The following is a 124524-nucleotide window of genomic DNA, read 5'->3' as shown; positions in this document are numbered from 1 at the left end:
CCACCCCACCAGCCTCCTTCTCCCCCAGTCCGGACTGGTTACATAGCGTGCACTAACATGGAGAGATGGTGATGAAGTACTCAGAGCACGCACTGGAGCTGTCGCTCACTTCTCAGCAGTGCTTCAGTGGAATAAGTGATCTTTGCACAAATTGGATTAGTGCTCCTCTCCGCTATTCATCTGCAGTTGCTACCGGCCGGTGTGTGAACTATATGATGAATGCGACACTCCACCCTGTGCATCACTTAACCACCCCCCTAGTTGCCCGCGGAGGAGCTGCAGGAAGAGCCTTTAACAAGACAATGTGGCACCGACCTCCACTATACGATGCCTTAGAATGCAACTGCATGGAGAGAAATATGTGGTTCTTATGAACTGGTGGTAATTTGCATCAATGAGGTTGACTGGCATTAGGGTACTAGTCTGCAGTCACTCTATGTGCTTTCACTGCACACTGTGAGGATTCTCTGGTGACAGGCATGTGACCACAGGTATGCTATTTGCATACATGAGGCCACGTGCTGACTAGATGTGAGAAGCGTATTTCAATGTAAGTGTATTGGACAAGGCCACTTCTAGTCTGCATGTGGCCTGAAGAATGCTTACTTGCATTCTCATGACTGCCCTCTCCTGGCATTGGAGAATCATCACCGTGCGCAGTGTACTCGCTGGGAGGATTCCCAAGTTTGCAGTCACATAGAGTATCTGTCTTGACTCTGTTGTCGGGTGTCCCGAGACCAGGGACTCCTTCCCTGTCCTTAACGCTAGGGGCATCCTAGCTCACCCTGTTCCCCGAATTACTTCTGATGGTGAAGACGCTGGGGCCACATAGCTAGCCGTAGCTTCTGAATCCGCCCTCAGTTTGTACCCTTCCCCACTCAGGGAAGAGCGAAGTAGCAGTGTACCATAATACACCAACCAGACTAACAAGGTAATACGAACAGGGATAAAGGAAAATACCAGTCATGCATACATAAACAACAGAGGAATACACCATGGAGTGGAGGATGGGGTAAAACCAAAGTAGGAGAAGAAGGTAAATTAGCACACACCCAAAACCTAGCCATAGTCACAGATAAACACCTAAAATAACAACCTCCAGCTATGCAGCACAAGCTACTCAGACAATGAGTGCTAGCTAGGGCCCAGTTTGTATAGGAGATATCAGTGGCTAACATTGAGAGCCTTAATGCAGGAAAGCCTCCATGAACTCTCAACTGAGCAGATTAACCCCTGCGCTGCTAAAATAAAACTGCACCATAAATGAAGGTGAAGTGCTTTTAATCAGTGCAGGAATAAGAGAAATCAGATGGTGCGGTCATCTGGCTCTTCTAAGTCGCGGCAAACCGATCTGCAGTCTTGTACACTACAGCCAGACAACACCTTTAAACCTATGTGTGTTGCTTGGACACATGTCAAGAACCACAGCACAGCTGCACCTTGTAAATATACCCTATAAACCTTAAATATGCGGTACGTCAACACTTTCCAAGAACTGTTTCTATTGCCATTCCATAAAAAGAAAAAATCTACGTCAAAGTTTTACATTTGATTTCCTTGTATATGCAGCTAAACTGTTTCCATGAACAAACCAATTTTGCCTTCCGCACCTTTTCTCAACATCTGATTTATTCTGTTTCCTCGTTTTTTCTTTTAAAACTTTAAAAAGAAAAACTTTTAAAAATGTTTATAATTTATCTATCCGCACAAAATTACTGTTCAAACCAAGCACAGGTTCTCGGTGCCCCTTGTCGTGGCTGAGCAGAACACTGCAACTTCCCAGCCACTTGTTTTCTATCCATCTCCACTCTCTTCGTCTTTGAATGACATCTCAAGCTTTACAAGATCCAAGTGTCTAGCTGGGTGAGGGAGAAGCAAGGTGCACAATCACGGGGAGAGGGAGGGGAAGCCCAAACACTAGGTAAGGGGGGAGTGGAAACCCCTAGGCAGATCTAATAACACCCTGTCTCGCTTGACTTCCCTAAATATGTTCTGCACCTATCGCCGAGCAGGAACCTAATCCCTGCTTGACCCTAGCGATGGCCCAGGATAAGGAGGGGACAGGGAAAAGCTAGTCAGCCCCCACTACAACTAAAGACTGGGTTTTCAAACAAGGGGATACACTTAGCTTGATAAGACCACTGAGATATCACGCCAGCCATCCTGCATGAGTACTCCAAGAAGGCACTAGCTGACTGCTAGTACTTCCAACCAGACGTGTAAATTAAGCTAACAGCAGCACCTTGCTGAAGAGACTGAAGGTATTTAAACCTTCAGCAAGGGTGTGTTAATTAGCAGCTGAAGGTGAAGGTAACTGTTGGGTCCTAGAGGGAGAAGGATCACTCCATAGCGATGTAGGTGATTGCAGAGCTAATCGTAATGACCTTCTACAGCCGGATCCAGGATGACTGTCGCACCTAACAAACCTGTGACACCAAGGGAGGATGGAGATAGAGAGAAAACAAGAAGGTACATGGCCCTGACAATGGTGCACAGAGCGTCTGTGCTTGGTTTGAGCAGTCATTTTGTGCTTACAGAGTCGCTTTATGTACATCGTGTGGCATAATTGGTGCATTGATGGCATTTCCAGTCTTACGTTATATCACAAGATCGGTTCCTCTGCATTATAGCAGTCTTTGTAACAAAAACATATTGCGGCTTAAAGGATGCAGCGCACAATGTAACGTTAAATCTCATTTGTGACCATTAGTTCTGGCAGAGCTGCTAGGCGGCTCGTGTCTGCGCTCTGCTTTAGAGCGACCATGTTGTCTTTTGTTGCGTTAGCATTTCTGTCTTAAGCTCGCCTGCCTATCTCCGAATGAAGACGAGAAGATCATCAGACGTCAAGGATTTACATAAATTACGCTTTTAGCTACTTCTCGTCCCTTTGATGAAGACAGATCACCCGGCCCCAAGGACTTTTAGTGGTACTATGTGATAAGGAGAATGTCAGCAGCATCTCACATCCTGAAGGTTTCATTGCAGTAGTGGAGCACGCAGGGCAGATGTCAGCCCGGAAAAACATGATTAATATATTCTTACCGTAGGAAGGCAAAAGAAATTATATTTGTAGAGATACTTGGGCGTAAATCACCATAGGATCTTGTAAAATGGGCTCTTTTTTTATATTTTCGCTTGCAATTCACGCACCTATTATATGATTTGTATGGCAGAACACAAATTTTTTATAGAACTTCGTTGTGCTATCCCATTTACTGATGCTTTTTATACATGAGGCAGTGTTTGTGCCGCATTATACTTTTTTTTTTTTTTTAGGGCTCCTGCATTCGAAAGTATTTTCGATCCAAGTGCTATCGATTAAAAAACGAACAGTACTCGGAGCAATGTTATTCATTTGGGGCAGCGCAGATGAACGATTTTGTTCTCAAACCGAAAAAATCTCAGAATGCACCAGTTTCCAGACTTCTCCATTCAAGTCTATTCAAGTCTTGTGTTCTTTAGCCCAAACAAGTCTCTTCTGCTTGTTGCCTGTTCTTAGCAGTGGTTTCCTAGCAGCTATTTTACCATGAAAGCCTGCTGCACAAAGTCTCCTCTTAAGGCCTCTTTTCCATTTGCGAGAAACACGTCCGTGTCTCGCATGTGGAAACGAAGTTCTGGTGCCGGCACACTGGAGCGGAGCGTGCGGCTCCATGTGTTGCTATGCGGCCGCACGCTCCGCTCCGGAGTGCTGGCACCAGAGCTTCGTTTCCACATGCGAGACACGGACGTGTTTCTCGCAAATGGAAACAAGCCCTAACAGTTGTTGTAGAGATGTCTGCTGCTAGAACTCTGTGTGGCATTGACCTGGTCTCTAATCTGAGCTGCTGTCAACCTGCGATTTCTGAGGCTGGTGATTCGGATAAACTTATCCTCAGAAGCAGAGGTGACTCTTGGTCTTCCTTTCCTGGGGCAGTCCTCATGTGAGCCAGTTTCTTTGTAGCGCTTGATGGTTTTTGCCACTGCACTTGGGGACACTTTCAAAGGTTTCCCAATTTTTCGGACTGACTGACCTTCATTTCTTAAAGTAATGATGGCCACTCGTTTTTCTTTACTTTGCTGCTTTTTTCTTGCCATAATACAAATTCCAAGAGTCTATTCAGTAGGACTATCAGCTGTGTATCCACCAGACTTCTGCACAACACAACTGATGGTCCCAACCCCATTTATAAGGCAAGAAATCCCACTTATTAAACCTGACAGGGCACACCTGTGAAGTGAAAACCATTCCCGGTGACTAACCTCTTGAAGCTCATCAAGAGAATGCCAAGAGTGTGCAAAGCAGTCATCAAAGCAAAAGGTGGCTACTTTGAAGAACCTAGAATATAAGACATAATTTCAGTTGTTTCACACTGTTTTGTTAAGTATATAATTCCACATGTGTTAATTCATAGTTTGATACCTTCAGTGTGAATTTACAATTTTCATAGTCATGAAAATACAGAAAAATCTTTAAATGAGAAGGTGTGTCCAAACTTTTGGTCTGTACTGTATACCGCAGTAAGTGCTCCGTGAGCCGGTGTGCCACTCCATAGAAAATAGCCACAATGGATACAATAGATAGATGGATACGATAGATAGATGGATACGATAGATAGATGGATACGATAGATGGATACGATAGATAGATGGATACGATAGATAGATGGATACGATAGATGGATACGATAGATAGATGGATACGATAGATGGATACGATAGATAGATGGATACGATAGATGGATACGATAGATAGATGGATACGATAGATAGATGGATATGATAGATAGATGCAATAGATGGATAGGATAGATAGATAGATGGATACGATAGATGGATACGATAGATAGATGGATACGAAGTCCAAAAAAAGAAACAAAGTATACCCGCACTGCTGTCATTCGCGATCACCTATCGGCGTGCTGCAATGTGCTGTACCAGCCCCTATACCTCCTACTGAATGCATGGGCATAAGGGGTGCTCAACCAAAAAGATATATAATTCAAAAGCAAAAGAAAAAAAGTGGTTAGCACTCACCAAACCCGATGCTGTAAAAAGTCTTTATTTGGACATGGACAGGGAGAACATGATGTCTGAATGATGACAGCTGTTTCGTGCTACATGCGCTTCCACAGATCCCGATGGATCACCGAGGGTTTGGTGAGTACTAACCACTTTTTTTCTTTTGCTTTTGAGATAGATGGATACGATAGATGGATCACACATGCGAGAAACTCGGACGAGTCTCGCATCTTAATACCGGCACTGCTGCCGGCACTCGGGAGCAGAGCGTGCTGTTGCATGTATTTCTATGCAGCCACACACTCCGGTCCCAAGTGCCGGTGACACTGCCGGGTATTAAGATGCGAGACTCATCCGAGTTTTTCGCATGCGTGATCCCGGCCTTAAATAAAGACACATACAACCATGAAATCTGCGTTAGGCCGTGGTCACACTGGCGAGAAACTCACACAACACTCTCACTTCAATACCCGGCACTGCCGCAGGCACTTGGGACCGAAGTGTGTGGCTGCATGTATTTCTATGCAGCTGAACGCTCCGGTCCTGAGTGCCCACGGCAGTGTGGGGTATTTACCTCGGCCTTAAATGCAATATGTGTAATTTAAAAATAAAAAAAAATGGCGTGGGCTCCCGCGCAATTTTCTGCGCAGGGAGGGATAGCCAGTGACTGGGGGACTGATATTTGTAGCCTGGGAAGGGGTTAATACCCATGGAGCTTCCCAGGCTATTAATATCAACCCGCAGCTGTCTGCGTAGCCTTTACTGGCTATAAAAATAGGGGGACCCCCCCAAAAAATGATGTGGGGTCCCCCTATAATTTATAGCCAGAAAGGCTATGCAGACAGCTGATATTCATAGCCTAGAGAGGGACCATGGATATTGCCCCCACCCCAATCGCCCCCCCCCCCCCCCCCCCGGCTACAAATACCAGCTCCCAGCTGCCCCAGAAATGTAAGATGCGCCAATTCCAGCGCTTAGCCTATCTCTTCCCACTCCCGAGTAGCGGTGGGATATGGGGTAATAAGGGGTTAATGACACCTTAGGTGACATTAAGCACAGTTAAAAATGGTGAGGCATCAATAAGACGCCTATCCATTATTAATACTAGTAAAGTCTAAAGAAAAAAAGTATTTTAATGAAATGATTCCACACACTTTTTGACCATATCTTTATTGTACGCCCAATCCTCTTGAAGACCCTCATCCTACAAAAAAAACAAACCAAATTCATACTCCCTGTCCGCAGATATCCCATAACGAGTGTCCCACGATGAGTCCAGCTCTGCTACATCTGGATGCCTGACATCCAGACATAGCAGAGCTTGTAGATGATTGCCAGAGATAACTCTCCAGCGATCACCTACATTCTAGCACTCATGGTCAGCTGACCGTGAGAACCAGCCTAGTGTGACCGGAGATAACCCCCGGTCACGTGCACGGCAGTTCTCGTGGTCAGCTATCGCGAGAACTTATCCTACCGTGAGAACTGCAGTGGACGTGGGGCTTCCGGCGGTGGGACAGGTAAGCCAGCATGTGCCATACGTAGTAAGCTGCATTAACGCAGTTACTATGCATTTCACTAATCATTAGATGCGGTTTTACCGCATCTAAAGATTATCTATGGGAAATTTACGGCGCTGCAACGGAACGTCGCCGCACTGTAAACAGACATGCTGCATTCTGAAAAGACGTGCCGCACGTCCGTTTACATAGGTCTGCCGCCTGTGTGTTTTACCGCTTAGTGGAGACGTGATTTCATGAAATCGCCTCCACTATGCTGTAACATCTGGAAGCTGCGTGTTTGACGCTGCGGCTCTGCGCATACTGGAGGATGTTGCAGGCAGCAGAATGTTCTCCATGGCTCTGAGCCGGCGTCAGCACCCGGTTTACCCAGGCAAGTGCCAAGGCCCTGACCGGGGGGGGGGGGGAGGGAGTGGGCACTTGCCGTCGGAGACACCGGAGCGCTATGAGTGCCAAGTGTCTGTGCCAGTGCCGATGCCCGCGAGACGTTCAGGTCAACCGGCATGATGACATCACGTCTCTGCGCCCTCTGCTTGAACAGTCACAGTACAGAGAGCCAGAAGACGGTGAGGAGTCCGGAGCAGAGCAGCAGCCAGTGAGGAGAGGTGAGTATTTCATTTTTTTGTTCATGTTTGGAGCATTATATGGGGCCCATCATATATGGAGCATAATACCCTGGAGCATCATATATGGGGCCCATCATACACTGGAGCATCTTATGGAAACCACTATACTGTATATGGAACATTATATGGGGCCCATTACATATGGAGCATTATATGGGGACTATTCTGTATGGAGCAATATATGGGGCACATTATGCTCTATGGGGCCCATCCTATACTGTATGGAGCATCATATGGGGCCCATCAAATATTGGAGCATTACAGTGCCTTGCAAAAGTATACGGCTCCCCTGGAACTTTTCAACCTTTTCCCACATATTATGCTTCAAACATAAAGATACCAAATATAAATTTTTAGTGAAGAATCAACAATAAGTGGAACACAATTGTGAAGTTGAACGAAATTTATTGGTCATTTTAAATTTGAATTTCCACAAAAATTCAAAATAACCAATACATTTTGTTCAACTTCACAATTGTGTTCTACTTGTAGTTGATTCTTCACCAAAAATTTACATTTGGTATCTTTATGTTTGAAGCATGATATGTGGGAAAAGGTTGAAAAGTTCCAGGGAGCCGTATACTTTCGCAAGGCACTGTGTATGGAGCCCATCATATACTCTATGGAACATTATATGGGACCCATTATGTATCTAGCAATATATGGGGCTCATTATTCTTTATGAAGCATTATATGGGGCTCATTATACAGTATGGAGCAATATATGGGGCCTATTATATACTGTATGGAGCAATTTATTGGCTCATTATACTGTATGGAGCAAAATGTGGTGCCCATAATGTATGGAGCAATATATGGGGCTCATTATTCTGTGTGGAGCAATATATGGGGCTCGTTATTCTGTATGGAGCAATATATGGGGCTCATTATTCTGTATGGAGCATTATGTGGTACCCATAATACTGTATGGAGCACTATGTGGTGCCCATAATATTATATGGAGCACTATGTGGTGCCCATAATACTGTATGGAGGACTATACTGTCTGGTTTCAGACCTATTGTAGAATTTCCAATAGATATCAATCATGTAATGTCAGAAGTGAAATCTTTGGCATTGTACTACACCTATATTCCTCTGACATATCTGTGCATCATTAATTGTGGTATGTGTTAAAGGGCTCACTGAGACTCTTTCAGCCGGGGCCCACGAAAACCTGAAGCCGGCCCTCCAATGTCTCTCTACATTTTCTCAGTGTGAACTTTCTCTCATCAGTGAAGAGCACAAGGTGCCAATGTCGAATCTGTCAATCTTGGAGTTCTCTGGCAAATGCCAATCGCCCTGTACGGTGTTGGGCAGTAAGCAGAACATCCACTTGTGGACATCAGGCCCTCGTACCAACCTTATGGAGTCTGATTCTGACAGTTTGAGCAGACACAGGGATATTAATGACATGCTGGAGGTCATTTTGCAGGGCTGTGGCACTGCTTCTGCTTTTCCTTCTAGCCCAAAGGAGAAGGTAGCAGTCCTGCTGCTGGGTTGTTGCCCTTCTACAGCCCCCTCCATCTTACGGTGTACTGATCTGTCTCCTGGTATCTGCTCTATGGTCTGGACACTACGCTGACAAACAGCAAACCTTGCCACAGCTCACATTGATGTGCCATCCTGAATGAGCTGCACTACCTGAGCAACATCAGCCTCATGCTACTGTACAGTACTTCTAGATGTCAGAGCAATGACAAAATGCAAAAGTGACCAAAACAACAGACAAAAAGGATGAGAACAGATAAATGGTCTGTGGTCACCACCTGCAGAACCACTCCTGTATAGAGGTTGTCTTGCTAATTGTCTATCATTTCTACTTGTTGTCTGTTCTATTTGCACAACAGCAGGAGAAATTTATTCACAATCGGTGTTTCTTCTAACTGGACAGGATGATTTCACAGATGTGATTGACTTGGAGTTACATTGTGTTGTTTAAGGGTATGTTTCCATGTTCAGGATTGCCTGCACTTTGGACGCAGCGGATACCCCGCTCCACCCAAAGTGCTACCCTGTTGCACGCGTGGTGATTCCACATGTGTTCATAGAACACATGCGGAATCAGCGCATCGTATTCATAGACTGGGTCATTGACCTTGCGGAGACAGAGCATCTCCGTAAAATAAATAGACACGCTGCAGTCTGTAAAGATGTGCCGCATGTATGGTTGTGCAGGGCCGCCGGATGCCACCCTGCACGCATAGTGGAGACGGTATTTCATAAAATCCTCTCCACTATGCTGTAACATCTGGATGCTTCGGATTGGACGCTGTGGCTGTAGGCAGCGTCCAATCCGCAGCAAATACTGAAGGTTTCCTGAACATGGAAACATACCCTAAGTTTATGTTTCCATGGGGCATATTCCTTCAGTATTTTCTGCGGATTGGACACTGCGTACAGCCACAGCGTCCAATCCGCAGCGTCCAGATGTTACAGCATAGTGGAGGGCATTTTATGAAATACCATCTCAACTATGCGTACAAACACGCAGACCGCTTCCCTGCATAACCGTACATGCAGCGCATCTTTCTAGAGCGCAGCATGTCTATTTATCTTGCGGAGTACTGGTCAGTAGCAGAAACACGAGAAGGAAGAGACAGAATCAGGTCAGAGCCAAGCTAAAGTCAATACTGGGGAATCCAAACACACAAGGGAAAGGGGCATGAACGGGTAGGTAGAAGGTCAACAGACACGGGTCAGGTCAGGAAAGCGCAGCAGAACAGATCAGGAACTCACCAGAGCCAGCTAGCCCACCGAAGGCAAGCAATATAACTGGCACTGCACACAGGTAGCAGCACCAAGATATGGCAGACCAGACAAGGGAACTAGGCAGGGAAAGTTAACCCCTGACATGATCAGACCGGGAAAGGAAAGACAAAACCAAAACCCGGCCTGGATCATGACAAATAGAACAATTTTGGAAAACCTCCAACTCTTTTTTTTTTCCTAGAAACAGATGACACATGGATCAAAAATGAATGAAAATCAGATGCATGACTTCATTGTTTTTTTTTGCATACCAGGAAAATAACTTACAGTCATGGCCAAAAGTATTGACACCCCTGCAATTCTGTCAGATAATACTCATTTTCTTCCTGAAAATGATTGCAAACACAAATTATTTGGTATTATTATCTTCATTTAATTTGTCTTAAATGAAAAAACACAAAAAGAATTGTCCTAAAGCCAAATTGGATATAATTCCACACCAAACATAAAAAAGGGGGTGGACAAAAGTATTGGCACTGTTCGAAAAATCATGTGATGCTTCTCTAATTTGTGTAATTAACAGCACCGGTAACTTACCTGTGGCACCTAACAGGTGTTGGCAATAACTAAATCACACTTGCAGCCAGTTGACATGGATTAAAGTTGACTCAACCTCTGTCCTGTGTCCTTGTGTGTACCACATTGAGCATGGAGAAAAGAAAGAAGACCAAAGAACTGTCTGAGGACTTGAGAAACCAAATTGTGAGGAAGCATGAGCAATCTCAAGACTACAAGTCCATCTCCAAAGACCTGAATGTTCCTGTGTCTACCGTGCGCAGTGTCATCTAGAAGTTTACAGCACATGGCACTGTGGCTAACCTCCCTAGATGTGGACGGAAAAGAAAAATTGACAAGAGATTTCAACGCAAGATTGTGTGGATGTTGGATAAAGAACCTCGACTAACATCCAAACAAGTTCAAGCTGCCCTGCAGTCCGAGGGTACAACAGTGTCATCCCGTACTATCCGTCGGCGTCTGAATGAAAAGGGACTGTATGGTAGGAGACCCAGGAAGACCCCACTTCTTACCCTGAGACAAAAAAAAGCCAGGCTGGAGTTTGCCAAAACTTACCTTAAAAAGCCTAAAACGTTTTGGAAGAATGTTCTCTGGTCAGATGAGACAAAAGTAGAGCTTTTTGGGCAAAGGCATCACCATAGAGTTTACAGGAGAAAAAAAGAGGCATTCAAAGTAAAGAACACGGTCCCTACAGTCAAATATGGCGGAGGTTCCCTGATGTTTTGGGGTTGCTTTGCTGCCTCTGGCACTGGACTGCTTGACTGTGTGCATGGCATTATTAAGTCTGAAGACTACCAACAAATTTTGCAGCATAATGTAGGGCCCAGTGTGAGAAAGCTGGGTCTCCCTCAGAGGTCATGGGTCTTCCAGCAGGACAATGACCCAAAACACACTTCAAAAAGCACTAGAAAATGGTTTGAGAGGAAGCACTGGAGACTTCTAAGGTGGCCAGCAATGAATCCAGACCTGAATCCCATAGAACACCTGTGGAGAGATCTAACAATGGCAGTTTGGAGAAGGCACCCTTCAAATATCAGGGACCTGGAGCAGTTTGCCAAAGAAGAATGGTCTAAAATTCCAGCAGAGCTTTGTAAGCAACTCATTGATGGTTACCGGAAGCGGTTGGTCGCAGTTATTTTGGCTAAAGGTTGTGCAACCAAGTATTAGGCTGAGGGTGCCAATACTTTTGCCTGGCCCATTTTTGCAGTTTTGTGTGAAATGATCAATGTTTTGCTTTTTGCTTCATTCTCTTTTGTGTTTTTTAATTTAGGACAAATTAAATGAAGATAATAATACCAAAGAATTTGTGTTTGCAATCATTTTCAGGAGGAAAATGAGTATTATCCGACAGAATTGCCGGGGTGTCAATACTTTTGGCCATGACTGTAGGTGTGAATATGACCTTAGCAATGGGGTGCTACTAACCTTGACCTCATAGATATAGATCAGTGATATCCAAAACCATGGTGGATAGCAGGATAAATAGGACGTAAGAATACCCCGCCATCATCAGAGCGCACCACAAGTTTCTCACCATATTACCATCCAATCTTTTTGTTAGTGAAAGTATCTGAGCCCTCCTCTCTGTAGGGTCATTTGTGGACATACCGTACCAGTTGGTTTCCGTTATTGTAGTAGGACATAAGGGACTAACAGACTGAACACCAGTGATATAGTGTAAAATGCTCGGCAAAGTTACAGCTCATTCTGCATTGCGACCACTTTCTGGATGAGCTCGTCGTATGGGACGCCTCGGGGCTCCTCGGTTTTGTATGGATGTGTGTACAATAAATTCTATGACAATGAACCTCTGTAATCTTTTTGCAATGTCTTTCCATATTGCTGCCAACAGTCTGTTTTGTTTGATGTGTCCTTGTATAATTACTACTGGTGTCAATTGTGCCATTGCCACTTGGCCGGGATTGCAGCTGTGAATTCCAAGGCGGCATGAATCATAATAAAACTTCAATCAGTTTCATAATGTGCTGCTCGAGAGCTCCCCGAGTCGTTCCCTTCTCATTTGCTTGCTTATTTAGCACACGCTGCACCATACATCATGATTTGGTCCGGAACGTGGAGTAAATGGAGTACGGTACAGTCCGTCTGCTGAATATGCATATGGGCTTATTAATAGGAACAATCACATTTATTAGGAAATGAAATGAGTCATGATATTACGTATAGGAGACTATAGCTCCATCAGTACAAGCAGTGCGACATCTCAGTAGGGTGTGCAGATGTGTACGACATAGTTTGGATCCAACCGAACCTGTCAGCGCAGCATATAAAACAGTCAGAATACTCTAAAAAAAAACAGAAAAAAAAAATCATAGAAAGTGAGAATAAAAAACACTTTGTAAATCTTTATTTCATATGTTCTCTCTAAAATGTAAAGTGCTGCAGAATATTTTGGCGCAATGGAAATAAAAATTATTATTATATATTCCTACAGACTTACACTTGTTTTGCACTTGGCGTTTTTTTTTTTTTTTGCTACAATGTGTTTTGTTTTCGTTTTTTTTTCTGGAATTTTGCTTCATTTTTTCTGCATCGGCTTTAAATGGAATTTGTCAGTAGGGTTTTGCTATGTAATCTTGAGAGCAGCATGATGTAGGGGCTCAGACCCTGATTGCAGCGATGTGTAATTCACTGGATTGTGTGTTGTTGTTTCAATAAAATCAGTGTTTTATCAGCAGTAGATTATCACTACAGGACTAGGTTGCTAAGAGTCCAACTGTGCTCCACCCACTGATTGGCAGTTTTCTGCCTATGCACAGTGTACATAGAAAGATGCCAATCAGTGGTGTGGCTGAGGTTATACAGGGCTCAGCATTCCGAGAACTGCTAGATCTGCAGAAGATAAATCAGTGATTTTATCAAAACTGCAGCAAGCATCTAAGTAAGTGGCACATTGCTGGAATCAGGGTCCCTGCCCTGTATCGTGCTGCTCTTAGATTACTGTATATAGCAAAAACCTGCTGATCGATTCCAATACCAAGCTTGGCAGAGCAAGATATTTATTTTACTCACTTATACAGCGCAATTAATTCTGCAGCACTTTACAGACATCGCGTCCCCATTGGGGCTCACACTCTACATTCCCTATCAGTATGTCTTTGGAATGTGGGAGGAAACCGGAGAACCTGGAGGAAACCCACACAAACTCGGGGAGAACATTCAAACTCCTTGCAGTTGCTGTCCTTGGTGGGATTTTATCCCAGGACCCTAGCACAGCAAAGAAACAGTGCTAACCACTGAGCCACCGTAAGATATGCTTTTATCAAGAGGCACTGATAACAGCATAGGATTGCTATGTATTGTTTTCCATATGGAATGGTAATCACTTTCTCAATGTAAAGCTGGAGTCACACTAGCGTTTAAAAACTCGGTCCGATGTTGATCCAGAAAAGTCGGACGCGAGTCATGTGGGTGAAACGCGATTTTTCTAACCCAACATTCATATGCAATCTGTATTACATGAATTTTTAACATCAACTTTTACATACCGTAATTCTCTATGTCTTTTAAAGCTAGTTTTCGAACTAAGAAAACAATCTTTTACACAGATAGATAGAAATATGTAGGTGAGATGCATCATCATGACAGTGTGTATAGCTTACTGTACATGTATGCATCTAATAACTAAAGATTTTAAAGAAAAAAATGGCGTGGGGTCCCTCTAATTTTTCTTAACCAGCTGAGGGAAAGCCGACATCTGGAGGCTGATTATTATAGTCTGAGAAGAGGATAATAAACATGGATTTACCCATGGTATTAATATCAGCTTAAAGCTGTATACTTAGCCTTTACTGGTTATTAACAAGGGGGACCCAAGAAAAAATGACGTGGGGTCCCCCCTATAATTTATAACCAGCAAAAGATAAGCAGACAACTGTGGGCTAATATTAAGAGGCTAGGAAGGAGACGTGGATATTGGCCCCCTCCCAGACTAACAGCATCAGCCCTCAGCCGCCCTAGAAATGGTGCATCATTTAGATACTCCATTTCTGGCACTTATACTCTGCTTTTCCCGCTTTCCCCGGTGCGGTGACAAATGGGGTAATAGTATTGAGGTTGATGTCACCTTTGTATTGTCAGCTGACATCAATCCCAGGGATTAGTAATGGAGAGGCGTCCCCATTACTAACCCCATAGTAAAATGTAATAAAGACACAGACCGAGTAAAGTCCGTTATTTGAAAGAAACACACAAACTTTCTGACGCAGCGAGCGGTGACGTGAGGTGACCGGGGTTCATCGGCTATGAACTCCGGCGATCTTACTCAAGTCAACGCTAAACACTGCGTTCCTGTCACAATATATTCCACCTGGCTTGCTGAGCGGTCGCACCATGCCACCGCTCAACAAACCATCCGGGAGCAGCAGCAGAGACTCAAGACTGGACCCGGGGAGGGTGAGTAAAACAAAGTTTGTTAATTTTTTAATTTTTTTTTTAAACAAACTACACCTGGGGACAGGTTTTTCAACGTGTTTTTTTTTTTTTTTTTAAATGTGCCCAGAACTGGACACAGTATTCCAGATGAGGCCTGACCAAGGAGTAGAGGAGGATAGTTATTTCACGTGATTTAGGCTCTATGCTTCTCTTAATACATCCTAGAACTGTGTTTGCCTTTTTTTCTGCTTGCATTTTTTCACAAATATCCAGGAATGTAGCTAAAAATGTTTAAAAAAATGCAATAAAAAATGCAAATATCTTAATTTACTTAATAGGTGCAGGAAATCTGTAACATCAAAGACTCCGCAGAAGATCATTGTAGGACTGTAGCCTGGCCAGGTGGACATCACAGTCACCGGAGCAGAATTAACTCCAGACCAATGCTTTATGAGATAATACCGGACCGAGCGTCTCCTCTCACTTTTCATGATACCCTTTTACTCAAGAGCCTTAACCACATGGTAGAGATGTCTCAGGACAGATAAATGTAGAGGAAGGAGCTGTTATCCATCCTTAGACTTTCTGCCCAGTCTTGTGGAAATGAAGGATCTCATGGCAGATTAATTCCTCCATCAGAATACGTTTTCCTGAGGAGCCGTCCTGGCGATGCCGCAGCTCTGCATCCATCATGTGCGCGGTCAGGTTCAATGTGATGTGCGAGACGGTGATGATGGGACCATGTCAACACCAATGCATGACATTAAGGAGCAGCCCTACATTTACATATCAGACGCTGACAGCTCTTGTCATCCGCGCGCCAATCTTGCCTTTCCCCTTCCTTAGCTGACGTCTGACAGGTTGGAGAGGCATGACTCCCCCAGGCTGCAACTTTTTCATACATATTGAGCTGAAAACTGCAGAACATTGGATCTGCGTAATAAATTGTGATACTTTTTATTTCCTTATGTGATCAAGTCAGCAGTTGTCAGATTTTATATTTTGCAGCGCTGGAGTCCTGGGTTCTAGTCCCACCAAGGACGACATCTGCAAGGAGTTTGTATGTTCTCCCAGCGTTTGCGTGGGTTTCCTCCGGGTTCTCCGGTTTCCTCCCTCATTCCAAAGACATACTGATAGAGAATCTAGAGTGTGAGCCCCAATGGGGACAATGATTATGATGTCTGTAAGGCGCTGCGGTATATGATGGCGCTATATAAGCTGGGCCGTATTTAGAGTTTCTGCTGCCCTAGGCACTTCTAGTGCTGCCTCCCCCTTTGGCGAGTATGACACTATCGGCAGTGACTTTTGGCAAAAATTGCAGATGTGAAAGTAGCATTTTGCAGCAGATCCGGCAGTTTTTCTGCATTTGCCGTGTAACGGATCACTTACAGCAAAACTGCGTTCGGCCTCATTCATTCCCTATGGGACTTGCGGACATTTGTGACACTTGCTTTGATCCGGCAAATGTGGTACCATACCTCCGAACTTTTGAAGGAGGTGAAAGAGGGTTAAAGTTTGCAGTGCGCGTAGCGCGCCACTGCAAATTTTAGGCCATGCCTCTGACCACACCCATTTCACAACTAGTCACACCCATATCCACGTCACAACCACACTCATTTAGCACTGCTGATCGCACTGTTTCATAAACAATAATTATAAACAAAAAAAAATATGGCCACACAGTGCTCCATACTGTATAATGGCCACACATGATGCTCCATACTGTATAATGGCCACACATGATGCTCCATACTGTATAATGGCCCCACATGATGCTCCATACTGTATAATGGCCCCACATGATGCTCCATACTATATAATGGCCACACATGATGCTCCATACTGTATAATGGCCCCACATGATGCTCCATACTGTATAATGGCCCCACATGATGCTCCATACTATATAATGGCCACACATGATGCTCAATACTGTATAATGGCCACACATGATGCTCCATACTGTATAATGGCCCCACATGATGCTCCATACTGTATAATGGCCCCACATGATGCTCAATACTGTATAATGACCGCACATGATGCTCCATACTGTATAATGGTCACACATGATGCTCAATACTGTATAATGGCCACACATGATGCTCCATACTGTATAATGGCCACACATGATGCTCCATACTGTATAATGGTAACACATGATGCTCAATACTGTATAATGGCCACACGATGCTCCATACTGTGTAATGGCCACACATGATGCTCCATAATGTATAATGGTCACACATGATGCTCCATACTGTATAATTGCCACACATGATGCTCAATACTGTATAATGGCCACACATGATGCTCCATACTGTATAATGGCCACACATGATGCTCAATACTGTATAATGGTCACACATGATGCTCAATACTGTATAATGGCCACACATGATGCTCCATACTGTATAATGGTCACACATGATGCTCAATACTGTATAATGGCCACACATGATGCTCCATACTGTATAATGGCCACACATGATGCTCCATACTGTATAATGGTCACACATGATGCTCAATACTGTATAATGGCCACACATGATGCTCCATACTGTATAATGGCCAAACATGATGCTCCATACTGTATAATGGTCACACATGATGCTCAATACTGTATAATGGCCACACATGATGCTCCATACTGTATAATGGCCACACATGATGCTCCATACTGTATAATGGCCCCACATGATGCTCCATACTGTATAATGGCCCCACATGATGCTCCATACTGTATAATGGCCACACATGATGCTCAATACTGTATAATGGCCACACATGATGCTCCATACTGTATAATGGCCCCACATGATGCTCCATACTGTATAATGGCCCCACATGATGCTCAATACTGTATAATGACCGCACATGATGCTCCATACTGTATAATGGTCACACATGATGCTCAATACTGTATAATGGCCACACATGATGCTCCATACTGTATAATGGCCACACATGATGCTCCATACTGTATAATGGTAACACATGATGCTCAATACTGTATAATGGCCACACGATGCTCCATACTGTGTAATGGCCACACATGATGCTCCATAATGTATAATGGTCACACATGATGCTCCATACTGTATATTTGCCACACATGATGCTCAATACTGTATAATGGCCACACATGATGCTCCATACTGTATAATGGCCACACATGATGCTCAATACTGTATAATGGTCACACATGATGCTCAATACTGTATAATGGCCACACATGATGCTCCATACTGTATAACGGTCACACATGATGCTCAATACTGTATAATGGCCACACATGATGCTCCATACTGTATAATGGCCACACATGATGCTCCATACTGTATAATGGTCACACATGATGCTCAATACTGTATAATGGCCACACATGATGCTCCATACTGTATAATGGCCAAACATGATGCTCCATACTGTATAATGGTCACACATGATGCTCAATACTGTATAATGGCCACACATGATGCTCCATACTGTATAATGGCCACACATGATGCTCCATACTGTATAATGGTCACACATGATGCTCCATACTGTATAATGGCCACACATGATGCTCCATACTGTATAATGGCCACACATTAACTATGTAAAGCAGTTAATACAAGAGAAGATAGTATTCTGCTACAGATGGATCTGGATAAGTTGGAAACTTGGGCTGAAAGGTGGCAGATGAGGTTTAACAATGATAAATGTAAGGTTATACACATGGGAAGAAGGAATCAATGTCACCATTACACACTGAATGGGAAACCACTGGGTAAATCTGACAGGGAGAAGGACTTGGGGATCCTAGTTAATGATAAACTTACCTGGAGCAGCCAGTGCCAGGCAGCAGCTGCCAAGGCAAACAGGATCATGGGGTGCATTAAAAGAGGTCTGGATACACATGATGAGAGCATTATACTGCCTCTGTACAAATCCCTAGTTACACCGCACATGGAGTACTGTGTCCAGTTTTGGGCACCGGTGCTCAGGAAGGATATAATGGAACTAGAGAGAGTACAAAGGAGGGCAACAAAATTAATAAAGGGGATGGGAGAACTACAATACCCAGATAGATTAGCAAAATTAGGATTATTTAGTCTAGAAAAAAGACGACTGAGGGGCGATCTAATAACCATGTATAAGTATATAAGGGGACAATACAAATATCTCGCTGAGGATCTTTTTATACCAAGGAAGGTGACGGGCACAAGGGGGCATTCTTTGCGTCTGGAGGAGAGAAGGTTTTTCCACCAACATAGAAGAGGATTCTTTACTGTTAGGGCAGTGAGAATCTGGAATTGCTTGCCTGAGGAGATGGTGATGGCGAACTCAGTCGAGGGGTTCAAGAGAGGCCTGGATGTCTTCCTGGAGCAGAACAATATTGTATCATACAATTAGGTTCTGTAGAAGGACGTAGATCTGGGTATTTATTATGATGGAATATAGGCTGAACTGGATGGACAAATGTCTTTTTTCGGCCTTACTAACTATGTTACTATGTTACTATGTACTATGTTACATGATGCTCCATACTGTATAATGGTCACACATGATGCTCAATACTGTATAATGGCCACACATGATGCTCCATACTGTATAATGGCCACACATTATGCTCCATACTGTATAATGGTCACACATGATGCTCAATACTGTATAATGGTCACACATGATGCTCCATACTGTATAATGGCCACACATGATGCTCCATACTGTATAATGGCCACACATGATGCTCAATACTGTATAATGGCCCCACATGATGCTCAATACTGTATAATGGCCACACATGATGCTCCATACTGTATAATGGCCACACATGATGCTCAATACTGTATAATGGCCCCACATGATGCTCAATACTGTATTGGTCGGGATGGGGTGGTCTGGAGGTGACCCCGGACATTAATTTAAAAAAAAAATTTGCTCAGGTGCCCCCCCCCCCCCCCCCGCACATCGTCCTGCCCTAGGCACGTGCCCTCAAGTGCCTAGTGGCAAATACAGCCCAGTATATAAGCAGTGCATAATTACAATAAATTGTTAACTACTTAAGGCATTTGCTTCCATGTTTTATTTATTTACTATGCCTAATGTAAGCTTCAAATTTCTATCAAATGTGCAAAGAGGTTGAAACACTGCATCCACATATAGTCCAAAGACTGGAGCATAGTATAATTGTAGACAGGCGTTAGAGATGGGACAGGACTAAGTCCTCCATCACATGGCCGTGTTTCCAGTACGTGTGCTATCCATTCTTTTTCATGGATCCCACACGTACACATTACACTGGTCAACGCTTTTTCTGGCAAACGGTTTTAAAACATATTTTAAGTCAATTTTGGCTGCTGATTACGAATATTAACTCCGTTTTTGGCTACCACATCAGGATTTTGAGATATTTTCAATTTTTGATGAAAATTACTCCTATCTAATGTTTTATGATAAAAAAAAACACATGATTTTCGGTACTACATTTTGTATATTTTTAATCAAGGAATAACAAAGATTACAAAGTCTATGTACAGCAAATCAAATATACTTACAGAATTAAACTACAAAATATAAAAACACATATATATGGCGCACAGATGAAGGACAAATGGCAGTTATTTGATCTTTCTTTTCTTGGCTGACCTGTGATGTACAGCTTCTGGGTTGTCTCTCATCAAGCTCCAGCAATAGTCGGCCATCATATGTGAGTCCCACCGGCCTTGATACCGTTCTTCCATTGTTTTAATGTCCTGATGAAAACGCTCCCCTTGTTCCTCGCTCACATCCCCAAGGTTCTCTGGAAAAAAAAGTCCAAGTGGCTGTGTAAATAGTGAATCTTGATACTCAATCTACATCCAAGATTTCGCAGACTCATGAGTAGCTCTTCCACAATCTCTTCATAGTTCTCTGCTTTCTTATTCCCTAGAAAATTCTGCACCACATTACAAAATGCATTCCAAGCTCTTTCTTCTGTCTCATTCATTGATGTGATAAAATTGGGGTCTCTCATAAGTGTTTTTATTTGAGGTGCATCAAATATTCCAGCCTTTTTCTTCTCTTCACTAAGACCAGGAAAAGTTGAACATATATAGTTAAAGCATTCTCCACTGTGATTGAGAGCTTTGACGAACTGCTTCATCAATCCAAGTTTTATGTGTAAGGGAGTGTAGCGGGGTCTACTGTGCTGTAGTACCTCTTACAGCACCCCCCGTGATGCAGGAGGTCCACTCCGCTTCGGCTGGACTCTGAATGGAGGACGCTGGCTAGAATTTCTTGATTACATGGGAGCATATAAAAGCTGACTGCTACTCCAGGTATTTCCAGTCTAAAAGAACACACTTTATTTTCAGCACACAGAATATATAACACAGATACACAGGGCCGGCCAATAGAAAAAAACAGGCCAGACATACATTACAATAGCCGCAGGGGGCCAGAGCCTGCTGGTATTTACTGTGGGAATTACAAAGGTGGGAGAGGTCAGAAAGAGAATATCTTGTCCAGGGGCGGAAGCCTGTGGACTGATGCATTTCACATGGAAACTATTATACAGAATATATATAGCATAACATATTCTTGGTGCTGGGGGTTCTGTAACAGGGAGGAAAGACAATGTCCTTCCTATCCACTAGAGGATCATGGATGACATTCTTATCACCAGATGCCAAACTCTGTCGCTGCGGCCATTCAGTTTTCACCCAATGCTCTGCTGTAGCTCTACTGTCCCAGTAGCACAGAAAACAAGCGTGTTTTGTGTACCCTCCTTGCAGACCCAAAAGAAAGTTAACCATTTTCAAATCAACACAAATTAACCACCCATGAACATTATATTGTAACCTCTCTAGAACAATCTTGATGTTTTTATATTCTTTAAGTTTTACAGAATGACCTATTGGTACAGAGCCATACTTATTTCCATTGTGTAACAGAACACATTTTAAACTTCTTTTGGAACTATCAATAAAAAGTATCCAATCCCTCGAATCATGTGCTGGAACTCCCATAAAGAGAAGTAGCCCTTCAACATCAGTACAATAGACAAGCTGGCCATCTGAATGGAAGCACTTACGCAGTTCTGCTTCCCCGATACGATAAAATGAGACACCTGTACCGGGTTCCAACATTCGATTCTTTCGTAGTCTTGAAGCCAATAGTTCAGCAGACTCTTTTGGTAGGTAAAGATCTCGAACCAGGTCATTCAAAGCAGACTGAGTAAACAGAATTGGTTTGTCACAATCTTCATCACATGGCTGAAGAATATCTGGACTGTCTTCTTCATTAGTATAACAATGTGAGGAGAGTTCTGTGTCAACGTTTTCTGGAAGCGCAGTAAATTTTGGAACAGGTATGTCTTCACTGTGGGCAACTGGTCGAATAGCTGAAGGGTATACTCGGGTATTGCAAATATTGCTTGTTTTTCCTATTGAAACCTTTTACATCGACAAGGCAGAAATAGCAGTCTTCTAAATGATTGCTTGGTTCTCTCCAAACCATAGGAACTTCAAACTGAAGTTTAGCATTCTTTCCTTGAGACCATGATCTCAAGCTCTCCATACAGGTTTTGCACACTTTGTGAGGAGCCCAATGCTTGTCTTGGTCTCCAAGTTTTACTTTGAAGTACGCAAAATACACCCTCTTGACAAAGTCAGTAATGTTGCGCCTCTGAGTCTTCACAGTAAAGCTTCCACAGATGTAACAAAAAATATTTGGATCATTTGAACACTGTCTTCTGCGAGATGTAGAGGCCATTGTTAGATAAGCAAAACATCCTGCAGAGAAATACAAGATAAAGGTTGTTAGCTTCCTGAGTTGTTCATTGAGTTTCTGTCCCCCCCCACCTTAGGTATTGATTCACAAACAAAAAAACAGAAAAACAGCAGGATAAAAACAATCAATATCAAAATTCATTGAAAATTTCAATAAATAAAACAGTACCTGCACACAACTGTTGTGTACGTTGAAAACTGTTTGTTTACTTTGTTATCATAACAAATGGGAATTATGCATGTTCAAAGAAAGCAAAGATATTCTCACATTTATTGGGAGACTATATGAAAACAAAATTTACCTTAGTGAACCGTATAAGGCTACGTTCAGATTTGCGTTGTTGGGTGGAGATTTGGCAAAAATTTTGAAAAGTTCGCAATTTTCCAAATTTGTATTTTTACGCCCTTAAATCACAGAGATATGTCACACAACATACTTAATAATTAACATTTCCCACATGTCTACTTTACATCAGCAGCACAATTTTGGAACCAAATTTTTTTTTGTTAGGGAGTTATAAGGGTTAAAAAGTGACCAGCAATTTCTCATTTTTACAACACCATTTTTTTTTTAGGGACTACATCACATTTGAAGTCACTTTGAGGGGTCTATATGATAGAAAATAACCAAGTGTGACACCATTCTAAAAACTGCACCTCTCAAGGTGCTCAAAACCACATTCAAGAAGTTTATTAACATTTCAGGTGTTTCACAGGAATTTTTTGAATATTTTTTTTAAAAAATGAACATTTAACTTTTCTGCACAAAAAATGTATTTGAGCTCCAATTTGTTTTATTTTACCAAAGGTAACAGGAGAAATTGGACCTCAAAAGTTGTTGTAAAATTTGTCCTGAGTACGCCGATACCCCATATGTGGGGGTAAACCACTGTTTGGGCGCATGGCAGAGCTCGGAAGGGAAAGAGCGCCGTTTGACTTTTCAATGCAAAATTGACTGGAATTGAGATAGGACGCCATGTCGTGTTTGGAGAGCCACTGATGTGCCTAAACATTGAAACCCCCCACAAGAGACACCATTTTGGAAAGTAGACCCCCTAAGGAACTTATCTAGATAATTGTTGAGCACTTTGACCCACCAAGTGCTTCACGGAAGTATATAATGTAGAGCCATAAAAATAAAAAATCATATTTTTTCACAAAAATTATCTTTTCGCCCCCAATTTTTTATTTTCCCAAGAGTAACAGAAGAAATTGGACCTCAAAAGTTGTTGTGCAATTTGTGCTGAGTATGCTGATATCCCATTTATGGGGGTTAACTGTTGTGAATTCTGTGGCTGAATTCACTCCTGTGGTCACAAGTGGTACTGCAGCTTCTGAGCTTCCTCCCTCAGGTGTTCTGGTGAGCTCGTTAACTGCTTCATTACTTAACTCCGCCTGATGCTGCTATCCTTGCTTCTTGTCAATGTTTCAGTGTTGGATCTGAGCTTCTCCTGATTGTTCCTGTGACCTGCTGCTCTGTATAGCTAAGTGCTTTTTGCTTTTTTGTTGCTTTTTTTCTGTCCAGCTTGTCTTTTGTTTTGCTGGAAGCTCTGAGACGCAAAGGGTGTACCGCCGTGCCGTTAGTTCGGCACGGTGGGTTTTTTTTGCCCCCTTTGCGTGGTTTTGCTTTAGGGTTTTTTGTAGACTGCAAAGTTCGCTTTACTGTCCTCGCTCTGTCCTAGAATATCGGGCCCCACTTTGCTGAATCTATTTCATCCCTACGTTTTGTCTTTTCATCTTACTCACAGTCATTATATGTGGGGGGCTGCCTTTTCCTTTGGGGAATTTCTCTGGGGCAAGTCAGGCCTACTTTTCTATCTTCAGGCTAGCTAGTTTCTTAGGCTGTGCCGAGTTGCCTAGGTAGTTGTTAGGCGCAATCCACAGCCGCTTTTAGTTGTGTTTAGGATAGGATCAGGTGTGCAGTCTACAGAGTTTCCACGTCTCAGAGCTCGTTCTTGTATTTTTGGGTATTTGTCACATCACTGTGTGCGCCCTGATCGCTAAGCACACTGTGTTTCTGGATTGCCTTCATAACACCTGTCATTAGCAAACATAACAGTACAAGGAGCCAAACTAATGATTCTCAATAGAGGGAAAGAAAAAGTTCTGACATCATTTTTTTTTTTTTTCTGCTCTGTGTTCACTTTTTTTTTTTCCCCTAGACATTTGGGTGATTCTGGACACAGGTGTGGACATGGATATTCAGGGTCTGTGCTCTTCAATGGATAATCTCGTTATAAATGTACAAAAAATTCAAGATACTATTGATCAGAAATCTATGTTAGAACCAAGAATTCCTATTCCTGATTTGTTTTTTGGAGATAGAACTAAGTTTCTAAGTTTCAAAAATAATTGTAAGCTATTTCTGGCCTTGAAACCTCATTCTTCTGGTAATCCTATTCAACAGGTTTTGATTATTATTTCTTTTTTGCGCGGCGACCCTCAAGACTGGGCATTTTCTCTTGCGCCAGGAGACCCTGCATTGAGTAGTGTCGATGCGTTTTTCCTGGCGCTCGGATTGCTGTACGATGAGCCTAATTCAGTGGATCAGGCTGAGAAAAATTTGCTGGCTTTGTGCCAGGGTCAGGATGATATAGAAGTATATTGTCAGAAATTTAGGAAATGGTCAGTACTCACTCAGTGGAATGAATCTGCGCTGGCAGCTTTGTTCAGAAAGGGTCTATCTGAGGCTCTTAAGGATGTCATGGTGGGATTTCCTATGCCTGCTGGTTTGAATGAGTCTTTGTCTTTGGCCATTCAGATCGGTCGACGCTTGCGCGAGCGTAAATCTGTGCACCATTTGGCGGTACTGCCTGAGGTTAAACCTGAGCCTATGCAGTGCGATAGGACTATGACTAGAGTTGAACGGCAGGAATACAGACATCTGAATGGTCTGTGTTTCTACTGTGGTGATTCCACTCATGCTATCTCTGATTGTCCTAAGCGCACTAAGCGGTCCGCTAGGTCTGCCGTCATTGGTACTGTACAGTCCAAATTCCTTCTGTCCATTACCTTGATATGCTCTTTGTCGTCGTTTTCTGTCATGGCGTTTGTGGATTCGGGCGCTGCCCTGAATCTGATGGATTTGGATTATGCTAAACGTTGTGGGTTTTTCTTGGAGCCTTTGCGGTGTCCTATTCCATTGAGAGGAATTGATGCTACACCTTTGGCCAAGAATAAACCTCAATACTGGGCCCAGCTGACCATGTGCATGGCTCCTGCACATCAGGAAGTTATTAGCTTTCTGGTGTTGCATAATCTGCATGATGTGGTCGTGTTGGGGTTGCCATGGCTACAAACCCATAATCCAGTATTGGATTGGAATTCCATGTCGGTATCCAGCTGGGGTTGTCAGGAGGTACATGGTGATGTTCCATTTTTGTCGATTTCGTCATCCACCCCTTCTGAGGTCCCAGAGTTCTTGTCTGATTATCAGGATGTATTTGAAGAGCCCAAGTCCGATGCTCTACCTCCGCATAGGGATTGTGATTGTGCTATCAATTTGATTCCTGGTAGTAAATTCCCTAAAGGTCGATTTTTTAATTTATCCGTGCCCGAACACGCCGCTATGCGCAGTTATGTGAAGGAATCCCTGGAGAAGGGACATATTCGCCCATCGTCATCACCACTGGGAGCAGGGTTCTTCTTTGTAGCCAAGAAGGATGGTTCGCTGAGACCGTGTATTGATTACCGCCTTCTTAATAAGATCACTGTTAAATTTCAGTATCCCTTGCCATTGTTATCTGACTTGTTTGCTCGGATTAAGGGGGCTAGTTGGTTCACTAAGATAGATCTTCGTGGTGCGTATAATCTGGTGAAAATCAGGCAAGGAGATGAATGGAAAACTGCATTCAATACGCCCGAGGGTCATTTTGAGTATCTAGTGATGCCGTTCGGACTTGCCAATGCTCCATCTGTGTTTCAGTCTTTTATGCATGACATCTTCCGTGAGTATCTGGATAAATTCCTGATTGTTTACTTGGATGACATTTTGATCTTCTCAGATGATTGGGAGTCTCATGTGAAGCAGGTCAGAATGGTTTTCCAGGTACTGCGTGCTAATTCCTTGTTCGTGAAGGGATCAAAGTGTCTCTTTGGTGTGCAGAAAGTTTCATTTTTGGGGTTCATCTTTACCCCTTCTACTATCGAGATGGATCCAGTTAAGGTCCAAGCCATCCAGGATTGGATTCAGCCGACATCTCTGAAAAGTCTGCAAAAGTTCCTGGGCTTTGCTAATTTTTATCGTCGCTTCATCTGTAATTTTTCTAGCATTGCCAAACCATTGACCGATTTGACCAAGAAGGGTGCTGATTTGGTTAATTGGTCTTCTGCTGCTGTGGAAGCTTTTCAGGAGTTGAAGCGTCGTTTTTGTTCTGCCCCTGTGTTGTGTCAGCCAGATGTTTCTCTTCCGTTCCAGGTCGAGGTTGATGCTTCTGAGATTGGAGCAGGGGCGGTTTTGTCACAGAGAGGTTCTGATTGCTCAGTGATGAAACCATGTGCTTTCTTTTCCAGGAAGTTTTCGCCCGCTGAGCGTAATTATGATGTGGGCAATCGAGAGTTGCTGGCCATGAAGTGGGCATTCGAGGAGTGGCGTCATTGGCTTGAAGGAGCTAAGCATCGCGTGGTGGTATTGACTGATCATAAGAACTTGACTTATCTCGAGTCTGCCAAGCGCTTGAATCCTAGACAGGCCCGTTGGTCGTTATTTTTTGCCCGCTTCGACTTTGTGATTTCGTACCTTCCGGGCTCTAAAAATGTGAAGGCGGATGCTCTGTCTAGGAGTTTTGTGCCCGACTCTCCGGGTTTATCTGAGCCAGCGGGTATCCTCAAGGAAGGAGTCATTGTGTCTGCCATCTCCCCTGATTTGCGGCGGGTGCTGCAAAAATTTCAGGCGAATAAACCTGATCGTTGTCCAGCAGAGAAACTGTTCGTCCCTGATAGGTGGACGAATAGAGTTATCTCTGAACTTCATTGTTCGGTGTTGGCTGGTCATCCTGGAATCTTTGGTACCAGAGAGTTAGTGGCTAGATCCTTCTGGTGGCCATCTCTGTCACGGGATGTACGTACTTTTGTGCAGTCCTGTGGGATTTGTGCTAGGGCTAAGCCCTGCTGTTCTCGTGCCAGTGGGTTGCTTTTGCCCTTGCCGGTCCCAAAGAGGCCTTGGACACATATTTCGATGGATTTCATTTCTGACCTTCCCGTTTCTCAAAAGATGTCAGTCATTTGGGTGGTCTGTGATCGCTTTTCTAAAATGGTCCATCTGGTGCCCTTGGCTAAATTGCCTTCCTCCTCTGATTTGGTACCTTTGTTCTTTCAGCATGTGGTTCGGTTGCATGGCATTCCTGAGAATATTGTTTCTGACAGAGGTTCCCAGTTTGTTTCAAGGTTTTGGCGAGCCTTTTGTGGTAGGATGGGCATTGACCTATCCTTTTCCTCGGCTTTCCATCCTCAGACTAATGGCCAGACCGAACGAACCAATCAGACCTTGGAAACATATCTGAGATGTTTTGTTTCTGCAGACCAGGATGATTGGGTGTCCTTTTTGCCGTTGGCTGAGTTCGCCCTTAATAATCGGGCCAGCTCGGCTACCTTGGTTTCTCCATTTTTTTGCAATTCTGGGTTCCATCCTCGTTTCTCTTCAGGACAGGTTGAGTCTTCGGACTGTCCTGGTGTGGATTCTGTGGTGGATAGGTTGCAGCAGATCTGGACTCAGGTAGTGGACAATTTGATCTTGTCCCAGGAGAAAGCTCAACTTTTCGCTAATCGCAGACGCCGTGTGGGTCCCCGACTTCGTGTTGGGGATCTGGTTTGGTTATCTTCTCGTCATATTCCTATGAAGGTTTCCTCTCCTAAATTTAAACCTCGTTTTATTGGTCCGTATAGGATTTCTGAGGTTCTCAATCCTGTGTCTTTTCGTTTGACCCTCCCAGACTCCTTTTCCATACATAATGTATTCCATAGGTCGTTGTTGCGGAGATACGTGGCACCTATGGTTCCATCTGTTGAGCCTCCTGCCCCGGTTTTGGTGGAGGGGGAATTGGAGTATATTGTGGAGAAGATTTTGGATTCTCGTGTTTCTAGACGGAAACTCCAGTATCTGGTTAAATGGAAGGGTTATGCTCAGGAAGATAATTCCTGGGTTTTTGCCTCTGATGTTCATGCTTCCGATCTTGTTCGTGCCTTTCATGCGGCTCATCCTGGTCGGCCTGGGGGCTCTGGTGAGGGTTCGGTGACCCCTCCTCAAGGGGGGGGTACTGTTGTGAATTCTGTGGCTGAATTCACTCCTGTGGTCACAAGTGGTACTGCAGCTTCTGAGCTTCCTCCCTCAGGTGTTCTGGTGAGCTCGTTAACTGCTTCATTACTTAACTCCGCCTGATGCTGCTATCCTTGCTCCTTGTCAATGTTTCAGTGTTGGATCTGAGCTTCTCCTGATTGTTCCTGTGACCTGCTGCTCTGTATAGCTAAGTGCTTTTTGCTTTTTTGTTGCTTTTTTTCTGTCCAGCTTGTCTTTTGTTTTGCTGGAAACTCTGAGACGCAAAGGGTGTACCGCCGTGCCGTTAGTTCGGCACGGTGGGGTTTTTTTGCCCCCTTTGCGTGGTTTTGCTTTAGGGTTTTTTGTAGACTGCAAAGTTCGCTTTACTGTCCTCGCTCTGTCCTAGAATATCGGGCCCCACTTTGCTGAATCTATTTCATCCCTACGTTTTGTCTTTTCATCTTACTCACAGTCATTATATGTGGGGGGCTGCCTTTTCCTTTGGGGAATTTCTCTGGGGCAAGTCAGGCCTATTTTTCTATCTTCAGGCTAGCTAGTTTCTTAGGCTGTGCCGAGTTGCCTAGGTAGTTGTTAGGCGCAATCCACAGCCGCTTTTAGTTGTGTTTAGGATAGGATCAGGTGTGCAGTCTACAGAGTTTCCACGTCTCAGAGCTCGTTCTTGTATTTTTGGGTATTTGTCAGATCACTGTGTGCGATCTGATCGCTAAGCACACTGTGTTTCTGGATTGCCTTCATAACACCTGTCATTAGCAAACATAACAGTTAACCACTGTTTGGGCGCATGGCAGAGCTCGGAAGGGAAGGAGCGCCGTTTGACTTTTAAATGCAAAATTGACTGGAATTGAGATGGGACACCATGTCGTGTTTTGAGAGCCCCTGATGTGCCTAAACAGTGGAAAACCCCAACAAGTGACGCCATTTTGGAAAGTAGACCCCCTAAGGAACTTATCTAGATGTGTTGTGAGAAGTTTGAATCCCCAAGTGTTTCACTACAGTTTATAACGCAGAGCCGTGAAAATAAAAATGCTTTTTTTTTCCACAAAAATTATTTTTTAGCCCCCAGTTTTGTATTTTCCCAAGGATAACAGGAGAAATTGGACCCCAAAAGTTGTTGTCCAATTTGTCCTGAGTACGTTGATACCCCATATGTGGGGGGGAGAACCACCGTTTGGGCACATAGCAGAGCTCGGAAGGGAAAGAGAGCCATTTGGCATGCAGACATAGATGGATTGGTCTGCAGGTGTCACGTTGCATTTGCAGAGCCCCTGATGTACCTAAACAGTAGAAACCCCCCACAAGTGTCCCCATATTGCAAACTAGACCCCTCAAGGAACTTATCTAGATGTGTTGTGAGAACTTTGAACCCCCAAGTGTTTCTCTACAGTTTATAACGCAGAGCCGTGAAAATAAAAAAATCATTTTTTTCCCACAAAAATGATTTTTTAGCCCCAATATTTTTATTTTCCCAAGGGTAACAAGAGAAATCGGATGCCAAACGTTGTTGTCCAATTTGTCCTGAGTACTCTGATACCCCATATGTTGGGGTAAACCCCTGTTTGGGCGCACAGGAGAGCTCGGAAGGGAAGGAGCAATGTTTTACTTTTCAACGCAGAATTGGCTGGAATTGAGATCGAACGCCATGTCGTGTTTGGAGAGCCCCTGATGTGCCGAAACAGTGGAAACCCCCCAATTGTAACTGAAACCCTAACCTAATCCCAACCCTAACCATAATTCTAACCACACCCCTAACCTGAACACGCCCCTAACCCTAATCCCAATCACACCCCTAACCCCAACACACCCCTAACCCTAATCCCAACCATAACCCTAACCACACCCCTAACCCTAATCCCAACCCAAATCAACGGTAAATGTAATCCAAACCCTAACTGTAGCCCTAGCCCTAACTTTAGCCCCAACCCTAACCCTAACTTTAGCCCCAACCCTAACCTTCATGGGAAAATGGAAATAAATACATTTTTTAAATTTTATTATTTTTCCCTAACTAAGGGGGTGATGAAGGGGGGGTTTGATTTACTTTTGGGCGGGCGTTTATACCGTTCCACGTTTGGTAAAATCGATAAAGCAGTTTTATTCTTTGGGTCAGTACGATTACAGCGACACCTCATTTATATCATGTTTATTTATACCATGTTTATTTATATCCGTCTTTTTGATCGTGTGTTATTCCACTTTTTGTTCGGCGGTATGATAATAAAGCGTTTTTTTTTTGCCTTGATTTTTTTTTTTTTACGGTGTTCACTGAAGGGGTTAACTAGTGGGACAGTTTTATAGGTCGGTCATTATGGACTCGGCGATACTAAATATGTGTACTTTTATTGTTTTTTTTTATTTTGATAAAGAAATGTATTTATTGGAACAAAAAAAATTTTTCCCTTAATTTAGGATTTTTTATTTTTTTTTTAGACATGTAAACATTTTTTTTTTAACTTTTTTACTTTGTCCCAGGGTGGGACATCATGCTATAGTGTCAGATCGCTGATCTGACACTTTGCAAAGCACTGTGTCAGATCAGCGATCTGACAGACACTGCAGGAGGCGTGCCGGTGCCTGCTCTCTGCAGGCGTTTGCAAACCACCTCCCTGCAGAACTCGGAAGGAGCCCCGCGGCCATTTTGGATCCGGGGTCTGCAGGGAGGAGATGATCGGAACAACGCGAACACATCACGTTGTTCCGAGGATCTCAGGGAAGCAATCAGGGAGACCCCTCCCTGCGCGATGCTTCCATATGCCACCGGAACACTGCGATCATGATTGATCTAAGTGTTCCGGGGGTTAATGTGCCGGGAGCGGTCCGTGACCGCTCCTGGCACATAGTGCCGGATGTCAGCTGTAATAATCAGCTGACACCCGGTGGCGATCGGCCGCGCTCCCCCCCGTGAGCGCAGCTGATCGCCTTTAACGTACTATCCCGTCCCTGGGGATTAAGTCCCAGGTCACCTCGACGGGATAGTACGTCATATGGCAGAAAGGGGTTAAAAGTAATGGGTGGTGAAGAAAACGCTGAAGTAACGCAGCTATCAGTTTTTGCTGTGGTTTTTTTGTGCCAAAACCTGGTAAAGTATAATCAGATTTTTTTTTTTTGCACTAAACTTTATCAGCTGGCACAAGAGACAAATGTACAATTGCAAAAATGCAGTAAAAATGCAGCAAAAACTAAGCAAAACCTGTTTTTTTTAAGCATGTTTCTAACTGCCAAGAGAGCAGGTTTCGCCTGCGGAGAAAAAAAAAATACATCAAAAACGCAACGTGTGAACACAGACTTATTCAGATGAATGAAACAGTTGCAGAAATGTTTGAAGTCAGCCAGAGACTCTATACAGAAGGGTCCTCCTGAAAGCTGAAGAACACAGGCTCTGCTCATGGGGGGCGCACAGCACTCTGAAGCTTTCACTCTGCTAGTTAGTAACACAGTGTGCATGTGCTGCGCGTCCAGTTACATTTAGGAGAAAGCAAGAGCCATTAGACAAAATAAATACAATAGCACTCATTATTACTCAGAACACCTTGGAGAGAGATTAAACAGCAAATTTACTGCTCGATTCCATTAAATCATATGTTTTATATGAAAACTGTGCTTCATTTATTAACCAATTAGGTAAAAAGAACCCAAAGTGAGGAGGTTGGAAACCGATTTTTTTTTTTGCATTGCATTGCAGCGCCATCATCTGGCAAAGTTGTAAATGATCTATTCTGAAAATGTTAGGTCATTTGTTTGTTTTTTTTCACTAATTGTTTGATACATTATAAAAAGTTGTTTCCTTTCCGTTATAACAAAGGTTAAGGTTGTCTAACTAAGGGCTCATGCACGTGTTCAGTCCAAGCGCGATCCGACAAGATAGTGAATCGCAATATTAGTTTATTATATTCATAATCTGGGAAGGGGCCTGATGAACTCCGTTCACCTCACCTCACATCACCGCTAGGCCATGAGAAAGTTCTCACGCTATCTGTGCAGTCAGTGAGGTGAACGGATTCAGTGGCCAAAAACTCCGCTCACCTTATTCATGTCACCGCGAGACACTGATGCTGCGCTATGACGCTTATCTCAGTGCCTCTGCTGGCTGCCAGGCTGAACTCTCACATCATGCAGACATTCATCCTGGCATCTAGATGTAGCAGAGCTAGGCTCGTCGCGGGGCAACTGGATTATCTTCTTGTCGGACAGTTGAGGTTAATGGTTGTTTGTTTATTTATTTCTGTTACAGGGGACGTGGGCTTCAGTCGATTAGGTGTAAAAGTGATTTTTTTAATTTCAAATAAAAGTGTCAGTGTTTTTATTTCAATTAAAGCACTTTATTGTGCTTTTTATTTAGAATATGACTGAGATTAGTAATGGGGGCATCTTAGAGACACCACTCTATTACTAACCCCTGGGCTTGGTGTCAGCTGGCAATACAAAGCTGACATCAACCTCAATACTATTATCCCACTAGCCGCCGCACCAGTGCAAGTGGGAAGGGTGGAAACGAAGCACCAGAATTGGTGCATCTTATGGATGTGTCATTTCTGGGGTGGGTGAGAGCTGAAATTTTTAGTCTGGGAGGGGGCCAATATCCATGGACCCTACCTTGACTATTAATATCAGATCACAATTAATATCAGTCCACAGCTGTCTGCCTAGCCTTTGCTGGTTATTAATATAGGGGGTACACCACATCATTTTTTGGGGGGCCCCCTTTTATTAACCAGTAAAGACTAAGTATACAGCTGTGAGCTGATATTAAAAGCCCGGGAAGCTCCATGTGCATTACACCCTTCCCAGGCTATAAGCAACTGCCCCCAGCTGTCACCTTTCCCTCAGCTGGTTAACAAAATTTGGGGGGATCCCACGCCATTTTTTTCTGTAATTTATTGGTTTATTAGTTAAATTCATGTACAGTAAAGTACACACGCAAAGCACTGATTATGTATCTAACTCACTTATTTATATTTATCTATGTATTGAAGAATATCTACTTTGAAAACTATCTTTAAATGACAGAGAATTATGTAAAAGCTAATGTTAAAATCGCATTGCATACGGATTGCATACGCATGTCATAGGGATGTCATATGGATGCTAGGTGAGAAAAATCACATTGTACTCTCATGACACTTGCATGACAGTCGTCCGACTTTTCCGGAACAACACTGGACCGCTTTTATTAATGCTGGAAACGTTATTTGAAGCAGCATGACTTTTTTCGTATGCGATATGTAGAGAGATATTATGTCTAGGATGGCAGCAATTGAAGTTTTTTTTTTTTTTTTTTTTCAATTTTCTGCAATACAGTTTTTAACTACTATCAAAAATATAAATGAGGAATGGTTTAAGCCAGTATGGATCAATATAGTTCACGTCTAAGGATAATAATAATGAAATTTGTGATGAGACTTTTATATTTTTTTTAGATATCCGATCAATAACAGAAGGATCTTACTTTTTCATATCTCCCTTTCACAGGACACATACAGGCAGTGTCGGACTGGGCTGCCAATTGCCCACCAGTAACCATCTCCAGGGCCCCACTTTTCAGCTACAAGATAATGAGACATTATCCTCAATCGCAAATGTATATCATAATGAAATGGGTAGATTGTTACATGAATAAGATGCCGCCTTTGTACATAGTGATTCCAGTATATAGTGCCAAGTACTGCTCATATAACAGACAGGTGGCCCACCGGAGGATTCTCCTGTTTTCCGGTGGGCCAGTCCAAGCCTGTATACAGATCCGGCATTCAATGCAAATGACTGCTGCACCTCTACCAGATCATCAATGGATCTCGTCCTATTCAATTTGCCTTTTTTTGCCCACAAAGTACGTGAACATCCCTCCTCATCGTGTTCTGCTGTTTCAGCCAGAGCCATTGCAAAAAGCTCCGTAAAACCAAGCACACAGCCTCATAATCTACCATGGCAGTAATATGGGACATACTAAAGGAATTATTTTCTTTAAACGTGCCACTGTCCTAAGATGCCAACATTGCCACAAGTCAGATCATTGAATTTCTGAAAGATCTAATGAGTCCATGTAGTCTCCGTCCCCCCAGCCTGACTGACAGCTGCAGCTTGTACTGACCAGTGTGAGGTCTCAGCAGCAGCAGCGAGGAGGGACACTGAGGAGCTGTCAATCAGTATAGGGGGACAGACATTGAGTTTAATATCTCTTAAAGGATCATACAGCTTTTCTGATATAGATTATCAAAGTAAGTACATCTGGCTCATCAGAGGTAAGATATTTATTTAATAATGTATTTATTGTTTATTACACACCCAATCCTTTTGTTCTGCAAGGAGATAAGATGCTGCCGGCCTATAGAGAACATCTGAGCCTACAAACGAAGTATGAAGAAATATATGAATATATTTACACCAGTTTATTACTATTGCACTTATCAATAGAGTTGTGTCCCTGCATTCAGTAATGCTAGGCGCATACCCCTTTGATCGGAGAAATAGTAACGCATTTATTAATTTACTTATTGCTACAGTTTCAGGGGACAAAACAATCTTCCTCACTAGTGGGCTGTTGCCTGTTATCATGTTTTTGTACATATTTTTTAAGGTTGTTGAATAAAATAAATGCACATTTTTAGCCACCTTCACTTTCAGCTGGATGGTTTTTTACATTTCATGTTAAAAGGAAAAAATGTTATAAGAAAAGATTCCCCAGAATGGTTCTTTCATTTGGAACACAAGCATTTACTAAAGCAAACCTGTCCGGGAAGATGACAGCTCTTCTTTCACGCACGCCATTTTGATCGCTTCTCCTTGCATTTGATGTTTAATATTCCTGATAATTTTCCCATAATTCATGATTGTGATGACATCGAAGCAACCATAAATAAATGACTGCCATCCTCTTGCCGTCTGCTCATCCTTTGCTCACCATCGCCTCCCGTACTTTCTCCTTTGCTGTTTCTACAAGACGCTGACCTTGTATTTACTTAATGACAAACGGACAGAGATGAATCTCGTGCGATGTATTCTGCAGCCGGACCCCGTGTTCTCACAACTCGCGGTTGAAATAACAATTCATTTGCATTTTATTGTAATCACCTGACACCATCAATGCAACCATTACTGACACAATTGGGAATAATTCTCTACTGGAACAGAAGGGATTGTACTGTAAGAGGATATTGATACACAAACCAGTATCAGATCAGTTGACACCCGGCCTCCCCACCTGTCAGCTGCTATTTGCTTAGAGGCCACCGGATATAAATACACGGAACTGAGCTGTAAAACACATCTCCATTCATGATGTAGCACCCGCTGCTGGGTACTGCAGAGCAGCTCCTGAAAAAAGCAGCTTGGTGGGTGTAATCTGATGTTGAGCCCTTAACAATCTGATATGGATGATCTCTCCTATGGATAAGACCCCATATAGAGTCAGCACATCGTTACTTGTACTGGGTGTAGTACTGAGCACGGCCGGACGGTCCTGTCTCTTCTTCTTCACATCAGGTTGTCCCTTCAACCTGACGCACCCTGATGTCATTATCCACTCAGGTCATTTAAACCCGACACAGGCAGCAGAATGCCCCCTGTGTATTCAGGTAGATGGTGGTCCTGCTGCTCCACTAACCCACCACTACAAACTCAACTATACTATACTAGTCATCCTGGTTTCAGCACTGCAACATCGAGCCTCATTGTCCAACTGTATTGTTCTGTGGTGCCAGATCTGCTACATCAAGCGCCACTCAAAAACTCTACTGCTCAAGGGCTCACACATTGCCACTCTGCTAATTCGTAAATCTATCTCTGTTATAGCTGTCAATGCTGATCCAGCTCTGCTACCAGTCATCCCTGATCCAGCTCTGCTACACCGGTGCATGCTGATCCAGCTCTGTTACACCGGTCCACGCTGATCCAGCTCTGCCACACCAGTCCATGCTGATTCAGCTCTGCTATACCAGTCATCCCTGATCCAGCTCTGCTACATCAGTCCATGCTGATCCAGCTCTGTTACACCAGTCCACCCTGATCCAGCTCTGCTACACCAGTTATCACTGATCCAGCTCTGATACACCATTCGTTGCTGTTCCAGCTCTGGTACATCAGTCCACGCTGATCGAGCTCTGCTACACCAGTCCACGCTTATCCAGCTCTTCTACACCAGTTACACTGATCCAGCTCTGCTACACCAGTTACACTGATCCAGCTCTGCTACACTGGTCCACACTGATTCAGCTCTGCTACACCAGTCATCGCTGATCTAGCTCTGATAGACTATTTATTGCTGTTCCAGCTCTAGTACACCAATCTATGCTGATCGATCTCTGCTACACGCTGATCCAGCTCTGCTACACTGCTCCACACTGATTTAACTCTGTTACATCAGTCATTGATGATCCAGCTCTTCTATACCAGACATCGCTGATTCAGCTCTACTACTTCAGTTCGGTATGGAATTAGAATATTTTGCAGAATACATTGTCAGTAATATTTTGGGAACTTGACATTATAAAATATTAGATGTCATTTTGATGTAATTTTTGCTGTGCCTGAGATGGAAATGTATTATCATCTATCTATTGTGACAGAGTCACTGGCTTTGTGGAGGAAGGGAGGTACCTGTCACTGCGCATGTGATGTGCAACCGAAAGCGGAGTGTTTGGTGTTTCCAGCACACTAGGTGCTGAAAGGCCGTGTACAGAGCTTAATGGACCGGTTTCATGTGAGCACTCGCAGTGCAGGAGGGAGGGTGCTCACCATACCGCTTTTACCTGCAGGACCTGCAGGTGTTTGAGGACCTGCAGTGATGTCATTATCATGTGACTAGCACATGACATGATATACCTGCTCAGTCTGTGTGTGGTGCTGTGGAGAGAAGTTGTGCTTCCCACAGAAGGGCTGAGTGGTTTCCCCTAACTGTGTGCAGGAGGACCCCGCCCCAACGAGGACTGAACTGTATGCTACTATTTTTGTTTTGTTTTCTACCATGCCCAGAGGCCAGTGTTATGCTTTTTTAAACACCGTGGTTTATGCTGCACACAATAAACCCACTGGTGTTTTCAAGTGTGTGTGCTCCTGAGTCTATGTGAAGGCTACTACCAAGAGTGGCAACCCCTCACACTATCTATTATCTATCTATTATCTATCTATTAACTATTATCTATCATCTATTATCTATCATCTATTATCTATCTATCTATTATCTATCTAATATCTGTTATCTATCTATTAACTATTATCTATCATCTATTATCTATCTAATATCTGTTTATCTTTTAACTATTATCTATCATCTATCTATTATCTTTCTGTTATCTATTATCTATCTAATATCTATTTATCTATTTGTTACCTATCTAATATCTATCTATTATCTATCACCTGCCTATTATCTATCATCTATCTACCACAACCACAACCCCTTTGTATGAGAGACCAATGCCCAAACCCCATAACTTCACTCTCCAAAATCACTGAAGGGGAGCTTGCTCATCTTCTCTCGAAATCGCACCTCACCACTTGTGCACTTGACCCCATCCCATCCCACCCCACCTCCTCCCCAACCTCACCACCACACTAATCCCATCCCTAACCCATCTCTTCAACCTATCACTAACTTCTGGAACCTTCCCCACTGCTTTCAAACATACCACAATCACACCTATCCTCAAAAAGCCATCCCTTTACCCAAGCGGTATGTCTAGCTATCACCCCATAACTTTGCTCCCATTTGCTTCCCAACTCCTTGAGCAGCACGTCCATGCTGAACTTTCCTCTCACTTTGCATCTAACTCTCTCTTCGACAATCTACAATCTGGCTTCCGTCCCCACCATTCCACAGAGACTGCCCTGACCAAAATTACTAACGACTTACTTACAGCCAAAGCTAACAGACAATTCTCTATACTCTTCCTTCTAGATCTGTCCTTTGCCTTCAACACAGTTGACCACTGTCTCCTACTACAGATCCTCTCTTCCTTTGGTGTCAAAGACCTCGCCCTATCTTGGATCTCCTCATACCTTACCAACCGCACATTTAGCGTTTCCTACTCCCATACTACCTCTTCATCTCGCCCCCTCTCTGTTGGAGTCCCTCAAGGCTCTGTCCTTGGGCCCTTACTCTTCTCAATCTATACACTCGGCCTGGGACAACTCATAAGGTCCTATGGATTCCAGTACCATCTATATGCCGATGACACTCAGATCTACCTCTCTGGCCCAGATGTCACCTCTCTGCTCTCCAGAATCCTAGCGAGGTCTATCAGCCATATCCTCCTTCTCCTGTCGCTTCCTCAAGCTCAATGTGGAGAAATCTGAACTAATTATCTTTCCTCCATCTCGCATATCTTCCCTACCTGATCTATCTTTCAAAATAAATGAAATCACACTTTCCCCTGTCCCCAAAACCCGCTGCCTCGGAGTAACCCTTGACTCTGCCCTGTCCTTCAAACCGCACATCCAAGCTCTCGCCACCTCCTGTCGCCTCCAGCTCAAAAATATTTCCAGAATCCGTCCTTTCCTCAACCCTCAATCTACTAAAATGCTTGTGCATGCCCTCATCATCTCCCGCCTTGACTACTGCAACATCCTCCTCTGTGGCCTACCTTCTAACACTCTCGCACCCCTCCAGTCCGTCCTTAACTCTGCTGCCCGACTAATTAATCTCTCTCCTCGCTACACTCCTGCTTCCCCTCTTTGCAAATCCCTTCACTGGCTCCCAATTTCCCAGTGTATCCAGTTTAAACTACTAACACTGACCTACAAAGCCATCCATAACCTTTCTCCTCTGTATATTTCCACACTAATCTCTCAATATCTTCCCTCACGTAATCTCCGGTCCTCCCAAGACCTCCTTCTCTCCTCCACACTTATTCGCTCCTCACCCAATCGCCTCCAAGACTTCTCCCGAATATCCCCCATCCTCTGGAATTCTGTGCCCCAACACGTCCGGTTATCCACCACAATTGGATCCTTCAAAAGAAACCTGAAAACCCATCTCATTAAAGAAGCTTACAGCCTGTAATGACCACACGGCCACCTCAACACCATCGGAGCTACTGCAACCCCCGACCTACTGTCTCCTTCCCCATAGTCCTGTAGAATGTAAGCCCGCAAGGGCAGGGTCCTCGCCCCTCTGTATCAGTCTGTCATTGTTAGTTTGTTTACTGTAAGTGATATCTGTAGTTTGTATGTAACCCCTAATAATGTACAGCACCATGGAATCAATGGTGCTATATAAATAAATAAATAATAATAATAATAATCTATCTATTATCTAGCTATCTATAGATCTATCTATTTATCCAATATCTATCTATTATCTATTAACTATCTATCATCTATCTATCTACAGTATCTATAGATCTATCTATTATCTATCATCTATCTATTGTCTATATATCTATAGATCTATCTATTTATCGAATATCTATCTATTATCTATCATCTGCCTATTATCTATCTATCTATAGATCTATCTATTTATCGAATATCTATCGATTATCTATCATCTGCCTATTATCTATCTATCTATAGATCTATCTATTTATCGAATATCTATCTATTATCTATCTATTATCTATCATCTATCTATCCTCTCTTATCTATCCATCTATTAGTACATGTGTAAATATCAGGATATTTATGGATAAGTGGATTACCTGTCCCTAGACACTGTCTGATGATAATACGGCTATTGATTGCTATTGACTATGATCATGTATCTGGAAATGCTGATGGGGCAGGAAAATTGTTTAACCCTTTAACAGCCAAGCCCCAGCAGAGGACGGTGCGTATAGCTGATGCTGGGTAGCATTATCTTTACTGCCAGTGGTAGTGTTGGTGATGTTGGCCATCCCTTTTTTTCTCAGTGATTTCATTCTGCATGGCAGAAGAGCAGATCTGTATTAAAGTCTTGGGAAAGTGTGAGAAAAAAAAGCTGCGGCCATGTAGGCACAACAGAGTTCAGCAGGACTGAGGTTAATCCAGTGTGCGGAGCGCTGACAGGAAAGGGGATAAGTGAAGGTTTATATGTAATAGACAGATCTATCAGAAATAAAGCTCTGCGGAGGACGGAGAGGGGTTAAGGCTGCTCTCAGCACAATGATATTATATATTTGCTTTGTGTCTGTCTGTGCAGAACCTGTGACAGAGAACAGAGCATCACAGAGAGTGCAGAGCCGGGGAGGAGGACTGCAGAGACCAGCAGAGCAAGTGAGAACCCGCCACTCGCCCTCTCGCCCGCCGCTCCGACCACCTCTTCCCACTCTAATTCATTGACTTTTGTCGTTTACTTTCTTTCCCAACATTTCCCTCTATTTTTTTGTATTACGCACACAGATGTAGCAGAGCTGAATTAGTCAGATGTTGCAGAGCTAAGTTTATCATTATTTTACATGAGATGAATTGCCCCAAATATTTAGCACTGGAAAAAACCTTAATTACCGTCGAGTAAGGATGATTCGAGCCATCATCATCCCATGTAAAATAACGTTACGCTTAACAATTTACATTGTATCAAAGTGTTATAGCAAAGTAGCCCCAAACAGTTCTATGGCGGATACAGCACTGCTACATCTGGGTATGTCCTCCGGCAATTATCTCTGAGGCGTCATCCTCCATGGTACCAAGTAACGCTGAGAACTTATCATTAGGACGTGTCCTCGTCATCTGCTTCTCGCTCTTTGATTCTGATATATTTAGTCATTTTCTTATTCAATGGATAATCATTTCATAACTTAAAAAATGGGGCTTGGCTGGGGAGCTTGTGTGTCTGTCAATTGTCTATTTTCTATCTATTTTCTATCTATTATCTATCATCTATCTGTCATCTATCTATTATCTATGTAGAATTAAAAAAAAAGGAACAGCACCGTATAGATGAATTCAGGGTGCAGGGCCCTCCAAACAAATATCCATTTGTATTAATAAGAAAAAAAGAAAAAAGGAGGCAGCACTCCAATAAATGCTGAAAAAAGTGGACTTTATTATCACATATGGTGTGGCAACGTTTCGGCTGTGACCAGCTATTATCTATCGATCTATCTATCTATCTATCTATCTATCTATCTATCTATCTATCTATCTATCTATCTATCTATCATCTATCTATCTGATGTTTATATTGTATCTATCCATCTATCTATTTATCTATCTTTATTTGTAAACACATATATATTCAAAGAAAGCAAAAATTGAGCCAGCGTTCAAGTGGTACATTTTTTCCACCCTTTGAGCGTTGCCATTATTTTCGTCTTTTTTCTATATCCAGAATACTTTTGTCAGTTCGACTCTAGGAGGAATTGCACCATTGACTGAAGATAGTGCTGTTATTTTTATGTTTTCTTTATATCTATTCATAGATCTATCATATATCTATCTATCTATCCCATATCTATCTATCTATCTATCTATCTATCTATCTATCTATCTATCTATCTATCTATCTATCTATCCCATATCTATCTATCTATCTATCCATCTATCTATCTATCTATCTATCTATCTATCTATCATCTATCTATCTATCTATCTATCTATCTATCTATCTATCTATCTATCTATCTATCTATCTATCTATCATCTATCTATCTATCTATCCCATATCTATCTATCCATCTATCATCTATCTATCTATCATCTATCTATCTATCTATCATCTATCTATCTATCATCTATCTATCATCTATCTATCTATTATCTATCTATCTATCTATCTATCTATCTATCATCTATCTATCTATCCCATATCTATCTATCCATCTATCATCTATCTATCTATCTATCTATCTATCTATCTATCTATCTATCTATCTATCTATCTATCTATCATCTATCTATCTATCATCTATCTATCTATCTATCTATCATCTATCTATCTATCATCTATCTATCTATCTATCATCTATCTATCTATCTATCTATCTATCTATCATCTATCTATCTATCTATCTATCTATCTATCTATCTATCTATCTATCTATCTATCTATCTATCATCTATCTCTAGATATTTTGGGTATCTGCCAGTGACTCCCAAACTTATTACTGCAGGGAACCCTTGAAAATGTTTCCACTCTTGGACTGCTGGGGACCCCCTAAGACCAATATTGGGTTACTTCTTGCCCATTGCTATGTTTACAAACTATTTTATGTTTATTTTGACATATCTTTATTATTACAATTCCTATTATAAAAGTGACCCGTTTGTGTTGCTGTGTTCTTGGTAACCCCTGATTAAGGCTTTAGAGGTTCCTAGTTGGGGAAACACCGGTATATAATGTGGATAATTTGCTTACACAAACAAAAGGTGGTGCCGAACGACCATAAGGTGTGGTCGACCTAGCGTAGCTTATCCCTTTAGCATACAGTGATACAGACAGATACAATAAACCTACAGCACATTCGCCATTATTCATCATTCTCTTTGCACCTTGAATATAAGTTGTTTTTTTTTATTAATTCATTATATCTTTGGTACTAAATTGATATCATTTTTAGGTGTATTGGACAATATGGGTGTGGTTTTTATTATAAAAATGTTTGTGGCTAATTTATCATTTGAGACTATTCTAAGTGCCAACAAAAATGTCCACCTCTGCCCAGCAGTGCCCTCCTGCAGTACAACGCTTTATTTGGGGTGGGGAAGGCAGTTGATGTCTAACGTGCAGCAATGAAAATCTTTTCATTGAGTTTTTAATGTTGCAGATTTTCGGCACCATTTCTTCCCTCTTTAAGTAAAATAGATTAATTGCATTTTTATTCCAAAAATAAGAAGCATAAAAAAAAAAAAAAATCACCGACAGAGTTATGCAACATTTATACTCTAAGCACAGAAAAAGAGAAAAAGAAAACATTGGTGGGTTTTGATGCAACATGCACTGACACAAAAGAAAGACAAGACTTAAAAAATGTATATTCATATTTATCACTGTTATTAAGCTGCAACAGGAAACACTTGTCTAATATTAATATAGACTTAAAGGGAAGGTGACAGCGGATACGTGATGCTCGATCCATGGGCAGCATGTATCTGGCACTGGCTGTATCATCACAGCCAGGTATGTTTGAGTCTGACGTATAGGAGACAAAAAATATTTTAAAATCAATCTGGGGACCAAGCCACATGGGAGAGTAGTTGGATGGGCGGGTCCTAGTGGCTTCAGCCCCGCCCTCTGCTAATGATTGACAGGTCCCTCCCTATGCATGTAAGAAGAGATCAGTCACTCAAGGGGAGCAGGCAGGGAGAAGCCACCGGGGATCCACCTATCTAACCAGTCTCGGTCTCCAGCAGCTATATAGATCACACTGCTATTATCCTTCCCTGCAGAAATAAACCACACACAGTATCTACTATATAATTGTCTAAGGGTCACTTCCGTCTGTCTGTCTTTCTGTCACGGATATTCATTGGTCGCGGCCTCTGTCTGTCATGGAAATCCAAGTCGCTGATTGGTCGTGGCAAAACGCCCATGACCATTGCCACGACCAATCAGCAACGGGCGCAGTCCGGCGGCAACATGGCCGCTCCTTCCTCCCCGCAGTCAGTGCCCGCTCCATACTCCCCTCCAGTCAGCGCTCACACAGGGTTAATGGCAGCGCTAATGGACCGCGTTATGCCACGGTGTAACGCACTCCATTAATGCTGCCATTAACCCTGTGTGACCAACTTTTTACTATTGATTACTATTGATGCTGCCTATGCAGCATCAATAGTAAAAAGATCTAATGTTAAAAATAATTAAAAAAAAAAATCATCATATACTCACCGTCCGGCGCCTTTCCCGCTCCTCGCGACGCTCCGGTGACCGGTACATGCATTGCGATCTCGCGAGATGATGAACGTAGCGGTCTCGCGAGACCGCTACGTCATCATCTCGTGAGAACGCAATGCACTCTTGAGACCGGAGCGCGCGAGGAGCGTCGGTAAACGCTTCCTGGATCCAGGGGCCAACGGAAGGTGAATATATAACTATTTCTGATTTTAATTCTTTTTTTTAACAGGGATATGATGCCCACATTGCTATATACTACGCGGGCTGTGCAATATACTACGCGGGCTGGGCAATATACTACGCAGGCTGGGCAATGTACTACGTGGCTGGGCAATATACTATGCGCGCTGGGCAATATACTACGTGGACTGTGCTATATACTACGTGGCTGAGCAATATACTACGTAGTTGGGCAATATACTACGTAGCTGGGCAATATACTACGTGGCTGAGCAATATACTACGTGGCTGAGCAATATACTACGTGGCTGAGCAATATACTACGTAGCTGGGCAATATACTACGTGGCTGAGCAATATACTACGTGGCTGAGCAATATACTACGTAGCTGGGCAATATACTACGTAGCTGGGCAATATACTATGTGGCTGAGCAATATACTACGTGGGCTGGGCAATATAGTACGTGGCTGGGCAATATACTACGTAGCTGGGCAATATACTACGTAGCTGGGCAATATACTACGTGGCTGAGCAATATACTACGTGGGCTGGGCAATATACTACGTGGCTGGGCAATATACTACGTGGACATGCATATTCTAGAATACCCGATGCGTTATAATCGGGCCACCATCTAGTATTTAAATATACACCTTAGTGGCAAATATATGGTTAATATGAGCCTCCTGACTCCATTAGGGTACGCTCCGACTGAAAGTGATTACTGCAGATCTCCCACAGTGATACCTGCAGTGGCTTTTACCGCTGCGGATCTCGTTGCTAAGGAGGTGCTGGAGAGCCGCATTTATCTACAGCACATTGACACGCTGCAGATCTTAAACCCACAGCCGCTGGCAGCTGACGCTGTGGATAATCATGTGCTGGAAATTCCGTAAAATCTTGTGAAATTTCCTGACACTGTAAAAGGCAGATTTTCCGCAAGTGAATACACAGCACAGAATCTGCCGCATTTTCACTATGTGGGAACATAACATTAGATTTGCTACTAACGTGTGTTTTTCAATATTTTGTGTATGGTTTATTCCCACGGGGAAGGATAACAGCAGCTTTTTTTCTGCTTTATTATGAGCTCCAGGAACAAAGGATTTTATTTTATGCTCAACCCCAAATAATATTTTAAAGGGAACCTGTCACCCCCAAATTCGTAGATGAGCTAAGCCCACCGGCATCAGGGGCTTATCTACAGCATTCTGTAGTGCTGTAGATAAGCCCCCGCTGCATCCTGAAAGATGAGAAAAAGGTTAGATTATATTCACCCAGGGGCGGTCCTGCTGCGGTCCGGTCCGATTGGTGTCGTGGTCCGGTCCGGGGCCTCCCATCTTCATAGGATGACGTCCTCTTCTTGTTTTCATGCTGCGGCTCCGGCGCAGGCGTTCTCTGTCTGCCCTGTTCAGGGCAGAGCAAAATACTGCAGTGCGCAGGCGCCGGGAAAGGTCAGAGAGGCCCGGCACCTGCGCACTGCAGTACTTTGCTCTGCCCTCAACAGGGCAGACAAAGTACGCCTGCGCCGGAGCCGCAGCAGGAAGACAAGAAGAGGACGTGATCGTATGAAGATGGGAAGCGCTGGACCTGCACTGCGACGCCCATCGGACCTGAACGCAGCGGGACCACCCCTGGGTGAGTATAATATAACCTGTTTTTCTTTCCTTTCAGGGTACATCGGGGGCTTATCTACAGCATTACAGAATGCTGTAGATAAGCCCCTTATGCCAGTGGGTTTAGCTCATCTTCGAATTTGGGGGTGACGGGTTCCCTTTAACTATTATTATTGTGCAGTGGTTGCGCTCCATTGTTTTCTGCTATCAGCCACTTTGGGAGATGAGGACTGCTGGGTTTTTGTGTATTTTCAATTGTTTCAAAGTTTTTTAGGTTGAAGGTAGACATAAGTCCATCAAGTTCAACCTATAAATTAGCACGTTGATCCAGAAGAAGGCAAATTCCCCATGAGATAGATACTAATTGCCCCATAATAGGGGAAAAATTCCTTCCCAAATCCACATATGGCAAATACACCAGTTCCCTGGATCAACGCCCCATCACACAATCTAGTGCCCATAACATGTATTATTATATTTATCAAGGTAGGTATCCAGGCCCTTCTTGCATTTTGTTTTGGTGAATTAATCATTACAACAACATGTGGCGGAGAGTTCCATAATCTCACTGCTCTTACAGTAAAGAATCCATAGTCTTACTGCTCTTACAATAGCGAATCCATAATCTCACTGCTCTTACAGTAAATAATCTATAATCTCACTGCTCTTACAGTAAATAATCCATAGTCTCACTGCTCTTACAGTAAATAATCCATAATCTCACTGCTCTTACAGTAAATAATCTATAGTCTTACTGCTCTTACAGTAGCGAATCCATAATCTCACTGCTCTTACAGTAAATAATCCATAATCTCACTGCTCTTACGGTAAATAATCCATAGTCTCACTGCTCTTACAGTAAATAATCCATAATCTCACTGCTCTTACAGTAAATAATCCATAGTCTCACTGCTGTTACAGTAAAGAATCCATAATCTCACTGCTCTTACAGTAAATAATCCATAGTCTTACTGCTCTTACAGTAAAGAATCCATAATCTCACTGGTCTTACGGTAAATAATCTATAGTCTCACTGGTTTTACAGTAAATAATCCATAGTCTTACTGCTCTTACAGTAAAGAATCCATAATCTCACTGCTCTTACAGGAAAAACTACATAATCTCACTGCTCTTAAAGTAAACAATCCATAGTCTTACTGCTCTTACAGTAAAGAATTCATAAACTCACTGCTCTTACAGTAAATAATCCATAGTCTCACTGCTTTTACAGTAAATAATCCATAGTCTTACTGCTCTTACGGTAAAGAATCCATAATCTCACTGCTCTTACAGTAAAAAATCCATAGTCTTACTGTTCTTACAGTAAAGAATCCATAATCCCACTGCTCTTACAGTAAATAATCCATAGTCTTACTGAGTTTATAGTAAATAATGCATAGTCTTACAGCTCATACAGTAAATAATGGATAGTCTTACTGCTCTTACAGTAAAGAATCCTTAGTCTTACTGCTTTTACAGTAAATAATCCCTAGTCTTACTGCTCTTACAGCAAAGAATCCATAGTCTTACTGCTCTTACAGTAAAGAATCCATAGTCTTACTGCTCTTACAGTAAAGAATCCATCGTTTTAATGCTCTTACAGTAAAGAATCCATAGCCTTACTGCTCTTACAGTAAAGAATCTATAGTCTTACTGCTCTTACAGTAAAGAATCCATAGTCTTACTGCTCTTACAGTAAATAATCCATAGTCTTACTGCTCTTACAGTAAAGGGTCCATAATCTCACTGCTCTTACAGTAAATAATCCATAGTTTTACTGCTCTTACAGTAAAGGATCTATAATCTCACTGCTCTTACAGTAAATAATCCATAGTCTTACTGAGTTTATAGTAAATAATCCATAGTCTTACTGAGTTTATAGTAAATAATCCATCGTTTTACTGCTTTTACAGTAAAGAATCCATAGTCTTACTGCTCTTACAGTAAATAATCCATAGTCTTACTGAGTTTATAGTAAATAATCCATAGTTCTACTGAGTTAATAGTAAATAATTCATAGTCTTACTGCTCTTACAGTAAATAACCCATAGTCTTACTGCTCTTACAGTAAATAATCCATAGTCTTACTGCTCTTACAGTAAATAATCCATTGTCTTACTGCACTTACAGTAAAGAATCCAAAGTCTTACTGCTCTTACAGTAAAGAATCCATGGTTTTACTGCTCTTACAGTAAATAATCCATAGTTTTACTGCTCTTACAGTAAAGAATCCATAGTCTTACTTTTCTTACAGTAAATAATCAATAGTCTCACTGCACTTACAGTAAATAATCCATAGTCTTACTGCTCTTACATTAAAGAATCCATGGTCTCACTGCTCTTACATTAAAGACTCCATGGTCGCACTGCCCTAACAGTAAATATTCCATAGTATTACTGCTCTTACAGTAAAGAATCCATCGTTTTAATGCTCTTACAGTAAAGAATCCATAGCCTTACTGCTCTTACAGTAAAGAATCACCTTCTGTGATTATGATTAAACCATTTTCCTCTAGAAGTAGAGGATACCCCCTCACTGTCAAAGGCCTAGGTGTAAAAAATGATTATACAGATCTCTGTACTGTCCCTTCATAAATTTGTACATTATAATAAGATCACCCCTAAATCTTTGTTTTCCCAAACTGAATAACCCCAAGTTTGATAATCTGTCTTGGTATTGCAGACCCCCCAGTCCTCTAATAACCTTGGTCGCTCTTCTCTGCACCCGCTCCAGTTCAGCTATGTCTTTCTTATACACCGGAGACCAGAACTGTGCACAGTATTCTAAGTGTGGTCGAACTAGTGACTTGTATAGAGGTAAAATTATGTTCTCCTAATGAGCATCTATGCCTCTTTTAGTGCATCCCATTATTTTATGTGCCTTGGCAGCAGCCGCCTGACACTGATCACTAAAGTTGAGTTTGCCGTCCACCATACACCCAAGTTTCTTTCAGTGACCGTCTTACCCAGCGTTTTACAATTTAGTACATAATTGGGGCTTGTGTATATGAACGTTTAAATCGGACGAACGCTATCCATGGTTTTGACAGATAGCACTCGTGCCCATGTTATTCTATGGGGTTGTGCACATGTCTGATCTTTTTCCTCGGACCAGTTCCTCCGATTAAAATCAGTAACATGACAGATTTTGATCTGAGTGTCGAATCAAAATCAACACTGCAAGTCTTTGGGTCTGTGAAAAACACCGGAGTGCACTCAGATGACATCCGAGTGCAGTCTAATGTTCACGGGATAACATAATGGAGAAGGTGGAGAAACTCTATTTTTCTCTCCACGTCTGATCAGAGTCTCATCAGTGCCGTTTTTCTCGGCGGACTTTTGTGTGACCCTACCCTTATACATAGTATACTGGGGAAAAGCCTGGAACTTAACTACTATGTTATCTCAGTACATCTCAGTGTTATCTTGCACTTTTGCAAGATTTCTACAGGTTTAATATCCCTTTAAGAAAAACGTCCATTTGCAAGATTTCACCAGGACCACAACATACTGATGCACTGAGCAGTGACCACAACACTGACAGCATGCAGCTGATTCCACTGCGGCGGTATGGCTGACAAGTCTCAGGGATTTTGGATGCCCATCCATCCCACAAAGGGGTTAAGTAGCGAGGTTAAGTGGCAGGTAGCACTTGGCATGATCTCCACCGACTGTCATCACCATTTAATGTGTGCTGACCGGAGATGTCAAACAAGCATTAACTATTTCATGGCTAGAAATGGGGCCAGCACTTGGAAGGGGTTAAGTGACACTGCAGGTCTGACAGTAGGGAGCTTTAAGGGAGCTCCCCTGCATTTTGGCATGAAGGGTGGGGTGATCATCATGCAATGCTGCATGGCGCTAGCAGGCAAGTGGCTGATGCTTTGCGGTCTGCATATTGTGTATCGTGCTATCAGGCTTGGAAGGAAAGGGTTAAGGGATCCTAAGTTTTGTCATGGGACTGCTGTATAAATGCCGGGCTGGCAGACAGAGGGTACCGGCGCCCCGGTCTGGCTCCTGCCAGGGCAGAAGGGTTATTATCCTCGGGGGTCTGCAGGGAGTCAGATGATGATTATCGTCTTATAATCTCATTAGGCAGAATGCGAAAAAAAATTGCCGTTTAGTTTAATGAGGCCATTACGTGATGGAAGGGTTAATCAACGGCCTTCACTACAAGAACAGGGTAAGCGAAGATCTTCCAGACCGGTAAGTAACATTCGCTGGGCATTGGCGAAAAAATGGTTAATTGTGGCCATTGCATTATCTTCCCGCAGGTCCCTGGTGGAGCAGCATCACTCCCTCCCTTAGGTCCTGGACACATTCTGCATTTCCCACATTGCTTCTTTCCCATCTCCTCCACTCGCTTATGGCGAATCGTTCTCCATCTCCAGCGTTATCTCCTTCTGGCTCAATGTCCACATCTTATTTCATCCTCTCCCTCTTTTCCACGCCCATGCAGTGTGTGGATAGCAGGGAGTTCTCAGTGTGGGTATCACTCTCCTCCGGGCATCAGATGCAAGAGGGTGGGCTGCATCCCTGCTGGAGGGGGCGCATACCTGTCTGAGGGTGCAGGTGCGTGACTATTATATCATCCAATATTGGACATCGCGGGCCGATGGCTCCGACACCTGCCCTCCTGGTAAGTGACACCACCCGCTCCGCGCTCACTTCTGCTGACATCGCCGCTTCTTTATATATGTCCCGATGAATATATCGGTCATATATCGGTATAGGATAAAAACTAACCAATATGCAATATAAAAATGGACAGGTAAAATAGAAATAGAAATAGTCAATATACATATGTACGGTGTATATGAATGTGTATATAGATATATAAAGACATCTAAGTATAATATACGGTAAACAGAAATAACCAATAGATGATATAAACTTACACAGGTGTAAAATAAACAAATAAATATAAACATACATAACCTAAATTACCAACATATGATATCAACATATGCAGGTGTAATATATATATATATATATATATATATATATACATTATTGTTATTTATTATTATTAGAGCACTATTTATTCCATGCCACTATGTATATATATATTCAATATACAGTATAAAAATGTGCAGGTGTAATATAAACATAAATAGATAACAAATGAAGTAAACATATTCCGGCATAATATATATATTTATATATGTGTATAAACTAACCAATATGCAATAAAAAAATGTACCGGTGCAGTATAAGTCTAAATAGCCAACATGTGGTATATGCATTATTGCAATATAGACATATACAAATGCAATATATATATATATACAAGTGTAATATAAATATAAGTAACCAATGTACAATATAAATATACACAGATGGAATATATAAATACCACTAAACAATATACACATAAACATATACAAAATAATTATTAGGTGATAAATATGCATAGTGAACATATGATACAAAGTTGTAGTACAAACCTAAAAATCAATATACAACATAAATACAAATTTTAAATAAGTTCAGATAGACAATAGACATAAACAAATACGAGTTTAATGGAAATAACGATCGTACAATATAAACATATGTATCTGAATTGTGAAGTTCTGCAGAATGTTGACACATTAGAACAAAAATTCTAATTAGTATGTGAAAAAATAAACATAACCAAAACACAACGTATAGAAATAAAGGTGTAATATAAAGATATCCACAATCGCTTCCATTTTATTGCACCTGGAAATCAATATCCAATAGGCTGATTGGGAAAGTTGTGTCCTTATACCCAAAGCTTCATTAAAAACTTGATTTACAAGGAAGCTTATAAATATGTCAGGGTTAATTTAGTCGTAGCATTAACAGAAGGCAGTGGTATCTGTTGAAATGATTGCTCCCTGGGTGTACTAATTAATTCCAATGTTTAATGGGATATGCTTCTTCCAAGTCAGAAAATTGTTGCATAGTCAGAGTTTTCCTTAAGATATTGGGAAGACGTGGGCATTACTTGCCATTAATATCTCATCTGGAAATTCAGATGTGACTGTAGCATAATCTCCAAACTTCCCATGTCATTAATGGGGGCCAGAGATCCGGGTTACATTTTGGGGGTCTTCTAGTTATCTCGGGGTCTGCTTGTCACTTGTTGGTCACTGGAGATTTTGAGATGATGACCAAAATGGCACTAAAGGGTTGTAAAATAAATTAATGGTGGCTCAAAAGGTAGATATCAGAAAAAAAAATTCTGATATATTATAGGGGCCTCTATTTGTTGTTGGAGGGGTTCTTGGGACCCCCGCTGATCAATGCACCTCTTTGAAGTGCGGAGCTGCTGCATGACCTGTTCGTAGAGAGCGATGTATGGGATCGATAGACTATTGAGCCCATACACTGCCCAGTGCATGTAGCCCATGCAGAAGCTCCGCACTTCACAGCACTGTTTAGACTGATCGCTGGGGGTGCCAGGACCTAGACCACCACTGCTCATCAGAATTTAGCATTGATATAGTCAGGTTATCACTTGTTGATTACTTGGGGTTTCGACCGCTGGGACCCGCACCGATCGGCAGAACGGGCAACTTTCATTACAGTTAGAATGGAGCGGCACTGCGCATGCTTAACCACTGCACTGCGCATGCTCAACCACTGCACTGCGCATGCTCAACCACTGCTCCATTCATTCTCTATGGGCCCCCGGTATGCTGCGCTTGGATTTTCCCAGCAGCCCCACAGAGAATGAAAGGCGCGGCGGTCGGGCATCTGACATGGTTAAAAGTGCCCCATTCTGCCCATCCATGCGCGTTTAACGATTAGACCCCCCAATCAGTAAGTTATCTCCTGTCCCAGGAAAAGGTGACCACCTGTTTTCACCAGACAACCCCTTTAAATCTGCAGTGCAATTTACAATGTTGCATACACTGAGACCCCCGATCTCCATTGCGAGGAGCCCAGAACACATGATGACAATGTACTGTTTATAGAGACTTCTCAAATCTTCCCCAATGGTGGATGTCAGGAGAGGAAGAATCAGACATGTTGGATTTTAACATGCCCAATCCTTTGTTCCCATGGGAGAGAAGCCCGTCACTTCATTCCCTCTCCCTATGGAGAAGACACCATACTATAAGGTTGGATTTGATAGCTGTCGACCATCAGTTATTGAAGATATAGGGTCTGAATAGGGTCCGTACTTTGGGGAGAGGGTCCTTTTGGTCACTCCTGGGTTTTTCGTCTTTCTGTACTGATACTGGCAGTGTACGTCACCTGGTGATATATGTTTGTACTCAGTTTATTGGGCAGGATGACGTGACTTGCATTATTTGGATGCCGACCAGAACTGTGAATAGTCGTATCCTCTATATTATTACTGGCGATACTAGACACTTTTTGTATTTTCCCCCCTGTACAGTGTCTTGCCACTCTCCAGTAGGTGGTCTTCCTGGAGGCTTTCTGTACCCACTGTCCTGTTCATCCCAAGACACCATATTACTCGGAGACCAGGTTGAGGTTGAAGAGGAGGAGGCATCTCAGAGTAAAAACGTCATGAAGAAGAAGACGGTGTTGGCCCTGCTCGGCGTCGTCCTCGGGTACCTGGTGACGGGGGCGGTGGTCTTCCAGATGCTCGAACAACCCTTTGAGACTCAGCAGCAGAACCTCCTCAGGGAACACCGCAGAAGGTTCCTGGAGGAGAACATCTGTGTGCAGGAGGATGTTCTGGACACCTTTGTGCTGGTGAGAGCCCAACTTTAGTGAAGCACCAAGAACATACGGTATATGGGTTTCCAGGAATTCTATCAATATATAAAATATGTCAACAGTAGATTTCACCTGTCCCAGAACTATACTCACCTCCCAAAACAGCTAAACTGATTCTGAGATTGTTTTTTATTGCTTTTTTTTTACTTAGTCCCTCTATGAGACTTTAACTTTTATTAGTCTGATGGCTGGTATAATGCTTTACACCTGTCAGTGCTGCACTGACAGAAGCCTCTTAGACCATGCTCTCTGCATGGTCTAACAGGCTTGCCGTAGGTGTCTGACTCGAAGCTCGTCATAATGAGCCTTTGCGATGACGTCGTAGGGGTGCCAGTCTAAGCTTCTAAACTCTTTCTCACTTTCAGTCGAAACAGGAATTCCTGTGTGGAAGGAATGTGAAGGCTTTAAGGGGTATTCCTATCTCTAAGATCCTATCCCAATATGTACTAAGTATTATAATAATAATAATATTATCAAATACCTCCAATTAGAAATGTAGTATAGTTCTTCTGATTCACTATGTCACTTATCCCATGTGCAGGCATTGCAGGACCTTAGGAATCCATTGTTACGACCACTCATATAGTGACAGTTAATTAGCTAGCTGCTAATGGTCGTAGCGACCATAATATAACCAAGTACTGCAGCCTATTAGAGTAATTGCCTATTAAAGAAAATCTGTCAGCTGTTTTTTTTTGCTATGTAATGCAAGAGCAGCATGATGTAGGTGCTGAGACCCTGATTCCAGTAATGTGCCACTTACTAGTTTGCTTGGTGCAGTTAGATAGAATCCCTGTTTTATCTGCTGCAGATCTAGCAGATCTCAGAATGATGAGCAGTGTGTAACCCCGCCCCCTCACACCATTGATTGGCAGTTTCCTATATACATTGCCAATCAGTGCTGGGGGCGTGTTTACAGATTAGTTGGACTGTCTTGCACAAGACACCTAGTCTTCTAGTGATAATCTCCTGCTGATAAAACGCTGATTGTATTGTAAGAAGCCCAGTAAGTGATACACCGCTGGAATCAGGGTCTCTGCCCCTACATTATGCTGCTCCCAGATTCTATAACAAAAACCTGCTGACAGATTCCCATTAAACAATTATATGGGTAACTTCTGTTTCACCACCCGCCAACCTGTAAGACTGTTAGGACTTGAGGTTGGTCCAGGCATGGCAGTCCACGCACAGACTGAAACATGGATGTGTGAATTCAGCCTAACACTAATATACCCATGCACATAGTGGAAAATAACATAGGGTGTCCATTGACAGGTCCATAATTGTTCGTTAATCCCTCTGGCTATGGTGACATTATTCTCAGAGGTACAAAACACAACCTCTTCTATGTAGAGAAAGGAGCCATTGATTATAGATGAGTTGTTCTAAGGGTGGGAGCGTCTGTTACTTCAGCAGCTGTTACATCGCAGGTGATACATTGCATGTTACTTTATAGGCAGGCAGATTATATATGTTTTATTCGGTATACACCTCTATGTAGAGGACATCTGCTGATCTCCAGAACAAAAGTTCAAGATTCATCCAACAAGTAGAAGCAAAGAGCAGGCTGAACTTTTTAATAATTTTATATTGGAATTTTTACCATAAATGTCAGGAGCAATGATTTCAATCAAGGATTATTCCCAAAATACTGCTATCCCCATTTTACAGATGGGGAATAACTTATTACAGGTCTCATCACTGGGACCGTCGTTGATCCCCAAATCAGAAACCAGGCTCTGCAGATCCTCATCCTGGATGTAGCAGAGGTGCGGATGAGCTCGGCATTCCGCAGACATCGTGGGGCGGAGGTAAAACAAGGGCACCTCTGCCCTATTCACGATGGGGTGATGGGGAGCCCAGTTCCTGGCTTCAGAGCCCAATTTGGAGATTTTTGGGGAATCCTAGTGGTTGGAAACGCCAACAATCAGTGCGCTATCCCCTATTCGGTAGATCGGAGATAACGTAATATTTTGGGAATACAATGGACTTACCTCATCAGAAGTATCCAGATTATAACGGAAACAGACACCCAATTAGCTAATTGATAAAATGTTCAAATTTTGGGGAAAAGAGCTTTTATTACCTGGCAAATGTGCAGCCTGCCATAGATTTCTCTTGTACCCGTGAATTAAATGGAGGATCATAGAGGGGTAGGCGAAGTTGTCCAAAATAAGAGATGTTCTTTGTTACCTTTGGGGTCCTCCAACTTAAGAAATTCAGAGGTCAAATGGTAAGTGGCTGTCATTTTATCTAATCCTAAAAGTGTTGGGGATTCTTCCATATAAAACTTTGGTTTGGTTCAAGTCCAATCCAAATCAAAGATGTCCACCACCCAGCCCGTGCCCACCATGAGAAACAATAAAAAAAAATATCAAATCTGGCCAGCTTTGAGGACAGCTGATCAGTGGAGGTGCCGGGCTTCGGACCCTCACCGACCTGACATTGATGACCTAATGAAAGGTCAACAATATAAAAGTACTGAACAGCCCCTTCCCTTTAATCATAATGCCTCCATTTGTTTTCCATCATGGGGTCTGGATTCTTAGCAGAATATCACTTTTTTTTGTTAGGCATTTTGACAGAATCCTGATCATGATGAGTTGCAAAAAAAAAATGGTTATGACAGAAGTGATGAAGACTGATGACTGCAGTTAAATATCCAGAGAAATGCTAGGATCCTCTTTGTGATTTGTCACACGTGTATTGTAAAAAGTGTGGCCGCAGCCCTAGCGCCTTCTCCCCGACATTGCCGATTACAGCAGAACGCTTCCTCATTCAGCTTACATCTCCTAATTAAGTGATGATGAATCGCGAGAAAGGATGGGAATTCACTGAATCTTTTGGCATCACAGCAGGTGAAAGACGCGCTGAGCTCTGGAGCTGATATCGCAACTAACGGCACCAACGCCACCACCAACTGGGACATCGGGAGCTGCTTCTTCTTTGCAGGAACGGTCATCACTACAATCGGTAATGGTCTTTTCAACTTTTTTATTATAAACACAGGAGGAGAATTACATTTATAAAGCTAATTTGGCCGATATATAGATCTAATCTAATAATAATAATAATGACAGTCATTCCTATTTATATACAATGGTATGTAAAGGTTTGGGTACCCCGGGTCAAAATTACTGTTATGACGAATTGTTAAGCCAATTTAAGATGAAATATTCCCTAAAAGGCCTAAAGTTAAAGATGACACATTTACTTTGTGTTTTAAGCAATAAATCAATATATACAGTAGAGACCAAAAGTTTGGACACGCCTTCTCATTAAAAGATTTTTCTGTATTTTCATGACTATGAAAATTGTACATTTACACTTGAAGGCATCAAAACTATGAATTAACACATGCGGAATTATATACTTAACAAAAAAGTGTGAAACAACTGAAATTGTGTCTTATATTCTAGGTTCTTCAAAGTAGACACTTTTTGCTTTGATGACTGCTTTGCACACTCTTGGCATTTTCTTGATGAGCTTCAAGAGGTAGTCACCGGGAATGGTCTTCCAACAATCCTGAAGAAGTTCCCAGAGATGCTTAGCACTTGTTGGCCCTTTTGCCTTCACTCTGCGGTCCAGCTCACCCCAAACCATCTCAATTGGGTTCAGGTCTGGTGACTGTGGAGGCCAGGTCATCTGGCGTAGCACCTCATCACTCTCCTTCTTGGTCAAACAGCCCTTACACAGCCTGGAGATGTGTTTGGGGTCATTGTCCTGTTGAAAAATAAATAATGGTCCAACTAAACGCAAACCGGATGGAATAGCATGCCGCTGCAAGATGCTGTGGTAGCCATGCTGGTTCAGTATGCCTTCAATTTTGAATACATTTCCAACAGTGTCACCAGCAAAGCCCCCCCACACTATCACACCTCCTCCTCCATGCTTCACGGTGGGAACCAGGCATGTAGAGTCCATCCGTTCACCTTTTCTGCGTCGCACAAAGACACGGTGGTTGGAACCAAAGATCTCAAATTTGGACTCATCAGACCAAAGCACAGATTTCCACTGGTCTAATGTCCATTCCTTGTGTTCTTTAGCCCAAACAAGTCTCTTCTGCTTGTTGCCTGTCCTTAGCAGTGGTTTCCTAGCAGCTATTTTACCATGAAGGCCTGCTGCACAAAGTCTCCTCTTGTGTCTGCTGCTAGAACTCTGTGTGGCATTGACCTGGTCTCTAATCTGAGCTGCTGTTAACCTGCGATTTCTGAGGCTGGTGACTCGGATAAACATCCTCAGAAGCAGAGGTGACTCTTGGTCTTCCTTTCCTGGGGCGGTCCTCATGTGAGCCAGTTTCTTTGTAGCGCTTGATGGTTTTTGCAACTGCACTTGGGGACAATTTCAAAGTTTTCCCAATTTTTCGGACTGACTGACCTTCATTTCTTAAAGTAATGATGGCCACTCGTTTTTCTTTACTTAGCTGCTTTTTTCTTGCCATAATACAAATTCTAACAGTCTATTCAGTAGGACTATCAGCTGTGTATCAACCAGACTTCTGCACAACACAACTGATGGACCCAACCCCATTTATAAGGCAAGAAATCCCACTTATTAAACCTGAGAGGGCACACCTGTGAAGTGAAAACCATTCCCGGTGACTACCTCTTGAAGCTCATCAAGAGAATGCCAAGAGTGTGCAAAGCAGTCATCAAAGCAAAAGGTGACTACTTTGAAGAACCTAGAATATGACATAATTTCAGTTGTTTCACACTTTTTTGTTAAGTATATAATTCCACATGTGTTAATTCATAGTTTTGATGCCTTCAGTGTGAATTTACAATTTTCATAGTCATGAAAAATCTTTAAATGAGAAGGTGTGTCCAATCTTTTGGTCTGTAATGTATATAGTCATCTTTTACATTTTAAAAATTACAAAAAGTAAAATGGAGCGATGCAAAGGTTTGGGCACCCTGCATGGTTAATACCTAGTAGTACCCCCTTTTGAAAGTATCACAGCTTGTAAACGCTTTTTGTAGCCATCCAAGATTCTTTCAATTCTTGTTTGAGGGATTTTCTTCCATTCTTCCTTGGCAAAATTCTTCCAGTTCTGTGAGATTCCTGGGGCGTCTTGCATCCTCTGCTCTTTTGAGGTCTAGCCACAGATTTTCAATGGTGTTCAGATCAGGGGACTGTGAGGGCCATTGTAAAACCGGTAGCTTGCCTCTTTTAAGGTCGTCTATTGTCGATTTTGATATGTGTTTAAGATCATTATCAATTTGTAGAAACCATTCTCTTCCTCTTTTCACCTTCAGCTTTTTTACAGATGGTGTTATGTTTGCATCAAGAATTTGTTGAAATTTAATTGAATCCATTCTTCCCTCTACCCGTGAAATGTTCCCAGTGCCATTGACTGCAAGTCAACCCCAAAGCATGATTGATTCACCCCCATGATTAATGGTTGGCGAGATGTTCTTTTCCTGAAATTCTGTGCCCTTTTATTTTTCTCCACACATACCTTTGATGATTGTGGCCAAAGAGTTCTATTTTAACCTCATCAGTTCACGGGATTTGTTTCCAAAATGCATCAGGCTTGTTTAGATGTTCTTTTGCATACTCCTGTGCTGAATTTTATGGTGAGGACGCAGGAGAGGTTTTTTTTCTGATGACTCTTCCATGAAGGCTTACGAGCAGCTCTCACTGAAGGTTTTCATGGTCTTCCAGACCTTATCTTGACCTTCACTGTTCCAGTAAACTGCCATTTCTTAATTACATTTCGAACTGAGGAAAGGGCAATTTGACAATGTTTTGCTATCTTCTTATAGCCTTCTCCTTCTTTGTGGGCCTCCTCAATTTTCATTTTCAGCATTCTGGGCAACTGCTTAGAAGAACCCATGGCTGCTGGGTTTTGGCAAAAGGTTAGAGGAGGCTGGGTATTTATAAAGCTGATAAATTTGCATCACTTGGCCTTTCCTAACGATGATGGTAAACAAGCCATAACCCTAACAGGTTAATTATGGTCTGAAACCTTGGTCAAACTGACCAAGGCACACTTACCTGAGCACATAAATCCCCAAGGGTGCCAAAACTTTTGCATCTGCCCATTTTCCTTTTTGTAATTTTTGAAATGAAAAAAAAAATGATAAACTATTTTTTTTGCCTAAAATAGAAAGGAATGTGTCATCTTTAACTTTAGGCCTTTTAGAGATCATTTCATCTTCAACTTGCTTAACTGTTCACAATAACACTAATTTTTGACCAGGGGTGACCAAACTTTTACATGGCATTGTGCAACAAACATATTCTGCAGCACGTTACAAGTCTGAGGAAAGATACTAAAAATATCAGATATTATAGAGTAACATAAAATACAACCTTTTGAAGAAGAGTGAGGGCCCTGCTCACAAGAGCTTACAATCTATAAGGAAATAGGGGTGACACAAAAGGTAAAACGTGCTTGTATTGCATGGTCCAGCCATGATTTTAATAGATAAGGGTATTCATTGAAGCTGCATGATCCGGTCACCAGCCAGTATCTTTATATGTCCAGATACAAAATGCTACTGAGGTCATGGAGAGTGTTGGAAACAAATGAAAGAAGGAACCAAGTAGGAAAAATATAAAATGGGAGAACTAAGAAGTTAAAATTATGAGTTGATGAAAGGTCTTCCTAAAAGATGTGTTTTTAGCGAACTCTTACACCAGTGGATACTAAGAATTAATAGGATTGTCTTGGGTAGAGCATTCCAGAGAACAGGTGCAGCATGAGAAAAGTCTTGGATACAGGAGCAGGAGGTACAGATTAGAGAGGATGTTAGTGCCCAGATCATTAGTAGGGAGCAGATAGTATGGGAGACAGAAATGAGGGTGGAGATGTAAGACAGTACAGCATTCTGGAGAGCAAAGGTATTGGTGGTAGACATAGATAAAGGAGGAGATATGAAGCAGTGTAGCACTGTGGAGATGTCACGCTGTGACGGTCTTTGGCAAAGAAGGGGAGCCTCAATCTGTCCCTGGAACTGGGACTCTAACTATCCCGGTCCGGGGGGTACTCTTGAAGGTGGAGAGGCCCAAGTCTCTGGGCTAGTCTTGAGGCCTGAGTCTCCGACCTTACTTTGTTCCTATAAAACCCTGATCTGACATGTCCCCAACCCCATGAGTCATGTGACATAAATATAAGGTAAACAAGACACAAAGACAAAACAGGGAAAACAGAAAGCAACATATATACAAACATCAAAGATATAGAAGTATATAGGGAAGGATAGGAATGTACCAACCAAATGAGAATAGAACAATGAGTAAAGCATACACCGAAGAACAGCACGCAATAATATCCAGTATCAACAATTGTCTCCTATTCAGCACAGCGTCTCCAAGGAGCTAGGAAGAAAAGCTTTCACTGGTAAAGTAGAGAGTGTCTGGCAGGTTTTATAGGAAGAGGTAATGACCAGATCAGATGCAGCTGAAAATGGAGCTGCAAGTTTCTGACCAGCATAGAAAGGGTCATTAACCTCTTCAGCACCAAAGGAAACCAAATCTACTTAATATGGGACACAAAAACACAGGCTAAATGGAAGATTTGCAATTCACCATACATAGTAATTGTCTAACCCCAGATCTCGCAGAAGGACATGACACACTATTGTATTCTGCAGCAGATGAGCAACCAGTTCAATGACTGGCACAGGGTGGCGGCATCTGTGTTACAGGTGGATAGGCATCTGACTGCTACATTCAATGATGGATTGGAGAAGGGGAGGTTTAGTGGGAGGAAGACCAATTAGCAGTGAGTTCCAGTAGTTAAGATGAGAATGAATAAACAAATGTTAAATTATTTTATGATATTTTAATTCTGGTTGGTCAGCCATCATGCACTCATATATATGTAGTATGGCTTTTGTAAACATCAGAATTGCATGCAGCTATAATGTGGCGCTTATAGACCTTTTTGAGGCTTTACTGGAATGCTGAATGATTGTAGTTTCATACAAAAGTTTTTTCTCTGTTACATAACTAAGTAGTGCAGAACTGAGCGTTATTTGCTGCCTACTGCTGATAGATCAGTGACATGAGCTGCAAATGCTGCTGCTTTGATGCACATGACAGAAGATAATCCTTTGCTGCATGCATCAACAGGGCATCATTTGCAGGTTCACATCACTAATCTCTAAGCAGTAACAGCAGACAACAAACAAAACACAGCTCTGCCTAGTCATAACAAGCTCCGTCGTGGAGGAATGCAGGAAAATTGATCTCTGAGAGAAATTATCAAAAACTATGTAAAACCACACTGAAGCTATACTGATGTAGGTGGAAGAATGCCACACAGGAGCAGACAGTGACCAGATGCATAAAGCGAATTCTACACTTAAATTAGCTTGATGCTTAATCAGAGATTTTGAGCTTCTCAGAAGCCTACAGGAGAGGGAGGGATGGGTCTGCAGTCCTTAGGATAAGCAGGGTGCTGTTGAGAAATGTAGGTAGGGAGGTAAAAATAAGGTTATGTGACGCAGGATGCAGCAAGAATAATGTGATTGTGGTATTAACCCTATAAGTCTCTTAGCATGTATTATATGTCGCTGGCAGCTTTTTTAGGAGATGTTACTATAATGTTTAACTTTGAAAAAATATCCAGAATATTTAAAATATTTGTGCATTTCACGGTATATAAAAGGCGTATTAAAAGTCGATATTACAGTATGATACTGCCAAAGAAAAACAGAATAAAAAGGTACTCACCACTTGATAGAAAAGTGGCGGCATTCACCAATAAAATAAAATCTTCTTTATTTAAGACGATTAAGGCGATTACAGAGAATATTCTGTGATTGCTGAGCACCACTGAAAGCTACTTGATGATCGTTAACATGCATTACGCTGCTGAGGATCTTATGGTCAGAAGACGGAGACGCTGTAATGTTATAATGAAATTAAATAGCTAATTAATTCTTGTTAAACTATATTCTTCTCTCTGTGCAATGTGTCACAGGATTTGGTAACAATGCACCTAAGACAGAAGGTGGACGGCTCTTCTGTATTTTCTATGCACTTGTCGGCATTCCTCTTTTCGGTATCCTTCTGGCTGGAGTCGGCGACCATTTGGGATCTGCTCTCCGCAAAGGCATTGGGAAGGTGGAAATGATATTCTTGGTAAGGTCATGTATCTCCTATACTATATCTATGTAAAAAAAAAAGTGAAATAAATAAATAAAATATATAGATATATTTATTTATATATTTTTTTGTATGCATATAATGTATATATATATCCTAGTTATAACACATACGGTAGTTATCATTCACTAGCAGTGAGTTCATAAAATTTAATTAAAATACAAAGGGCATTATAAGCTTGCATTATACAATTGATATACTTTCTTAGAATAAAATATTTTTTTACCTTTTTAATAGGAAATTGTACATAGCAGCTGTTTAGTTAGCCATATATTGTGCGATGTCCTGGGTCTCATTAAGATGTCCGTTTTTTTTATCTGTGCAAGAAAAAATTAGCCATTTTTTTTATAAATGCGCTGGATGCAATTTTCCATTTTTCGGCCGTGTCCATTTTTCCATCAGTATGGCATAATTTTTATTCAAGCTTTTCCTACCCAACAGGTAGCAAACACTAGACAGGATTTTGATGACACACGGATGGCATCCAAGTGCCTTCCTTTTTTTTTTTTTACGGACCTATTCATATGAAAGGTTGATTTTAATCTGCAAATCAGATTTTTTAAAAATGGACGTCTCCTTGTGGACTGTCAAACTGCAAAAAAAAAGGACATGTGAACATACCCATAAAGGGTACATGTCCTATCCATAGAAATCACAGATAGAACATGCATGGCAAAAATGGACGTCTGAATGAGCCCTAACTCACTCCTATGGTTAGGATGGAACCTCCAATCTCTCTGCAGCATACGACGGTGTGAAAATCTCCTCGTGCAGCTTTGGATAGTTCACATTGTCAGTGATTCAAAGCTTCCTGTTAATTTTGTAGTACTCGGCTTTTGAAAGCCTGAAGGTAAATCAGATGCATGTAATATTTTAACAATTTTCCTTCATACAATGCTAGAGATTAAAAGGTATCCATCAGCAGGTTTTGCTATGTAATCTGAGAGTAGTGTGTTGTAGAGGCAGAGACCCTGATTCCAGCGATGTGTCACTTACTACTAGGCTGTGTGTTGATGTTTCAATAAAATCAGTGTTTTATTAGCTGGAGATTATCACTACCGGACTAGGTGACTCCTGCCTCCTGGTCCAGACACACCCCCAGCACTGATTGGCAGCTTGCTGACAGTGTGCACAGAAAGCTGCCAATCAGTGGTGTGGGCGGGGTTATACAGACCTCAACATTCTAAACTCTGCTAGAAATTTAGCAGAGAAAACAGTGAGTTTATCAAAACTGCAGCAACCAGGAAAATAAGTGACAATGCTGGAATCAGGGTCTGTGCGCCTACCTCATGGTAAATCGCCAGGCATTATGTTCATTAGAGTAGGACAGGTGCATGATATCTACTGACTGCACATCTTTCCAGGCGTGCGGGTCATAACGTCATTGGCACCGCTCACCTCCAACGTAAAAGTAATCAGCACCGGACCGCCCCTTTAATACCAAATTGAGCTCTGCTTCATCTGCAAGCAGACAATCCTTTTTTTTTTCTACTTTGCAAATAATATTTTACACCTAGACCTTCAGTTGTGCACAAATGTCGCTTATCATCGATCCTTCTGTCCGGGTTGTGAGTTCTCTACACATATTCTGCCAGTAAATCCCTAGATCCGGTGCTGCAGGTCACCTGACTGAAGGTGAAGGTACGCGGGTCATATTGCTTGTACTCCCCTCCCACCGCGCATTGGAGACTTCTGGAGATACATTAACTAAACCTCGTCTCCAAAAGAGCTCATTTATCGATCTACGCTGCGAAATTCAATTTTTTTGTGCTTTTCAAATTAGATTTTGACAGGAGTTTGGGACTCTGTGCAGACAGAAAATCACGTGAGACAAAGTGCAAGTCGTCTATTAAATGAGCAGAGACACGAACAGTTATAATATTAAGGGTAGGTTAATTTTAACATTGAGAGATAGAATTTCAAAAATAAAATCCAGAAAATCACATTGTATAAATTATACAACTATTTAAATAAATAAATAAATATATATATATATATATATATATATATATATATATATATATATATATCTATTATCAAACTATTTTTCATCTGTCTTTTTCTGACTGATTTATGACCATTAAACATGATGCATTAAAGTTGAATACGCAGGGAAACAAAGTTCCTCCAAAAGCCAAAATATGTAATAAAATCTAATAGCAAAAATAATTTTTACCTGAATTTATGTAAAAAAAAAAAAATTCCAAAAACTTTAAGGGGTTAAAGTGCAAGTCTCCTTGCTAAAGAACTTGCAGCAGAACGTCTGTGTCGGCCTCTAGCGTCTTCCTCTTCTCTCCAAAGATCTTTATTAACTTACCGAAACTGCCATCTTCTATCTCAGTAATGGGAAAATCTGACATCACTAAAAACAGATTAAACAGCTTTTTTTTTTTTTTTTTACAGATTTTTGTCATAATTTATATTACAATATTGCTTATTTTCATGCGGACTATTGATTTATTAAATGAAAAAAAATAAAACAATAATTACTCTTTAACGTCAACTTGTAAGCATAGTCCTAGCATAGGCCATAGTTTATACCATTTCATAGGGTGACAACTTCTCGAGGAAGCTGTGAGACTCCGTGAAAGGTGATTACTTAGATATATGATGTAGGATTATTGAACATTAAGCTACTGCATATGGCTCAAGAAAGGGTTGGATTTGCTCTTCAGGCTTCTAGAACAAATTGGTTCTTAAAGACACAAAATATTTCAAAAGGGCTGATCTGATCGATGGTTATGGGCTTCTCTGACAGTTTAATTGTAGGAGACACATTGCTTGTTTAGGAAAATTAGGTAAAGTAGGAAATTGTATCCATAGTGTGGAACGTTGGCTCCGTATTGTGTGGAAATATGCAGACTATAATGAGGGTGAAACAGCCGAAGATCCACAATGGGTGAGGTCAGGCTTGTGAAGCAGGTAGCTGCCAGGTGCCACGCCAGGGCGACGTCCGATAGTAGCTGCTGACCCCAAAGGGACAGAGATGTTACTTGAGATTCTCAGACAAAGCAGGATGGCCACTTGGGACAAATTCAGATAGGATGGCCTCCTGGGATAAGTTCAGACAGGACAACCTCTTGGGACAAGTTCAGACAGGACGGCCTCTTGGGACAATTTCTAACAGGACGGCCTCTTGGGACAAGTTCAGACAGGACGGCCACTTGGGACAATTTCTAACAGGACGGCCTCCTGGGACAATTTCTAACAGGACAGCCACTTGGGACAAGTTCAAACTGGACGACCTCTTGGGACAAGTTCAGACTGGACAGCCTCTTGGGACAATTTCTAACAGGATGGCCACTTGGGATAAGTTCACACTGTGTGGATAGGACAGCCACGGGGATAGGTTCTCCCTGTGCAGACAGGGCAACCAGAGGAACAGATTCACATGGTGCAGACTGGACGGCAACAGGGATAAGTTCACAGTTGTGGCCTGGGTATTCAGCTCCCAGGGTGGCAGACCAGTTCCACCGATGCGGCCATGGGGTAAAGGTACCGCAGACACGGTTTAGGGATTTGTACACCACTGAGGCGGTTGCAGGAAACAAGGACTATCTATGGGAGACTGACGGGAACACAGGATAAGGGATGAAGCACACTAAGGAAGGGGAACCTGGTAACATACAGTTACCACTAAACCGCCTAACAGAACTATAAGGGTTGCTCAGGCACCTCCCAGTAGGCGAGGGTGCCTTTTATACAAGATGTCTCCCAGCTATTGCCTGGGAGACACCTTACAGGTGTATGCACATTAAACAAAATGCCTCCCAACGGTTTACCATGAGCGCACGCTGCCCCTTTAAAAACAGAAGAGCACATGCAGCCGCGCCCTAGGCATGCATGAGACACAGTGCAGCATGCACCGAGGAGGGAGGCAGGAACAGGAGCACGCCGGGGATCGCGCCGTGGGCCGAAGCAGTGAGTAAGCCGGCGTCCTTGCATGGTGGCAGAACAGGACTCCATGCAGGGGCGTTGGGTATAGCCTTCCACATGTGTTCTGTGAATGAGCACACCCAGTTATATGGACATTGGACATTATGTATTGCAGGAGTCCAAATGGCCATCTGTGATCATATCAGTAGCTAATTTCACTATGCCACCAGTCTCCTTAAAAGGGATTGCCCAAAATAATGAAAACACTGCATTGAGGCAGCAATACATGTAAAATAAGAACTAATACATCCTCCCTCTTCTAGGTTCTGGCGGTTCCAGCGTCGGGTCTGTGATACTTCTGAAAACAGAGATCACAGTCTATATTCCCTACATGAAGCCTGCAGCCAATCACCAGCCTCAGCAGGATACCACCACTGAGGTCAGTGATTGGCTGCAGGCGTCACGTGGGTTATTTGGGCAATGACGTCTGCTGTCACTGTATGATAATGCATTAAGGACGTAGAACTGGAACTGCCGGAAGCTAGAAGGGCGAGTATGTACGGTATTAGTTCTTACTACACATGCATTGCACCCCTTGTGCAGCTTCATTGTTTTAACTCTTGTCTTCCTGACACTCGGTGACTTCAGAAGTGGTTTTAGTGTATGTCAGCATGTTGTCACGCTGACTTGCGCCTACTAGGCTCATTTTCGCCTGCTAGGTTCATTTTCATGATTTTCTTTGGTTTTTCTTAACCCTCTCCTGGATGTCTGCAGTAACACAGTAACAATGGGTGTCTGAATATATGGCTATTGTTTTTTTTATTATTGGTAAGATACAGAAATAAGACAGAAGAAGAATCGACGCCTTCAAAATGTGGTGCTGGAGAAGGATGTTATCAATACCATGGATGGAAAGAAGAACAAACAAATCAATTTCGGGATAAATCAATAGTGGATGCTTTCCTGAAACGGAAAGTACTTGCAAGCAGCATAATACAAAGAATAGCAGGTTTACCCAGAATCCTTTGCAGTAGGCGGAGCTATGCAAATCATCTCTTTCCACCCCTGTCTAATCCACAGCGCTTGGAACCGCCAAGCGTGCAATGCTGCGGATTAGTTTCTAAATTTACACAGCCAACCAATTCCTACCTGTGGACACGTGTTTCGGGCTTTAGGCCCTCATCAGCACAGGGCTGGAATTGGTTGGCTGTATGGAGTGGGGCTCGGTGAGCAAGCGATACATACATGCTAGCCACCTTAGGGAGAGACCCAAGTTGGGCTAAATGTAGCGGGACGAAAGAGACCGAAAAGCCCTCTACTTAAAGGAAATACATAGTGGATGCTTTCCTGAAACGGAAAGTACTTGCAAGCAGCATAATACAAAGAATAGCAGGTTTACCCAGAATCCTTTGCAGTAGGCGGAGCTATGCAAATCATCTCTTTCCACCCCTGTCTAATCCACAGCGCTTGGAACCGCCAAGCGTGCAATGCTGCGGATTAGTTTCTAAATTTACACAGCCAACCAATTCCTACCTGTGGACACGTGTTTCGGGCTTTAGGCCCTCATCAGCACAGGGCTGGAATTGGTTGGCTGTATGGAGTGGGGCTCGGTGAGCAAGCGATACATACATGCTAGCCACCTTAGGGAGAGACCCAAGTTGGGCTAAATGTAGCGGGACGAAAGAGACCGAAAAGCCCTCTACTTAAAGGAAATACATAGTGGATGCTTTCCTGAAACGGAAAGTACTTGCAAGCAGCATAATACAAAGAATAGCAGGTTTACCCAGAATCCTTTGCAGTAGGCGGAGCTATGCAAATCATCTCTTTCCACCCCTGTCTAATCCACAGCGCTTGGAACCGCCAAGCGTGCAATGCTGCGGATTAGTTTCTAAATTTACACAGCCAACCAATTCCTACCTGTGGACACGTGTTTCGGGCTTTAGGCCCTCATCAGCACAGGGCTGGAATTGGTTGGCTGTATGGAGTGGGGCTCGGTGAGCAAGCGATACATACATGCTAGCCACCTTAGGGAGAGACCCAAGTTGGGCTAAATGTAGCGGGACGAAAGAGACCGAAAAGCCCTCTACTTAAAGGAAATACATAGTGGATGCTTTCCTGAAACGGAAAGTACTTGCAAGCAGCATAATACAAAGAATAGCAGGTTTACCCAGAATCCTTTGCAGTAGGCGGAGCTATGCAAATCATCTCTTTCCACCCCTGTCTAATCCACAGCGCTTGGAACCGCCAAGCGTGCAATGCTGCGGATTAGTTTCTAAATTTACACAGCCAACCAATTCCTACCTGTGGACACGTGTTTCGGGCTTTAGGCCCTCATCAGCACAGGGCTGGAATTGGTTGGCTGTATGGAGTGGGGCTCGGTGAGCAAGCGATACATACATGCTAGCCACCTTAGGGAGAGACCCAAGTTGGGCTAAATGTAGCGGGACGAAAGAGACCGAAAAGCCCTCTACTTAAAGGAAATACATAGTGGATGCTTTCCTGAAACGGAAAGTACTTGCAAGCAGCATAATACAAAGAATAGCAGGTTTACCCAGAATCCTTTGCAGTAGGCGGAGCTATGCAAATCATCTCTTTCCACCCCTGTCTAATCCACAGCGCTTGGAACCGCCAAGCGTGCAATGCTGCGGATTAGTTTCTAAATTTACACAGCCAACCAATTCCTACCTGTGGACACGTGTTTCGGGCTTTAGGCCCTCATCAGCACAGGGCTGGAATTGGTTGGCTGTATGGAGTGGGGCTCGGTGAGCAAGCGATACATACATGCTAGCCACCTTAGGGAGAGACCCAAGTTGGGCTAAATGTAGCGGGACGAAAGAGACCGAAAAGCCCTCTACTTAAAGGAAATACATAGTGGATGCTTTCCTGAAACGGAAAGTACTTGCAAGCAGCATAATACAAAGAATAGCAGGTTTACCCAGAATCCTTTGCAGTAGGCGGAGCTATGCAAATCATCTCTTTCCACCCCTGTCTAATCCACAGCGCTTGGAACCGCCAAGCGTGCAATGCTGCGGATTAGTTTCTAAATTTACACAGCCAACCAATTCCTACCTGTGGACACGTGTTTCGGGCTTTAGGCCCTCATCAGCACAGGGCTGGAATTGGTTGGCTGTATGGAGTGGGGCTCGGTGAGCAAGCGATACATACATGCTAGCCACCTTAGGGAGAGACCCAAGTTGGGCTAAATGTAGCGGGACGAAAGAGACCGAAAAGCCCTCTACTTAAAGGAAATACATAGTGGATGCTTTCCTGAAACGGAAAGTACTTGCAAGCAGCATAATACAAAGAATAGCAGGTTTACCCAGAATCCTTTGCAGTAGGCGGAGCTATGCAAATCATCTCTTTCCACCCCTGTCTAATCCACAGCGCTTGGAACCGCCAAGCGTGCAATGCTGCGGATTAGTTTCTAAATTTACACAGCCAACCAATTCCTACCTGTGGACACGTGTTTCGGGCTTTAGGCCCTCATCAGCACAGGGCTGGAATTGGTTGGCTGTATGGAGTGGGGCTCGGTGAGCAAGCGATACATACATGCTAGCCACCTTAGGGAGAGACCCAAGTTGGGCTAAATGTAGCGGGACGAAAGAGACCGAAAAGCCCTCTACTTAAAGGAAATACATAGTGGATGCTTTCCTGAAACGGAAAGTACTTGCAAGCAGCATAATACAAAGAATAGCAGGTTTACCCAGAATCCTTTGCAGTAGGCGGAGCTATGCAAATCATCTCTTTCCACCCCTGTCTAATCCACAGCGCTTGGAACCGCCAAGCGTGCAATGCTGCGGATTAGTTTCTAAATTTACACAGCCAACCAATTCCTACCTGTGGACACGTGTTTCGGGCTTTAGGCCCTCATCAGCACAGGGCTGGAATTGGTTGGCTGTATGGAGTGGGGCTCGGTGAGCAAGCGATACATACATGCTAGCCACCTTAGGGAGAGACCCAAGTTGGGCTAAATGTAGCGGGACGAAAGAGACCGAAAAGCCCTCTACTTAAAGGAAATACATAGTGGATGCTTTCCTGAAACGGAAAGTACTTGCAAGCAGCATAATACAAAGAATAGCAGGTTTACCCAGAATCCTTTGCAGTAGGCGGAGCTATGCAAATCATCTCTTTCCACCCCTGTCTAATCCACAGCGCTTGGAACCGCCAAGCGTGCAATGCTGCGGATTAGTTTCTAAATTTACACAGCCAACCAATTCCTACCTGTGGACACGTGTTTCGGGCTTTAGGCCCTCATCAGCACAGGGCTGGAATTGGTTGGCTGTATGGAGTGGGGCTCGGTGAGCAAGCGATACATACATGCTAGCCACCTTAGGGAGAGACCCAAGTTGGGCTAAATGTAGCGGGACGAAAGAGACCGAAAAGCCCTCTACTTAAAGGAAATACATAGTGGATGCTTTCCTGAAACGGAAAGTACTTGCAAGCAGCATAATACAAAGAATAGCAGGTTTACCCAGAATCCTTTGCAGTAGGCGGAGCTATGCAAATCATCTCTTTCCACCCCTGTCTAATCCACAGCGCTTGGAACCGCCAAGCGTGCAATGCTGCGGATTAGTTTCTAAATTTACACAGCCAACCAATTCCTACCTGTGGACACGTGTTTCGGGCTTTAGGCCCTCATCAGCACAGGGCTGGAATTGGTTGGCTGTATGGAGTGGGGCTCGGTGAGCAAGCGATACATACATGCTAGCCACCTTAGGGAGAGACCCAAGTTGGGCTAAATGTAGCGGGACGAAAGAGACCGAAAAGCCCTCTACTTAAAGGAAATACATAGTGGATGCTTTCCTGAAACGGAAAGTACTTGCAAGCAGCATAATACAAAGAATAGCAGGTTTACCCAGAATCCTTTGCAGTAGGCGGAGCTATGCAAATCATCTCTTTCCACCCCTGTCTAATCCACAGCGCTTGGAACCGCCAAGCGTGCAATGCTGCGGATTAGTTTCTAAATTTACACAGCCAACCAATTCCTACCTGTGGACACGTGTTTCGGGCTTTAGGCCCTCATCAGCACAGGGCTGGAATTGGTTGGCTGTATGGAGTGGGGCTCGGTGAGCAAGCGATACATACATGCTAGCCACCTTAGGGAGAGACCCAAGTTGGGCTAAATGTAGCGGGACGAAAGAGACCGAAAAGCCCTCTACTTAAAGGAAATACATAGTGGATGCTTTCCTGAAACGGAAAGTACTTGCAAGCAGCATAATACAAAGAATAGCAGGTTTACCCAGAATCCTTTGCAGTAGGCGGAGCTATGCAAATCATCTCTTTCCACCCCTGTCTAATCCACAGCGCTTGGAACCGCCAAGCGTGCAATGCTGCGGATTAGTTTCTAAATTTACACAGCCAACCAATTCCTACCTGTGGACACGTGTTTCGGGCTTTAGGCCCTCATCAGCACAGGGCTGGAATTGGTTGGCTGTATGGAGTGGGGCTCGGTGAGCAAGCGATACATACATGCTAGCCACCTTAGGGAGAGACCCAAGTTGGGCTAAATGTAGCGGGACGAAAGAGACCGAAAAGCCCTCTACTTAAAGGAAATACATAGTGGATGCTTTCCTGAAACGGAAAGTACTTGCAAGCAGCATAATACAAAGAATAGCAGGTTTACCCAGAATCCTTTGCAGTAGGCGGAGCTATGCAAATCATCTCTTTCCACCCCTGTCTAATCCACAGCGCTTGGAACCGCCAAGCGTGCAATGCTGCGGATTAGTTTCTAAATTTACACAGCCAACCAATTCCTACCTGTGGACACGTGTTTCGGGCTTTAGGCCCTCATCAGCACAGGGCTGGAATTGGTTGGCTGTATGGAGTGGGGCTCGGTGAGCAAGCGATACATACATGCTAGCCACCTTAGGGAGAGACCCAAGTTGGGCTAAATGTAGCGGGACGAAAGAGACCGAAAAGCCCTCTACTTAAAGGAAATACATAGTGGATGCTTTCCTGAAACGGAAAGTACTTGCAAGCAGCATAATACAAAGAATAGCAGGTTTACCCAGAATCCTTTGCAGTAGGCGGAGCTATGCAAATCATCTCTTTCCACCCCTGTCTAATCCACAGCGCTTGGAACCGCCAAGCGTGCAATGCTGCGGATTAGTTTCTAAATTTACACAGCCAACCAATTCCTACCTGTGGACACGTGTTTCGGGCTTTAGGCCCTCATCAGCACAGGGCTGGAATTGGTTGGCTGTATGGAGTGGGGCTCGGTGAGCAAGCGATACATACATGCTAGCCACCTTAGGGAGAGACCCAAGTTGGGCTAAATGTAGCGGGACGAAAGAGACCGAAAAGCCCTCTACTTAAAGGAAATACATAGTGGATGCTTTCCTGAAACGGAAAGTACTTGCAAGCAGCATAATACAAAGAATAGCAGGTTTACCCAGAATCCTTTGCAGTAGGCGGAGCTATGCAAATCATCTCTTTCCACCCCTGTCTAATCCACAGCGCTTGGAACCGCCAAGCGTGCAATGCTGCGGATTAGTTTCTAAATTTACACAGCCAACCAATTCCTACCTGTGGACACGTGTTTCGGGCTTTAGGCCCTCATCAGCACAGGGCTGGAATTGGTTGGCTGTATGGAGTGGGGCTCGGTGAGCAAGCGATACATACATGCTAGCCACCTTAGGGAGAGACCCAAGTTGGGCTAAATGTAGCGGGACGAAAGAGACCGAAAAGCCCTCTACTTAAAGGAAATACATAGTGGATGCTTTCCTGAAACGGAAAGTACTTGCAAGCAGCATAATACAAAGAATAGCAGGTTTACCCAGAATCCTTTGCAGTAGGCGGAGCTATGCAAATCATCTCTTTCCACCCCTGTCTAATCCACAGCGCTTGGAACCGCCAAGCGTGCAATGCTGCGGATTAGTTTCTAAATTTACACAGCCAACCAATTCCTACCTGTGGACACGTGTTTCGGGCTTTAGGCCCTCATCAGCACAGGGCTGGAATTGGTTGGCTGTATGGAGTGGGGCTCGGTGAGCAAGCGATACATACATGCTAGCCACCTTAGGGAGAGACCCAAGTTGGGCTAAATGTAGCGGGACGAAAGAGACCGAAAAGCCCTCTACTTAAAGGAAATACATAGTGGATGCTTTCCTGAAACGGAAAGTACTTGCAAGCAGCATAATACAAAGAATAGCAGGTTTACCCAGAATCCTTTGCAGTAGGCGGAGCTATGCAAATCATCTCTTTCCACCCCTGTCTAATCCACAGCGCTTGGAACCGCCAAGCGTGCAATGCTGCGGATTAGTTTCTAAATTTACACAGCCAACCAATTCCTACCTGTGGACACGTGTTTCGGGCTTTAGGCCCTCATCAGCACAGGGCTGGAATTGGTTGGCTGTATGGAGTGGGGCTCGGTGAGCAAGCGATACATACATGCTAGCCACCTTAGGGAGAGACCCAAGTTGGGCTAAATGTAGCGGGACGAAAGAGACCGAAAAGCCCTCTACTTAAAGGAAATACATAGTGGATGCTTTCCTGAAACGGAAAGTACTTGCAAGCAGCATAATACAAAGAATAGCAGGTTTACCCAGAATCCTTTGCAGTAGGCGGAGCTATGCAAATCATCTCTTTCCACCCCTGTCTAATCCACAGCGCTTGGAACCGCCAAGCGTGCAATGCTGCGGATTAGTTTCTAAATTTACACAGCCAACCAATTCCTACCTGTGGACACGTGTTTCGGGCTTTAGGCCCTCATCAGCACAGGGCTGGAATTGGTTGGCTGTATGGAGTGGGGCTCGGTGAGCAAGCGATACATACATGCTAGCCACCTTAGGGAGAGACCCAAGTTGGGCTAAATGTAGCGGGACGAAAGAGACCGAAAAGCCCTCTACTTAAAGGAAATACATAGTGGATGCTTTCCTGAAACGGAAAGTACTTGCAAGCAGCATAATACAAAGAATAGCAGGTTTACCCAGAATCCTTTGCAGTAGGCGGAGCTATGCAAATCATCTCTTTCCACCCCTGTCTAATCCACAGCGCTTGGAACCGCCAAGCGTGCAATGCTGCGGATTAGTTTCTAAATTTACACAGCCAACCAATTCCTACCTGTGGACACGTGTTTCGGGCTTTAGGCCCTCATCAGCACAGGGCTGGAATTGGTTGGCTGTATGGAGTGGGGCTCGGTGAGCAAGCGATACATACATGCTAGCCACCTTAGGGAGAGACCCAAGTTGGGCTAAATGTAGCGGGACGAAAGAGACCGAAAAGCCCTCTACTTAAAGGAAATACATAGTGGATGCTTTCCTGAAACGGAAAGTACTTGCAAGCAGCATAATACAAAGAATAGCAGGTTTACCCAGAATCCTTTGCAGTAGGCGGAGCTATGCAAATCATCTCTTTCCACCCCTGTCTAATCCACAGCGCTTGGAACCGCCAAGCGTGCAATGCTGCGGATTAGTTTCTAAATTTACACAGCCAACCAATTCCTACCTGTGGACACGTGTTTCGGGCTTTAGGCCCTCATCAGCACAGGGCTGGAATTGGTTGGCTGTATGGAGTGGGGCTCGGTGAGCAAGCGATACATACATGCTAGCCACCTTAGGGAGAGACCCAAGTTGGGCTAAATGTAGCGGGACGAAAGAGACCGAAAAGCCCTCTACTTAAAGGAAATACATAGTGGATGCTTTCCTGAAACGGAAAGTACTTGCAAGCAGCATAATACAAAGAATAGCAGGTTTACCCAGAATCCTTTGCAGTAGGCGGAGCTATGCAAATCATCTCTTTCCACCCCTGTCTAATCCACAGCGCTTGGAACCGCCAAGCGTGCAATGCTGCGGATTAGTTTCTAAATTTACACAGCCAACCAATTCCTACCTGTGGACACGTGTTTCGGGCTTTAGGCCCTCATCAGCACAGGGCTGGAATTGGTTGGCTGTATGGAGTGGGGCTCGGTGAGCAAGCGATACATACATGCTAGCCACCTTAGGGAGAGACCCAAGTTGGGCTAAATGTAGCGGGACGAAAGAGACCGAAAAGCCCTCTACTTAAAGGAAATACATAGTGGATGCTTTCCTGAAACGGAAAGTACTTGCAAGCAGCATAATACAAAGAATAGCAGGTTTACCCAGAATCCTTTGCAGTAGGCGGAGCTATGCAAATCATCTCTTTCCACCCCTGTCTAATCCACAGCGCTTGGAACCGCCAAGCGTGCAATGCTGCGGATTAGTTTCTAAATTTACACAGCCAACCAATTCCTACCTGTGGACACGTGTTTCGGGCTTTAGGCCCTCATCAGCACAGGGCTGGAATTGGTTGGCTGGGATAAATCAAGAAAGACATGTCACTGAAAGCAAGGATCCCCAAGCTACGACTTGCCAACTTTGGACACATCATACGAAGAGAGCAATCACCGGAGAAGGACATCATGGTGGGAAGAATAGAAGGAACAAGACGAAGAGGAAGACCAGCAACCCGATGGCTTGATAGTATGAAGATAATGTTGGAGAAGACCCTGGTGGACCTATCTAGGCTCGCACAAGATCATTCTTCTTATAGAGCGTTCATCCATCAAGATGCCGTGGCTCGAGATCGAGTCGAAGGCTGTAAAAAAAAATATATATATATATTGGCAAGATTCCTGTGTTACGCCACTTATGCACCTAACTGTTTAAATGTATTTTTGCTGGAATGAGAAGTTCTAGAAAGTGAGAAATTGTCCAACAGATTACGGTAGTTCTTTGTTCCTGAATTATCCATTATCGCAATACGACATGTGAGACCAACACTAACACTATCCTCATCTCACATATCTTGTAAGAACTGGTGTCAACAAGGGCCACCGCTCCAAAATGATCACCCTACTCCTCCCCATACAGACCAGATATATCTGCAGAATCTTTCTGATTAATCATGTCATGTTCCATTTTGGTAATTTTGGGGCATTTATTACTTTCGTCAAATCTCCAATGACAGCAAAGAAACCGATGTTGGACGCCGCTTTATATCGTACTGACAATGTAGATGATTCAGCGTCATCTCTGCCAACGTCGATCTTAAGTGATTCTCAATGATTGACAGTTTGCTGAAGCTTCTCCCACCAGGAGCTGCAATCAGTTCTTATGATGCAAAGCCATTTCAGAGAAAAGCATCCTTATGAAAGTATATTGGTTGTTTGATTCCATTTAAAGGGAACTTGTCGCCTTGAATAAGCAGTATGATCTGTGGGCAGTGTGTTATAGAACAGAAGGAGCTGAGAAGATCGATATATAGTTTTCTGGGGGAGAGGAGACAAATAAAATCAGTAAAAATTGTAATTTACTCATTTAAATCCCTGCTCATTCTTGGCTCAGAGGTCCAGTGGGCGGCTCTAACTAGTGACTGACAGTCATGCTCATACAGGGAAGGCTGTCAGTCACTGATAAGACCGCCCACTGGACCTCAGAGCCGAGAATGAGCAGGGATTTAAATGAGTAAAATTACAAGATTTGATGAATATTTTCCCAAATTGATGAATCAAACTTCTCAGTGGGAGTATTTTAATTCTTTTATATGATATTCATATCTTCTTGTTACTTTGACACCAGAATATTTATCAATTGAGTCTAAAGCTAATGAATAAAGCAGGGGTAATACTAAGTATTTCTCGCAGTCTCTAAAGTAATATTACACGAGCAAGTAACATTTTGAAAATTTTTTTTTTTTTTTTTTTAAAGAGGAATCATTATCTCTTCTTATATGTTCCCATGAAATAAAAATTCTGGAGAATTAGTTGTTCTTTTTATAGATGTGCATTATGGTGTTCCTCTGTCATTTTTCCAAGAAATGTATGAAAAAATTGTGAAATGGGTTTTACCAGTTGGGGATTGTCGTGACTGATTCTGTCCAATCAGTGCTGGCCGTCTCAGACTTTGTATGGACACGCCCCAATGGCCTCTTCATACAATGGTGCGGGACCGTGGGGCAGGACTGTGGGTAGGGTCTTCAGTTCTGCTCCGGCCCCTCTGCATTTGTATGAGCCTCAATTTTTAAATTCCGCACTAGCGCCGCACGCGCACATTCAAGTCCCGGCATTCTCCAGCAAAATGGCGCAGGTATCTGCGCAAGGGAGATTGGGATTGTGGCTCAATGACGAGCCGAGATCTCGATCTGTGCATGCACTGCCATTTTGCAGGAGACCTAAAGGTACCGTTACATTAAATGACTTACCAACGATCACGACCAGCGATACGACCTGGCCGTGATCGTTGGTAAGTCGTTGTGTGGTCGCTGGAAAGGTGTCACACAGACCGCTCTCTCCAGCGACCAACGATCAGGGGAAAGACTTCGGCATCGTTGAAACTGTCTTCAACGATGCCGAAGTCCCCCTGCAGCACCCAGGTAACAAGGGTAAACATCGGGTTACTAAGCGCAGGGCCGCGCTTAGTAACCCGATATTTACCCTGGTTACCATTGTAAAAGTAAAAAAAAAAAACACTACATACTCACATTCCGATGTCTGTCACGTCCCCCGGCGTCAGCTTCCCGCACTGTGTCAGCGTCGGCCGTAAGGCAGAGCACAGCGGTGACGTCACCGCTGTGCTCTGCTTTACGGCCGGCTGGCGCTGACACAGTGCGGGAAGCTGACGCCGGGGGACGTGATAGATATCGGAATGTGAGTATGTACTGTTTTTTTTTTTTTTACTTTTACAATGGTAACCAGGGTAAATATCAGGTTACTAAGTGCGGCCCTGCGCTTAGTAACCCGATATTTACCCTGGTTACCAGTGAACACATCGCTGGATCGGCGTCACACACGCCGATTCAGCGATGACAGCGGGTGATCAGTGACCAAAAAAGGTCCTGATCATTCCCAGCGACCAACGATCTCCCAGCAGGGGCCTGATCGTTCGTCGCTGTCACGCATAACGATTTCGTTAACGATATCGTTGCTACATCACAAAAAGCGTGACGTTGCAACGATATCGTTAACGAAATCGTTGGTACCTTTAAGGTTAATCTGAACTTGTGCCGCTTCCGGCGCCATTTTGCTGGTGACTAATCTGAGCATGGGCCGCCTGCGGTGCTATTTTGCTGGAGAACGATGGGACATGAATGTGCACAGCCCACAGCAATGGAGGCGCTAGGGTGAAATTTAAAAAAAAGAGGCTCATACAAATGTCGAGGGGCCACAGCACAGCCGAAGACCCTACCCACAGTCCCGCCCCAATGCACGAAGAGGAGATTGCACCAAAACTTCTAAGGTGAATTATACAAGAAACAGGCTACGGATTTTTTCACTACAGGTATCCATTAAATCAGTATAACAGGGCCATTATGGCCATACCTTTTCTTTAACAGGTTAAATCGTGATGACAGGTTCTCTTTAACACATTAATTATGCTCAGTAAATGCCATAAAAGCTTATATCTAAATATAAAATAACAGAATAACAGGATTACATGACTTCAGATGTGGATTGTGGGTTGCCCCCACTGTGCCTTTGAGCAGGCACCCCACCCTATAACACAGCCAATCATGCGGGACTATAGATCATCGATGTGAGATCACTGATGACTACCAGCCACTATAAAAGCCCAAGCAGGAGAGTTAGGCTACTTTCACACATCCGTCTTCTGCCGTCAGGAATAATCCGGCGGCGGGATGGATCGCTGGATCCAGCTAAATTAGTGAAAAACTAAAGCCCCAGATCAGTTTTCCTGCCGGATCCGACTAGCTGTTTTGGCCAATTGGATAAGGTCAGTTTCTGGAGGAGAGAGAGAGAGAGAGAGGCTTCCAGTGTCTGCAACTACCGCACCCGACATTGCCATGTGTCAAACTGGCACATTTAAATTAGTTAGTGTACCACAGCACTCATTTTTTAATATATTCAGTGCCGCCTCCCAATATTGCTTTTCTAAACTTGTACAATAAGCTAATAAACTAGCAGTTAAACAACAAACATCCTCATTATTTATAGTAAGGACGCTTGTAGTATGGGCCTCCATCACTAAGTGAGTGTACGGTGATCACTTTTGAGTCAGTATACCAGCTGATGTTGTCGGGGAAGGTTGTGTTTGGCTCCAGTGATTTTTTTTTTTTACAATGAGTTGTTCAGTCTTTTGCCTATTTTATGATGGCTGATTCACATTAACAACAAAAGACAAAAAAAAGCATCGTAAACAAAAGAAACGAGAATTAATTTGTAAAAAATAGTGTATTTTATTGGTACATTTTGAAACTTCCGTCTCATTTAAAGTAATGTCCAATAGCAGCCACACGATTATTTCTCTGGTCAGGGGTGAGCAGGCGAAGCACAAATTTTGCCGCAACGTATTTTACGTCTCATTTTTCCGTCAAATTTTGCTGCTGGATCTTCATGAAATCCCAATCAACTCCACAAGCTCATCAGTGGTCTGATGATAATCTTCCAGAAAGGTTTGATGAACTTTCAGGAGGTTGTTCAGGAAGTTGAGTTCAATGACAATAACAAGTAAATAAAAAATAGGTGAAAGATTGACCAAAAGGTTGAAAATAAAATCACTGGAGCCAAATGCAACCTTCCCCAACAAGGCAGCTGGCATAGGGTTCCGGGAACATCCACCTACAGGAAACCTCATACTATAGACGATTCCTGATCTTTTGGGTTCCCCTTGTATGTTGAGGTCACTTTGACATTAATAAAGTTGTCTTTGCATTAAGAGGCTTAAAAGTGGTTGGATAAGGTCCTGTGAGACTCCACATACATCTTTTTAGGGCAAGTGAAGAATTTGGAGCACTTTCAATTTGTGCCGAATTGGTTTGGTCCAAATTGAACCTACAAGGAATTTTGGAAAAATTGTTTATCTGAGAACCTCCTTTCCCCTTTATCCCAAGGCTAAGGTCAGAAGATTATTGATTCTCTCATTCGAGAGAATTGGGCCGGTTGTGCAAATTACACTCTGATCAAAATCTGATCGGATTGTGATCTGATTCTCTTGGATGAGATGGAGAAAAACAATGTTCCATCTTCTCCTTTGTATCAGTGTGTCATTGACTTGCATGGCCGACTGCAATCCAAATATCTGATCAAACTGGGGCATGTTCTTTTTTTTTCTAACATTGTTTTGTCGGATCACACTCGGACCAAAAATACTGTGGTGTGAGTGAGCCCTAAAGCTGTTATTGCTAATGTGATGGCTTCGGCAAGAAATAATATCCATATATATATAATGGGCACCATGGCCTCTTGGCATAAAAGAATCAGTGATACATTTATCAAAATATTTATTGTACAATTGAATATTAGCATCATAATAAGAGAGAAATAGTTTTTCCAATAAAGAATAATTCCGAACATTATAACCTGCGCTCTCACGATACTTCTAGAATGACTTCGTTACCATCTTTTACCGTCGTTAGTGCACTCATTGCAATAATGGCCGACGTTTCCATCTGTACATAAGGTTGATACGATGCAGAGGTCTTCCGTTTTACCTTGCCGTTCTGTACGCGTGGACATACTGTATCATTGCAAATTATTAATCGAGTAATTTCATTTAGCTGAGCGGATAGTTTCCACTTGGAAGAGACATCAATCTTTCTCCTGCTATCAGGAAGGATATGATAAGTACAAGCTGGCAGATAATAATTTGCAACAATGCCTTAGTCGCATCCCGCAGAATCATTGGGAATCTGGATATTAACCCTCTTAATTCCAGCACGATACCGTACATGCACATCACAGTTTTTTTTTTCACTTTGAAAAGGACTGAGAAAGTAAATAAACGCTGAAAAAATGCTAACTTTATTAAACATGTACTGTAGATAAATGACATGCGGCAATCTGCACCAAAAAACGCAGGAAATCCTGCTTTTTTTGTAAGCAGCTTTTTTTTTTACTGTTTTGGTGGCAAAAAAAATGCAACAAAAAAGCAACGTGTGATCAGAGTAAATTTGATCTGAAATGGGAAGAAACCATTTTTATTTCATCTGTGCCTAAAAACGTAGATTACTTGATGACTGATTTAATTTTGGGGAATGAAAACAATCTCTGCCATCTCATGTGTCTCTCCCTTGTCTTTTTTTGTACACAGAAGTGGCGTGTCTCGCCCACCATTGTGCGAGTTATCTCAGCCGTACTCTTCATCCTTATCGGCTGTCTGCTCTTCGTCCTTATTCCTACTTTAGTCTTCCAAGAAATCGAGGAGTGGACCCTGCTAGAGGCCATTTACTTCGTAGTCATCACCCTTACCACCATTGGCTTTGGTGACTATGTGGCAGGTATACCATTCTATTTTTTGATGTTCTTTACTATAATATTCAGTATTCATATTGGCCATGCGTAAATTTGTCTACATTGAGGGGAATAGCTACTTCTTTTCTAATCAGTGTTCCCACTACCCCCCCAAAAAAATTTAACTCACATTTAAGTAACGGAAAATCTTTTGCTGAATTTTTTAGTTTATTTTTGTTTTAATTTTTTAATTGACTATCCATAAAAAAAACATTGTAATTTCCAGTTTTTTATGTATTAGACATGCTAGAGTGACATTTCACATTTGTCAGCACTTTTCTGCTTTGCTGTTTAGACTTGGACAGAGTTTACAGAGTCATCTCATTACCATTAATAACAGGTGCATTGTAGGTTAAAAAGATGGTGCTGTGTTGAAGGTCCCGGAATAAACGGAACTATTTCTCTCTTATATCAAAACTGACAGGGATATAAGGGCACAGTCAGATGGCCGTATAACACAGATGACGATCGCATCGTAGAGCACGGACTGGCTGGTGGCTCTCCTGACCCGGGCATGACAGCTGCACAGAAATACATGCTGTCACCCTTGGGTCAGGAGAGCCGCCAGCCGGTCCGTGCACTGCGATGCGATCGTCATCCGTGTTATACGACCGTCTGACTGCGACCTTATACTAAGGCAAATAAATGTGTTTTTTTTTGTTGTATATAAAATTATACTATTTTCCAAGATATGTATAAGTTCATTATGGTTTAAAAGATCTCTTCATGTAGTCATTGAAAAGGGTTAAGTAGGAAATTGGAAGCATGCAGAAGTACCGTTAGGGTGCATACACTTGTATGAGCAATGAATTTTGGCTCATCACAACACTGATTCTTTAAAAGGGTTAAATGTATGATCACTTCGAGTCTAGCTGCTAAAACCGCAACATATTCCCTGTGTGAATGGAGCAGTAGTGAGCATGTGCAACCACCACTCCTACTGGCACTGAAAGGAGCAAGAGTTGCACATGCTCCTACTGTTTCATTCACAAAGGGGAATTTCGGAACCCTTGCCTTTGAGATCAGTGGGGACCTCAGCTGGACCCCATAAATGTATCACATATCCAGTGTTATATTTGTTGTTGGGACAACCCCTTTAAGGATTTTGAATGGATAAAGAAATTTGTTTGGCTCTTAAAAAAAACACAAAACCTTGGCTCAGGAAAGCATCCAAACAATTGAAGTTGGTGGACACTTTTTTACTGTTTTTTTTTTCCATTATATATTCTACAAATACGATATATAAATATGTGTATAAATAAGATTTGAATCTCTTTTTATAACATCGTGGTCAATTAATAAAGTTCTATAGCGTTTAATAAACCTAAGAGGTATTTGCTTTGATGGCTAATTATGGGGTCAGGGTAGGATGAAACCTGAAGACTATTGTCTTTTAGCAGTCTTGCTGCTGTAAGTAACATTGAAGAGACAATGCATTAGCAGAAGCATTGCTTGCTTGTGGCTTGGCATAGAACTCTTTTCTCCCAGAAGACTTCAGTATTCAGACACATGACAGTTTCTTGTGACTTGGTTTTTTACCTCGGGTGCTCTAATTTTTGTCCCATCAACCCATAATAACCTAGAAAGCTTATGTTTTAGAGGTACACCGTATGGACAAAATTTTGGGGCATACCTTTTACTCACTGTATTCAGGTTTTTTCTCCAGTCTCATTTCCCCCGATGTATAACTTCTGCCCCTCTCCCCGATGTATAACCTCTGGCCCCTCTCCCCTAATGTACAACCTCTGGCCCCTCTCCCCGATGTATAACCTCTGGCCCCTTGGCCCCATTTATAAACTCCAACCCCCACTCAGATGTTAAACCTCTAGCACCTTGCCCCCCATGGATAAACTCCGGCCCTTCACCCCCAATGTATAACCTCTGGCCCCTCTGATGTATAACCTCTGGCCCCTTGGGCCCATATGTATAACCTCTGACCCATCTGATGTATAAACTCTGGCCCCTCAGTCCCATTTGTATAATCTCTGGCTCCTCTGATGTATAACCTCTGGCCCCTCGGCCCCATATATATAACCTCTGACCTCTCAGTCCCATATACAATCTCCAACCCCCTGCCTCCGATGTAAAATCTCTGACACCTCGCTACACTTGTATAACCTCCGGCCCTTAACCCCAATGTATAACCTCTTGGTCCTCACCCCCGATTTATAACCTCTGGCCCCTTGCCCCAGATGTTTAACTTCTGGCCCCTCAGCCCCATATATAACCTTCACCCCCGATATATAACCTCTGGCCCCTCACCCCTCGCCCCCATATATAACCTCCAACCCATCACCCCCGATGTAATACTTCCCCCCATGTATAATTTCTGGCTCCTTTTCCCCCCATGTATAATCTCGGACCCCTTGTCCCCCATGTATAATCTCTTCCTTCCTCTCCGGGATATAACCTCCGGCATTTTGCCCCCCATGTATCACCTCGAGACCCTCCTTTCCAGTGTATAACCACCGGCCCTCCTTTCTGGTGTATAACCTCCGGCCCCTCCTCTCCGGTGTATAACCCTCAGCCCCTCCTCTCCGGTGTATAACCTCCGGCCCCTCCTCTCCGGTGTATAACCTCCGGCCCCTCCTCTCCGGTGTATAACCTCTGGCCCCTCCTCTCCGGTGTATAACTTTTGGCCCTTCCTCTCCGGTGTATAACCTCCGGCCCCTCCTCTCCGGTGTATAACTTCTGGCCCCTCCTCTCCGGTGTATAACTTCTGGCCCCTCCTCTCCGGTGTATAACTTCTGGCCCCTCCTCTCCGGTGTATAACTTCTGGCCCCTCCTCTCCGGTGTATAACTTCTGGCCCCTCCTCTCCGGTGTATAACTTCTGGCCCCTCCTCTCCGGTGTATAACTTCTGGCCCCTCCTCTCCGGTGTATAACTTCTGGCCCCTCCTCTCTGGTGTATAACCTCCGGCCCCTCCTCTCCGGTGTATAACCTCTGGCCCCTCCTCTCCGGTGTATAACTTCTGGCCCTTCCTCTCCAGTGTATAACCTCCGGCCCCTCCTCTCCGGTGTATAACTTCTGGCCCCTCCTCTCCGGTGTATAACTTCTGGCCCCTCCTCTCCGGTGTATAACTTCTGGCCCCTCCTCTCCGGTGTATAACTTCTGGCCCCTCCTCTCCGGTGTATAACTTCTGGCCCCTCCTCTCCGGTGTATAACTTCTGGCCCCTCCTCTCCGGTGTATAACTTCTGGCCCCTCCTCTCCGGTGTATAACTTCTGGCCCCTCCTCTCCGGTGTATAACTTCTGGCCCCTCCTCTCCGGTGTATAACTTCTGGCCCCTCCTCTCCGGTGTATAACTTCTGGCCCCTCCTCTCCGGTGTATAACTTCTGGCCCCTCCTCTCTGGTGTATAACCTCCGGCCCCTCCTCTCCGGTGTATAACCTCTGGCCCCTCCTCTCCGGTGTATAACTTCTGGCCCTTCCTCTCCAGTGTATAACCTCCGGCCCCTCCTCTCCGGTGTATAACTTCTGGCCCCTCCTCTCCGGTGTATAACTTCTGGCCCCTCCTCTCCGGTGTATAACTTCTGGCCCCTCCTCTCCGGTGTATAACTTCTGGCCCCTCCTCTCCGGTGTATAACTTCTGGCCCCTCCTCTCCGGTGTATAACTTCTGGCCCCTCCTCTCCGGTGTATAACTTCTGGCCCCTCCTCTCCGGTGTATAACTTCTGGCCCCTCCTCTCCGGTGTATAACTTCTGGCCCCTCCTCTCCGGTGTATAACTTCTGGCCCTTCCTCTCCGGTGTATAACCTCCGGCCCCTCCTCTCCGGTGTATAACTTCTGGCCCCTCCTCTCCGGTGTATAACTTCTGGCCCCTCCTCTCCGGTGTATAACTTCTGGCCCCTCCTCTCCGGTGTATAACTTCTGGCCCCTCCTCTCCGGTGTATAACTTCTGGCCCCTCCTCTCCGGTGTATAACTTCTGGCCCTTCCTCTCCGGTGTATAACCTCCGGCCCCTCCTCTCCGGTGTATAACTTCTGGCCCCTCCTCTCCGGTGTATAACTTCTGGCCCCTCCTCTCACTTTCAATGTGTCAGTACAATAATAAGATCGATATATTAATGTACATTATTTCTTCCATCACTGTATGTCCTCGGGACTCATCTTTTCCTGTCTTGTAGGTGATGGCGCTGGAAATGATCACACTTGGTATAAACCATTGGTCTGGTTCTGGATATTGCTTGGTCTTGCCTACTTTGCTTCCATTCTCACAATGATAGGAAACTGGCTGAGAGTTCTGTCCAGAAAAACCCGAGCGGAGGTAAGCCACAAAGACGAATTACTGGGGCTGAAATCGCTGAATGTATTTTTTTCCAGTACTTCTAAATGTTCGCAGATACATTAGATAAACGTTGGCGAAAGCCACCAGTATTGGCAGGATCGGGTGCCAGTTTAATGTGCTCCTGACTCTTCCCTGACAGATGATATTGGAGGAGAAAAGATACGACGCATCCAATTGTGTACTGCTAATCCTTTTGTTCTCCAAGAGTTAAGCCGTCCCCAGAGGAGTCTGATAGCGGCTTTCTCATGGTGTACAAAGGAGCGCTCGAACACAACGACAGCTTATGTGTATGGAGATGTCGTCATGTCGGGAGACATAGTTGGCAGCCAAACAATTAGCCAAAGAATGATAGTCTACTAATGTGTGTATCTAGATAGAAATATTAGATTGGAGGCAGCACTCCGATGCCATTTGTCCACTAACTAAATATTGTTAGGTTTCCTTATCTGTAAAGAAAATCAGTAAATCGTAGAATCCAATGGTTAGACTTTCCAATCGGGTCCAGATGACTTCTTTATCTCTCTCTGACCCAGTCTGCGTTCTCTGCAGATTCTTTATAGTCCATATATAACCCTACAACTTCAACTGAACTTACTCTACACCGTACTGCAGACCATCAATTCTAGTGACATAGACACCCCACCAGCCCCTCCACCCAGACCAGAAATCCACAACTTCTGCTTTTAAGCAGTAGAATGAAAATATATACTCAACTTGGCTAAAAACTATGGTCACACCATATGACTTCAGCCTAATAGTAAGGTCCTGAGAGACTCCATAATAATAATACTAACAATAATTAAAAAAAATCAAATAAAGGTAGCAAAGCAGAAACAGAAGGGTGTATTACTCTGGAAGGTAAAACAAATTCAGTAAATCCACATAGAATAGTAAAACAAAAATAGAATTTAAAATGTAAAAGAATGTGCATGTGTTGCCAACTCATTAATCTGGGCAGGATGGGGAGAGAGAATAATAGAAAAACTAATACATTCTTTTTTTTACGTTCTGCATTTTTCTCCTGTAAGTTTACACGGCAGATATATTTTTGCACCATGTGCATGAGGTTTCTTAAAATCTCATGCATTTTGCAGGCACTGAAAATCACACTGCAAGCAAATCTGCAGTGGAGAATGCTCTGTGTTTGTGCACTGTGGGAGCTTAGCCTTAAACAGTAAATACCCAACAAAACCCGTGTGACCATGTAATTTATTTTTTTTTCTCATTGACCAATTTTTGAAAATGGGATAAGTATTTTTAGCGTCCATGAAATAGTTCTTGTCATGTTCTTCATTTTATAATTGCCGCTAAGGTATTCATACCAGTATGACTTTTGTGATATTTATGGTTCATTTTGGTTTTTCCTATGTCTGTCAAAATGTTGGTTGCCCATAACTTGTCCAGAAAACAATAATATATCGACGGGCTTATGCAGTAAGTGGAATGTACTAAACTTTTCAACAACTCTACCGGCAAGTTCTAAAAAGCTTTTCTTGCCCTCTTTACAGATGGGCGGTCTAACTGCTCACGCGGCAAACTGGACAGCAAGCATGACAGCCGATATGAAGCTTCCTCACAGGGGGCTAAGCCTTAACTTTCAAGAACGAATGTTGAAACAGAAAGGGGGTTACCAAGATTCAGATGAAAACCCAAGAGATGAAGACGAGGTAGAGGTGGAGATGGAAAACAAGGGAGGGAGAAAAGCTAAAATGACAGAAGATGAAGACGAAGACAATGATGAGCCCCAAACACTTCCAACTTCTATTCCCACCATTGCACCGCAGACACCGCCGCCAACTCCTTCTTTTAAGGCAGAGGATCCTACAAAACGAATCATGGAGTGGGGAGAGAATATGGCCTTCATTGATGAATCTTCGGATACTCAGAGCGAGAAAGGTGAAGGGGATAGGGAGATCGATGAAAAAGGGGGAAAGGGCAAAGCAACAAAAAGCAAGAGGAGGAAGAGGACGGGAGGAAGAGGAGGAAGGAGAGAGACCCTACCGGCTCCACGGAATCGGGATAAGGGGGAAAGTGGGTAATGAAGAATGTAATGAAATCTTACAAATGTTGCTTTAATGAATATCAACACTACCAAAGTGCCACTCCCCTCCCATCTCTTCACTGCCAGACCACGCGTTGACCACCAATCTTACCGGCTGAGAGCTGTGACATCAGTCACTTGGCTACTTTTATACTCATTGTCCGGAATATTTCAATTGGCAATTTTCAACATGACATGAAGATTTTCTATGTTCACCAATATAATGTGCTATGCAAAAGCCTTCACACCAACAAGTGTGACCACGGCAGGGCCAAATTATTTACACTCATCCTTCTCAGCATGTCATATAATGGCACATCACAGTAATATACCGATGTGACTAACAGTATTATCACATTTCCTAGAAATCATCCGATCACGCTTTTATATCTGAGTAGTCACCCGATTGGCTTATGTACCCGATATACATGTGGGTGGGGGAGATAAATGTGATTAGTAAATGGCCTGTAATAAAGAGGTTTAATGAGCTGTCTGTGCGGCTGCAGATTAAATGCTGTTTGTCTTCTACGCTGCCAAGACTAGACCATTTCTATCCTCCAAGCAATCCTTGCTGCAGCCACTGCTCTGGCTTCCATTAGGTCGCTCCCGGTACTGTAATAAAAGATGGCATCTTTCCAGACATTCATTCCCCAGCTTCTTCTTACATCTCTTCTCATCACCTGATCAATTTGCAAACAGCTACATAACGATCGCCCTCATTGCAGACTGTTCCTCAACTTGTCCTCAGGTTCCCCTACTCCTTCCAGCTTAGAATGTTCAGGGTGATATTATTATTATTATTATTATTATTATTATTTTTATTTATATAGCACCACTGAATCCATGGTGCTGTACATGAGAAGGGGTTACATCAAAATACAAATATCACTTACAGTAAACAGAACTAACAATGACAGACTGATACAGAGGGGCGAGGACCCTGCCCTTGCGGGCTTACATTCTACAGGATTATGGGGAAAACATACAAAAAAAAACAGCCACAAATTAGCATAATTTTTGAATAATATACTGACTCTAACATAACATTTTAAAGTTAGCAGAACCTGAGTCTTTTATATTTTTAAAATATAATTTATTAAGTACGAAAACAAAACAACAAAATACATATGAAACGAACTGAATAAATATTACATTTGTATGGAAACAGTGTGATCCTAAATGGTGAAAACACTAAGTGATCGCTACCCTGGGCAATTTGTTGTGCAGCACTCAGAATAAAGTCCAAATGGACATATGTATAGACATGGAACAAAGGTAAATTGTTAATCCACATGTACAAGGAGAAAAAAGATTTTCCCTATATAAGATAAAGTAGTCCCAGTCAATGTAAGCACCGCATGTAAGCTACATTAGAGCGCTGCACCAAAATAGCATATAAGACACAAGTTGGATCAAAGGTTAATTACCCCTAGTAGTTTTGGTTCAGTCCAGGGAATGACCACCACCATTTTTTGTATATTATATATGGAGGTAGCTGCTCCTGGTATGCACCTATTCACACTAGTTTGGATGTGCCAGTCTTTGTTCTGTCATTTCTATGTTAGCTTACTGACTGAGCACTCCTCCCATCACCATGTGGTTTTTAATTACATCTAATCACACTTGGTTCCGGCCAACCCATATATGTAGGCTATACTGAGAGAGGTGTCCACATTCACCCAAGCATACAGACATTAGCCTTCGGTAAGTGTTCACATTTGGACAGGGAGGTCAGGGATCCATCAGATTAATGAGATCACCTTGACAATGGTTGATGGGTCACACTATTTGGCCAAATTCTGTGCAAAGCGTCTCAAATATTTTTCCTAATGTTCAAAAAGCCATTTTGCTATTCATATTTCATATTCAACATGCTTTGGCACGATAGAGTGTAACCTTTTTCTGTATATTGTATATGGAGGTAGCTGCTGCTGCTGGTATGCACCTATTCACACTAGTTTGGATGTGCCAGTCGTTTTTCTGTCATAATAATGAGAAAAGAAACAAGTAAAAAAACACTGACCACGCTTATTGAAATTTAATTAATACTTTGCACAAAAGCTTTTGTTAATGATTACAGGTTCAAGGTGCCTCTTGTATGGAGAAAGTAGTTGCAGGCATTGCTCAGGTGTAATTTTGGCCCATTCTTCCACACAAACACTCTTCAATTCATGATGGTCCCTTGGGCTCCTTCTATGAACTATGAGCTTTCGTGACATACATAGTTACTTAGGTTGAAAAAAAACCTAAGTCCATCAAGTTCAACCTTTCTCTACCAATTATACCTTTGTTTGTCACAAAATTATCTGTAGTTCCTTCCATAAATGTTCTATTGAATTCAGGCCACGTGATCGGCTCGGTACATTTGTCCATTTATCCTTCCTTCAATCACATGAAGTTTTGAAGTTTGCCAGTGCCATGTGCTGAAAAACATACTCACACCATGTTGTTCCCACCTCCAAACTTCACTGTTGGTAATGTGCTTTGGGGTGACATGCAGTGCCTTTTGGCCTCCAAACATGGTGTGTATTATGGAATATAAGGAGTTAAATTTTGGTCTCATCTGGCCACACTATATTCTCCCTGTATCTCAAAGGCTTGTCTAAATGTTGGTGAGCAAACTTTAAAAGCACTTAAATATGCTTTTTGTTCAGCAATGGAGTCTTGTCTACTGAGCGTGCATACAGGCCATGGAGGTTGAGTGCATTACTTATTGTTTTCTTTTAAAACAATTGTACCTGCTGACTCCAGGTCTTTCTGTTGATATCCATCAGTGGTCCTTGGCTCTTGGAGAACTCTTCTGATAATTCTATTCACTCCTCTGAAATCTTGCAGGGAGCACATGGTTGTGGCCGGATTATGGTGAAATTATGTTCTTTCCACTTCTGTATTATGGCGCCAACAGTGCTCACTGGAACCTTTAGCAGTTTAGAAACTCTTTTCTAACCAATGTCATCAGGACGTTTTACAACAATAAGGTTTCAAATGTCTTGAGACAGCTCACTGTTTTTACACATCATGAGATGTTTCTTGTGTGGCACCTTGGTAATGAGACACCTTTTTATAGGTCATCAGTTGAAACAGCTGATATTAAGCAGCAGGATTGCTAATTACTGATAGATTTCATCTGGTGTCACTTTCCATGGCTTTTTGCACCTCTCTTTCTTCATGCATTCAATACCTTTTCACTGTTTCATTTCTCACTATTACACAACTAAATTTATGGACATCTAGGTTTGATTTATATGCCTGTGTGGATTGGATGGGTTGTTACCGACAACTTGTGAGAATTCCATGTCAATAGCACCTTTAGAAATACTTTTACTTAGAACATTGGTGACGTGTTCAATACTTATTTCACCCTCTGTATATTTAAGGTTTTGAGCTCCTTTTAAAAGCTTCAGGATTTCAAAGATGCCAAGCTGTTAAAGGAAATAACATATCCATTCTGATGGCATTTTCTGCTAGGAAAACTTCATAATAGAAGTCAATGTGAAAGATAAAAAAGATGCCGGGGCATCTAAAGGAGCATTTTTCTCAGCATTTTCTTTTGCTTCAAAATACCCTAGTGTTTTCTTCATTGTTTAATGCACTAAAAAAAAAAAAAAAGCAAAGAAAAGGCCAATACATAGAACAACAGATCCTCTTTAAGTCTACCTGTCCTCACGTCCCCGATACAACTGCTTATAAACTTTCCCTTTTACAGCTTGGCAGACTTTCGTACAATTCCTTGGCATGCTATGTTTTTCAGGTAACTTTATAATCTCTTTTTCCATATTATACCTTCTCCTTTAATGAGCGCATTCTGTATATTTAATACCGTAGGGCAGCAATATGCAACCGCTCTGCTGAAATCCCAATGAGGCTTGCGTTTAGACTCAGAAGTCTATCCCGCACATTTAGTCCACGGGATACACGATAACTTGTGGTCTGACCACTGGGACCCCCAGTGATCCTGAGAATGAGACTCTGGGACCCTTAGAACACAGCCCCGTTTTGAATAGAGTAGATGTACACATTCTCAACCTCCAGTCCATTCATTGTCTATGGGACTGCCCGGAAAAAGTTGAACCCTGTTCTCGGGATCACTGCAGGGTCCCGGAGGTTGGACCCCCAGGAATCAGAAAGATATAGTTATTTGGGGAATAGCCTTTTAAGTCAGGAATGGATTCAAAATATTTGAACCTACATAGACGCCAGTGAACACCTAAAGAATTACTGTATATATACAGTAGGTAACAAAATGTAATTTTATTAATTAATTAATAAATATAGCTGGACAACCAAGGATAAAAAACACCAAGACACAAGACTAATTAAAAATAATGGAGGTGGAGGAACACAGCATGTATGTTATGTATATTGGATACTAGACATGGTAATAAGCAAACACCGTAATAATATTCAAGTGAGAAGCACCACAAATGAATGGAAAAAAAAGTGGTATAAAGACATATGGGACAAAACAAGCACACTGATAAGTGCAATGAATAACATGTACAACGTGAAACAAAAGTGTCCTCATTTCAAGGAAATAAATATTGAAATAGTGAATCCTGCATTGATCAGGGGGTTGGACACGATGACTCTGGTGGTCCCTTCAAACTGTAACATTCTAGGACTCTGATTCTAGGAATATAAAATGCAGACCATACAAGTATAAGGCTATGTGCACACGATGCGGATTTCCTGCGGATCCGCAGCGTGTTTTACCGCGCAGAAACGCTGCAGATCCGCAAAGTGATTTACAGCACAATGTAAATCAATGAGAAAAACAAAATGCTGTGCTAATGGTGCGGAAAATTCCGTGCGGAAACGCTGCGGATTAAAAGAAGTAGCATGTCACTTCATTTTTTGTGGATCTGCAGCGTTTTTGTACCCATTCCATTATAGAAATCTGCAGGGGTAGAAAACGCCAGAAATCCGCCCAAAATCTGCAGTAAATGCGCACAAAAAAAACACAACAAATCCACACCTGCATTTTCTGCCAAGAGATGCAGAATCCGCACAAAAAATTCCTTAGGCTAATCTGCAACGTGGGCGCATAGCCTAAAGAGAATTATAATAAAACATTAGCATGGAAATAATCATGATAGGTACTGACCAGGGGTCTCATTGGCCAGCTAGCTGCTGTGTATCCCCCACCTCACCTCTGACGCACGTTTCGCTGATGCTTCCTCAGGGAATGTTGATTGAACGATTAGGGGTTTCAAAATATTTGCCTGCCTTTATCATAGAACATTGTAGTTCTGAAGTAACATATATACACTCATCATATGCATATTCATGCGTACAATCATACTTGCCAACTCTTCAGGTCTCCCCCTTTTTTCCACGAGCGTCCCGGACGAATTGGCAAATCTGCGGGGCACATCAGATTCTTCACGGAAAGCAGCATATCTGATTGTTTTTAGCATGATGCTGGCCCAGCACCCATGGGAATAGAGTGAGGAAAGGGGTATGTTTATGCAGAAAAAAAAATGGCCATGCTCCCGAAAAAAAAATTCTAAACGTTAGCAAGCATGAATACAGTTCAGTGTATTCCTATGTATATTTTCCCTTTTGGTCGCTGAAGTTGTAGTATTGCACCCAGGTACGGACTGGGACTGAAATTCGGCCCTGGCATTTGAAATCAGACAGGCCCATGCTGTCGCTGTCCCCAAGAACCAGATGGGATATATTACTAATATTACCCTGCATGGAGAAAAGCCAGATTTACTACAAGACATATATTTCTAATGATACCTCCGTCACAACTTTTAACAGTATGGGAGTCTTGAGAACATAGATTCTGTTAACAGCGAAGCAGACAAGGTGGCCCACAACTAGAGAGGCCCTTCTGGCATTTGCCAGAATTGCCAAATGGCCAGTCCGGCCCTGATTGCACCCAACACAAGCAATGGGGCACATCCAGTTAGTGTTGTATCACACTATTGAAGGTGGAACTTATGCCCCATTTTATTCCTATGAGACCTATCTGGGGTGAACAATCATTCTCCAGTCTGCACCGAATGAGTAAAATGCAGAACTGAGGATGTGCGGTTTAGGGTCTTGCTTAGGAGTTTGGGGACTTCTGCCATCATTTTTTTTTACCTGCTTATCAGAAAATTTCCTATGCATTTTTTCCCTTAATATAGTAAAAAAAAAAGGAAATGTGTAACGAACATTATGAATATCAAAAATATTGTTTGATCGGCTAAAAGCAAGAGCTGAAAACACCTCTGTCCAAGGTCAGCTCATTCACAGTTTCGCATCATTAAATCTGACTAATGAATATGTCTGACCGGCATTAAGTTGCGTGTGACCTTGAAAACGTTCTGAGAAGACCCAGACGGCCGGGGGAATGGAGAATATTGTTTTGTCTTAGTTAACGCTTGTTATTGGTATATTTTATGTTTACATGGTATGTGATAATATTTATATGCTACAATCCTGACGGGTCGTCTCATTAGTAAATAGGACATTATTCTGCTGTTACATTGCACAAAACATAAAAACTGCAGGGAAGTATTTGATTTGTAGTCAATTTTTAAAAATGCTCCAGGTTATATACTGTATGTGTAATGGCGCCCCCTACTGTCCTTTTACTTTCTTTCTTTGGACATCCAACTATTTTGCCCAATAATGATGAATAAAAAACTGATTTTTATTAGAAGACCTGCACAATAGGAGGAATCACTCTAAGGATTATGAGAGACGTCCTTCATCATGATTCTCCATTTCCTTAGATAAATAAAAGTCATTAGGGTGCATCCATTCTGGGAGTCATTGCAGTGCTATATACACAAAAGAACGCCACCAAATTAATGACTAATTAATTAGAAATGACCTATTATGTGCTGTTATCAAGACTATGTTGTATTTAGGAGGAGGAGGCTGCATCGGAACACCCGCATTCTGGAGAGAGTGATCATCAGAAGACCTACCATGCCCCATGTATTTATTGGATATCCCACTAATTTCAGACCATTGGTAGTGGACCTGCATACTTGCTGCTGGGTTCACACACAAATCAAAGGGATTTTCCACTTCTATTTGACCCCCTTTTATAAGTCCTAACACTTCCTAACAGTCATTTTTCTAATATACTTTAATGAAAGCATTATGAGTGCACACGGGGTCACATAACCCTAAGTTGTCATTCAGCCACTGGTTCCTGCTTGGTTCCTTCTGATCTATGCACCGGAATTGGACGAAATTAGGAGAGGCGGTCACTAATGGGGGCGGAGGTACCTTTCAATGATTGACAGTCTGTGAAGCCCCCAACACGGGAACTTAAATGCTACCCTAGCCCCCTAAACCAGCATCACTGCTGACTCTTTGCAAATTTTGGTCATGCGGACATATTTCTACTTCCCTGGGAATGTGCAGTGAAGTTGGGTGCAACTATCATTTAATATAAAATTCTAGTATAAAATAAACTATAATTACAGAAAGAAATCTATCCATCAAATCCAATGACACAAATGTCAGGATTAAAGTGAAGATATCCCCTTACCCTTTCCTCCACCCCTATCTCCACATTGCTAGCAAGTGGCCCCTGGTAATTTTGTAGCCAGAGATCTTCCTATAAAGCAGGCTTGCCTAACATACAGCCCGCGAGCCACCTGCAGCCCTCCAAAGGTTTTCCTGCAGTGCGCAGAGCTGTCCGGGAAATAACGCTCCCTTCTACTTATATTCAAATGTATTTGCATCTTTCAGTAGTGTGGAGGGATATTTTAGAGAGGGACAGTGTGGGGGGGGGGGAGACGGATATTTTGGAGAGGGGCAGTGTGGGGGGAAATATTTTAGAGAGGGACAGTGTGGGGGGGGATTTTTTGGAGAGGGACAGTGTGCTTGGAAATATTTTGGATAGGGACAGTGTGGGGGATATTTTGGAGAGGGGCAGTGTGGGAGGATATTTTGCAAAAGGGCAGTGTGGGGTGAATATTCTGGAGAGGAGCAGTGCGGGGTGATATTTTTTAGTGGGGTAGGGTGGGGGGAATATTTTGGAGAGGGGCAGTGTGTGAGGGACATGTTGCAGAGGTGCAGTGTGTGTGGGGGTATTTTGCAGAGGGGCAGTGTGCAAGGGACATTTTGCAGGAGGCATTGTAGGGGTATATTTTGCAAAGGTACAGTGTGGGGGGATATTTTGTAGGGGTACAGTGTGGGGGGATATTTTGTAGGGGTACAGTGTTGGGGATATTTTGTAGAGGTTCAGTGTGTGGGGGATATTTTGTAGAGGTACAATGTGGGGATATTTTGTAGAGGTACAGTGTGGGGGGATATTTTGTAGAGGTGCAGTGTGTGGGGATATTTTGTAAAGGTACAGTGTGTGGGGATATTTTGTAAAGGTACAGTGTGTGGGGATATTTTGTAGAGGATCAGTGTGGGGGGATATTTTGTAGAGGTACAGTGTGGGGGGATATTTTATAGAGGATCAGTGTGGGGGGATATTTTGTAGAGGTACAGTGTGGGGGGATATTTTGTAGAGGTGCAGTGTGTGGGGATATTTTGTAGAGGTGCAGTGTGTGGGGGGATATTTTGTAGAGGTGCAGTGTGTGGGGGATATTTTGTAGAGGTGCAGTGTGTGGGGGATATTTTGTAAAGGTACAGTGTGTGGGGATATTTTGTAAATGTACAGTGTGGGGGGATATTTTGTAGAGGTTCAGTGTGTGGGGATATTTTGTAAAGGTACAGTGTGTGGGGATATTTTGTAAAGGTACAGTGTGTGGGGATATTTTGTAGAGGATCAGTGTGGGGGGATATTTTGTAGAGGTACAGTGTGGGGGGATATTTTGTAGAGGATCAGTGTGGGGGGATATTTTGTAGAGGTACAGTGTGGGGGGATATTTTGTAGAGGTGCAGTGTGTGGGGATATTTTGTAGAGGTGCAGTGTGTGGGGATATTTTGTAGAGGTTCAGTGTGGGGGGATATTTTGTAGAGGTACAATGTGGGGGGATATTTTGTAGAGGTACAATGTGTGGGGATATTTTGTAGAGGTTCAGTGTGGGGGGATATTTTGTAGAGGTACAATGTGTGGGGATATTTTGTAGAGGATCAGTGTGGGGGGATATTTTGTAGAGGTACAGTGTGGGGGGATATTTTGTAGAGGTTCAGTGTGGGGGGATATTTTGTAGAGGTACAATGTGTGGGGATATTTTGTAGAGGTTCAGTGTGGGGGGATATTTTGTAGAGGTACAATGTGTGGGGATATTTTGTAGAGGATCAGTGTGGGGGGATATTTTGTAGAGGTACAGTGTGGGGGGATATTTTGTAGAGGTTCAGTGTGGGGGGATATTTTGTAGAGGTACAATGTGTGGGGATATTTTGTAGAGGATCAGTGTGGGGGGATATTTTGTAGAGGTACAGTGTGGGGGGATATTTTGTAGAGGATCAGTGTGGGGGGATATTTTGTAGAGGTACAGTGTGGGGGGATATTTTGTAGAGGATCAGTGTGGGGGGATATTTTGTAGAGGTACAGTGTGGGGGGATATTTTGTAGAGGATCAGTGTGGGGAGATATTTTGTAGAGGTACAGTGTGGGGGGATATTTTATAGAGGTGCAGTGTGTGGGGGATATTTTGTAGAGGTGCAGTGTGTGGGGGATATTTTGTAGAGGATCAGTGTGGGGGGATATTTTGTAGAGGTACAGTGTGGGGGGATATTTTGTAGAGGATCAGTGTGGGGGGATATTTTGTAGAGGTACAGTGTGGGGGATATTTTGTAGAGGATCAGTGTGGGGGGATATTTTGTAGAGGTGCAGTGTGTGGGGGATATTTTGTAGAGGTGCAGTGTGTGGGGGATATTTTGTAGAGGTTCAGTGTGGGGGGATATTTTGTAGAGGTACAGTGTGTGGGGATATTTTGTAGAGGTACAGTGTGTGGGGATATTTTGCAGACGGGAAGTGTGGGGGGGTATTTTGTAGAGGTACAGTGTGTAGGGATATTTTGTAGAGGTGCAGTGTGTGGGGGATATTTTGTAGAGGTTCAATGTGGGGGGATATTTTGTAGAGGTACAATGTGTGGGGATATTTTGTAGAGGTGCAGTGTGGGGGGATATTTTGTAGAGGTACAGTGTGGGGGATATTTTGTAGAGGTACAGTGTGTGGGGATATTTTGTAGAGGTTCAGTGTGTGGGGATATTTTGTAGAGGTTCAGTGTGTGGGGATATTTTGTAGAGGTTCAGTGTGTGGGGATATTTTGTAGAGGTACAGTGTGTGGGGATATTTTGTAGAGGTTCAGTGTGTGGGGATATTTTGTAGAGGTTCAGTGTGTGGGGATATTTTGTAGAGGTTCAGTGTGTGGGGATATTTTGTAGAGGTTCAGTGTGTGGGGATATTTTGTAGAGGTTCAGTGTGTGGGGATATTTTGTAGAGGTTCAGTGTGTGGGGATATTTTGTAGAGGTACAGTGTGTGGGGATATTTTGTAGAGGTTCAGTGTGTGGGGATATTTTGTAGAGGTTCAGTGTGGGGGGATATTTTGTAGAGGTACAATGTGTGGGGATATTTTGTAGAGGTACAATGTGTGGGGATATTTTGTAGAGGTACAATGTGTGGGGATATTTTGTAGAGGTTCAGTGTGTGGGGATATTTTGTAGAGGTACAGTGTGGGGGGATATTTTGTAGAGGTACAGTGTGTGGGGATATTTTGTAAAGGTATAGTGTGGGGGGATATTTTGTAGAGGTTCAGTGTGTGGGGATATTTTGTAGAGGTGCAGTGTGTGGGGATATTTTCTAGAGGTGCAGTGTGTGGGGATATTTTGTAGAGGTGCAGTGTGTGGGGATATTTTGTAGAGGTTCAGTGTGTGGGGATATTTTGTAGAGGTGCAGTGTGTGGGGATATTTTCTAGAGATGCAGTGTGTGGGGATATTTTGTAGAGGTACAGTGTGTGGGGATATTTTGTAGAGGTTCAGTGTGTGGGGGATATTTTGTAGAGGTACAATGTGTGGGGGATATTTTGTAGAGGTACAGTGTGGGGGGATATTTTGTAGAGGTGCAGTGTGGGGAATATTTTGTAGAGGTACAGGATGGGGTATATTTTGTAGAGGTACAGTGTGTGGGGATATTTTGTAGAGGTACAGTGTGGGGGGATATTTTGTAGAGGTACAGCGTGAGGGGTGTTTTGTAGAGGTACAGCGTGGGGGATATTTTGTAGAGGTACAGTGTGGGGGATATTTTGTAGAGGTATAGTGTGGAGGGATATTTTGTAGAGGTACAGTGTGGGGAATATTTTGTAGAGGTACAGTATGGGGTATATTTTGTAGAGGTACAGTGTGGGGGGATATTTTGCTGATGGGCAGTGTGGGGGGATATTTTGTAGAGGTACAGTGTGTAGGGATATTTTGTAGAGGTACAGTGTGTGGGGGGATATTTTGTAGAGGTACAGTGTGGGGGGATATTTTGCAAAGGGGCAGTGTACGCGAGACATTTTTCAGTGGGACAATATTCAGGGAACATTTCACAGAGTGGCAGTGTGGGGGGACATTTTATGCAGGAAGTAGAGGCAATTATTTATTCAGGGGTTCAGCATGGGGCACATTTTTTTTTATTTATGGGGCAGTATAAAGATACTTTCATTTTTAAGCAACCTGTGTCGTCAAGTGCTGCTGGAAACAGAAAAGAGAGAAGTCTGTCGATATGAGCTCTAGGCGGCTTGAAATCTCATCATGTTGCCCGTACTACATGAAAACAAAAAGGAATGGGAAAGACTTCAATCAGATAATATACCAAATATAAGGGTACCGTCACACTGAAACGACGCTGCAGCGATACGACAACGATGTCGATCGCTGCAGCGTCGCTGTGTGGTCCCTGGAGAGCTGTCACACAGACAGCTCTCCAGCGACCAACGATCCCGAAGTCCCCTGGTAACCAGGGTAAACATCGGGATACTAAGCACAGGGCCGCGCTTAGTAACCCGATGTTTACCCTGGTTACCAGCGTAAACGTAAAAAAAACAAACATTACATACTTACCTTCTGCTGTCTGTCCTCCGGCGCTCTGCTTTCCTCTGCACTGTCAGCGCCGGTCAGCCGCTGTGCTTTCTGGCTGGCCGGCGCTGACACAGGATGCAGGAGGAGTGCAGAGAAGCACAGCGCCGGGGACAGACAGCTGAAGGTAAGTATGTAGTGTTTGTTTTTTTTACGTTTACGCTGGTAACCAGGGTAAACATCGGGTTACTAAGCGCGGCCCTGCGCTTAGTAACCCGATGTTTACCCTGGTTACCAGTGAAGACATCGCTGAATCAGCATCACACACGCCGATTCAGCGATGTCAGCGGGAGATCCAGCAACGAAATAAAGTTTCAGACGATCTGCTACGACGTACGATTCTCAGCGGGGTCCCTGATCACAGTAGCGTGTCAGACACAGCGAGATCGTAACGATATCGCTGGAACGTCACGGATCGTGCCGTCCTAGCGATCAAAGTGTCACTGTGTGACGGTACCCTAAGGCACCTGGATCTAATTGTTTATCTGTGATCCTTCCTGTTCTCATCAGGGCTGTGGTTCCTGTATGGTCCACAGTCTAATGATGACTGTTAACAACAACTCCCAGCAGGACCAGACTGGCCATCTGACATTTGCCAGGTGGGCCGCTGTTATGACCTGGTGGTCAGGACAATAATGGACCTGGTGGTTAAGAGCACACGGAATGACCTGATAGTTACTGATAATAAGGACGAGCTCTGGGACGTGGGAACTCTGCTGACCGCAATCCCTAAACCTATCAAACACACTAGAAATAGCCGTGGATTGCGCCTAACGCTCCCTATGCAACTCGGCACAGCCTAAGAAACTAGCTAGCCCTGAAGATAGAAAAATAAAGCCTACCTTGCCTCAGAGAAATTCCCCAAAGGAAAAGGCAGCCCCCCACATATAATGACTGTGAGTAAAGATGAAAATACAAACACAGAGATTAAATAGATTTAGCAAAGTGAGGCCCGACTTACTGAACAGACCGAGGATAGGAAAGGTTACTTTGCGGTCAGCACAAAAACCTACAAAAAGACCACGCAGAGGGCGCAAAAACACCCTCCGCACCGACTCACGGTGCGGAGGCGCTCCCTCTGCGTCCCAGTGCTTCCAGCAAGCAAGACAACAAATTAAATAGCAAGCTGGACAGAAAAATAGCAAACCAAAGAAATACAAGCTGGAACTTAGCTTCTGATGGGAAGACAGGTCACAAGAACGATCCAGGAGTGAACTAGACCAATACTGGAACATTGACAGGTGGCATGGAGCAAAGATCTAAGTGAAGTTAAATAGAGCAGCAGCTAACGAATTAACCTCGTCACCTGTGAAACTCAGAAACACCCACCAGAGGAAGTCCATGGACAGAATCAGCCGAAGTACCATTCATGACCACAGGAGGGAGCCCGACAACAGAATTCACAACAGTACCCCCCCCCCCTTGAGGAGGGGTCACCGAACCCTCACCAGAGCCCCCAGGCCGACCAGGATGAGCCAAATGAAAGGCACGAACCAGATCGGCAGCATGAACATCAGAGGCAAAACCCCAGGAATTATCTTCCTGACCATAACTCTTCCACTTGACCAGGTACTGGAGTTTCCGTCTCGAAACACGAGAATCCAAAATCTTCTCCACCACATACTCCAACTCCCCCTCAACTAACACCGGGGCAGGAGGATCAACGGATGGAACCACAGGCGCCACGTATCTCCGCAATAACGACCTATGGAACACATCATGGATGGCAAAAGAAGCAGGAAGGGCCAAACGAAATGACACAGGATTGATAACCTCAGAAATCTTATACGGACCAATGAAACGAGGCTTAAACTTAGGAGAGGAAACCTTCATAGGAACATAACGAGACGACAACCAAACCAAATCCCCAACACGAAGTCGGGGACCCACACAGTGCCGGCGGTTAGCGAAACGTTGAGCCTTCTCCTGGGACAATGTCAAATTGTCCACCACATGAGTCCAAATCTGCTGCAACCTGTCCACCACAGTATCTACACCAAGACAGTCTGAAGACTCAACCTGCCCTGAAGAGAAACGAGGATGGAAACCAGAATTGCAGAAAAACGGCGAAACCAAAGTAGCCGAGCTGGCCCGATTATTAAGGGCGAACTCAGCCAACGGCAAAAAGGACACCCAATCATCCTGATCAGCAGAAACAAAGCATCTCAGATATGTTTCCAAAGTATGATTAGTTCGTTCGGTTTGGCCATTTGTCTGAGGATGGAAAGCCGAGGAAAAAGACAAATCAATGCCCATCCTAGCACAAAAGGATTGCCAAAACCTTGAAACAAACTGGGAACCTCTGTCAGAAACGATGTTCTCCGGGATACCATGTAAATGAACCACATGCTGAAAAAATAATGGCACCAAATCAGAGGAGGAAGGCAATTTAGACAAAGGTACCAAATGGACCATCTTAGAAAAGCGATCACAAACCACCCAAATGACCGACATCTTTTGAGAGACGGGGAGATCCGAAATAAAATCCATAGAAATATGCATCCAGGGCCTCTTCGGGACCGGCAAGGGCAAAAGCAACCTACTGGCACGAGAACAGCAGGGCTCAGCCCGAGCACAAGTCCCACAGGACTGCACAAAAGAACGCACATCCCGCGACAAAGACGGCCACCAGAAGGATCTAGCCACCAAATCTCTGGTACCAAAGATTCCAGGATGCCCAGCCAACACTGAACAATGAATCTCAGAGATAACTCTACTAGTCCATCTATCAGGGACAAACAGTTTCTCCGCTGGGCAACGGTCAGGTCTATCAGCCTGAAATTTTTGCAGCACCCGCCGCAAATCAGGGGAGATGGCAGACAAAATTACCCCCTCTTTGAGAATACCCGCCGGCTCAGGAACACCCGGAGAGTCAGGCACAAAACTCCTTGACAGGGCATCAGCCTTCACATTCTTAGAGCCCGGAAGGTACGAAACCACAAAATCAAAACGGGAGAAAAATAACGACCATCGAGCCTGTCTCGGATTCAACCGTTTGGCCGACTCAAGATGTTAGGGACTGGCGGAACGCACCAAGAATCAGATGTTATGGTATTAGGTGCGTTCGCAGTCCGAGGTCCACCGTGCAGGTAAAAGACCCTGCTGCTAGTAAGACGGACTATATGGCGGTACTAAGTATACACACATGGGTTAACTTCACCCTGCGTGAAGGAAGCGATCCTGTTGCGTCACAGGACCGCAGTACCGCACATAAAGCGCGAGCAAGAAGTCAGCGGACTCAATTCCTACACAGGATTGAAGTCCGATTAGACACTTGCTGGCACAATACCGCAACTGGGTGTGTCAGAGGAACATAAATAATAATATTAAGGCACAAGAGTGCGTGCGGTGCCGCACTGACGGACGCCACTAACCACCCAGGCTTGGGTCAGGAAAGCGCAGAGCAAGCGCACGGCGCCGTACTGGCGGACACAGCAACTGGTAGCTGTAATGTGTGTTTCGTGCTGTTGGATAAGTCGGGCGCTAGATAGCAAACATACACCTTCCGCGAACAGACATTCAATAGGGAGGGTATTTAAAGAGCGACTTTCACTCACAACACACACACATATTTACAAGACAATACTAGCGCATGGCCGTGCGGTCATGCGCAGTTTATATAGCTGCAGCACAGGAAACAGCTACAGAAGTTTTGCCCTTTCAGGACCTGCCAAAAGGACCAATGGGATGTGCTGCAGTACCTGAGCATGTGACCCTCGATCTCCAACGTGAGATCCTGCCCTGGGCATGCTCAGACAGAGAAAAGCAGGACTTAGATCCAGAAACGTCCACTCGCCGCTGCCCAGCACTGGCTTCAATGGCAGAAGCAGGAAAAGCAGCAGTAACTCTTCGCACAGAGTCAGACTGAGCGAGACGCTGGAATCGACGTCCCTGCTGAGCAGACTCCACTGCGGCTGGAGAAGAATGGGAGACCGCAGCGGAGACGGATCGAGATTCCCCCTGTGCAGCAGAGGAAACTCGACTCCTAACACAAGATAAGTCAAATTCTTGTGATCTGTCAAGACCACCACGCGATGCTTGACTCCTTCCAGCCAATGACGCCACTCCTCGAATGCCCACTTCATGGCCAACAATTCACGATTACCAACATCATAGTTACGCTCAGCAGGCGAAAACTTTCTAGAAAAGAAAGCACATGGCTTCATCACCGAGCCATCAGAACTTCTTTGCGACAAAACAGCCCCTGCTCCAATCTCAGAAGCATCAACCTCAACCTGAAACGGAAGCGAAACATCTGGCTGGCACAACACAGGGGCAGAAGAAAAACGACGCTTCAACTCCTGAAAAGCCTCTACAGCCGCAGAAGACCAATTGACCACATCAGCACCCTTCTTGGTCAAATCAGTCAACGGTTTAGCAACAGTAGAAAAATTAGCGATGAAGCGCCGATAAAAATTAGCAAAGCCCAGGAACTTTTGCAGGCTCTTCACAGATGTCAGCTGAGTCCAATCGTAAATGGCCTGGACTTTAACAGGGTCCATCTCGATAGTAGAAGGGGAAAAAATGAACCCCAAAAATGAAACCTTCTGAACTCCAAAGAGACACTTTGACCCCTTCACAAACAAGGAATTCGCACGAAGGACCTGGAACACCATTCTGACCTGCTTCACATGAGACTCCCAATCATCCGAAAAGACCAAAATATCATCCAAATACACAATCAGGAATTTATCCAGGTACTCTCGGAAGATGTCATGCATAAAGGACTGAAATACTGATGGAGCATTGGAAAGCCCGAATGGCATAACCAGGTACTCAAAATGGCCCTCGGGCGTATTAAATGCTGTTTTCCATTCATCGCCTTGTTTAATACGCACAAGATTATACGCCCCTCGAAGATCTATCTTGGTGAACCAACTAGCCCCTTTAATACGAGCAAACAAATCAGACAGCAACGGCAACGGATACTGAAATTTGACTGTAATTTTATTAAGAAGGCGGTAATCAATACAAGGTCTCAAAGAACCATCCTTCTTGGCCACAAAAAAGAACCCTGCTCCTAACGGTGATGACGATGACGGGCGAATATGGCCTTTCTCCAAGGATTCCTTTACATAACTCCGCATAGCGGCGTGTTCTGGCACAGATAAATTGAACAATCGGCCCTTAGGAAACTTACTACCAGGAATCAAATTAATTGCACAATCGCAATCCCTATGAGGAGGTAGGGCACTGGCTTTGGGCTCATCAAATACATCCGAATAATCCAACAAAAACTCTGGAACTTCAGAAGGAGTGGAAGACGAAATAGACAAAAATGGAACATCACCATGTACCCCCTGGCAACCCCAGCTGGACACAGACATAGATTTCCAGTCCAATACTGGATTATGAACCTGTAGCCATGGCAACCCCAAAACGACCACATCATGCAGATTATGCAACACCAGAAAGCGGATATCCTCCTGATGTGCAGGAGCCATGCACATGGTCAATTGGGTCCAATACTGAGGCTTATTCTTGGCCAAAGGCGTAGCATCAATTCCTCTCAATGGAATATGATACTGCAAGGGCTCCAAGAAAAAACCACAGCGCCTAGCATACTCCAAGTCCATCAAATTCAGGGCAGCGCCTGAATCCACAAATGCCATTACAGAATAGGAAGACAAAGAGCAGATCAAAGTAACGGACAAAAGAAATTTAGACTGTACCGTACCAATGGTGGCAGACCTAGCGAACCGCTTTGTGCGCCTAGGACAATCGGAGATAGCATGAGTGGAATCACCACAGTAAAAACATAGCCCATTCCGACGTCTGTGTTCTTGCCGTTCAGCTCTGGTCAAAGTCCTATCACATTGCATAGGCTCAGGCCCATGCTCAGATAGTACCGCCAAATGGTGCACAGCTTTACGCTCACGCAAGCGTCGATCGATCTGAATGGCCAAGGACATAGACTCATTCAGACCAGCAGGCATGGGAAACCCCACCATGACATCCTTAAGGGCTTCAGAGAGACCCTTTCTGAAGATTGCTGCCAGGGCACATTCATTCCACTGAGTGAGCACAGACCACTTTCTAAACTTCTGACAATATATCTCCGCTTCATCCTGACCCTGACACAGAGCCAGCAAGATTTTCTCTGCCTGATCCACTGAATTAGGTTCGTCATAAAGCAATCCAAGCGCCAGGAAAAACGCATCAACATCACGCAATGCCGGATCTCCTGGCGCAAGGGAAAATGCCCAGTCTTGAGGGTCACCACGTAACAAAGAAATAATGATCTTTACCTGTTGAACAGGGTCACCTGAGGAGCGAGGTTTCAAGGCAAGAAACAATTTACAATTATTTTTGAAATTCAAGAACTTAGATCTATCACCAAAAAACAAATCAGGAATTGGAATCCTAGGCTCTGACATCGGATTCTGAACCACAAAATCTTGAATGTTTTGTATCCTTGTAGTGAGATTATCCATCCAAGGGGACAGACCTTGAATGTCCATGTTTACACCAGTGTCCTGAACCACCCAGAGGTAAAGGGGAAAATAGAGACAAAACACACTGCAAAGAAAAAAAAATGGTCTCAGAACTTCTCTTATCCCTCTATTGAGATGCATTAGTACTTTGGGCCACCTGTACTGTTATGACCTGGTGGTCAGGACAATAGTGGACCTGGTGGTTAAGAGCACACGGAATGACCTGATAGTTACTGATAATAAGGACGAGCTCTGGGACGTGGGAACTCTGCTGACCGCAATCCCTAAACCTATCAAACACACTAGAAATAGCCGTGGATTGCGCCTAACGCTCCTTATGCAACTCGACACAGCCTAAGAAACTAGCTAGCCCTGAAGATAGAAAAATAAAGCCTACCTTGCCTCAGAGAAATTCCCCAAAGGGAAAGGCAGCCCCCCACATATAATGACTGTGAGTAAAGATGAAAATACAAACACAGAGATTAAATAGATTTAGCAAAGTGAGCCCCAACTTACTGAACAGACCGAGGATAGGAAAGGTTACTTTGCGGTCAGCACAAAAACCTACAAAAAGACCACGCAGAGGGCGCAAAAACACCCTCCGCACCGACTCACGGTGCGGAGGCGCTCCCTCTGCGTCCCAGAGCTTCCAGCAGGCAAGACAACAAATTAAATAGCAAGCTGGACAGAAAAATAGCAAACCAAAGAAATACAAGCTGGAACTTAGCTTCTGATGGGAAGACAGGTCACAAGAACGATCCAGGAGTGAACTAGACCAATACTGGAACATTGACAGGTGGCATGGAGCAAAGATCTAAGTGAAGTTAAATAGAGCAGCAGCTAACGAATTAACCTCGTCACCTGTGAAACTCAGAAACACCCACCAGAGGAAGTCCATGGACAGAATCAGCCAAAGTACCATTCATGACCACAGGAGGGAGCCCGACAACAGAATTCACAACAGGCCGCTCCTTCACTCCAGGGATGCATATGCAAACCATCCCCTTGATGCCCTATTTGTTCTATTTAGATACCTGCGCTGCGCAGGGATTGAATCCAGTGGTTCCTGGATTCAGTACATGAAGGAGGAAGGATGCAGTCAGCTTAATCATGCGTAGTGACTCAGCCAGCCCAGCAAGAGCAGCCAGGTGTAGGCAGCCATGCTCAGGTGAGTTCTGCGGACTACATGCCCTCCCACATTCAGCCCCCCCCCCCCACACACACACACACACACACACACTGTCCTGTGTTTATAAAAGCTGTCTGCTAGGTAGCTGAAGGGTTAAATCTTGTGCCTTGTGTAAATGGCTTTTACAAACTGAAGATAGTGATAAGATGCGAAAAGGTCAGTGCTGTTCCTTCGACAGTCTGTGAAGCCCCCAATACGGGAACTTAAATGCTACCCTAGCCCCCTAAACCAGCATCACTGCTGACTCTTTGCAAATTTTGGTCATGCGGACATATTTCTACTTCCCTGGGAATGTGCAGTGAAGTTGGGTGCTCATACCCCGACTTCATTGGCGCACTGCTAGGGAGGCAGCAGTGACAATGCGCTCGGTGAGACACAAAGTTTGCAAAGACCTGGCTGTAAAGGAGGAGGATTAGTCCAGGGAAATCAATAGCTCTGATTAGTTAGTCACCCACTGTTTTACATAGCTCAATAACAGATTTAACCCCTTCTCAATCCATATGTTTCCCTTGTAAAGTAATAACACCTATACTCACCTCCGATGCAGGGTGCAATTCTGCCGCTGTTAGCACTGGCTCTTCCAGGGATTGCATAACATCGATATGTCACACGATCTCTGTGGCCAATCATTGCTGTATGTTTAGGGAGTTAGGCACTGACATGTTCCCTTTAATGGCACATTTAGGTGCAGTCAAGGCACCTTAAAAGGGGTATTGCATTCCACAGCTAATAATGATTTTCATTCCAAATGATTATTTAATGTAAACATCTATACTCGCTGACAGAAGTTATGTCGCTTATCCATGTTATGTAAATAAAAGCTTATAACCTAACGCTAAATTCATCTAATGGTTGTATAAATTGTTCTTTTGAAAGCTGAAACCCTCAGAAATGTGGTTTAGGTTAAGAAAATAAATTGACATCAATGCATAAATATTGATCAGTTAACGGACACAGAATGATCAGATTTTGGCAAAACAAAAGTTTTGTCGCCTGGTCATATAATGCACCCAATCCTAGTTTACATCCTCACCTGTGCTCAGTAAATGATCGGTTAATTAGTGTGTGTGTATAAAAAGAAACCCAGCACCGCAGACCTTCACTTTAACTGCAACTTGAGCTCTGGCAACATGCAAAAAATCCACCCTGCGACCAAAGCCTGGATTATCAAGAGGTTGAAGACCAGATCCATTGCAGAGGTGGCTGGCACCTTTAATGTGTCTCAGGGTCAAGTACAAAGAATTAAAAAAAGATTTAAAGAGACTGGAGATGTGTTTGACAAACCCAGGTGTGGCAGACCCACAAGACAACTGCTCAGGAGGAACGTTTGTTGGTTAGAAAATCCAAAGCAAGCCCCTCTTCCACTGCAGCAGAGCTCCAACAGGAATGGTCACCTCAAGTCCTTGTGTCAACTAGAACAGTTTGTAGGATTCTGTCTAGAAATGGCCTCCATGGTCGAATCAGTGCCCAGAAGCCAGCACTAAACAAAAGGCAAATAAAAAAACCTTGTGGCATTTACAAAGTCCCACAGCCTGCTAAACAGATGGACGCTGGAAAAGTGGCAGAAGGTGGATTTCTCTGATGAATCTTCAGTAGAATGACAAAACAGCCACTGCAAATACTGCAGGAGACCTACTGGAGCCCGTATGGATCCAAAATACACCCAGAAAACAGTTACATTTGGTGGTGGAAAGATCATGGTCTGGGGTTACATTCAGTATGGGGGTGTGCGAAACATTTGCAAGGTGGAAGGCAATATCAATAGCCTAAAATATCAAGAAGTATTAGCTACCTCTTATATTCCAAATCATAAAAGGGGTCAAATTCTGCAGCAGGATGGTGCTCCATCTCATACATCCATCTCTACAGCAAAGTTCCTCAAGGCAAAAAAGATCAAGGTGCTCAAGGACTGGCCAGCCCAGTCACCAGACATGGACATTATTGAGCATGTTTGGGGTAGGATGAAAGAAGAAGCTTGGAAGACAAAACCAAAGAATCTAGATGAACTCTGGGAGGCATGTAAGTCTGCATTCTCTGCTATTCCTGATGACTTCATTAATAAATTGTATGAATCATTGTTGAACCGCATGGATGCAGTCCTTCAAGCTCATGGAAGTCACACAAAATATTAAATATGACTCTAATAGCACCACAACTTCATTCACCAATGTTATGCAACATACAGTGGGGCAAAAAAGTATTTAGTCAGTCAGCAACAGTGCAAGTTCCACCACTTAAAAAGATGAGAGGCGTCTGTAATTTACATCATAGGTAGACCTCAACTATGGGAGACAAACTGAGAAAAAAAAATCCAGAAAATCACATTGTCTTTTTTTTAACATTTTATTTCCATATTATGGTGGAAAATAAGTATTTGGTCAGAAACAAAATTTCATCTCAATACTTTGTAATATATCCTTTGTTGGCAATGACAGAGGTCAAACGTTTTCTGTAAGTCTTCACAAGGTTGCCACACACTGTTGTTGGTATGTTGGCTCATTCCTCCATGCAGATCTCCTCTAGAGCAGTGATGTTTTTGGCTTTTCGCTTGGCAACACGGACTTTCAACTCCCTCCAAAGGTTTTCTATAGGGTTGAGATCTGGAGACTGGCTAGGCCACTCCAGGACCTTGAAATGCTTCTTACGAAGCCACTCCTTTGTTGCCCTGGCGGTGTGCTTTGGATCATTGTCATGTTGAAAGACCCAGCCACGTTTCATCTTCAATGCCCTTGCTGATGGAAGGAGGTTTGCACTCAAAATCTCACGATACATGGCCCCATTCATTCTTTCATGTACCCGGATCAGTCGTCCTGGCCCCGTTGCAGAGAAACAGCCCCAAAGCATGATGTTTCCACCACCATGCTTTACAGTAGGTATGGTGTTTGATGGATGCAACTCAGTATTCTTTTTCCTCCAAACACGACAAGTTGTGTTTCTACCAAACAGTTCCAGTTTGGTTTCATCAGACCATAGGACATTCTCCCAAAACTCCTCTGGATCATCCAAATGCTCTCTAGCAAACTTCAGACGGGCCCGGACATGTACTGGCTTAAGCAGTGGGACACGTCTGGCATTGCAGGATCTGAGTCCATGGTGGCGTAGTTTGTTACTTATGGTAGGCCTTGTTACATTGGTCCCAGCTCTCTGCAGTTCATTCACTAGGTCCCCCCGCGTGGTTCTGGGATTTTTGCTCACTGTTCTTGTGATCATTCTGACCCCACGGGGTGGGATTTTGTGTGGAGCCCCATATCGAGGGAGATTATCAGTGGTCTTGTATGTCTTCCATTTTCTAATTATTGCTCCCACTGTTGATTTCTTCACTCCAAGCTGGTTGGCTATTGCAGATTCAGTCTTCCCAGCCTGGTGCAGGGCTACAATTTTGTTTCTGGTGTCCTTTGACAGCTCTTTGGTCTCCACCATAGTGGAGTTTGGAGTCAGACTGTTTGAGGGTGTGCACAGGTGTCTTTTTATACTGATAACAAGTTTAAACAGGTGCCATTACTACAGGTAATGAGTGGAGGAAAGAGGAGACTCTTAAAGAAGAAGTTACAGGTCTGTGAGAGCCAGAAATCTTGATTGTTTGTTTCTGACCAAATACTTATTTTCCACCATAAAATGCAAAAAAAAAATGATAAAAAAACAGACAATGTGATTTTCTGGATTTTTTTTTCTCAGTTTGTCTCCCATAGTTGAGGTCTACCTATGATGTAAATTACAGACGCCTCTCATCTTTTTAAGTGGTGGAACTTGCACTATTGCTGACTGACTAAATACTTTTTTGCCCCACTGTATATTTGTATTTTAAGTTAATTATTTGTTTGAATATCACATTACTTTCTGTGGGCGACAAAACTTTTGTCTTGCCAAAATCTGACCATTCTGTGTCCATTAACTGATCAATATTTCTGCATTGATGCCAATTTATTTTCTTAACCTAAACCACATTTCGGAGGGTTTCAGCTTTCAAAAGAATCATTTATACAACCAATGGATGAATTTAACGTCAGGTTATAAGCTTTTATTTTTATAACATGGATAAGCGACATAACTTCTGTCAGGGAGTGTAATAGCTTTTCTGATATACTTTAATTAAAAAGTCCTTATCATTCCCTCTCTAATCTAACTGCTTTAGTTTTTTTTGCCTATTTACTTTTTGATGATATTCCATTTGAGAATCCCCATTGTATGCTTGAATACTCAAACAAGATGTTATCAGGAGGCGGAGTGTTATGAACAGGTGATTCAGAACCACAATGGACCTAGTGGTTAAGAGCACACAAAGTGACCTGATAGTTACTAACATAGGACGAGCTCTGAGACGTGGGAACTCTGCTGACCGCAATCCCTAATCCTATCATACCACACTAGAGGTAGCCGTGGATTGCGCCTAACGCTCCCTATGCAACTCGGCACAGCCTGAGAAACTAACTAGCCCTGAAGATAGAAAAATAAGCCTACCTTGCCTCAGAGAAATTCCCCAAAGGAAAAGGCAGCCCCCCACATATAATGACTGTGAGTTAAGATGAAAATACAAACACAGAGATTAAATAGATTTTAGCAAAGTGAGGCCCGACTTACTGAATAGACCGAGGATAGGAAAGATAGCTTTGCGGTCAGCACAAAAACCTACAAACAACCACGCAGAGGGGGCAAAAAGACCCTCCGCACCGACTAACGGTACGGAGGTGCTCCCTCTGCGTCTCAGAGCTTCCAGCAAGCAAGAAAAACCAATATAGCAAGCTGGACAGAAAATATAGCAAACAAAAGTAACACAAGCAGAACTTAGCTTATGCAGGGCAGACAAGCCACAAGAACGATCCAGGAGAGAGCCAGACCAATACTGGAACATTGACTGGAGGCCAGGAACAAAGAACTAGGTGGAGTTAAATAGAGCAGCACCTAACGACTTAACCTCGTTACCTGAGGAAGGAAACTCAGAAGCCGCAGCCCCACTCACATCCACCAGCGGAAGCTCATAGACAGAACCAGCTGAAGTACCACTCATGACCACAGGAGGGAGATTGATCACAGAATTCACAACAGCGGAGGCTGCAGTCAGTGCAGCAGCCTCTATCCCCACCCCTTAAAAAAAGTGTTGTCATTAGTTCACGACTGTTCCTGGGGTTGGGCATATATTGGTTGTCAATTCTGATGTATGCTCAGTAAGATCTTGTGTCAGTGTCCAGCACAATCAGCGACGGTGACCAGTAGGATGAGTGACAGTGCGCTCTCTCGTCAGCTCTAATGGGAAGTGTTGAGCCGAAAAGGGAGCACATTGTTAGAGCGCATTGTAAGGAGCATGAGTGCACATCTGGCTGTCTGTCAAAGTGTTGGGGTGTGATTACCGCTACTGCTCTCACTGCTGTGAGCGGTGACTGCAATAGCTTCGGGCATGCCTGCATGACTGAAAGCCAGTGGCTCCAGAAAGAAGTAAAGTTTATTTTATCCCAGATGCCACACTTTCAGTACAGCGAGTGAGCACCTTCATGATGCTAGTAACCTGTAGTTTAACCCTATATCTGTAGGTAGAGTTATCTGACCTGACCGGGTTCTCTTTAAATTTCACATAGTGTTATTCTGGCTTCACAGCAGTTTGCATTTTATAACTGTGATATATATCTCAAGCAATTCACAAAAATCAACGATCATATATCACATTCACTTCATAGCAAGTGGGCCTGGGTGCTCTCGAATGCCAGGGCTGAATTTGAGTCCAAGTCCAACCCTGACTTCCAGTTTCTCCTTACCATTGTTAACGATAAACTGGGAGTTGTAGGTTCATGAGATACAATTATACATGAGGTTGACCTGACATTGCAATTGATTGCTGTACTAAGCTTGGTGATTTATTCATGTACTGACAGTGGTTCTGGCACTGCATTCATGTACTGACGGTGGTTCTGGCACTGCATTCATGTAATAACAATGGTTCTAATGCTACATTCATGTACTGATGATGGTTCTGGCAGTGCATTCATGTGCTGACGGTGGTTCTGACAGTTTACACATGTAGCAATCCAAAACATGCTTCGTGGCTATGTTAAAACTTAAAAATCCTCAAAACTGAGAGTTTTGAGATTATGAAAAGGATTTGGTGACATTCCGCTCAGTTTCTGCTACTAAAGCTCAGTGTAAGTTAGCGCATGTTCACGTCTATTATTTGGAGCAGAATATCTCCAAATCCTCCTCAAATACTCAAAACTTCGTTCTGGTGATGTACTAATGTACTGATGGTGGTTCTGGTGATGTGTTCATATAAAGTATCCTTTTAATTTTTTACAGCCGTTGGGATTAGTTCAGTATGGCATTGCAGCCCTTAGACCAAAAAATGTTGTGCTATAAAGTGTGGCCCCACAGGGTTCCTTCTTTGGAATATTTTACTGTATTATTTCATTTTGCGAGCAATAACGTTAAAAAAAATTTTTGTTAATGCAGCTGTATGATTATGCTACCCTGGTCTAGCATCCAGTTTGGTCCACAGTGGCATGTGGACCTAGCAAGTGCAAAGGTGCCCAGAAGTAAAGATTGGGTGCAATGGATGCCAACGCTGGGCCATGGCAGTGAGAATCGAATTGCTCATTTCTAATTGTCTTTCCTAAGTGCTGGAAAACTCCTTAAAAACAAGCAAACTGGGGTATTCATATAACCAATAATAGCTTGCATGCCCCCGATTTGCTGCGGTCAACCAAATGTGACATTGGTGCTGTAGACAAGTACTTATCCAAAAACCTAAATCAGAGTGGTGCAAATTTAGCCCCCAAAAAAGAGCAGGACACATAGCAGGCATACCCGCTAAAGATCTAGTTTTTGTTGTGCGACCAATCAGTGTTTCCCTGTCACTAAAGGTTACAGATTGGTGCAGTGATCTGTTACGGATCAGTAGATCTGCAAAATGCTGCTCTATGAGACTTGGACCACTGTGCACTAATTAGCACTTCCCTTCACTATTAGGAAACTGATTGAACTGACTGGCAGCAACAGTTGGGGAGGCCAATAGGAGGGGATAGGAAATTCTGGAAAGACTGGGAATGCTACACGGTGTGCATACAACACTGGATATGTCATTACCCTGTAGGCACTGGGTATAATACTATGCTGTAGAAGCTATAATTAACCCTATCCTGCTGTCATTGGTATATGCTGCCCTTTGGTGAGCACTGGATGTAATTACTGCTATCCTGCTGTCATTGGTATATACCGCCCTTTGGTGAGCACTGGATGTAATTACTGCTATCCTGCTGTCATTGGTATATGCTGCCCTTTGGTGAGCAAGGGATGTGACATTACTATTCCAGCATTGCGCTGCACTACTATTTTGGCAAACTGAGTATTGTGAAGAGGGTTGTGCATTTTTGCCACCTTCACCTTGGTCCCTTTAGCCACTTTGTCCATCAGATCACCATGAATATTACTTCACATAGTTGGATGATAATTAGAGCAGTAGTGACGTGGCTCTGGATCTGGATGGCGGAATCTCGTTTGCAGCCTATGTTCTTTATTTATTGCATATTTTGCTATGTAGATAGTCAAACGCAAGGGGGAAATCACAAAATCCCAAATAACCAAATTAAACCAGCTCAGTTCTTGTTTCTTGGTATGTGACCCTGCAGCGTTGTTGTCGTTTACTGTCCATCTATTTATTTCGTCTGGCGTTCAATTGCAACCTAATGACTATATTTGTGACCTCTGTTCAGTACTGTTAGTCTGGGTTCACACATTGCATATTTGGTGCTAATTTTACTCGTGAATTTCTAACCTGAAATCTGTCGCATTTCTGCATCAAAAATCCTTGCAAATTTTCAGAACTTATTCATGCATTTTTATTTGTGATGTTTTTTTTTTTTTGTAGTAATGCACCATAAAATGCAGCAAAACATTGCCAGGCCAGCAGTTTAATCTTCGGACTTAGAGTATCCATTAAAATCAATGACTAAATCCAAACAACAAACAGAATAGAAGATAAAGTCAAGGTTCCTTTATTGGAAAGATATTCAGGTAACACGTTTCGACTATGAATTGGTGTCTTCATCAGGTCACAGCTGACAGATCGCAAATCTGCAAGCCTTTACTAGGGTAAGGCCATATTCACACTATCAGGCTGCCGTCAAACTAGCAGTATTTGGTTAGTATTTTACATCAGTATTTGTAAGCCAAAACCAGGAGTGGAACAAATAGAGGAAAAGTATAATAGAAACATATGCACCACTTCTGCATTTATCACCCACTCCTGGTTTTGGCTTACAAATACTGATGTAAAATACTGACCAAATACTGCTAGTGTGAATGTGACCCAAAAGGTGAGCGCATACCCCACTAATCTAAATATCTCCACCTTAGGCCGGCGTCACACACAGCGTAAAACAATACGGTCCGTATATTACGGCCGTAATACGCTGAAAAGTCCCGAAAAAAGTGGTCCGTAGCTCCTCCGTAGGCAGGGTGTGTCAGCGTTTTTTGCGCATGGCATCCTCCGTATGTAATCCGTATGGCATCCGTACTGCGTGGTTTTCTCGCAGGCTAGCAAAACCAACATACCGCTATAGAAGTGATCCATGTGTCCCAAAAAGAAAAGAAAATATATATATACTGTCTATATATATATATATATATATATATATGTATGTCAGTAGACACATATATTAGAGAGAAAAGCCGGCAATTCAGTGCGGTGTACAGTAAAATCACACTGACAGCTTACAGTAGAATAGGTAGAATAAATGTGTACACATAGAATAGGTATATATATATATATATGTCAGTGAGACACATATATGTATATATATTAATATTTATTCCAGCGCTATACAGCTTGAAAGCCGGTAATTCAATTACCGGCTTTTTCCTTCTCCTTCCTAAAACCCGACATGATTTGAGACATGGTTTACATACAGTAAACCATGTCTTCTCTTCATTTTTTTTGCAGATTCCACACTACTAATGTCAGTAGTGTGTATCTGCAAAATTTGGCCGTTCTAGCTCTTAAAATAAAGGGTTAAATGGCGGAAAAAATTGGCGTGGGCTCCCGCGCAATTTTCTCCGCCAGAGTAGTAAAGCCAGTGACTGAGGGCAGATATTAATAGCCTGGAGAGGGTCCATGGTTATTGGTCCCCCCCTGGCTAAAAACATCTGCCCCCAGCCACCCCAGAAAAGGCACATCTGGAAGATGCGCCTATTCTGGCACTTGGCCACTCTCTTCCCATTCCCGTGTAGCGGTGGGATATGGGGTAATGAAGGGTTAATGCCACCTTGCTATTGTAAGGTGACATTAAGCCTAATTAATAATGGAGAGGCGTTAATTATGACACCTATCCATTATTAATCCAATTGTAGTGAAGGGTTAAATAAAACACAAACACATTATTTAAAATTATTTTAATGAAATAAAAACAATGGTTGTGGGAGTATTTTATTCAACGCCCAATCCAGTCACTGAAGACCCTCGTTCTGTGAGTAAAAAAACATAATAAACCAACAATATACTTACCCTCCGCAGATCTGTAACGTCCAACGATGTAAATCCTTCTGAAGGGGTTAAAACATTTTGCAGAAAGGAGCTGTGCTAATGCAGGCTGCTCCTCGCTGCAAAACCCCAGGAAATGAGGCTAAAAATAGATCAATGATCTATATTTAGCTTCATTTGCGGTGAGGCGCCCTCTGCTGGATGTTCATAGATCGTGGGAACTTTCCTAGAAAGCCTGGGAGCTTTCTAGGTAATTTCCCACGATCTATGAACAGCCAGCAGAGGGCGCCTCACCGCAAATGAAGCTAAATATAGATCATTGATCTATTTTTAGCCTCATTCCCTGGGGTTTTGCAGCGAGGAGCAGCCTGCATTAGCACAGCTCCTTTCTGCAAAATGTTTTAACCCCTTCAGAAGGATTTACATCGTTGGACGTTACAGATCTGCGGAGGGTAAGTATATTGTTGGTTTATTATGTTTTTTCTTTCACAGAACGAGGGTCTTCAGTGACTGGATTGGGCGTTGAATAAAATACTCCAACAACCATTGTTTTTATTTCATTAAAATAATTTTAAATAATGTGTTTGTGTTTTATTTAACCCTTCACTACAATTGGATTAATAATGGATAGGTGTCATAATTGACGCCTCTCCATTATTAATTAGGCTTAATGTCACCTTACAATAGCAAGGTGGCATTAACCCTTCATTACCCCATATCCCACCGCTACACGGGAATGGGAAGAGAGTGGCCAAGTGCCAGAATAGGCGCATCTTCCAGATGTGCCTTTTCTGGGGTGGCTGGGGGCAGATATTTTTAGCCAGGGGGGGCCAATAACCATGGACCCTCTCCAGGCTACTAATATCTGCCCTCAGTCACTGGCTTTACTACTCTGGCGGAGAAAATTGCGCGGGAGCCCACGCCAAATTTTTCCGCCATTTAACCCTTTATTTTAAGAGCTAGAACGGCCAAATTTTGCAGATACACTCTACTGACATTAGTAGTGTGGAATCTGCAAAAAAAATGGAGAGAAGACATGGTTTACTGTATGTAAACCATGTCTCAAATCATGTCGGGTTTTAGGAAGGAGAAAGAAAAAGCCGGTAATTGAATTACCGGCTTTCAAGCTGTATAGCGCTGGAATAAATATTAATATATATATACATATATGTGTCTCACTGACATATATATATATATATACCTATTCTCTGTGTACACATTTATTCTACCTATTCTACTGTAAGCTGTCAGTGTGATTTTACTGTACACCGCACTGAATTGCCGGCTTTTCTCTCTAACAGCGCTGCGTATTTCTCGCAAGTCACACTGCTTGTCCGTGTGTGATCCGTATTTTTCACGCTTCCATAGACTTTCATTGGCGTATTTCTTGCGCAGTACGGTGACAAACGCAGCATGCTGCGATTTTGTACGGCCGTAGAAGACCGTATAATACTGATCAGTAAAATACGGCAAATAGGAGCAGGGGCATAGAGAATAATTGTGCCGTATTTTTTGCGAGTTTTACGGACGTAGATTCTGCGCTCTTACGTCCGTAAAACTCGCATGTGTGACGGCGGCCTTACATTGGGCTTATTGCAACTATCGCAATAGAAATTGACATGCTGCGGATTTAAGGAAAACAAAAAACAAAACAAAAGCCTGTTTCTGCACTGATTCAGTACATAAAATGTAGATGAGATTAAAACTCGCCCACTTTGCTGGTACTGTAAAATGCTGATGAATTTGCTTGCATCAAATCCATGTGTAAAATCTTCATCAAACATGCAATGTGTGAACACAACTCTATACGTTCATGAATGCATTCTGATTTATGCAGTTGTGTCAGTCGGTTTACAAATCTTCGATTGGCATCAATCATAGACTCACTAGGGAAATGCCAGACAGAACTGGCACCAAATTTCCATAAAGTAATTCTGCCCTCCCCCAGGGTGCTAGAATGATCACCCCTTTAATACCGTATGCCCAGGACAGAAGTATCCTCACCTGTGCCAGTATTACATGACAGCTGCAGAATATTATTTAAGTCTTATTATTCCTATTTCTAGTTACAAACCTTCACATCCCAATTTATATATTTTAACTGACATAAAAATACATAAAAATTGCAGCATCTAACCTGTGCATAATGACGAAGGGATTAACAAACTTCTTTTTTTTTTTCTCTTTGTGATTTCTTTTGCTGCTGAATTCCTTTCCGTGTTTCCTCAAGGACATCTTGAAGGTCACTCTGTAATTACAGGTGTCATATGACTCTTCCCCTACCAGACTGTACCCTGACCCATAGTGATAAAACACTGAACGTTTCATGTTAAACTCAGTATGCATTACAGCCGAGGGGTTCCGCATTATAGTATATTTCAGGTAGATTCACCAGTTAGGCAACTATTAGGGTTTAATGATATTTGCAAAATGTTTGTGATACAAGTGGATACAAGTTACATATATTTACAAACAAAGGATTTATCAGAAACATTCCGAAGAGAAAAGAAAAGCATGTTCCCCCTCTGAATACAGACCCCAGACCAGGCGCTAAGCTATACAGTCCCTGGACTGGCGATTTCTATAGACTCTGGACCACGTCTGTTATACAGACCCCAGACCAGGCGCTAAGTTATACAGTCCCTGGACTGGCGATTTCTATAGACTCTGGACCACGTCTGTTATACAGACCCCAGACCAGGCGCTAAGTTATACAGACCCTGGACTGGCGATTTCTATAGACTCTGGACCACGTCTGTTATACAGACCCCAGACCAGGCGATAAGTTATACAGTCCCTGGACTGGCGATTTCTATAGACTCTGGACCACGTCTGTTATACAGACCCCAGACCAGGCGATAAGTTATACAGTCCCTGGACTGGCGATTTCTATAGACTCTGGACCACGTCTGTTATACAGACCCCAGACAAGGCGCTAAGTTATACAGTCCATGGACTGGCGATTTCTATAGACTCTGGACCACGTCTGTTATACAGACCCCAGACCAGGCGCTAAGTTATACCGTCCATGGACTGGCGATTTCTATAGACTCTGGACCACGTCTGTTATATAGACCCCAGACAAGGCGCTAAGTTATACAGACCCTGGACTGGCGATTTCTATAGACTCTGGACCACGTCTGTTATACAGATCCCAGACAAGGCGCTAAGTTATACAGACCCTGGACTGGCGATTTCTATAGACTCTGGACCACGTCTGTTATACAGATCCCAGACAAGGCGCTAAGTTATACAGACCCTGGACTGGCGATTTCTATAGACTCTGGACCACGTCTGTTATACAGACCCCAGACAAGGCGCTAAGTTATACAGACCCTGGACTGGCGATTTCTATAGACTCTGGACCACGTCTGTTATACAGACCCCAGACAAGGCGCTAAGTTATACAGTCCCTGGACTGGCGATTTCTATAGACTCTGGACCACGTCTGTTATACAGACCCCAGACCAGGCGCTAAGTTATACAGACCCTGGACTGGCGATTTCTATAGACTCTGGACCACGTCTGTTATACAGACCCCAGACCAGGCGATAAGTTATACAGTCCCTGGACTGGCGATTTCTATAGACTCTGGACCACGTCTGTTATACAGACCCCAGACCAGGCGATAAGTTATACAGTCCCTGGACTGGCGATTTCTATAGACTCTGGACCACGTCTGTTATACAGACCCCAGACCAGGCGCTAAGTTATACAGACCCTGGACTGGCGATTTCTATAGACTCTGGACCACGTCTGTTATACAGACCCCAGACCAGGCGCTAAGTTATACAGTCCATGGACTGGCGATTTCTATAGACTCTGGACCACGTCTGTTATACAGACCCCAGACCAGGCGATAAGTTATACAGTCCCTGGACTGGCGATTTCTATAGACTCTGGACCACGTCTGTTATACAGACCCCAGACCAGGCGATAAGTTATACAGTCCCTGGACTGGCGATTTCTATAGACTCTGGACCACGTCTGTTATACAGACCCCAGACCAGGCGCTAAGTTATACCGTCCATGGACTGGCGATTTCTATAGACTCTGGACCACGTCTGTTATATAGACCCCAGACAAGGCGCTAAGTTATACAGACCCCAGACCAGGCGATAAGTTATACAGTCCCTGGACTGGCGATTTCTATAGACTCTGGACCACGTCTGTTATACAGACCCCAGACCAGGCGCTAAGTTATACAGTCCATGGACTGGCGATTTGTATAGACTCTGGACCACGTCTGTTATACAGACCCCAGACAAGGCGCTAAGTTATACAGACCCTGGACTGGCGATTTCTATAGACTCTGGACCACGTCTGTTATACAGACCCCAGACAAGGCGCTAAGTTATACAGTCCCTGGACTGGCGATTTCTATAGACTCTGGACCACGTCTGTTATACAGACCCCAGACCAGGCGATAAGTTATACAGTCCCTGGACTGGCGATTTCTATAGACTCTGGACCACGTCTGTTATACAGACCCCAGACCAGGCGATAAGTTATACAGTCCGTGGACTGGCGATTTCTATAGACTCTGGACCACGTCTGTTATACAGACCCCAGACCAGGCGCTAAGTTATACAGTCCATGGACTGGCGATTTCTATAGACTCTGGACCACGTCTGTTATACAGACCCCAGATCAGGCGCTAAGTTATACAGTCCATGGACTGGCGATTTCTATAGACTCTGGACCACGTCTGTTATACAGACCCCAGACCAGGCGCTAAGTTATACCGTCCATGGACTGGCGATTTCTATAGACTCTGGACCACGTCTGTTATATAGACCCCAGACAAGGCGCTAAGTTATACAGACCCTGGACTGGCGATTTCTATAGACTCTGGACCACGTCTGTTATACAGATCCCAGACAAGGCGCTAAGTTATACAGACCCTGGACTGGCGATTTCTATAGACTCTGGACCACGTCTGTTATACAGACCCCAGACAAGGCGCTAAGTTATACAGACCCTGGACTGGCGATTTCTATAGACTCTGGACCACGTCTGTTATACAGATCCCAGACAAGGCGCTAAGTTTACAGACCCTGGACTGGCGATTTCTATAGACTCTGGACCACGTCTGTTATACAGACCCCAGACAAGGCGCTAAGTTATACAGACCCTGGACTGGCGATTTCTATAGACTCTGGACCACGTCTGTTATACAGACCCCAGACAAGGCGCTAAGTTATACAGACCCTGGACTGGCGATTTCTATAGACTCTGGACCACGTCTGTTATACAGACCCCAGACAAGGCGCTAAGTTATACAGACCCTTGACTGGCGATTTCTATAGACTCTGGACCACGTCTGTTATACAGACCCCAGACAAGGCGCTAAGTTATACAGACCCTGGACTGGCGATTTCTATAGACTCTGGACCACGTCTGTTATACAGACCCCAGACCAGACTCCCACGTTACACACTCCTTCAAAATACTGACTCCAAATAACTAAGGACACCAGACCAGACCCAAGTCCAGCCCAGCTCTATATATGGATTACAGACTAGACTTAGCTTACCAGACCTTTAAATAGACCCCAGGCCTGACACCCCTCTATACATTGATACCGCTATACACCCCAGGCCGGCCCTTGGACTAGCCCTGTTTAAAGACTACATGCTTAGAGCTAAACCAACCAAGTCAAAACTGCACCTCTCCACTTTGGTATAGACCCCAGGATTCCTTTTGCAGACCTTATACCAGACATACAGATACTCACCAGTTCCTGCAGTCCTTCTCTGCAGCAGACAGCGTCCGACTCCTAAAGTGTCTGTGCTGGTGCCCAAGAGTAGCAGGAATTGCAATAATGGGGAGAGGTCAATATATTTTAAAAACACAGAGTGGCATGAAGGTAAAGGGAGGTAGAGCGGGGCAGGGGCTGAGCAGGGATTGAACCCATTCATTACAGAGCAGGTGCTGGCAGTGTTAAACAGCCGGCATCTGCCTCCAACAGTTCCAAAGTCAGTTCCTATCTCTGCAGTTTAATGATTTACAAGATGCTAACAATCTTTGACAGTGGTTAAAAAAATATTAAAAATGTTTTTTTTTTTTTTTTAATCTAAAAGTTTAAACTTTATCCCTTGTGTGGCTATGTTTATGGAACAATGAAAAAGTTATGGCTTTTGGAAGAAGGGGATAAAATGAAGGTGGAAAAATCTTAAACTTTAAATAACACCTCTTCTATAGCAAGTGAACAAACATTAAAATTCTTTAAACTCTCTCAAATGTACATGTACATTCATATGAAATTCACAGTTACATTGTCCCTATTGCTTAGAAGTCTGGGCTCTGTTATGCTGGTGCCTTATTTATCTATGGAATGTGGAGAAACGTCACTTTTCCTAACAAACCTAGTTCTCTCAACTTGCAACTGGTCTGTACTGACAACTTGATAACTCTTAATAAAGAATCCTCCCATGCATTTGTATTTGCTATACACATTGCTCAGGTTTACAGTATACATATAGCAATCCATATTCACTGCTGGACTGACACTGCCCATGGACATCATTTTCAACCAACCAACCTTTCAGCTGCCAATGGAAGTGCCGATGTAAAATCTTATTTGTCTCCGCTAAACAAGAATGTCAATGCTCGGCCAGGGCAGATGATCACCTGCCAAAGCATATTTTTGGTGCAGCTTTGCTCAAGGCAAAATATAGGAGCATGTAGCAAAAATATCATAAAACTCAATCCTTGATAAAAAAAAAAAAAAATGTATGTGCGGAATCTGTTTTGGGAATGATAAATTACATAAAAAATTTTTAACAGGCTGATTCAAGGTGTCTGGGGCTCCTGGGCATACCCTGC

The 124524-nt window shown here is 43.3% G+C and overlaps 1 protein-coding gene and 1 long non-coding RNA gene across 2 annotated transcripts; one reads left to right on the top strand and one right to left on the bottom strand.

The window, feature by feature from the left end:
* Positions 1-49915: 49915 nt before the first annotated feature.
* KCNK4 (potassium two pore domain channel subfamily K member 4) lies at positions 49916-89170 on the top strand. Its single transcript, XM_069738868.1, has 8 exons — positions 49916-50581; positions 50673-51037; positions 53774-54096; positions 56976-57093; positions 63053-63213; positions 82119-82305; positions 86441-86580; positions 88110-89170. The coding sequence occupies exons 3-8, from the start codon at positions 53908-53910 to the stop codon at positions 88638-88640; spliced, it is 1326 nt and encodes a 441-aa protein (XP_069594969.1). The 5' UTR covers positions 49916-50581; positions 50673-51037; positions 53774-53907; the 3' UTR covers positions 88641-89170.
* Positions 76393-123621, bottom strand: LOC138648895 (uncharacterized). Its single transcript, XR_011315216.1, has 3 exons — positions 123434-123621; positions 119834-119944; positions 76393-76668 (listed from the first exon to the last, which is right to left on the bottom strand). It is a non-coding gene; the product is annotated as an uncharacterized lncRNA (long non-coding RNA).
* Positions 123622-124524: the final 903 nt, after the last annotated feature.

This window comes from Ranitomeya imitator, chromosome 9 (genome assembly GCF_032444005.1).
Source record: "Ranitomeya imitator isolate aRanImi1 chromosome 9, aRanImi1.pri, whole genome shotgun sequence".
Lineage (NCBI taxonomy): Eukaryota > Metazoa > Chordata > Amphibia > Anura > Dendrobatidae > Ranitomeya > Ranitomeya imitator.
The sequence above is the reverse complement of the archived record's forward strand: the minus strand, read 5'-3'. Positions and strand labels throughout refer to the sequence as shown.

Bases quoted from the DNA above. Each gene is read 5' to 3' on its own strand.
- KCNK4 (XM_069738868.1), top strand. From the start codon at position 53,908: ATGAAGAAGAAGACGGTGTTGGCCCTGCTCGGCGTCGTCCTCGGGTAC. The intron at 54,097-56,975 runs GTGAGAGCCCAA...TTGGCATCACAG, and splicing joins TTCTGGACACCTTTGTGCTG to CAGGTGAAAGACGCGCTGAG. The intron at 63,214-82,118 runs GTAAGGTCATGT...TTTTGTACACAG, and splicing joins AGGTGGAAATGATATTCTTG to AAGTGGCGTGTCTCGCCCAC.